Source organism: Xenopus laevis, chromosome 9_10S (genome assembly GCF_017654675.1).
Source record: "Xenopus laevis strain J_2021 chromosome 9_10S, Xenopus_laevis_v10.1, whole genome shotgun sequence".
NCBI classification, from domain to species: domain Eukaryota; kingdom Metazoa; phylum Chordata; class Amphibia; order Anura; family Pipidae; genus Xenopus; species Xenopus laevis.
In genome coordinates, this window is record NC_054388.1 from 61687136 (window position 1) to 61831314 (window position 144179).

General features: G+C 40.4%; 1 protein-coding gene across 1 annotated transcript; it reads right to left on the minus strand.

Annotated features, from left to right (window-relative positions):
* Window positions 1-33957: 33957 nt before the first annotated feature.
* acvr1.S (activin A receptor type 1 S homeolog) lies at window positions 33958-85196 on the minus strand (the record flags this gene model as incomplete). Its single annotated transcript, NM_001090258.1, is given in 10 exon segments — window positions 33958-35555; window positions 37139-37269; window positions 40666-40863; window positions 43638-43913; window positions 48213-48359; window positions 51887-51986; window positions 53694-53905; window positions 54990-55247; window positions 56453-56528; window positions 84812-85196. Coding segments are annotated over 9 exon segments (1524 nt in total). The 3' UTR covers window positions 33958-35420.
* Window positions 85197-144179: the final 58983 nt, after the last annotated feature.

The window sequence follows — 144179 nt, forward strand, 5'->3', positions numbered from 1 at the left end:
TGTGCGGACCAGTCTGATCCGGAACCGACACTGCAAGAAGTCCTCCTTGCGATCCGTGAATCTAGAACTGCGGTGGAGGTGAAAATCGATACCAGGATCGAGGAGGTTAAAACTGATTTGGCGCTCCTACACCAAGATCTTCAGAGAGTGCGTGAGCGGACCGAGGAGGCGGAGAGGAGAATCTCCAACATCGAGGATGTTACTAGAGATGTTCCGCATGCCATCAGTGATCTGCAACAGCAGTTGAAAATGTGTAGAGCCAGGGCGGATGATTTGGAAGGCCGGCAACGGCGGAATAATATCCGCGTCACGGGTATACCTGAAGGCCAGGAAGGGCCCAACCCGGAACTCTTCCTAGAGGCCCTGATCAAGCAACATGTTGAGGCACAGTACCTTTCTCCTATTTTCCTAATTGAGCGGGCTCACAGAATCCCCGGGCGCCCTCCGCCTCCGGGTGCACCTCCACGCACTATGATAGCCAAAATTCTCAATTACAGAGACAGAGACGCTATCCTGAAACAAATGAGGGTGAAAGGGGACATTACTATAGAGAACGCTAAACTACTGTTCTTTCCGGACTATACACTCGAAGTGCAGCGGCAGAGGGCAAAATTTGCTGAAGTCCGAAAGAAGTTAAGAGACAAAGGAATTCCCTATTCGACTGTGTTCCCCGCAAAACTCCGTCTGATAGATGGTGAGACCACCGTTTCTTCGATACTCCCCAGAGTGCCATGGACTGGCTGGAACGACAAGGCGCACTGGCTTCACCACGCAGAGCCTGAACACCTTCCTACTGCAGTGTGAGTTGTCTCAAGATGCAGGTAACTTCAAGTGCTCGACTGTCACACACATGCTCCCCTCCTGCTGGACTGCTGCCCATCATGGAGAGGGTGAGCCGACACCTACACCTGGGGGACCCCAGGTTCGGACATTTGGAGACTCTGTTCACTGTTGGGACTCGGAGCGAATTGGGTAATATGATATGTTTACAAGTTTAAGTTGAGTGCGATTACTACTGCGATGGTTCAATCGTCCCTTGCAAATGTTTGCTTACTTCAATTTGGGGCCAAGGCCCACCCCAGTTTGCAGGGTGGGCAGGGAGGGTTAGGGTTGTATTTTGTGGGTTTTTTCTCCCCCTCCCCTATCTTTACCTTACCCTTATACTTAGGTACAGAGCTGGGTCCAGCACGGGCAATCAACCATAGGTATGAATGGCAACCACAACATTAGTATCATGGAACGTCCGGGGGCTTAATGACAAAATAAAGAGGGCTCTTATGTTTACTGTCTTGAAGCAATGGGCCCCTGAAATAGTTTGTCTCCAGGAGACTAATCTAATAGGGCGCAAAACTCTTGCACTTAAGAAAGGATGGGTAGCCCAGGCGTACCATGCTACATTTTCCTCCCACGCCAGAGGAGTCGCTATCCTTATTAAGAAAAGCCTTCCTTATGTACTCCACCAGATTCATACAGACCATTACGGGCGATACATTATCCTACATTGTACAATTAGATCAACTGAACTCCTACTGATTACTGTCTATGTGCCTCCACCCTTTAGTATGGAACTTATGGATCAGATAATGCGGAAAGTCATTGCTATGCCCCTCCTCCCCCAGTGCTGGGTAGGTGACTTTAATTGCTGCCTAATCCCGGCCCTTGATAGACTTAACTCCATGGACACTACACCATCTAAATTTAAAAACTGGGTGGATAGTATGGGATTGCTGGATGTTTGGAGAGCTAGGAACCCCTCTGCCCAGTCCTACTCATGTCATTCAGGGACCCATCGAACCTTGTCCCGTATAGATATGGCCCTGGTTTCTCCAGAAGTGGCCGCTAAGATTGTAGACATTACTTACGAACCGAGATCCATTTCAGATCATTCCCCCTTACGTATTAAGCTGCAACTGAACCCGCATCAGGGATTCAAAAGGTGGAGACTGAACTCCTTATGGCTCTCACAGGAGGAGGTTGTAGAGAAAATTCAGACCTCAGCTGAACATTATTGGGAGGAAAATAGTAACTCAACATCCCCAGCTCTCCTGTGGGATGCCTTTAAGGCAGTGGCTAGAGGAGACATTATTCAATCAATTAATGCTGTTAGGGCTAATACTAAGCTACAGGTCCAACAGGCTGCTGAGGAGGTGGAGCAGGTTGAGCAAGCTTATATAGCTGCACCTTCAGAGGGGGGCCATGCTCTTCTGGTCCAAGCTCAAACAGCTTTGAAGTGTAAGTTTACTGAACTGACCCAGAAAAAACTGTTATATGCCTCCCAAAGGGGGTTTGAACAGGGAGAGAAATCAGGTAAAACTCTAGCATTCCTTTCCAAAATAGCTGTGCCTAAGACGGTGATTCATAGAATCAGGACTGGTGAGGGAAGTATCCTAACTGATCCTAAGCAGATAGCTAACCAGTTTAGAGAGTACTTTTCCAAATTGTACAGTACCCAAGCCAAATACTCCCAGACGCAGTTGGACAACTTCATAACTACCATACCTCTCCCCAAACTTCATCCCGCATATGCTGCTCTGTTAGATAGCCCTATAACGGCTGCCGAAATTCAAGAGGCGATCAGTGCAATGGCGACCTCGAAATCTCCTGGACCTGATGGTCTACCAGTAGAATGGTATAGGGCCTTGGGAAAGAAAGTGACAGGTACATTGTGTGATATTCTGGCACAGGCCTATGACCAGGGTGCATTGCCTCCATCATTTAGTAATGCCTTAATTGTTTTGATACATAAAGAGGGGAAAGATGTGGAATCCTGTGGGTCGTACCGTCCAATATCCCTTCTCAACGTAGATGCTAAGATCCTAGCGAAAGTGTTGGCTATCAGGCTCAAGCTGGTTATCACCGAATTGGTGGATCCTGATCAGACGGGTTTTATGCCTGATCGCGCTACGGATGTAAATCTAAGGAGGCTTTACTTTAATTTGCAGGTCCCCCATGACAATGTAGGTTCCAGGGTGATACTGTCGCTTGACTCAGAAAAAGCCTTCGATTCTATTGAATGGGCCTATCTATGGGGAATCATGAGGCAATATGGGTTTGGGGACCGGTATATTCAGTGGGTCAAACTCCTATACCAAAATCCAACGGCCCAAGTACAGGTTAATGATTTTATAACTGATAGTTTTCAGCTAGGAAGGGGGACCCGGCAGGGGTGCCCTCTGTCCCCCTTCTCTTTGCGCTGGCTATTGAACCACTGGCCATACAGATCAGAACTTCACCGCAGATTAAAGGGCTCAAATATGGCGACATTGAGGAAAAAATCTCCTTATACGCGGATGATGTATTGTTATACTTAGCTGACACGGGTCCTTCTTTGATAGGGGTACTAGACCTGTTTGATACTTTTACTAGATATGCCGGTTTACGCATCAACTGGGCCAAGTCTGTAGTTTTCCCTCTGGAACAAGACCTGGACCCTGGTCTGGCGGCTGCAATGGGTCTGCAATGGGTCACTACCTTCAAGTATCTGGGGATCCACATCCATAGGGACTTAGAGCAATTTGTACCCCAAAACATTTCCCCTATCACTAGACAGCTCACATCAGCATTGATATCCTGGGGCTCACTTCCCCTTACCCTCTGGGGCAGAACTAACGTAATCAAAATGATCTTTTTACCAAAGTACCTATATGTCCTATATAATTCACCGTTGAGCATAGCTAAAGATACCTTAGACTCTATACAAGCCCTGATTAGACCTTTTCTATGGGGTAATAAAGTCCCGAGAGTGTCGCAGAACACGTTAATGGCACCGTATGATAGAGGGGGACTGGGATTGCCCAATCTTTATGCTTACTATCTAGCAGCCCAGCTGGCTTACATTAATTGGTGGCTAACACAGGACCTGGAAAATCCCAATGTAATTCTGCAAGCCAAATATGTGGGCTCTCTGGAGGCCCTACGGAACTGTGTTTTTAGAAAAGAGAAGGATATTCCACACCTTCCACCTTGCATGAAAGCTCCCTGGTTAGCGTGGGTGGCAGTAATGAAACTAACCCGAACCAAACCTCCAATTGTATCCTCAGCACTTCCCCTATGGGGCAATTCCCATTTGCACCATTTTCTAGATACAGAGATCACTAGATATTGGGCACCCAAGGCAATCAAGTATCTGGCAGATTTGGTGGATGGTTCGACCTTTATTGATATGAACCCATTGAGAGACAAAACTGGGACCCCAAATATGCCCATGTATAGGTATCTCCAACTCCGCCATGTGTTTCGGGCTCAGTTTGGGACAGGGGTCGTGGTACTAGAGGAACCCCGGGTGCTTAGCCAGCTCAGACGCGAGGACACCTCCAAAATGATCTCCAAATTATATGCCATAATAGTGGAAACTGGTCCCAAACCCTTTGATAAAGCTTTAGCTGCGTGGAAAAGAGATATTCCGAATCTCAGTATTGATCAGTGGGATGAAGTAACAGGGAATCTTTATATCTTCCTCATTAGTGCCAGGGACAAGCTTATTCAGCATAAATTTATTCTAAGAATTTACCTCACTCCCAACAGGTTATATCGCATGGGGAAACTCCCTGCACCACTATGCAAGCGGTGTGGGGAGCAGGATGGGTCCTACTGGCACATGATTTGGACATGTACAGTCATTAATAGATATTGGGCAGCGGTAACACACCATATTCAGGACATTCTTGACCTTCCTTCCGTCTGTTCCCCTGAGATTTGTTTGCTGGGCCTAGTAGATGACTTTCTTATTGCAACCAGAACAAGAGTTCTAGTTAGATCCCTCCTCTACTATGCTAGGAAAATAATTGTTATGAAGTGGATGGCTCCTTTACCTCCAAAACAGGGTGACTGGGTACAATATGTTAATAACATGCTCCCTTTAATCAAACTGACCTATGAAGCCAGGGGATGTCCTGGGAAGTTTGGGAATATTTGGGACCCTTGGACCGATGTGCACTTGCCAACATTGCCTTGAATTCTGCATGATATTATTCTGTGTGCTTATGGAATGTAATAGTTGCATATGGACTTGCTGTACCTCCCCCCCCCCCTTTTTTTCTTTTCTGTATCCCGTTTTTTTTTTCCTTCGGAAATGTTAATAAAAAGTTACCTATTAAAAAATATATATCAATAAATCCCAAGCCTAGTGTACCCCAGTCCAAACAATCCGTTAGGTTCTCTTCCACCTTCAAACGTCCATTTCCAAAAGAAAGGATTGCTGTATCCCTCAAAGAGAGGGTTTTTGGGGAAAAACAGAAGAAAATATAGTGCAGCGTTTTCAAATTTGGACGCACACCATCAGTGCCAAAAAAGCCTTTACAAACTATTGTGATAGAAAAACTCTTCTTCTTTTAGCATCTACTCACACAAGGGTGAAAGTTATGTCTATTTCCGTGATTATAGAAATGTAGGTATCGGAGTATAATATATACCCACACTTTAAGATGCATCTATTCCAGTGTTATATTATACTCACAGACCCAAGGATAATTTCAGCATATCTCAAAGTTAAACCAATTCGGGCTGGCTTCTAGTCTCCTTTTTTCCTTTGTGGGCAATAAAGAGTGGCATGTGCAGAAGTGCTAATAAAACAATTTTAATAATTCTTTAAAAACACACTCACAAATTGCTCTTCAGATAAGCATCTGTTTAAAACAGCGAGGATCTCCGCAACAGCGATATAAGTCTCTCTGCGTCTCCCGGACCTCACTGTGCAAGTCCCCACACCGTGTCTATGCACTTCCGCACTTTCCGTCACCGCTGACGCGTTTCGCCTCATAGGCTTCCTCCAAGAGCGAGTATAATATACCACTGGAATAGCTACATCTTAAAGTGTGGGTATATATTATGCTCTGATACCTACATTTCTATCATCACTGAAATAGACATAACTATCACCCTTGTATGAGTAGATGCTAAAAGGAGAAAAGTTTTGGTAACTGGTAACTAATATTAGGAGTGTGCTGGAGCCTGGAGAACACCTACAATTGGATACTTTACACAAGATGCCACAGTCACAGCTGACACTATTTTGCCTTACTATACACACTATTCCACAGTTACAGACACTTCCTCTGATACCATTCTACCTTACTATTCCTATTGTTCAGTGGTTGCAGTTCCTTTCCCTGACAGCATCATACCTTACCCACATATACAGACAACTACTATACAGGATAAATAGAGGAGGTGAAAAACAAAAATGTATTGAGGAAAACAGTAAATTTGGAAGAGGTGATCCGTACACAAACTTAAATTTAAATCGAATAACTTAAGATGAATGTAGATAATACAGATGATTTTATTAAAGTAAAATGATGCCCTGTATAAAAATTGGAATGGTGGTTCAGCAGAAGATAAAGATCTATAGATATATTTAGCAAATATGATAAAATATTAACTGTAATTATATAGTGCATAATGTAACCCCTATTGTACAATATAAGTATAGTCACCAAAGAGTTCCATAACCACATAAAGGCACAAGGCCTAAGGCTGAGTGCTTGAATACTGGTCATGGAACCTTGAGGGGACTTCTAATATCCTCATATTTTACAACAGGGAGTGTATTATTTATGGTAAAATACAGGTGTCACTTATGTGACAGAAAATACATCAATAAGCACAGATTAGAAGTGATGACATAAATAAGCATCATTTTTAAAAATGTAATTTATAGGATAGTCATGGCTCTTGTGTATTGTATATTTATCTATTCATATTTTAGGCAGATATTTTGGTATATTTTGGTACCCGCAAACCTTTATGCCAGTTAAATAAAATGTGTGTTTACGGTACCTTGATTTTGAACTCTGCTGGATTAGACTGGATTAATCATTTTGGAATGTACTCTACACTTATTTACAGCACGCTGATTACTATGAAAACAGCAAACTAGCTATAGAGAATAGGCTTGTCCATATTTCCTATCCAGGTAATTTAATTACCAGGTAATTTTATTCTAACTAGATGTGCAGCAAACTGAAGAATTAGTGGTATAACTACAAAGGAAGGAGACCCGTAGGGTGACTGCTGGGGTGCCCAAGTCTGCGTCCTTTGTTATGGGGCCCATGGTTGATCCACCAAATGGGGTGGGAACCCAGAATTAGAATTATCAAGATGGATCACAAAAAAGTTTCACAAAAGGTCTACATTGATAGCCCTGACTCACCATTTTAGGTAGTTATATCTAGAACTTGGCTGGTGTAGAAAAGTATACCCTTTGGGGGCCATGTTTGAAAATGTGTGACGATGCACCTATTATGGCCCGAGCACACCTTGTTACAGCTTGTCCACACCCATCATACCCTGGCCACACACTCAATCTCTTTGAACCCAGTATATCTATATTGGAGGCTCATGGAAAATATAGGAGAATTAACAATAATAGGATTTGGCTCAATCCAAGCTCTTTTCGCAGGTTTCTCATTCAGCCAAATCAGACTGAAAACATTCAAAATCTTAAATTCATGTGACTGTAAAACTCTGGACAACTCAGATTTAAAATGGTGATGCAAAATATTAGATTATTAGACAAATGTGTTCCCTTTAATAGTCAGCTACATTTTTTATGGGGAGACGATATTTGGATGAGTCCAGATTATGGATTTAAACACATAGACAGTGGTGTGTGGCTCTGTTCTTGAAACAAAAATCAAAAATCTAAATGAAAAAGAATAGGAAGAGAGCAATAAAATGTATAATGTGGTCTCTTAGCAGGGTAACCCACAGTCCAAGGGTTTGCCAATAATTTTTTGCAGCCTATAGAAAATTTGAATATAGGAAGAGACCATCCGCTAGTAAAGCAGTAGCCTAAGTATTTATAAAATTAAAAAGACTTAATAAGGACATACATAAGCCTAACCCGTTTCGTGTCTGAAGTGGGCACTTACTCATAGGCCTATCCATATCCCATCATATAAAGGGGAAGCACATGGGTAAGTTGTGGATGACCTTTTAGATGCCATTACCTGCAAGCCATTTACAAGATCGCCTATAAATGCAAGGACAATTCAATAATACGTATGTAGAGGGTGACCTTATGTATTCTGCACTTTGTGCTGAATACTTTATCAAAAGCACAACTGGCACAAGGAGATGGACCAGGAGAAAGTGCTAAGTGCAGTTTTGTGCCCATGAACATGCATGGTGCTTCCATCCATTAATGGTAAATTAGCTCTTATGAATGATAGCATTATTCAGGTATAATTAGAATTTATCTTTGCTCCTGGCAATATTTATCTGTACAATAATTGCCAATTCAAAGAAACTGAATATGACCACTTTTGTTTGTTTGCCAAATGCCCATAATGCAAATAACCCCACTGTACTTCATTAATAATCTCAGCTGGCAGGGAAACCTTCTGAGTGATTCTATTCCCCCAGTGAATGCTGGAAAGGGAATATATTTAAATTAACTGTGTTTATCTATAGAGAATGAACTACCCTCAACCTTTTAGATTTCATATTTCAACATCTGGAGGGGTACTGAGGCATACAGTGACATTCATGCAAAATACAAGGCACTCCGATATAAGCCAAAGTACGCTTGTTTCTGTGTGTTAAAAACCTGCAACTTTCTATAAATTTTTATTACACTGGAGGGAAGAAATTTCACTTTGAGTAACCTACTGGTCCTTGTTACCACTCCTATGGTAATAACGGTGTTAATATTACAGTTAAAAAGTTAATTTAAGTTAAAAAAAATACAACTGTCCTTTACTCCTCTAGTATGATCTACCCATTATATGCAGTATATATAAGGGAATCTCCTGTCTGGCATACCACCTGATCAATGCACTCATCAATAGAAAACTCTCTAATCTAAAAGGGTGGCCTCTTGTCCCCTATTCTCTGATTATCTGCTTTATGTCTATAGTTTACAGGTATGGGATCTGTTATCCAGAAACCTGTTACCCAGAAAGCTCAGAATTATGGAAAGGCCGTCTCCCATATGTACACAAATATGTGTCCATTTTTGCCCTCTGCAATGCCACTAAAGAATGACTTTATTGAACAAGACAGAATAACAAAGTAGAATAAGTAACACCCTTACAAAGCCTAGAGAAATCCATGCAAATGGAATACTGCTATACATATTTAATGCTATTTTAACTGAGTTTGGCAGTTTTTAAACGTGCTATATAATATTGCATTGATCTGTCAATATAATTCCAGGCTGTATTCTGTAATAACCTTTAAATTATGCATTTAAACAGGAAGTGGCTTTTATACTAGGGCAATGTGTTCCTCCTCGAACAATACTTTCAATTTAGGGAAAGCAGGAACAAGTTAAAATGATTAAAAATACTATCTTTACATTTTGTTAGCATGGATGCCACTGTGTGCATAAGTAAATGACATATACTGAGCATAGTGTGGTTGTGTAAGAGCGATAAATACCATAGTGCAACACCAATTTTTCCAGCAGACTTCAGACTGCAGATATCTTATCATGCAATGTATGCCTCACAAAGCAGACAGATTCCACAACAGTACATTGTACTTTGTATAGTAAATGCTACTAAATGATCCGAAATATAAAAAATCATTATGTTTAGCAACATACTTTATTGTTATACCTGTTATGCCATCACGTGGTTGCCAAAGTAACACTATAAATTAGAGAAATAAAATCAAATCAAGAAAAAGTATATGTTCCAGATGTTGAACCATTGTTGGTGGGATTTGCTTCCATTTATAGGAAGGAAGATGATGGGCACTGCACTCCCACCGGCATGCCAATTCATTCTGCAGAAGTTTGGTTGAGTTGAGGGGCACATAATTCTCAACAATGTCATTGTATAATGTAGTGGCACCTGGGTTGGCAATAAGGGGGGCACATACCTTTGGCCATATAGTGTACAGCCCAATTAGAGGAAATAATCATTATTATCCTTAATTTACATTGTGCTAAAGTTTTGAGAATTGCCTTACAGAGATTATTCATCATTCACCGTAGTCCCTTCCCCAATGGAAAGGCCCTTACCTTGCATTAACACACACACATGCACACTGGGATAATTCCATTATGAGCAAATATGAATGCAAGTTATGTTAATCATAGTACTTTCTTTGATCAGAAAAGTAAAGCTATGTTCAGACTAGGTTGCTGTAGATAAGTGTAATAATTGCTATTTAACACATATATAGGTAAATTAGACCCAGAATGTTTTGCTTTTGTATAAGAACATTTCAGTAATACTTACTTGAAGTCACAATCTTGTTGTATTAAGGGTACTATGAATAGGCTGCACCACAAAAGATACTGTTGTGGAAATTAGAGGATAAAAGCACTATTAGAGGGCTGAACAATCAGATGAGCCTTAACTGACCTTACAAATCAGTTGTCATACTATTTGATCTTGTTTTAAACCACTTGCAATTTAAAGAAGTTAATCTTCCCAGAGCTGTATGGCAATGTGATAGAGATACCCAATAGTGATAGGAGACCCAACCATAGCATCATGACTTCAAGGAATATATTGTATATAGTTTTAAAGACTCAATATTCTTGGTATACTGGTGGCAATTGAAGCAGAGGTTAACCCCAATGTAAACACCTGTTGTTCCCATCTCTATAGCTTCCTCCTGTGTGCCTGAATTAGCTGCTGAGTGTTTTGTTTTCCTTCCTCTGAATCACATTCATAGAGCATTTGAAAAGGGTTGACCCCAATTCCTTTTGTATTTTATCAAGTGATTTTACCATGTACGATTTAACTACAATTCAGCAGGGCAGGGTTGGACAAGAAGCTACTAATTTTTTGTACAAAAAAAATCAGGGGTTGGGCAATTATTTTATTTATGTACTTCATCTAATAAATGGATGGTTCTGTTCCCTTCTTGTTATTCTACATTCTGAGGTTTGTGTGCCTTGGTGTTGCATGGCATTGTATGTAGCTTTGTATTATGCCTCCCTGCCAAAAAGCAGAACATTCTTGTTTCTACAGAATATATATTTAATTTATTTACATACAGTGCAATATATATTGGTTTCAATAAATCTGTATTGATTTTCAGAAAAACATAATATAAAGTAGATATGTTTTAGATACAGTGAATAGTTCCTGTCTACATTATGAGTCATGTGCCTGTACTTATATATAGCATATCCATAAACAAATCAATGATAACAAGAAGTGCATAAAATATATATTACATAATAAAAAGGAAAATAAATAAAAAGAAGAAAACAATAGAAAATATGGAAGGGTGGCCTATCATTGTGTACAGTCTATAATGATAGTAGATAAAATGGAAGTGTACCTCTATACCTATAGGCAATCCAAGCTTGCCAGGTTTTTTTGAATTGGGCATGTTTGTCCAATGTGATACTGATAAGTTTTTCATTAGCAAATATCCAGTCTATTTTCAAGCTGGGCAAGTTGATGAACTTTTGCTTCCAGGATTTAGCTAGGGTTTGTCTTGCTGCCAATAGAATGAAGTCCACCAAGCACAGTTGAGCCCTGGTAAGTGTAACCAGTACAGCGGTCCTTAAGGGCTTCATATGGGTTTTTCCTTAGGTTACCATGTAGTACAGAATATACCATGTTATATATGTTATATACAGGACCAAAACCTAATTGCTTGGAGGCAGGTCCACCATATGTGTCCCATAGTGCTCAACACTGAACAACCCCTGAAGCAGTTGCTGGAGAGTGTTGGGGCAAATTTCACTATACTAGCCTGGGTTAAATACCACCTAAAAAGTACTTTTTACGCTGCTTCAATCAATGTTGTGTTAATAGTGCTGTGTATCAAGTTTAACCAAAGCTTACACCGTTGTTCCTTCTCTGTACTACTACCCAGTTCATTAGCCCATATTTTAATGTAGAGTAAATCAGTGAGGTAAAGTTCTGATATAATTGCTCCAGAAAGCTAGTAAGTTTGACACCTAGTATAGAGATAGAGGTAGGTCGCCACTGAAATTCAAAGTTGGGGGTCAATAGTAGAGATGTCGCGAACTGTTCGCCGGCGAACTTGTTCGCGCGAACATCGGGTGTTCGCGCTCGCCGGAAGTTCGCGAACGTCGCGCGACGTTCGCCATTTTGGGTTCGCCATTGTTGGCGCTTTTTTTTGCCCTCTCACCCCAGACCAGCAGGTACATGGCAGCCAATCAGGAAGCTCTCCCCTGGACCACTCCCCTTCCCTATAAAAACCGAAGCCCTGCAGCGTTTTTTCACTCTGCCTGTGTGTGCTGAAGAGATAGTGTAGGGAGAGAGCTGCTGCCTGTTAGTGATTTCAGGGACAGTTGAAAGTTTGCTGGCTAGTAATCTTTTTGATACTGCTCTGTTATTGGAGGGACAGAAGTCTGCAGGGGTTTGAGGGACATTTAAGCTTAGGTAGCTTTGCTGGCTAGTAATCTACCTTCTACTGCAGTGCTCTGTATGTAGCTGCAGTGGGCAGCTGTCCTGCTTCTGATCTCATCTGCTGACTGCTGCAATAACAGTAGTCCTTGTAAGGACTGCTTTTATTTATTTTTTTGTTGTTTTACTACTACTACTACTACTACTACTATAAGAGCCCAGTGCTATTAGTCTAGCAGTGTTGGGGAGTGGGACTGGTGTGCTAATCTGCTGCTCCTAGTAGTTCAGCAGCACCAACTTTAATTTTTTTTTTTAATATTCATTTTTTTTTTATTTTACTTTTTTTATTTTACTACCGCTGTAGTAGTGTATAAGTTGACCTTTTAGGCATTATTTGCCCTGTAGGCATTTTTTGCCCAGTGTGTTATTCAACCAACTGCCATCTAGCTGTGTGACCTTGTTCACATTCTGTCTAAATATCCATAATATTACCGTCTCCAGAAAAAACACCAAACAATGCCTACAAGGTCAACGTATGGCAGTTGTTTAAAGAGAACAGTAGATTACTAGCCAGCAAAGCTACCTAAGCTAAAATGTCCCTCAAATCCCTGCAGACTTCTGTCCCTCCAATACAGAGCAGTATCAAGCAGATTACTAGCCAGCAAACTTACTATCATCTGTCCCTGAAATCACTAACAGCTCTCCCCTACACTATCTCTTCCAAGCACACACAGGCAGATTTTTCAGATACATTTTTGCCCTTGATCCCCCTCTGGCATGCCACTGTCCAGGTCGTTGCACCCTTTAAACAACTTTAAAATCATTTTTCTGGCCAGAAATGTCTTTTCTAGATGTTAAAGTTCGCCTTCCCATTGAAGTCTATGGGGTTCGCGAACCGTTCGCGAACCGCTCGCATTTTTGCGCAAGTTCGCGAATATGTTCGCGAACTTTTTTTCCGACGTTCGCTACATCCCTAGTCAATAGTGTTGTTGTTTCCTTAAAGAGATTAATATTGAAAGCTTCAGTCTTAGCATGGTTGACAAGCAAGCCTTAAAGCTACTCAAATGTAGTGAGCAATTGATAAAGATTTGGGAGAGATGTCAAGGGCTAATTTACTAAGAGGGTTACGTCATCTGCAAACAGGTTCATTTTATAGACAACATTACCCGTTATGATACCAGAAATGTCCAAGTTATTTATGATTGACATGGCTAGAGGTTCAATTGCTAAATTGAATAATAGATAGAGGGCATCCTTGGCGGGTACCCAGGAGATAGAGAAGGAGGAAATAAATGGGACCATTGTAACTAGTGCCATTGGGGAGCGATATAGGTTTTCAATCTATTTTAAGTAGCTATTCCCAAAACCCCATTTCTCATTACAAAATATAAATAGTCCCAGGATAGGGAATCAAAAGCTATGTCAAGTTTCAAGAACTTAGCGGCTTTGGCTTTTGACATTATGAGAAGCCGTCAATGAATTGCATCGGAAGCTTTTCATTCCAAAATGAATCCGATCTGATCCTGATGAATCATGTTGGGAAGTTTATGGTTTAGTCTGGAAGTAGAGTATAACAGTGTTTATTAGTAGGCTCTCATGCAGGCATTACATAACAGTAACTTTCACTTTTAAGCTGTCCAGGAAGTATGCACAGTATATGTCTGAGCACAGTGTTATCTACAGACCATTTGTATATAAACATATTCCCCCTATAGTAAGAAAGCATTTGGACAAATGTAATAAACAACAACAATGCATCTTAAAGCAATAATATACATTATTCACATCACATAGTCCTGGGTCCATGCAGGTAGTTTTTTGGTTCTTTCAGTACGCCTTATAGGTTCACTTTCTTCAGGCTTATTGCAGTTGACATCAGGAGTAGGAAAATGTCCTTCATCAAATGGAGCTTCTCCAAAGTCATATCTAACAGGAGCAAGACGACTTGCATTCCATATGCATCCATCAGACAGTTCATATGTGTATGGTCCTCACTGGCATCTCACTTCAAGTGGTGTAGTAAATTTAGATTGTCCTTGTTTCAGTATTCCTGGTTTCTTAATTCTGACTAAAGATCCAGGCTGAAAGTGTACTTCTCTTGCACCACGTTTTCTGTCAGTATAAGTCTTGCATTTGGCTTGTTGACGTTTCACAATGTCAGCAGTAGATGTTTTTGTAGGCACAGTATTTTGTGGAAATTTGATGTCTGCAACATGTAACTTAGTGCGCATCTGTCTGCCATGTAATAATTTAGCTGGTGATGATTGGGTTGTTGCATGACGCGTTGCTCTGTAGTTATGTAGGAACTCTGTTGTAAATACTTTCCAAGATTTCCCAGTAAGATTTGCTGTCTGTAGTGCTTCTTTCAGACTTCTGTTAAATCGCTCGATTTCTCCATTTGCTTGTGGATAATACACTGAAGATTTCCTATGCACAATATTCCTCTCTCACAGAAAGGATTCAGACTCATATGAGACAAACTGTGGTCCGTTGTCTGATATTAACTCCTTTGGATTACCTTCTCTGCTGAAGACTGTAGACAGAAATGTTATTACTGTAGCTGATGTTATATGAGAAACCATTGCAATTTCAGGCCATTTGCTGTAATAGTCTATCAAGGTTATAGCAAATCTATATTCTATAGGAGCATCTGTAAAAGGACAGACAATATCAATAGCAAGTTTTTTCCATGATGAATCAGGAAATGGTACTGGTTTTGCATCTGGTCTCAACTTAACTTTGTGTACAAGGTTCTTTGCACAACCCAGTGAAGTGTTGCTTTGTGGTGAAATTTTAGACACCGGCTGCTGCATTAAACTAATTGTAGGTTTAATGCAGCAAAGAGATCCCTTCCAAGTATAGCAGTACCCTTATTCACAATGTAAAAGTCACATTTTGCAGCAACCAAGCCCAGGGATTGGATCATTTAAGTAACTGAACAGTTTCAGGGCAGGTGCAACAAGCGGATCTTTTGCAAAGTATTTCAAGAAAATATCCTTTGGTAGTATAGAAACAGCTGAACCTGTATCAAGCATCAGGTTAATGGGGTGTCCCTTGTCAGCAGAAGCAGTACTGACAGTGCATATAAACTTGTCTGGAATAAATGTATTGTATCCACACTTAATACTGTGACATTTGTAGTAGTGACTTCATGAACATCTTTAGCAGAACTACGGCACATCTTGGCAAAATGTCCTACTTTTGTGCATTTGTGGCACAGTTTAGCTTTTGCAGGACATGTAACATGATTTGTAGTGTGTTGTGTTGAACTACAGCGAAAGCAGTATTTTCTATTTGTATTTGCTGTATTGTTTTGCAGTGTAGGTGAATCCCTTTCCTTAGCACTGTATTTTGCCTGTGACTGTGCATTATTAGGCCACAGTGCTGAATTCACAGTTTGTACATTCCCAGCAGTTCCCTGACTGAGAGTTTTAGCCTCTGCCACTGCTGTGTGAGGTGAGTTTTTCCACTATTTGGTCTCTAAACATTTCATCTGTTAGATTCCCAAACTCACAGGTAACAACCAGCTCTCTCAAAGCTGCTACAAATTGTTCTGTGGATTCGCCATTACGTTGTCCACGTTGGCGAAATTTATATCTTTCAGCAACCACATTTAATCTTGGCACAAAAAAGTTCTTTATAGCAGTAAGGGCAGTTTCATAAGTATCATCAGGTAATGGTAATATATAGAATATACGCTGTCCCTCTGCTCCCAGGCAGTGAATAAGTAAAGCACGCTTTCTAGCAGCAGAAATCTCCCCTTGGTCAGCAGCAATAATGTAATTTTCAAACATACGGATCCAAGGAGTAAAAGGTATGGTAGGCTCACCAGGGTTTCAATATATAAAAATCAAGACCAGCGCCTGTGGCAACGGAAGTTAGAAACTAATATGGTGCAGTATATTTGATTAAAAAGGCATCACCCGGTGTTTGGTTACACTTAACTTTAAGGGTGCCTATTTTTTACTGCTCCCCTTTACAACAGGATTTGTACTACTATTAACAGCTCTTAGTGGTAAACTTTCTAGTGCTAGATCCCATAAACCATAGTGAACCCAAATGGCTGAATTTTCTACTTACAAACCAAAGATTTAGTATCGCATGTAATATGGACTCCCATTCAGGTCTCCCTCTAGCTGCACACATGTCTCCTAACTCCAAGGCAGGGAAAGAGATGGAAACCAAAAATAATGTAGTACTATTTTATTAAAATATTTCACTCACGTTTTAAGTATAAAAACAATCACATATAGTCTGTGTAGGGTGCTGTGCTTTCCCAAGGGTGGCTCTGCCTGCTTTCTTGCTGTCCACTCTGTGGTGCTCTCTGTGGCCCTAGAAGAGTGTCCTTTTCGACTAATGCGTTTCGCTGATAGTGCCAGCTTCCTCAGAGGCATAAGGGTTTGGAAGAAAAGATGCAGGCTGCTGCAGAGGTAGAAGATCCACCGAGCCGTCAATCTGTTATGTTTTGGGTAGCTGAGGATGAGTAGAGTATAACAGTGCTTTATTAACAGGCTCTCATGCAGGCATTACACAACAGTAACTTTCACTTTTAAGCTGTCCAGGAAGTATGCTCAGTATAAGTCTGAGCACAGTGACATCTACAGGCCATTTGTATTAACACCACAGAGTCCCCACATAAAATTAGATTTACATGGTGAAAATTAGAAAGCAAAGACAATGATTGTGATTAAAAAGTATTAGGAGCATAATAAGATACAAGATAAAATAGTAAATGTAATTTCATCAATAGATACTTTTAATATCAAGAGTTTGCCCTCAGGATCTATATGCTGAGCTAGGATACGATAGTTGAATCCAGTTCTAAAACATATCACAACCACTCCAGTCTTCCTCTCGTTGGTATAAATAACGTACAGTATGTAGAGTATATTTTGTGTAGATATTTAGGAGAGGAAGATTTGGAGAAGTGTGTCACCTGTAGGCAGACAATATCAGCTTTGATCGAGCTGTATTAAAGTGAAACTGAAAATATGAATGTACATTAAAGTTACCTATAGGTCATGTTGATCTTTTTTGCTGAGAGCTTTGTTTTTGTAAGTAATTGTTAGTTGAAGTTTCTTAACCTTACTGTTTGCCAACCTGACTGTCCCATCTCAGCCTGTCAGTTAAAGTTTGTAATGCTAACGGGCTCCTGCTGCACAAATATGGCAGCCCCCTCATACAGGAACATGGGGCATCAGGGAAAAAACATTTTTTTCAAAATGAATCAGTTAATAGTGCTGATGCAGCAGAATTTTGCGCTGAAATCCATTTCTCAAAAGAGCACACAGATTTTTTTATATTCAATTTTGAAATCTGACATGGGGCTAGACATATTGTCAATGTCCCAGCTGCCCCAAGTCATGTGACTTGTGCTCTGATAAACTTCAATCACTCTTTACTGCTGTACTGAAAGTTGGAGCTTATTTTTGAATTCCAGGCTTGGAGGCAAGTTTTGGTTGCATAAAAACCATGTGTACTGCCAAACAGAGCTTCACTGTAGGTTGACGATCCACATTTGGCACCACAAGAACATTTTTCATGCTTGTGTTGCTCCCCAACTACTTTTACTTTTGAATGTTGCTCATGCGTTCAAAAGGTTGGGGACCCCTGTGGTAGATCTAAGAACAACACTCAATAGTAAAAACCCATGTTCCACTGAGACACATTCAGTTACATTGAGAAGGAAAAACAGCAGCTTGCTAGAAAGCATTTCTCTCCTAAAGTGCAGGCACAAGTCACATGACCAGAGGCAGCTGGGAAATTGACAAAATGTCTAGCCCCATGTCAGATTTCAAAATTGAGTATAAAAAAATCTGTTTGCTCTTTTGAGAAATGGATTTCAGTGCAGAATTCACTATTAACTGATGCGTTTTGAAAAAAACATGTTTTCCGATGACAGGATCCCTTTAAAGCAGGTGAGGCCATCAGCATTCAAAGACATACAAAAACTTTGCAAAACAAACCATTGAAATAAGGAAACATATAAACATCGAGCTTGTGAATAACATAACCAAACAACTAACCTGTGCTGCACTTATAAGTGCAGTCAGTGTAGTGGGTCCATCCTTACTCCCTACTTCCCTCCCTGTACTGATGGGGGGGGGCAGGCAGGCTCACACAGTCCTTTTCATGACTGATATGGACAAAAGAGAGGAGTAAGGAAGAGGGAAAGAGGGTGGGAGAAAAAATGAAATAAAAAAGGGGAGGGGGTTGGGAGAAGGGATAGAGGATAAGGAGGCAGTATATTCAGTAAGGTGCATAGGAAAGGACCTGGAGTCTTTGACTTTTGACTTATGCTGGTGACTCGTAGGTAGCCATAGATTCAGGCAGTAGGAAAAAAACTAGGGGGGGGAATGGGTAGAGGAGGTATAGGTTCTGTAGCAGGTAACTGCTCAGGGAAGCGGTGTGCCACCCATGGGTCGGGTCAATCCGGTCCCTCCAAGTGATTGACTTCCTATGGCGGGCGCACTTTTGTGTTTTACGCAAGGTACGTATGACGGTCCGGACTGAGAATTAAAATAGGCCCTGGCATTTCAGGTACACAGAGGCCCAATCAGCCCACACAGAGGCCCAAACAGCCTCCACCAGACCACTAAATACTGACTTTCTATGGGAACTTATAGCAGCCCCTCTGGCATTTGCCAGAACCCACAGATTGCCAGTCCGGGCCTGTATGACGTTGCAAAAGCTTGAAAATTTATTGGGGCCTTTGGCTCAAACTCAACCCCATTGTTAGGTCTAATTTGTTAGTTCCTGGGTGAGCTTTTCTAATTGATATTCCTGTTTTTTCACCACCTGCCTGACTTTGCCTGAACCAACCCGGCCTGCCCAAACTCACTTTGGGGTAGATTTATCAAAGAGTGAAGTTAGAGATCTCCACAGACCCATTTTTATGGGATTTTTAAAGGCGTATTTATCAAAGGAGGATAGTGAAAGTTCACCATTTGATAAATACCATAGAAATGAATGGAGAGAGGCGGTATTTCACTCTGCGTACTGTGGAGATCTCTAACTTCACTCTTTTATAAATCTACCACCAAATCTCGTGATCCTTTGGGAAGTTGGTGTTGCCTTCTGTCCTAACACTTGTTAATGATCGTGTCCCTTTACTTGTCCAGAACTCTTGCTTGGCTCCTCTCATATTAAGACCTGGTGGCATCTGAGTAGCTGAGGTGGTTGCTAAAGGCAGAAGTCTGAGCCATGTGTAGCTATTTTTCCTTTTTCTATATTTCTATATATTATATAGTAAGAGATGTGCTTTAATTGTTAGTGATTATACTGTGTCATCCACAGATGACTGATCACAGAATTTTGCTAACTCACAAAGCGGCAAATAGAACACATTGCACAGTGGTCTTTTCTAGATTTAAGCATTTGCTTCCTGATTACTAGATAACATCAGGATAATCTATAAGATACATCACAACATAATTAAAAAGACCTCTCTGCCTTTCTACCCTCACAGCATGCTGAAATGATTAAACAATAAGATTTCAGAAAAATCGTTTTAAAAATTGCTTTCTCTATCTATCTTTATAAATAGCTTTACTAAATCCAGGGACATTTCCTAGAAGGATTGATTAAAGGGAAGTGGGGTGGATAATATAACATTCCAGGAAAGCTAACGATATAAAAATGTATTTTAAATATACAATGCCCCTGCCAAAGCGAAACTGCATGCTGATCCAGAAATGCCTTCCTAAAAACTGGAGAAAACCAAGGAAAAGGGCAATAATTATATATTCAGACAAATGTACAGGGACATTTAATAAAGAAGTAACTGTATCAAATTGAAAGAACAAAATAAGAACCAACCATTGTCTAACTTAGAATGCTGCTGTCTATATCACATTAAAAAAAAGTAAACCATCCCTCTAAAGTGTTTGATAAGGGATAGCGGTGGGAACAGGGGAGCTTCACCAATGAGGCGAGCTGAGATTTTCACCTCAGGCGGCAGCGCCCCACTAGGTACCAGGGGAGGCAAAAATGCCGCTCCTGGTAGTTTAAGAGCCGAATTTCCAGTTTTAAAACCTGAAATTCGGCTCTTCCAACACATGCTCTCTGCGCTAGTGTCCTGGCCCTCTCTGCCGCCCTCGTGGACCCCCCGGACCCCCTCCGGCACAAAAAGGTGAGCGCATGGGGGAGGGGGAAGGCAGCAACTGCAAGCTGCCTCAAGCGGCGGAGGGGCCAGGATCTCCCCTGGGTGGGAAAGATTTCTGGAAAGCATTAATCTCCTATAATGAAATATATTAAAAGATGCTAGCTAAAATGTATTATTTTTATTGAATTATGGAATTATGGTGTTATGATGAATTTCATCTTCTACAACCTATAGACAATACAGTTGAATCCGGGTGGCTTATGGCACTATAAAACGCACTATGGTGACATTCATGCTATAACAATAATCCCAGGCCATGTTTCTCATTTTCCAACTGTATGCATAAGGAACAAGTATTGGTAATACTTCCAACAAAAAATATTGTTTAAAATGATGTGTACTCAGCACCATGAGACAGACTAATCACCACAATTCAAGTCTTTTGCAGCATAAAAAAAACAACCATAATGATTCTTCTAAATCAACACATAACTCCTCAGCAATTTGTAATTTCCTTATAATTTACAGTAGGGGATTTATTATCCCTAATAACATGAGTGATACTCAGAGTTTGCTGTATAAGTTACCCTGCTGCCTTTATAGGGTCACAGAACCCCCCAGTGACTTCTAATAGCCTTATAATTTATAGTAGGGGGGTATATTATCCCTTAATTTTGCTTTACACAACAGTTAAGATGTTGCTGGAATCTATAGTTCAGCTTTCAAATTTCAGCCTTGAATTGCTTGCAATTATTAGGTACACTGTTAGGTAAAATTTTAAATTGAGTAGTGGGCATGAATTTTTATTTTTATCTTTGTAAAAAATGTTTATCTTTTGACCCTATTAATAACATTGGCATCAATAATCCTTTTTACCCTTCCGGCCATTGAAATACCAACCACGTTACAACCCTATCAAATTTTGAGTTTTAAAGGATTGAAAACATGAAATGCACAAGCGCCAGACCTTCAGCTTTTGGGAGACAATAGATGCAATTAGACTTGCACAAGCTGGACTTCACTCCAATGCTTGATGCAATAAAAAGTATCTTTTATTTAGCAAAACCATCTCAAATTATGTAGCCTTATGTGTTTCGTGAGTGGGAACTCAATCATAGGGTGTACATCTTCTGAACACACACAGATATTTAAACTAAATGCAATCAAATGCAAGTTCAGGAAAGCCAATCGCAGAAGTCAATGCAAATAAAGTTAGACTATCCAAGATTAGTACAAATTCTAAAAGATTTCTAAAGGAAGTTTTCACATTTGAGAAATCATAGTCAAGATAACACTGTCACCTATTCTGTTATAGCAAACACACAGCACAATGGTACATTATATTTTATTACTTGAAAATAGTGATTGGCGAATCTTTGCAGTTTCACTGAAAAATACACGAATTTACCGCGAAATTTGCGAAACGTTGAAAAATTCACAAAATGCATTGAAGTCAATGGGCGTCAAAATAATTTTGACAAGCACCAATTTTGACACAAGCGTCAATTTTTATACACACTACTATTTGGTCCAAATGCATTAAAGTCATTGGGTGTCCGAATAATTTTGCGCTTGCCAATTTTTATATTAGTTTTTTCCCCCGCGGATTGTCGCCACAGTTTCACCAATTAATACGCTTGTAAATTCGCTGCGAATTTGTGTCTAGCGAATTTCTTCACCCAACAATACTTGAAAAGGCTTCAATTTTTTGGTGTTACTGTTTCTTTAAGTGTAGTGATTTTTATAAACACTACACTAAATTATTATTGCACCAGTCACTTTTCTTTTGGGATTTAAGTTTTTATTGTTGATTATTTGAATATTTAGAATTGACGTGATATTTTGCACTGGTCACTTTAACATTGAGTCAATTTTGATCACATACCTTACTCACCGCATATGTCACTTTAATTGGCAAAATTGTTCTGATAGATATTGGATATATGGATGAATACATGAACTGCTGTTGCTATTAGTGTCAACTAGACAATTAAAAATAGACTACAGGGATATTGTAAAATAATATTCTTTATTATGTTTAAATGTGTATTTTATTTTTATTTGTTATACAGTATTTATATATATTGTATAGTTTTATATATGTTTCTACTAATTTATATATATATATATTTTCATAACAAATATTTTATATTTTTAATATTGCTAATAATTGTATTTACATACAGAGTTGGACTAGGCCAATAGGACACTGGGAAAATACCGGTAGCCTCGCTCTTGTGGGCCCTGCTGGGCCAGAACTGCTCCCTGCACCCATCCTTTTCCTACCACCGGGCCAGTTTCGACCTGCTTTGTGTGCGAATACTTTTACCAAGGTACAGGACTCGCACAGTATGCGCATTCGCATGTGAGGCAAAACCAAGAACTGCAGAAGATTGGTTTGCACAGTGAGGGGCATATTTATCAAGGGTTGAACTTCGAATTTGAAAAATTCAAAATTCGAATTCAAAAAGACCAACCGAAATTACGTTTTTTTTGGGTGAATTTGGGTGAATAGGTAAGTTTTCGATCGAATAGGTCCATATTCGGCTGAATTTTAAACGTACAAATCGAAAGAACAGCGCATTCGATCAAATTCGAATCAACGTTTTTCCCAAAAAAACTTTGATTTTTCAAAGTCCACCAATTGACTCCAAATAGGTTCTAGGAGGTCCCCCATAGGCTAAAACAGCAGGTTTTAGGTGGAGAATGGTCGAAGTCGAATTTTTAAAGAGACACTACATGATAAATTTCGATATTCTAATTTTTTTCAAATTCAAATCAAATTAGGACTATTTCCTAGTCGAAGTACACAAAAAATAGCTTGAAATTTGAATTTTTTGAATTCGAAAATTCACCTCGACCTTTGATAAATCTGCACCTGAATGTTTGAGTTTGTAAAGAAGAATACAGACACTGCTATAACACAAATTTGATAAATGTTTTAATTTGGAATACAATGAGCAGTGTTACCAATGCATTTGTATGTATGGAAATAGAAGCTATTATAAGGATTTGAGCTTTAGTCACTGTTTTAAACACACTGCTATTATTCTAAACACAACTGTATGTGGACTAGTGGGGTCACATCATCCCAGTCCAAATCTGGCTGTAGCTGTAGGTCGCTATTATTCTAGAACCCCCAGGATTCTGCTGCTATACCAGCTTACAGCAGATGACAAGGACATTACGATCCAAGTCCAATTGTCACAGAAACAGTGTCCATGAAAACATACCTGCAGTTCCTCAGACTCTCTTTACTAGTCTATTTTGATATAAAACTCATTTTTTTTTTTTTTTTCCATTATCTGTTTTTAATCTGTATTTCTATTTAGGGCCATGTTTTTAAATGCTTTGTACATTGCACGTCTTAGTCATTGGCCGCTGTGAAAGACAAAACAACCTTCTTGTTTTTATTGCAGTTTGTTTTTTTGCAATTTACACATATTAGGAGATGCCGGTTTCCCCTGGCAACTATTAGATGCTTTTTATTTCATTTGTTAGCCTGTATTACCTGTTATTCCAAAAGGCCCAAAGTTCTCAGAGTTCACTTTTAGTTGAATTTCATACTTAAAGAAAAAATATCTGTATGTATATGTACTGTATACGTGTATGTATATATATATCTCCTCCTGTGACATCAGCTATCAGCACCATCCCCTGGCATACACTGCTAAGTCCAGGAGAGAATACACTTGTATTGTACTATATGATCAGGCATGTTGGCAGGGTATCCTGTGCCTTTCACGTTTTACTGAACATCTGTTTCGCTGAATCCAACATTGGTTACAGTGGATCTCAAACTGCTGTGTTTTTGGAGCACAAAGGTGATAAAGATGTCATACAAATACTTTTTTTCATGTTTTTAACTTGTTTTTTGGTCATGAATTATTTGGAACAGGCAATATCATGTTGAAGGGGAAGAGGATGAGGTCAGACTGGGAAATGGTCTGGATAGTTCAGATGCCTATAACTTGGCTATTGACTTTAGATGTCTGGAAAGTATGCACTCCCTTCTTAAAGGAAAAGGAAAGGCATTTTTACTTGGGGGTGCCAAAAGTTGGGCACCCCAAGTCATTGGGGCAAATTCACTAAGCGCCGAACGCTAGCGTTACTTCGCTAGCGTTTGGCATTTTCGTTACTGCGCAAATTCACTAACGAACGCTGGCGTAGATTCGCTAGTGTTACTTCGCACCCTTACGCCAGGCGAATTTTCGCTAGGGACGTAACTACGCAAATTCACTAACGCGCGCAGTGTACTGAACGCTACCTTTTACGCTAGACTTCCTTCGCCACCTCAGACCAGGCGAAGCGCAATAGAGTAGATAGGGATTGCTTCAAAAAAAGTCAAAATTTTTTCTAAGTCCCAAAAAATGCTGGCGTGTTTTCTACATTATGGGTGATAGGCTGAAAAAGATCGAAAACATTTTTGGGGCTCCCCTCCTTCCCCCCTACATTTCCTGACTCATGGCAACTTACCTATACAGTGGGCACATGTGTATGGCAAAATAAATTTTTTATTTGATGTTTTGAAGGTTTCCCAGGCATTTGTAGTGATTCTACGTATTCCTCCATTGAAATTTGAATTTGGCGCCGTATGCAAATTAACCATCGCTAGCGTAACTTCGCTTCGCGAATCAACGCTAGCCCAACTTCGCAACCTTACGCTACCCTTGAGCGCAACTTCGGATTTTAGTGAATTTGCGAAGCGCTGGCGAAACTACGCCTGGCGAAGTGTGGCGAAGTGCGGCGAAGTTACGCCTGGCGCAACTACGAATCTTAGTGAATTTGCCCCATTGTATCTACTTACCTGACAGCCTGGGCCGGTGCTCCTATCAGGAGAAAACTGCACCAGCCCAGGGTTATTCCAGCTTCTTCTTTTTTCAAGTTTCCCAGGGCAAATGCATGCACAATAGAAAGAAATAGGCAACTTTTTTTGTTAAAGTTCAACTTTTAGCTCTACGCAGCCGCAAGAAGAAAAAAGAAGCAGGAAGACGATCGATACATGGTGCTCGCTGGAATAAGCCCGGGCCAGTGCAGTTTTCTGTAGGGTTTCAGGTAAGTAAATACAATCACTTGGGGGTGCCTAACTTTTGGCACCCCCAAGTATAACATGCTTTTCCTTCTCCTTTAAGACTTCATGTGTACTAGCAATAAGGGTCACCCAAAAAAAGCAAACTGCAAACAAAAATACAGTGTTTTGTAAAATTCAGCATACGAACATTTGCATATACCAGAAGAAGATTTCAGAGCTATTTGTTATGCTGAATCTGGAGTGAGGCTTCTGGAATGCAGGTTTTGCTAAAGATTATGGTTCCAGCATTTTTGTGTTTGCATGCTGTTTACTGTTCCTTAGAGAAGATGCTTTATTAAACCAGTGTAACCCAGTTTTGGCCACCCCCCTGGTGCCAAGGTGGTACATCGCATAATTCTTACCGATGCAGGTCCTGAGTCCCCTTTGCTAAGTGAAAGGTACTGGGAAACTCCTCTCTGGCAGTGCCTCCACCTAATGGGGTCCAATCACACACTTTATTATATAAAAATATAAACTTTATACAGAGAAGTGCAATTTCAAAGGGGAAGTAAACTGTAACATTATACACATATTCAAAGCATTACCCACTACCCTAGGAACCTGTAGCAGTCCAGTCCTGATAATTCCCTGCCAGGAAAAGTCCCGCAACTCCATTTTGGCAGCCCAAGAGTCTCCATCCCTTGTCCCCAAAAGAGTACCAGTCCTAGGTAGCGCTACCTGCCCGAATACCTTTCCCGGTGGAAAGTATTTGCTCCCACGTGGCAGGCACACAAACAGCTTGTTTCTCCAAAACAGGAGATCGCTGGCTCCTCATCCTTTCCTACCCCTTCCCTCAGGTAACACTCACCCCAAAGGAGTCACACAGACGGTTAGTCTCACACAGAGCTGACAGGCATCCACAGCGATGATCTCTTTATAGGCTCCAGACTCTCCCAGTTGAGCACATAACAAGGCTTGAATCCTTCAGGTATTTGCTCCCAACCCTGTCTATAGCGTGAGCTCTCCTGACATCCATTGCTGAACTGCAGCTCTCAACACTCTCCATAGTGTGAACATGAAAATCCGGAAATCTAAACTTTAAACCCTCCTTGGTTGAGCTTTCAGGCACTGGAGGATACTGCCCAGCCTTGGCAGGCCTATCGAACTCCCTTTTGCCTACATTTTGCCTGATAGGATTCACTCCACAGTGAACAAGGTTCGGAAGCAAAACAATAAAACTGTAATCTGTAATGGCTTACTGAGTACATGACATCTCCTTTTATATTGTTGCACAGCAACACCTTGTAGCTGCCTTTGGGATCAGCCAGGCTGCACCAATCACAAGGGATCTGCTCCTTAGGAAACCCTGTATCTACCATGAGGCTCCAACTAAAGGGGAAATTAACCCTTAAGGTCCCTACACCAGCATTTGTGATTTCAGCAGATTGAAATGAGTGATAGGATAGGAGACGGACGAGAAAAATAGCTTTTATGCAGGTCAACGAGTAGCCCACGCGATTAGAAGAGAATTAATAAATTTTAGCACATTCTCCAAATGTTATGGAATGAGGACATTCTGTCCATCTCTCTTTACCATCTGCATTGCGCTATAGTGAAGAATTCTGCTGCCTATCCTCAGCATGGACCATACCACTTAAGAGGTCACCTGACTAATTATAAAGCAGGAATCACAAATAAAATATTTTGGTTAAAAACAAATCTAGAGCATAAGATACAAGGTTCTACAGGTATCTTTTCTCAGCTCTCTCTCTAGAGCTGTAGTTTTAACATATAAAGGGAATATAAAGGAAAACTAGAACATTGCAGGTCTCTGTGAAAATAATAAAGTAGCCCTTATTTAAAGCACTGTTTTATAAATTTGTTGGAAAATAACAGACAGAGGTTGTTCCAGTGGGTTTTACTTGATGCAGGGAGGGTCTATTGTTGCTTAGCAATGTGATGTCATGTTTTACCGGTAACCCTGTGTGATTTTCTTCTTCCTCTTCCTGTGTTTGCTCTCTATGAAAAGTTCCTGATGCAGACATGTTATGCTGAGTTCTATAAAGCAACCAAGTTACTGTATACACAGAAGTTGGTGTGTCTGTCCTCACTTACAAAGAAGCTGCACATGCAGTTCAGATCAGCTCTCTGCTAACAAAAATAAAGTATTTCCATGAAAAATGTGTATTTCCAACAGTATTTGTCATTTGGATAATACTATAATAAAGCACTGCCAGAGATAGACAGAACACTGGTCATGGCAGGAGTCATCATATTCATTTTGGAAAGTTGACTATTAATCAGTCAAGATCCAATCTAAGAAAGTGGACAATTGCTATAGAAAGGAGAAATAGAAAGAACTTCAAGATACAGAGCTCATGGGTAGATGGACCCCTTTGTCAGAAAACTTCTTTTGGAGAGTAATTAATTTGGTGTTACTTTAGGAGTTTGGAATATGCTCAAGTTCATAGTTACTGGGGCTGTGATTGTAAACAGGTCCTGGGGATTTAAAACAGCCTCATGGGCAAAATTATCTAAAAAAAAAATTAATTCTATTTTCAGAGGAGTGCGATATTGAGATGCCAACCCCCAAAGTTATCTGGGGCATCTTGACTGCATCAGTGACAATTCTATGTATTTCAATGGTGTGGGTGTGTTGGGCTTCGGACTACCTATGGACAGACAGAGACAGACATGTTAATGAAGGGCTTAAATTAAGGTGACTTCCCCAGGTATGGGAAAGTTGACATGCCTGGCTGTAGATAAATAAAAAAAAAAAACACAATTAAAAAAAAATACAATTTAATTTGGAGACATGCTATAGGTGACCATGGGTGGTATGGAGAGTGACAAACTAAATTTACACTGACTATGGGCCTTTATATAAGCTTACCATCATCTCCTATATATTATTATTCTTTTTTTAGAGTTGAACTGGCCACCTGGAATACCAGTAAAACTCCAGGTGGGCCCAGGTGTCAATGGCTCCTCCTGCTTCTAACCATTTGGCCTATTTCATGATCATTACCTATTTCTATGTGGGAACAAAGAGGCTAAAAAGATGGAAGACTGTAGGCTATATTAAGTAGAGAAGAGAGTTTAGTAAAATAAAGAGGCTTAGTGGGGAAAAGAGGAAAAATGGTCTTATGGTCTAAGATTATCTCGTAGGTCCTCTGGCATCCCAGTCTGATACGTTCTTTATTTATAGTACAAAAATGATAGAGACAAGGTGAACAAGCAGTGATCCCCAATAGTAGCTTGTGAGCAACATGTCGCTCTCCAACCCCTTGGATGTTGCTCTCAGCGTCCTAAATGCAGGTGATTATTTTTGAAATCCAGGCTTGAAAGCAAGTTTTAATTGCATAAAAACAAATGTATAGTGTTGAGTAGAGCCTCCTGTAGCCAGTCCACGTAGGGGCTACCAAATGTCAGATCACAGCCCTTATTTGTCACCCAAAGGACTTTTTCATGCTTGTGTTGCTCCCCAACTTTTTTACATTTGAATGTGGCTCACGGGTAAAAAAGTTAGGGGATCCATGTGCCCAAGAATATATTGTGAATATATCACCAAATAGTAAATGTGGTCCGGGTGCACCAGCCCCAGACCCCCAGCTTTAGGGAGCGGCACATCTGAAAGTTTGAAGAAAAAACAGGGCCTGTTCTTTCTTCAAACTTTATTTATATAGTGCCAACATATTGCACCGTCCTTTACAAACATTATACATCATTCCATCAGTCCGTGAGTGGAGCTTGCAGTCTAACCCATAAATAACATAAACAAAGGCAATTACATGCGAACTGTGCCCCTTTACACCCTTATTCACCCTGGTATATAAATATAGAAGATTTACGGAGAGCTGATAGCTCTGTGTCAAAAAGAACATGACATGCACACAATAAAAGTAATTACTAGCATGCATTAACCTAAAACATACAGTACAAATTTGACACTCCCCCATTAAACAATATATTTTTCCCCTCTGATCATCAATGCCCCTTTAACAGAAGCAGAGACAAATATATTTTTTTATGCTGCCAATTTCACAATGGCTAGAAGCCAGCAACATATTGACTGCTGAAGCAAAGATGTGTATTTCTCAACCAACAACACATAGAATTGTTTTATTTATGTTGTAAAATACTTGGATTTTGGCATTGCTCAATTATTTCTAATTGTTCCCTGTCTGCCAAGTTGCTGGTCAGATTTCAGCCCTTTTCCTTGGCCTCTGTGAAACCACTAGAAATAGTACTGCTAATTGTTATAGTAGCAGGGCAGCTTTAAAAAAGGCAGCGTGTTGGGGTGGGGTGGGTGTATAAAATAAATCATGTGCCAAAGCTTTGCCTTTGTAAACTGTAAATTGTTTAAAGCTTTCTCTTGTCGAAGATAAATTGTTTAATGCATTAATGCTCATATAGGATCACTAGACGCTGCAAAGAATAGCAGTGTGGAGTTCAATTAGTGAGTTCATTCATTCTGTGAAAAAACAGGTGTCAATTACGGCCCTTAATTATACTGTCATGGGAAAACATAATAGTGCTGCTTCAGCAGAATTCTGCACTAAAATAGAATATCAGATCTGATGAAGTGCCAAAGAGAGGCACGAAACGCATAGAGTGACTAGACACGTCATGGTTTAGTTAAACAGCTCCAGGAGGATACCTGTTTGTGTTTTTAAAGATGCTTGGAAATAAAGACTTTTTTTTATTCTAAAACTACCCGTGGTTATTAAGGCTCCCGTCTATCTACTGCTACTTTGGACGTTGTCATTGTGTCTGGAGCGGAGTCCGGCCGACGGAGGGCCACCACGAGGGTAGATGCGGACCATTCACATGTAAGTTACTCGTATGCCAACATAGTAAGTTAGGTTAAAAAAAATGCACACGTCCATCAAGTTCAACCTTAAGTGTATATAACCTGCCTAACTGCTAGTTGATACAGAGGAAGGCAAAAAACCCCATTTTAAGCCTCTCCAATTTGACTCCAAGACGGCAACCGGACTAGTCCCTGGATCAACTTGTACAATGAGCTATCTTCCATAACCCTGTATTCCCTTACTTGCTAAAAAGCCATCCAACCCCTTCTTAAAGATATCTAATGTATCAGCCAGGGAGAGAATTCCACATCTTCACAGCTCTCACTGTAAAAAAAAACCCTTCCAAATATTTAGACAGAACCTCCTTTCTTCTAATCAGAATGCTTGACCTCTTGTAAGCTAGAAGGACCTACTGGTCAAGCATTAGAGAGGTTATTGTAATATCCCCTTATATATTTAAACATACTTATCATATCACCCCCTTAAGCGCCTCTTCTCCAGCATGAACAACCCCCACTTTGCCAGTCTTTCCTCATAACTAAGATTTTCCATACCTTTTACCAGTTTAGTTGCCCTTCTCTGGACCCTCTCTAATTCAATAATTAGTTAGTTTGAGTGCTGAAGACCAAAACTATACAGCATATTCTAGATGGGGCCTTACCAGAGCTCTATACAGTGGAAGAATGCCCCCATCTCCTGTGAGTCTATCCTTTTAATACAGCTCAAGATCTTATTTGCCCTTGATGCTGCTGACTGGCATTGCTTGCTACAGCCAAGTTTATCATCTACAAGGACTCCAAGGTCCTTTTCCATTATGGAATTGCCTAGTGCAGTTCCATTAAGGGTATAAATGGCTTGAATATTTTTACATCCCAGGTGCAAGACTTTACACTGCCCAGATTGTCAGTTTGTCAAGATCCTGCTGCAAGGATGTCACATCCTGAATGGAATTAAATCAAGATGTGGAATTCATTTGTCATTTGCAAACACTGATACATTACTTACAATACCTTTTGTTTAACTTGCTAAATAAAAGTGGACCCAATACAGAGCACTGAGGGACCCCACAAAGAACCTAACTCCAAGTAGAGAATGTAACATTAACAACCACCGTCTGTACCCGATCCTGTAGTCAGTTTCCTATCCACGTGCAAACGACCTCATTAAGCTCAACAGCCCTTCGGTTTAGTTTACAACGCAGTTATTTGTGGGGCACTGTATTAAATGCTTTGACAAAATCCAAATAGATTACATCTACTGCTCACTGTCACTTTTCTTATCATGAAAAACAATCAAATTTGACATGACCTCTTCCTTATAAAGCCATGCTGATTGATGCTCATAATGCCATTCACTAGGACAAAATTTTAAATATGATCTCTAATAATAGACCTACTAATCTCCTCAAATCTGAGCGTGTGTCTCTGCCCTTAACGAGCTTAAAAAATTTGTGGTCCCAGTGTATATTTGTTTTTTGCACCAGACATTAAATGAGATCACATTATGGTCACAATTGCCCAGGGTTTAATTACTTGCACATATGCTATACATTCTGGGTCATTAGTGATCACTAGATCCAGTATAGCATTTTGTCTGGTTGGCCCCAATACAACCTGTGCCATAAAATTGCCATGCAACAAGTTTATATCTTTTGCAGAGCGACCATGGGCATGGCAAACACAGGCAGCATAGAGCAGGGCAGGCAGAGTATGGTACACATAGGAAGGTGTCTGAGGTGAAAATCATGCACTGGCTTACAGTCTAAATGTGAGGTGGATATCTTTTAAAAGCTACACAAGGTAAGCAGTCACAGCACACTTTGATGTGGGGGCCACACAAGAAAGACTTGTGCGCTGCCATCTTGACAGCACTGGATTAAAGTTTATAACAGTGTTAGCAGTTTAATACATAGCATACTTAGCAGTAACAATGTTTGTTTATACCCTGAGCAGAAAGATTCTAAAAATATTACACTTAGTTAGACCCATGCTGCAATACAATTTAGCTCATACAAGTGTAAAGCAGACACTCATCTGTGGCCACCAGCAGCCATGAATTTGGCCACAGTACAGATAATGTGAAATGAAGTCCATCGGCTTTTTAGTAGGGGTGCACAGATTCTATGGAAAGCAAAGACACTTCCGGAGGAATGTAATAAAAGTTGGTAATGCCAAAAGTTACCAAATTTATTTAGCATGAATTTAATATGAAGAAGGTTTGCGAATTTTATAACTTGCGCCAATGCGCAGTAAATGTAATAAAACTTCTTTCTAAAAAAGTTGTTTGCTCCAAAAGATTACACCTTCAAGCACTTCTTAAGAGTGCGCAATTAAAATTTGAAAGGCGCAATTAAAAATTCGCAATGCAATAACAGTTTAAAGGGATACTGTCATGGGAAAAAACATTTTTTCAAAATGAATCAGTTAATAGGGCTGCTCCAGCAGAATTCTGCACTGAAATCCATTTCTCAAAAGAGCAAACAGATTTTTTTTTATATTAAATTTTGAAATCTGACATGGGGCTAGACATTTTGTCAATTTCCCAGCTGCCCCAAGTCATGTGACTTGTGCTCTGATAAACTTCAATCACTCTTTACTGCTGTACTGCAAGTTGGAGTGATATCACCCCCTCCCCCCCCAGCAGCCAAACAAAACAACAATGGGAAGGTAACCAGATAACAGCTCCCTAACACAAGATAACAGCTGCCTGGTAGATCTAAGAACAACACTCAATAGTAAAACCCATGTCCCACTGAGACACATTCAGTTACATTGAGAAGGAAAAACAGCAGCCTGCCAGAAAGCATTTCTCTCCTAAAGTGCAGGCACAAGTCACATGACCAGGGGCAGCTGGGAAATTGACATAATGTCTAGCCCCATTTTAGATTTCAAAATTGAATATAAAAAAAATCTGTTTGCTCTTTTGGATTTCAGTGCAGAATTCTGCTGGAGTAGCACTATTAACTAGTGCGTTTTCAAAAAAAAAAAAACATGTTTTCCGATGACAGGATCCCTTTAAGGAACAATGTTACAATGCAAGATGTGGATTTTTATTCTTATTGGTGCAAATTGTTTTTCTCTTTGCGACTTTAATTATATTCCCCCTTCAAGTCCTAGTATCAATCAGTTCACAGCGGAACAAGCGGAGGGATGGTTTAACATGACACCGAGAGCCTAAAATGGGTTTGGTAACTGTAACTTACAATATGTCATGGCTTCTTTTCAATTTATGGATTTGTGTGTGTGTGTGTGTGTGTTGTGTGTTTTAAAGTTATTTTTGGAAGTTCAGAAAATATTTTTTCCTAAATAAGTCAAAGAACAGTAACTAAATAAGCTCATGTAAAAAGAAGGGCAATTTTCCTTTTCAATTATTTTTTTTAGTAAGATGTATGCAAGGTTTATTTTCTTTTTATTCAACATGAAAATTTAATTGTTATGATGCAGTCTTTAACCCTGGCAACCCAAAAGTAATGTAACCCTTAATGTTATTTTTTTTTTATCACTTATCCTTTGAACCACTGCTTTGTTATTAGGGGTAGTGGGACCCTCAAATCAAACATTTCTAGGAAAAAAAGGTCACATTCATTTGCACTCCATCTTTAACATGTGGATCTCACAGCTTGGCTGGGCCTGTAGAAAATCTGATATGCACCTTATTGTACAATACATTCCAATATGACCTATAGAGTTGTTCTTTCAAAGTTTTCCCCACGGTGTTTAATATGCACAGTTACAACAGAAATTGTTAGACTTCAAAACATTCTATTTAATTTATACAAATAACTACTAAATACAAAAAGTAGATTAAAACAAAATAGTTATTTTTGTGGCAGAGTTAACAATGCACATATTATATATAGCTTAGAAGAAATGCATCTCCCCATTATAATATCCTACATTTCTACTGAAATTTTCCTTTTATGTTGTTAATTCCTATGTCAGTTAAAAGGTGAGCAGGAAAAAAAAATGTTGGGTAACAGCGATAAATGTTTAGTTCTCTAAACTGAAATTGATACAGACCGCACACACGCATATCTCAATATGGAGAATTTAACGTGACATCGTAATGTGATATTCGAGAAATAATCGCTTTATCATACTGTGTTACAAAATTAGTCATGTAAAAGGGATGTGGGGGGGGAAGAAAAGTAAAAGACCACAAAATAGAGCTAACTGCCTGCACTGATCAGTTTTGTTTGAAAACCGCTAAGTGCACAAGTAATAAATAATTTGCAAAGTTTTGTATAGACAACAAAAATTCCTAATGTTCGGCATTATTGTAAACATCAGTACACGTGTAAAATGCAGCTAAATCTGACAAATTTCCGTTTCTTAAACCTCCCCCCCCCCCAAAATAAATTGGTGTATTCCGGAAACACAGATCCATACACGGCCAACCATATATTTGGCATCTGTCATTAAAATGAACAGTAACAGTGCAATTAAGGAATGCAAAAAATTGCTAGTGCAATAACAGAGAAGCACACGCAATATTGCTGATTAAAAAAAAAAAAAAATCACCAGTTCAGTTTTTTTTTCCGTAGGAGTGATCGGGATAACTCTGAAAATTTCTTTCATTTCTCCAGACTCATCTTTTTTAATGCCCAGATCTGTCCTGTTCTATATTCTGTGCTCCTTCAGAGACCCAAAATCTTTGCAAAAACCGTCCGACCAGCCTTTGGCATGGAAGTGAGTCCAGAAGTCTCTGAGTAACATTCCGAAGTGGGATTGTCTTCAAACAGGCAGCCACGTAGTGTCTACGATTCCGATTTGTAGGAAATCATTTCACAAAAAAATAATCCGAAAATGTATCAAATGCAACACGGTCACGCAAACACTTTAGTCGTAGCAGATGCGACGTTCTGTGCAGATTTAGAAGTTTTAAAAATCATGTTCAATCCCCCAGCAATTATATTTCAAAAGAAAAAAAAAATCTGCTTCCTCCGTATTTTTCTACGTAAACCGCCAAAAGCCCCTGACTTTGTTTATCCAGGGCAACCAGAATTTCTAACACAGTAATGGGAGAGGCATCGCTAAAACTATATGGCGTCATTTTGCACTTTATCAAATTATCTCCTTGTGAGAATTTCCCTTAAAAATAAACCGCTTGAAACAAAGTCTACACCTCGGCAGGCAAGCACTGTGTCATTTTCTTCTTTGTCGGCATGAACTATGCACAGATTTCATGGCAGTGTCAATTAAGAGTTTTTAACAGTCAGACTTCAGTTTATCTAAAGAATTGTCAATTTTGGTTAAAGTCTTTTTGATGCGTAAGGCTGTGAGTCTTGCGGAGGGGTTATGATACCAGCATTCCTTCATCAGCTTAGCAAGCGCTGTTAGAGTCTGCAAAGGAAAAGAGAATGGCTTAGGTAATGACAGAAATATTAAACAGATAGGGAAGGCATTTATTAAGGCCATGTTGACTACATAGCAGCAAATAATGGGACATTACTTTGCAAGAATGCATTCAACTACCAACTGTAGGCAATGACGCACATAAATAATCCCTAAAGTGATTAATTTGGCTATAGACAATGCACCTCTCTGAAGAAATATGTGTTTAATGTTGAATAGCATTAGACAATATATGTGCAGACGGATGTCGACTATTGTATTGAGGATATGGCCAAACATGGCGGTAAAAAGGAATCTCTATAGCAAGGACTACACACTAAATTTTCTTATACCCTGTACAGCCATGTCCACACAGAGGAATTCTCTACTAATCCCATTTCCAGTGTTGGTATGATGCTGGGAGCCACGTTTCAACAACATGGGAAAAGGCCTTTACATTTGTAAGCCTGCAGGTCATCAATTGAAAATGGATAATGAATAACAAGAGTTTCATATGAAGCACAGCAAATTATTATGTAGGCTGGAAAAAGCCAACAGAAAACTCTACTAAGGCAACTGACTTACCTGATTATTATGGAAAGAGGATTACTTATTGCAGAGTGAGATAATGAGGTGATTCAAAAAGTGTAATCTAGGAATAAGATTATAAAGGCTCCATCTAGAGGAGGTATGGTCAAAATATGCCCTCTTCAGATGCTACTTATGAATTACTATTCCAACAATCCTTAAACATCATCCCAAGGAAAGCAACTAGATCTAAGGCATACTATCATGACTGGAGTACTCATACCAGAGACACAGGTGCTGATTTTGGTCTGTGGATACACAAGACCTTACTGATGTAATAAAACAGCTTCAAGTCTAAATGTGGACAGTCTATAACATTTGTTTAAGAACTACACATCTTTGTTTGACATGATCATTAAAATCGGACGCAGCCCACATCTGTCAACTAATCACCCATCTACAGTTAAATATTTGGCCTACTTTAATAGCACAGATATTACCATAAGGCACTACTGAAGCACAGTCAAGGGATGGGGTGTAACTATGCCATCATCTGGCTAGAAGAACACCTTCTGTGCCTTAGCCCTTTCTAGTTGGTTCACAATTGGCACAGCAGCTGGCCATGCAAGTACCAATATTATAGTACTTATCATATTATCATATGGGCATCCTTTAATGTTGGCTTCAGCATAAGTCCGTTGTCTGACATTTGGGTTCAATAGCTTCTGTCAAATGTCAGTAATAGCAACTGTCATATGTCAGTTGACATTTGGGGGTAATAGCTTCTGTTGTCCTAAATAACAATGGACCTACATAACAAGGTGACCTTGTTATAAGCCGCGGGGTTTCACAATGGAAAGTAAGGCTTGGAGAGAAATAAAATGGATTTGTTTGAGGCAGTACAATGGAATGTATGGGCAAGGCAGAATATGCAACTGTTAGAGCACATTTTTAGAAAGGAAACCGCGATTCTATATGGAAATATATATGAATAATCATTTTAAATGAGGATAAGATACTAAAATAGGTGTATATCTGCCTTGGGTGTAACTAACAGTACTTACTGGATCTGAGAACCATCGATTGGGAATGTTTGGTCTTTGTTGATCCACGCAGACAACCTTCTTCATGTCTTCAAAACTCGGGTCATTGGGTACAACATCATAAAAAGGAGGCTTGTATTCTTCCACAATGCCTAGGAGTTAAATAACATGCTTAGTTCAAATATATAAAGTCAATAAATGACACCAAAAGCAGCACTTTAAATGGAACCTGATTATAAAACACAGGGTTACAATTTGCTGCTTTATTGGATGCTATTTATACTCATTGAGGAAAAACAGGTTTAAAAAAAAAAAAAAAAAACACAATACTGATGACCTTAGATCTAATCCGCTCTGTTCTGTTAAGCCTCTACTAATCTCTTACATGGCTTGGAAAGGGATTCAACACCTTCAATCCCGAAAGAAACAACAAATATAAAGAAGGAGGAATAAATTGCTAGTCATTAATGGGACGCAGAGTCAAAAATCCAATTTAAACTTCCATGTTTATCCTTTGAATATAACTTTAGCATAGAAACACTATGGCACCTCCAAGTACTAAAGGCATTAAATGTCTATTTCCCCTATTTCTAAATCAGACAACAGTAAACTGCACTGTGGGTAACAGGTCAAGGGTATGTTTATCATTCTGTTGTGTGATATAGGCAAGTCCAACATATAGACTTCGGCCATGGGGAACTTTGAACTAGTTTGCAAAACTGGATGTTGAAATTTCTTTCCAGAGAGAAATAAAACCCACATTAATATAAACGAGGGACTATAGGGACTATAAAACACAAATCATATAATACAAACAAGGCATATCTTGCTGGCTTTTAGGGATAACAAAAGTCACAAGGTTTGAACTAGGTTTGAAAACCTATAGCAACCAATCAGCAAGTACTATTTAATGATAATAATACCCTCTTTAAGAACAAACATCAGAATGGATGCGATGGGTTACTAGACCTAGTGCAAATGCTGCAGTTATTTTTTAATTACCTCACTTAGTAAGTTTAGTACAAGGGAATACCATAAATCTAACTCTGCACAAAGTTAATTATCCCAGCATAGGTTGCATGAATCTCCTAGTTAAGCTAGGGAACACTGGCACACACAAATGGCAACTCATGGGTCTGGCATCCAATATACAGACGCAAACAATTACAATACAGATAAAGCTTTTTGGCTATTTTGGATTCCTTGTAGTGCTTTCCATCTACAGATTGTCCAATAGTTACATCAATCATTAATGCAAGAAGAATGTTTTCATTTTTGTCCCATAACCATGCTGCTGAAATTTGTGATTGAAGTTTATCAGAGCACAAGTCACATGACCAGGGGCAGCTGGGAAATTGACAAAATGTCTAGCCCCATGTCAGATTTCAAAATTGAATATAAAAAAATCTGTTTGCTCTTTTGAGAAATGGATTTCAGTGCAGAATTCTGCTGGAGCAGCACTATTAACTGATTCATTTTGAAAAAAAAAAAAAAAGGTTTTCCCATGACAGTATCCCTTTAAGCAGGGGAAATCCTGCCCTTGTCTAACCCCAGTAACTGAGCATAAAGCAACACAAGACAAAACAAATCAGTCTTTATTAACAATACTTCTCTGAGAATATGTCTGGCTGTTTTATTCTTTTTACCAGGCTGTTTCGTTGGAGAAAGGAAGTGAGTGAGACAAGTATTGGCAAAGCACTTAAATTCCTCTGATGAAAAAAGCAATTGCTTTATCAGACATAAAAACATCTGTTATTCTAGGTGTTGCTCACACCTGCTGGGGAGCTGTTTTTGAAACAACAGATGTTCCTTATTTTGGACAGAATGTGAGGAGTATTTGTGCTCAGCAAAATTAATAAAACATGCCTTTAAAATAAAAAAAAATTGGAATAATGGATTCTGTCTCAAGCAACTTGAAGGTTTCATTTGGATTTCAATTTTCCCTCTTGTGCCAGAATAAATTTGGAGTCACCAGAATTAACTCTTATCTACTGCTTTTATGAACACAATCCCTGCATAAGCTGAAACAGAGCCAAGCCATCAGTATGGTACAGGAATCAGCTTCCTCTGTAGAGCTAATATAGGCTCAATCCATATGGCTGCAGTAGCTCTTATTAGCTCTTCATTGTATGTGTCAGGACACCTAGAATATTATCGAAATAAAAAAACACAAAGCACGGCCGGCCAGTAATTTCTTCAAAAGCCACGAAGAATAAATCATAAAACCATTAGTAGCCGTGTTTACAGAAAATACAATATTTTCCACCAATATAAGTCACACCTGTGTACTGGATACAATTACTTGGAATAAGAAATTATTTCACTTCAAACTATTATGTTTACAGCACATGCCATGGATAGTGGTGCTCTTCTGTTTCTGCTATGAGAAAAGACAAGTGCTCTACAAAGTGTTTAGCTGACCTCTGGCCCGAAGACTGAACCCCTCCACCCCAGGGAGGCTCTGGCACAAAATATTGAACCCCCCCACACACACACGAGGCTCTGGCCCAAATTATTGAACCCCCCCATGAGGCTCTGGCCTAAAGGCTGGTCCCTCTAGGAAGGCCTTGGCCCAAGGCTGGACCATCAATGTTGGTCCTAGGATGGAACCCCCTAGGGAGGCACCAACCAACTGTTGGGCCTTCAGGGGGGCTTGAACTAAAAGTTTGACAACTATTGCACCAACCATCAGTCAAATGGCTACAATTATTCAGGGACGGATATGCAGTATGGGAGTGTTAGTAGGGCAACAGCAACTGGGATGCAGTTGGAAATGTTGGCCCAAGTATCAAACAAAGGTCTATCCGTAAAGTAAGAACATGAATTCAATGGCCTAATTTTACCTCACCTTATCTATCCCATCTACGGGGAAAAACTCCCAATCAGGACACTGAACATGCCTTTCTCTGGTTTATTTACAGAAGTCTTGTATTGAGATTTTTGATTCACCTTTACTTTTGACCAGTGTGACCATGCAAACAAAGGTTTTACCATTTAAAATCCCTCACTCCTCTCCCTGCACGCTACCAACACACTATTCTACTCCACTGCAGAAGTCTAAAACTGCATAATAGCAGTCAATATCAACACTGTATTTTATACACTGAACTTGCTATACCAGTTCAGAAGTTTAACAGCCCGTAACAGTAACAATTCAGCCTTCAAAGCTGTCTACATTAGCTCCCTATTGTGGAATCTTGTTCGGCTTTTCTTTTCCATGCCAGTGGCACTGCACATTTTTATGTAGATTTCCTATGCTCCATGCAAACAGGAGAAAACTGTCCCTTTAAAAGTCACAACTCGTTTTCCATAAAATAATGTTCTTTCCTCTATAGCAAAATCCACATCCTTCCCCAGCTGGCAGGGGTCATACCAGGGAAGCAATAACGCAATTTTAAGGCAGATTTCTCCTGACTGGGTGATAGTTCAACACAAAAACGGCAACAAGAAACATATTTACAGATCTCCAAAACAGCATCTGGCGCCAGGAGAGTCAAGGGTGCCAGCCTGTGTCATTATGGGCAGGAAAAACAGCACACACAACTTACCATTGCTGACCATCCGTCTGGCGACCTCCCAGAGGACAAGACCAAATGCATAAATATCAACTCGCTTGTAAGAGTCAAAACAATCCACTTGAATGGTCTCATCCAGAACTTCGGGGGCCATGTAGCGCTTCGTTCCTACACGGGGGTTATTGCCAACATCCAGCTGGTTGGTTGTTTGCGAATGCATGACAGCAAGCCCTGTTACCAACACAAAAAGAACTAGTTAGAGTAAAGAAAATATATAATACTCAACAACAGGTGACTGTAAAGGCAGAGTCACATCCTTCAGATTTGGTTAATTTACCCCAAGAACCCTGCCGGAACACCTGAGCCTCCTGCTTGCACACATATGGTGCCACTTTCATTAAAGAGGCATGCCATGTTGTGATTAGAGCAGGCGGCGATCCAATTGAAGCTTACACTCCACCAATTATGTTACAGCTGTTGCCACATTTAAATATCTGGCCCTTTGGCTACATCAATGAGTGGATTTTCTGCCCTTTTGGCTTCCCATACATGTGCCGTCAGCTACAGATTGGATAAAAAAAAATGCCAACCTATACAGACACAGCAGATGAGGACCACATCAACAGGACATTAAATTCCTTATCCAATTGGATAGCTAGTTGGCCAATTTTAGTCCCAATATTGGCTTTACATACTCCATACATGGTCCAATAAGCTGCCAACTTTGTCTTGAGAGATCAAATCGGCAGCTATTTTGGCCCAGTGTATGGCCAGTCTTTCATGGAAATAAACTTTGCTGAAATATGGAGAAGGGAGGATTTCTGGCTAGGATGTTCTGGGTTTGGGACCACAACAGGCTAGATGGGAGTAAGTACAGAACAGGGGCAAGTTGCCATACAATTGTGTGGCTACCTGCCCAAATGGTTAGCCCCATTGCTTCATCTGGACATAAGTGATTTTCACCAAGGTAGATAATATGAATATTGTAATGTGTAAAGATGAATAACCATTGTCTCCCTAAATACAACCATCAAACCTATGACTTTTCATCCTTCTGAATTACAAGATCCCAACATGTAAATCTCAGTACCAGGTACCAAGTGGTAGACCACTGCCCCCTGTGCTCCAGAAGGATACTGGAAGCAGCCTTTGCCGCAAGCTACAACTGCCTCAGTTGAATTGAAAGGGCAGATGGGCAATAAATATCTGTGTGAAAGTGTTTAAAGCAGGTTATTTTAATGTGTATCGACAGCCCCCACTGGGAGAATTTCACTATCATGTTTGCAACTGATTTACAAAACAAATTTGCAGAGGAGACAATCCAATAAATACTGCCATCTGCTGGCCAATCGTTATGGTACGAAAGAACAAAATGAAAATCAAAAATAAGTCACTCGTTACTACTACTGCTCAGATGAGCAGTTTTACAGTAAATTTGTTTTGAGGGTTTACATTTCCTAGAAGTGTGCTCCTGGCAAATGTGCAACGGCCTATTTCTGATAAGTTCTATGATGCCACTTCATTGTAAATTCATTTAGGTTTACAGGGAAAATGTAGTCAATTAATGGACACTCATCCATGTATTAATTTCTGAAACCTACTGGAAAGTAGCAGAGTACTCTGCATTTGTACTTGAGTGAAAGCATTATTTAATTTTTGGCTCGATTCCACAGAGGGTGGCACGCAATATGGCAGCCCCAATTAAGGATGAATGAAAGTTTGGGTATATGTAAATACAAAACCATTCTTCAAACTTCAGTTGCTACAGGAAACATTGGAATAACCCAAGAAGATATCAGCTGGGAAGGCCATTTATGTCTCTTCTCTAGAAAAGATTTTGCCCTGTTCATGCTGATTCTGCTTGTTTTTTCCGACCTACCTCCCCCATGGATTCATTGTTCCCTTTGTTTTGTTTAATTGTTTCTCACTTTACTTTGTTTCCCATAAGATACAGTTGTCCGATGGTCCTTTGACAAGGGCACATGAACCTTTTCCCAGATCACAAAGTAAAGGTTGTGAGTTTGTTCACTTGCTCTTTTTTTTTTTTATTCACGCACCTCTACTATTTTTATTTCAGTCTCTTAATCAAATCAATGCATGGTTGCTAAGATAATTTGGACTCTAGCAAACAGATTGCTAAAATTATAAACTGGATAGCTGCTGAATAAAGAGCTAAATAACTTAAAAATCGCAAATAGTAGAAAATGAAAACCATTTGCAAATTTTCTCAGAATATCCCTCTCTAAATTATACTAAAAGTTAACACAAAGGTGAACAACCCCTTTAAGTGGGAAAACTGCCATAAATAAAACATGAAACTACAGGAATGGAAGCCATTATCCAGAATGCTTGGGACCCGGGGTTTTCCAGATAACAGATCTTTCTGTAATTTAGATCTTTATACCTTAAGTCTACAAAAAAAACATGTAAACGTTAAACAGGACGGTTTTGCTTCTAGTAAGGATTAATTAGATCTTAGTTTGGGTCAATTATAAGGTACTGTTTTATTATTACAGAGATTGACCTATACTAGATATACTATGACCTGGATGAATGAAATTCTTCATAGTCATACAGAGATAAAGCAAATCAGTTTTAAACATTTGGATAAAATGGAGTCTACGGGAGATGGCCTTTCTGTAATTCAGAGCTTTCTGGATGAACGGTTTCCGGATAACAGATCCAATTCTGTAGAAGTCCCTCATTATGCCTTTCAAGGCAGCAGGTGCTTAGATGTGTATGTGTCACCTAGAATACCTTATAATCCATAACTACATTTGTGTCCCCAGAAACATCTTTTAAGGCATTACGTGGGTATGGGTCCCAGAGAAAATCTTTTTAAATCATCAGGGACATATATGCCCCTTATAGAACCTTTATATAAAAGTGGGAGGCGCCACAATGAACATCTTGCCTTTGACACGATTTTAATGGTCTAGTGTGAACTTGCACAGTATACAGAAGGAAGAGCATTCTGGGTACAAAATAATCCCCCCGCCATTTACCTAGATCTGCAATGCAGCACTGGCCGTTCTTTCTCACAAGGATATTCTTGCTCTTCAAGTCTCTGTGAGAAATGGCCGGCTTTCCCTGGGTGCCAAATATCTCCACGTGCAAATGCGCCAGGCCGCTGGCTATTGACAAAACGATTCGCAGGCAGGTGACCGAATCCAGCGTGGTGACCTGCAAGTAGTCGTAGAGGGAGCCCAGCTCGTGGTAATGAGTTATTAGCCACAACTGCGTGCTGGAGTTTCTGGAAGTCATGTCTGAGGCAATAAAACCTTGAAATAGAAATGGCACACCATAAATAAATAGCAGGGGAAAATGCTTTCCAGTGTTCTCATAATTCAATGATGTGAAAATATACTTTCATCTTATTTAAAGCAACAGGAACACTGGGTTAAAAAAAACCCTCCTAGAAACCAGTTTCAGCTAATGCTTAACCCCTTCTCTGACAGGGTAACCAGTTTCATCCATTAACTGGAGTTAAACTATATCAAAATAGTGTCCCTAAACCTTTCATAAATCTTTCAATAATTGTTCGCAGACACACACTCTAAATAACATTAAAGGAAAAGTAACAATTTTTTTTCACTTTAAATATATGCATTCTAAACACTTTTAATAACACATGTAGCATTTTAAAATTGCAATATTATGAATGGTTTTTGAATAAATTACATTACCACTCATTTATTGGGCAAATTTAAAATGGCGATGTAGCGACTGCCAGGCTTCCGATTTAGTCCGGAAGTTAATTTGCTGCATTCTTCAGAGTCGTGCTTCTGTGTGATTTATGGACTTTTTATCAATAGTGAAGGGAGAGGGATGGGGGACTGAGCTTTTCTCCTTTCCAGTGAAGTCTGCATGCCTGTAGGAACGAGCGATTTGTGAGCCTGCATAGGGAGCGGGAGGGGGAGGAGGTACCCGGAAGAATGCTGGGAGACTTGGGTGAAATCTGCATCCTGAGCTCGAGAAATCACTGTAAGGTTACATTTCTTAAAAAATACTTACACTATTGAATTTTCTTTATGATATGTTTTCTAATAAAAGTATTTAGAAGTGATATTTTGAATGTAAAAAAATTGTGTTACAGTTCCTTTAACAAGGGGGATGCTGAAGAATTCCCCTTGACAAAGGCTAGTGTGCTGAAACGTTGGGGTATTCTCATCCTTTGGCAAAGTGTATCTGCTCCTTAGAAAATTGTTGGTATGTATATAGTTGTTAGTATCATTGTGTATAAATTGTCTTGTATAAGATATTGATCTGACTGTACATGTTTATATCTATATATAAAAAGATATTTACGTTATACCACCTTTTGTTTGTATGTTATTTAGAGTGTGCGAACCCATTCTGTTATATTGAGCTTTTGGGCTACTTGTTGGTGGTATCCCTGGGTAATCAGCACCCAGCATTTTTTTTGCATATTTTTTGCGGTTTTGAGTGCCCTCCGATTATGTGTGTTTCTTTCATAAATCTGTCCCAGTGGCCCCCTAACTCTTCAAAGTAGATAAAAACCTTAATTATAGATGCAAGAGAATTCACCAATGAGAATGTGAATTCCCAAACGATGTCAGGCATCTTGCAGTTATCTTGCATACAGTGATTTTTATGTCATTTTGGCTTCATTAAATATCACTGGTTCAGTGCTAGGAAACTGTGCTTAAAATTTTCAACTCCAGTTGCATTTGAATGCAGCCGTGGGCCCTGGAAAGCTGGGGGAAAGTTTTACTGGGCAGTACTGTTTTAAGTATATGACCCTGATCTGAGAGGACTTCAGCTCCCAGCATTGCGCCTCTTTGCTGCACCATCAGTCCCTACTGTACCGGGAGTTACACATGTGCAATACAACAAAATTGGGACTTAGAAACGGAAATCCATTTTATTTGCTCTCATGTGCAGGTGTACAACCCAAGGCAGCAGAAAGGATTGCATGGACCAAAAGTAATATGATGCGCCACTGCTTTAAATAGCACCCTAGGCCAATGTATTTATTAGTGCAAAGGAATACAAGTCTGAATTTAGGGATGAGGGACCTCCTAGTGGTTATAAGAAATTGGCACCGCCTGTGATTCAGCCTTTTTCCTATCATTAAAAAAAAAAAAGAGGGAGAATGCTACTGAAAGACCCATATCTTAAAAGGTAATGTCATGGTACAGCCAATGTATTTCTAGTTGAAATATATGGAATATAGGAATCTCGCTGCTTTCCTTCCCAATCCTCTGTCTGGACATGAAGATGCATACGGGAAAGGTGTTTGAGTTAAACTAGGCTAGAAAAACAAAGCAATGAGTGCGTGACTGGAATGCGCATTTTGCAGAAAACAAAAGGCAGTTTAAGAATGAAATCTTAACGGTTCACTAAACAAAGCTGAAAGAAACAGAACTGCATTAAAAAAAAAAAAAAAAAAAAAAAAGTTAATCTTTCCCTGAATAAAAATGATAATAGGAAATGCAGGTGTGCCCTTCCCTCCTTAACCGATCCCCCTCCTGAACATCTTCAAACTCCCTGATCATATCATGTTACATAAGTTGTGCAAATTAAATGTAACAACTAATGATTCATGATGTCTCTCCATGACTAACTGCACGAATTACGGTTATATAAAAAAGCAATGTACTGTATTGCATGTAGCAAGGGAAAAATAAGCTTGAAAAAAAGTGTCCACCACGGTTGGTCGATAACTACATTTTGCCAGCATCCAGTGGGTGAAATAGATGTCAGAATAACAGAGAACTAATTGAAGAGACGTGCAGCATAAACATGTGTGGGTATAAATATTATCTAGAGAGGAGATGGAGAAACCCATGAACCTTGCAGAGGTGCCTTTATGTCTTATGGTGTGTAGGAGGTATTCTCCACCATTAGTTTTCACCCAGCACAAAAGTCTGTCATTAGTATTAATGGGAAACTGCCTGTCACAGCTGGTGACACACATTTTTGAGTAATGCTGATGACAGTCTTCTCCGCTGGCTAAAAAACATGGTAAAGAATACATCCCAAATGCCAGGAGCCTTAAAGGGATACCGACACACTCCAGGTTTTAATAGAAATGTGTCACTATGCCTCTATGATAGGGGTCCCCAACCTTTTCTACCCCTGCGCCACATTTATATGTAAAATACGTTGAAATATATATATTTTACATTTATATGTAAAATAAGCAAAATGTTGAAGCGCAACATAATTTTGCAAGAAGTTCCTAGGGGTTAGGTTAGCCCCTATGTGGACTTGCAGCATACAAGAGGCTCTGTTTGGCAGTACACATGGTATTTGTGCAACTAAAGCTTGTCTTCAAGCTAGGAATTCAAAAATAAGCACCTGCTTTGAGGCCACTGGAAGCACCTTCCAAGGGATTGGAAAGCAACATGTTGCTCACGAGCCACTGGTTAGGGATCGCTGATCTATGAAATCACTCAGCACTAATCCCACATATGCAAGGTGCTCCTTGCTTCCCCACACAGCCCTTCACTGCTCACCTTTGTCGATCCACAACACAAGCTTCAAGAATAAAGAATGAGATACAACTGATGTCAGGCTTGGGGTGGGTGGAGAAAAGTACTGACGTACTTTTTACATTTGTCCTCCTGCCTATCTATACGTTGTCTGGCCCCCAAGCTGCCATAAATAATGACTTCCCTGTTCTTGAAGCAGTGTTTGGAGATCTACATAGGTAAGAAGCACCGGGCAACTCAAAATTGCCCCAATAGCTCTAGGCGCAGGTATAGGAATATCGACAAGTTCCTGTTTAAACAGTCACTATGCCTTTATGCTTATCATACAAACAAGCAGATGTTTACCCAATTTGGTCACCTACCCACTTCGCCAAATCAGGATCATCAGATCTATACACAGGTCAGTAAGGAGCCAGCTATGTCTAGAGTTATAGAATATGGCTATTTTTTGAGTTTGTGGCACAGAGATGAAGTAATATCTACAGCTACGCCCTTTAAGTGGCTCTTTGTTTTTATAGCACACGCTGGAGGAGAAATGGCTCCAGGAGGAGTTCAGCAGGAGGGAGTTAAAACTACAGTTTAAGATTAAGACCAAACGTTTACACAGACAAGAACTCAAACAGACGAGTGTGCCGAAATGTTTGCAAAGGCAGGGAATGTTAAAAACGCAGACACCCCTAGGGTTTAGCACAATGAAAGCAGAACTGGTTTATTCTATAAAAGCATTTCATTGCAACGATTCTACCCTGAACAGGAAACAGCCTCATTATCTCACTATTGATTATCTGCCCTTTTTATTCCCCTCCACACAGATTTCACTTCGGGCATATAGAGAAACTGCCGCTTTAACAGAAACAAGAGAGCCGGGGCGGCTGGAGTTTTCCACTGACAGCAGTTGCTACCAAACAGTTACTAAAACAAGAAGCTGTCTTGCATTCCCATCCGCTCAAGCCATCTGGTGAGAATGTAGGACAGGCTTCTGCTAATTAAATACTCACCATCCCAAACAGAACATTTACCAGTGTCCAGGAGGCCAAAAAGACCCCAGCTCTTGCAGCAAAACGATCAAATATTTATAAAACGCTAACATGCTTTTTAGCGCAGTACAACAGAACATCTTACCCAAAATATTCTCATGCCTCAGTAACACAGTGTTGTATAATTCTGTTTCCCTGAACCAGGATTTTTCGTCTCGCGATGAAAATATCTTCACGGCAACGCTTTCTCCTTGCCAGAGACCCCGCCATACTTCACCATATCGCCCTTTTCCTGGGTGGGGAGGAAGAATAGAATTTAACAGACAAAATAAGGAGATTTTGACATCAATAACTCGCAAACATATTAAGCTCTAAAACACTTTTTTGGATTTAGCACATGTTATGCTTCGCTAGGTAAAACAACTCCAATGTCTAAAAAATGCATAGTTACAGCTGAGCAAGTGCTACCTCGAATGACCAGCAGAGACACTGGACAAGGATTACTCACATGAGCAACCATGGCTGCCTACATTAAAAAGAATAAAACTCAAAATATGCAGAAAATAATGCTTGCTGGGCCAATTAAAATTAAAATGGCTGCTAAGTCCCAATGGCTTTACCTGGAGTAAACTGCCCTTTGGAAGGGCAGGGGCATCCTGTAGATACTCCCCTGCTATGCCTACATCTAAAAAGCTATATAATTCCTTTAACAGTTTGAATTTTAGGTTCAGTGACTCTTTAAAGGTGGACAAAGTTACTCTAAAGGGTAGAAAAAAAGAGTAAACTGCTTAATTTACTAGATCTGCCGTGGGTTGATTGATTGAGGTGACATACAGATCAATCTGTGTATGGCCACCTTTATGGACATATATAATTTGACTGGGGCATAACTATAAAAGAATTAAAAAGTGTGACTGCCAGAAAAGCAGGAGGAGGTATACTGTCTGGTGGAACAGTGAGTGTTTTAAATATGTTTATCAAAACTGTTTTATTGACAAAGTTTATGGAGCCCTAAAATGATGTAGGGGCCCAGTAAATTGTATCAATTCGATTGCTTACTATGCATCTACAGCAAGTCGTGTAGTCACTTAAGCCCAGTCCTTAGCATTATCCCAGCCTTGAATACATCATCATTCAGAAACCACAGGTCTCACAGGCAGACCAGTTACAATCTCCAAATACCCACACATAACAGCACCACCCACAGACAAACAATCCAAATCTAACTGCTGAAAGAGCAGTGTAAAGCAAAAATTCTATGCAAACAAAACATTTTTTTTGCTGTATTCAACTGTCACTGCTTCTAGTGCACAAATGTCATCTGTAAGCATGCCCGGACTGTGACTTACACACATCCGCGATTACTAGCAAGAATGCTGACACACTGGCTGTGATACATTGTGATTGGCTGGTGATTGATACCAGCACAATAGCACATCAGATATGGTCTCACATCAAATATTTCAGCAATGTCCTTTGGTTTGAAACACTCAAACTTTGGGTTGCCCCAACTGCATCATTTTGGGGATTTGTCAAAATACATAACTGAAGCCTAATCTGCATATTCAAATTAAAAATAAAACAAACAAAACAAATCACCTATGACCAAAATGTCTTCCCAGTGCTTTAAACGGATACGGTCATGGAAAAACCTTTTTTTTTTCCTCAAATGCATATTAGTACTAATGTTAATAGTTTCACGAGGAAACTTAGGAACTTCGACTTCGGAAATCGAAGCACCGCAATAGCATTGGCGCTGGTGTTTTGTCATTTTAGCAGGTTGGAGTAAAAATAGCCTGCCTGAAAGCAGTTCCATTCTGAAGTGCTGGCTCTTTTTCAAAGCACATGACCAGGCTAAATGACATGGGGTGGTTGCCTACACACCAATATACCATTTTCAATTCACTTGTAGGCTGCCACAGAGAACTGGACTTCACTCCAAAATATGATGCAAATAAAAATTGTTTTATTGCACAAAAAGAAACATCTCGGAGGGTGGCCACCCTCTGAGATGTTCCGTTTTGCGCAATAATTTTTTTTTTTATTTGCATCATATTTTAGAGTGAAGTCCAGTTTTCTGTGCCAGCCTACAAGTGAATTGAAAATGTATGATATTACCACTCCAAGCTGAAGGTCTGGGCCTGAGCACATGGATCCCCTGTTAGTATTGGAAAATGTACCTTACTGACTACAAGTCTACAATACTGGTTATATTTTGCCTTACTCCCCATTTCCCTTGTTAACCCTTTAATATTATGTACACCAATATAGTAGGAATAACATTTTACATGGTAGAGAATTATTTGCGTTGTAAACAGTGTAATTTAGAAATAAAAACTCCACCATAAAATCATGACAGAATCCCTTTAAAATTACAAGGCATTAAAAGATTCAGGCTTGGTTCAGCTGGGCCTTAACCTGTCCAGCTGTTTCTCCATGACCAGGAAGTTGGCTGCAGAAAAATAACTCTTCCCACGCTAACAAGAAACAGCAACAATCTTGGACTTTTAACAAGGTAGGTGGGTTCTGAACACAAATCTGTACTCTTTCAAGGTCCCCATCCCATACGAGACTGACTTCTACTTCAGCTTTAGTGTCCCTTTAATTCCAACATGGAGAACTGAAAGACAATCTGTGCTAATGGCAAGGCAGCAGAGCTCATCAGCATTGTAAACTGAATCTCCTGGCACCAGCCCTAGCCTCCCAGTGCACTGAAAGCTAATGCATTTTACATTATCACTCCATGTCGGGAAATCCTAAATGTTTCTGCCAAGGATTTTATAAACTGCTACTCATTAACATATCGGAGCTTTACACAATGAAACAACCCCTCGCAGGTAGAGTCATAAAACAAGCCTGCGCCTTGCTACCCTGCTTTGTCTCTCTCTCTCTCTCTCCTGCCCATTCCAGCCCTGTTTTGCTTACAAATGGAATACCGCAGCTATTATGTCAGTGGCGGCTTCGATTTCTGCAGGCTGCTCTAATTTTGTTTAGTGATGGGGCTTTTTTTTTCTTCTTTAAATGTTAATTAGCCCAATTACACGGGTTAAGTTTAAAACAGAAAGACTGTTTTTCTTCCAGCCTGCTGGAGGTCTTCACTGATTTTCTAAAGGAACACAGAGAGATTGTGTGCTTAAACTCTGAAATACCTGTCTGGTAGAAAGTTTAAATTGTAGGTCAGGCATTCCGCAGGTTAAAGAGTCATAAAGAAAACAATTATATGTAATAAGTGAAGCTCATAGTTTGCAATCTATAATAAGGGCAAAAAATTATTCAGTGAACTATATATAAAATATAAGGATATTAGAAATCATTAAGAGGTTACAGAACTTTATTTGTTATAGTTCAAACACATTTCAGTGATTTCTATGACATAATTAACCATAGTTAAAAAATTATACTTAATGGTATCATCAGTTGTAAAGGTTTTTCACAGCTTTAGTTGTTTGATGGACAACTAAACCCACTTAGGCAACATAGGGTTCTGCATAGACCCTCTCCCTAAAACTGCCCTACGCATCCATTTTAGTATTCCTTAGGCAGAGGTGTTGGAAGCTACCATGTTGAGCTGATTGATGAAAAGATACATGCTTGCTAGAAGCAGATCTGGTGCTGGTTTGTAGTGCACATGCTTCTGGTTAATCAATTGCCCCTGGTATGCACTGCCAAAATGCAATACATTATAATATTTCTAATCTACTATCTGACATACTGTGCTACACCAGGGAAACCTGCATAGTTTGTTTCCCTGCCATGCCTCTGTATAGGAATAAAATCAAATAAACAACAGATTTGGAGTTAATACTAAATTATACCAACCAACACATTCTGCTAGAGTAATCTGCCGAGCAACTGTTCTTTGTACCAGGAATGGAAGCCCAGAACCACTGCCCGATGTACAGGAATGATCCAACATTTCCTGGAAAATGTAACAAGAAGAAGCTCAAATTAGAAACAAAGAAAACAAATATTTGAAATACAAATAAGACAACTATCACAAGCAATTCAAAGTGCTTTTCTGTCTAGCTGATAACATTTCCACAAACACACACATATTATATACACACACACACACACTGAACTTTGGTATGCAGACACAAGCAGCTAAAAGCTCAAAAAATCAATAGCATGTACTTGGCATCATATCAAGTACACACTCACTAAACCAGTGATCCCCAACCAGTGGCTCATGAGCGACATGTTGCTCACCAACCCATTGGATGTTGCGCTCAGTGGCCTCAAAGCAGGTGCTTATCTTTGAATTCCAGGCAAATTTTGGTTGCATAAAAAGCAGTACTGCTAAACCAATAGGCTACCAATATCCAATCAAAGCCCATAATTGGCACTCTAGAAACTTTTTGCATGTTTATGTGGCTCTCCAAATTTTTATATTTGATGTGGCTCACGGGTTAAAAAAAAGATTGGGGACCCCTGCAGTGAACTCTCCCTACTGTACCAAAAAGCCACACACCCTGAACACAAAGAGCTATTATCCCCACTGTTACTGCAGGCACCATCTCTCCCTACTATACCTGTTACCCCACAGCCACTGTTCCTTATCAGAGACTAGTATCCCCACCCACTGCTACTATAGGCCCCATCTCTCCCTACTATAACTGCTACCCTGCAGCCACAATCCCTTCCCAGAGGCTATTATCACACTGTTACTATAGGCACGATTTCTCCTTACTATACCTGCTACCCCACCGCCACAGTCTCTTCCCCAAGACTTTTATCCCCAATGCTACTATAGGTACCATATCTCCTACTATACCTGCTATCCCAAATCCACAGCCCCTTCCCAGAGACTATTATCCCACTGTTACTATAGGCACCATTTCTTCCTACTATACCTGCTATCCCACAGCCATAGTCTGTTCCCAAAGAAGGGACACAAGAGTTACAAACTAAAAGTCCCATTACCTTCTCAAAACGCCATCTCTTTGCTCACAGACTGAATTAATTACATAAAGAATGCAAGAGAATTAGCATACAACAGCAGCAGCTACAGAAGTGTTTTGCACTTTTCACGGAAAGCTTTTTTGGCTGGGCCTCTGTCAGCTAAAAAGGAATTGTCATAAGGTGGCAGAACGTTACATTATTCATAGGAAAACAGGACTTAAATTATAACCGCAATGCAATGGCACAAGCATTCACAACAAGTTATTTTAAAACAAACTGATGACTAAATTTTACAAAAGATAAAAAGTGGGCAGTTTTCATTCATCAGCATATGTGTGTTTACAGTCTTTTAGATTTTAAATCTTCTTTACTTCTATAACTCATGAGTGACATCACTAAGCTATTTATAAGGATTACATCACTGAGGACCGTTTATAGGCATTTATTTTTGCAGGACATTCATGGCTCATGTATTATCAAATTAAAAAACTGCAGTCCTACAATACAATACTTGAGATAAAAACCTGCCAGCCTAGTAGTCAGATAGTAGGAGAATTATGTCTAAGGCAAATAAAGGGTAACTAGCTGGATTTACATCAGTGGAGGCATGTCCAATGGATCTATTTAGTAAAAAGAACTACCCAATCCTGGTCACTCCCGGCTGCAAACACAACCATGGAGAATGGGAATAAAGAATACAGAAGTACAGGCCAACAGGACTCACTGCGAGTGTACTGTCTCCAACATTGGAAGCGATGAGTCCATCAATGGTTCCATATTCTGCATCCCGATTGCTCAGTATCTCCATGTGACGCTGTTGGATTTTCCTGAAGATCAGCACAGCCAAGACAGAAAGTACCACTAGCACAATCACAGGGGCCAAGATAAAGATTGTTAACGTTTCCACGCTGTAATTTAATGCTTGCTTTGGTCTTTCTGTTGGAAAAAAAAAAAATATTGGGTTTAAAAATACTGGTTTGGATACAGTTATAAAACTGCGAAACCCATGTTTTTCTATAACAGAGAGCTGGAACAGTTTGCTGCACAATGAACACTTGCATTCCCGGCAAACTGCTACAAATCAAGAGATTGCAGTTTCTGCGGCACAATCATAGCACCATGTTTAACAGGGTGGTAGAATTAAAAGTTGATTTTAATCATTTTAAACAAAGAGGACTACACCTCAGAAATGGAAGATAGAATTTCTGATTTGGTGGACCCCACAATAATCTTGCCTGCCCGTTCACCAACTGTAAATTGCTGTAGAGGCTTGAGCCTTCCAAACAAGCTGTGGGCTTACCAAAAAATGTCATGTTAAACAGGTGGACATGGCAGGTAATGTCCAGTGCAACACATTTTCCCAAAATTTTGTGGTTGAAAGTGCCCACAGAGTGCCAGATAACCCGCCTCTACCTGGCACCCACCCAAACACATCCACAAGAAGAATGTAAACTAAAGAACATTTCCTGTGAAAATCACCTAATGTATATTTCCGGATATCTCAATTCATGTCCTCAAACACACTCAAATTAAACTCAGGAGCAATCAAATCATCTACTCGGCAGTCTATACAGTAGGGATGCACCGAATGCACTATTTTGGATTCGGCCGAACCCCCGAATTCTTCGTGAAAGATTCGGCCGAATACCGAACCAAATCAGAATTTGCATATGCAAATTAGGGGTGGCAAGGGGAAAACATTTTTTACTTCCTTGTTTTGTGACAAAAAGTCACGCGATTTCCCTGCCTTCCCTAATTTACATATACAAATTAGGATTGGCCAGGCAGAAGGATTCGGCCGAATCCTGCTGAAAAAGGCAGAATCCTGGCCGAATCCCGAACCGAATCCTGAACCGAATCCTGTATTCGGTGCATCCTTACTATACAGCCTGCTAATGAATTAAAAGTATTTCTTTGCTTCAGACTTGATGAATACTTGGGTCATCCCAACCTGTGTGTTTAACCTCCCATCGTTCCTGCCTAGTTAGTGCAATATGACAGTGTTCATATTTGCCGTTACCTGTTATTTTTACCGTGATGTTCAAGTTACAGAGGTCACTCTGACAGCATTCCACGGCCTGGTCCTGAGATGGAGGAGTTTTGCATGTCATTTTGCCTTGTTCATAGACTTGGAAGCAGCCCTTTTGGGACACCATGACACCATCGTTTTTGCTGAGCGAAGCAAAACACTGCTGCCCATAACAGTGGTCCCCGTTGCCGCAGGACATTCCTTCACATACACATTTATACTGCCCTGCGTTCAACTTCATTTCCTCATCTGTAAAAGACAGACACATGCACGGTCAACATTAACTGGTTCAATAACCAAGGTCAGAGAATGAGAGGCACAATAGAAAGCCTTGGACATACCAAAATATAACTTTTATATATATATATATATATATATATATATATATATATATATATATATATATATATATATATATATATATATATATATATATATATATATATAATTTTCTGTTTTGGGTGACTAAGATTGGGGTTTTGGAACTAGTGCTCCTTCTGTCTCATTGTAAAAGTGCACTCATGCGCAAAACTGTTCCATCTAACCTTGGTAACATAATGGTGTAAGCCAGTGATTGGTTATACGTTAGGTGCCCCAGTCATATTCTTTCCACCCTTGACCATGCTGATGGATGAAGGCCCCCACCTAATGTACCAACTTCATAGAAGTGCCAGGAGCTGCATAATCCAGTCCCTGGGAAAAAACTAAGGCTGCTGCCAGTGAACTTTAAAGCAGTGATAGTGCCCTCAGTAGTGCTAAGAAGAATAATACATATTCTACCCATCACTGACTGGCATTCAGCTCACAGGTCTTGTGTCCAGGCAAGTTTTATAGACACAATAATGACAGTTTATTATACACAGTGCTGATACAGGGAAGATAGAGTGAGCAAGAGGGAAATTGATCAAAATTTGGGAAAATGTTCCTTTGTGCCACAAAATATTGGGCGTCATATGTTGCAGTAATACAAACAAGGGAATATCTGTATCTTTCCTAGAGACAGAGAGGCAACACTGTCATCTTTTAGGAAGAACAGGAAACGTTCTGGGAAAACAACAAGGAATAGTCTGTGCCCACAATTAGCAATGTCTGAGAGTTAGACATCCTGAATGTTGTTACTAATTTCCCCTTTATGAGACAAGTTGCCTCCCAGTCCATCAATAAAGAGCTTTATTTAAATCAGCTCTCAGAAATGGAAGTGTTTGCCAGCTCTCTGTATATGCATATTTCAGCTTGGCAATGGCCGGCTGGATCACATGGGTGTGGGAATATTTCAGATGTTCTGACTAGCTTCTGAATAATATACAAATAAATTATGTACAACTCCTGCTGCGTTAATACTTCCACTGCCAAAAAAGCAGAGGGTGACATATTGCAAATTTCCAGCCCCATTTAGCAGGGAGCAGCTGGCAGCACCTAATGCATTGCCCACAGTGACATTACTTTCTACTTGCCTTCCATGCTGGGAGAGGAAAAAGCAACCATCATAAGGATAGGAAGAATCATAACACCATCCACCATTTTACAGCTCTGAAAAAAAAGAAAGAAATGTAAGTTATTTTTCTTCTTTAAAAGGATATTATACTGTTATATTATGCTTTGTACAATAAATATGGATACTCAATTTCTGATTATATAGTCATATCTCAGTTTAGGTGGCCATTCATGTTGATTTTTTCTCTCCCAACGACCAATTTTAGTGAGATCCACAAATCACTCAAATTATCGGGAGGTTCGCGGGCACTGAACGGTCATGCATCTAACGATTTTTGTCCGATATTGGTTACAAAATTTTCATTGTTCACAGTAAAATTTATCCATTGCCCAATTATTTGCAGGGCCAAGCAGGCAGCTACCCACAGCTAGACGGTATTGATTTAAATGGTCTTTTTAGTTTATGGACAAATCAACATTTAAATGATCATTTCAGGATAAAATTAATCTTTCAATAATGAAAAGATCTTATAAAAATCTCAAAGTCTATGGCCACCTTTAAGGAGCATAATTATTCTGCATTTTATAACAATCTGGCCACTGGGGGGTGGGGGGTTTATTAGAGGTAATGTAGGCATACACAGGCCTACAAAAGCTACAGTCAGAATTTTATTGACCAAATTATGAGGCTCTTAGGGGGGCCTGCACCACCAATCTATCAGTTATCTATCAGGCATAGTTTTGTTGTCCATGTCGGTCAGGTCTTTATAGACCTGCAGTATGAGCCAATCATTGGCCCCAGACATGGGTGGCTGAACAGTGCAAAGATTTACTCCTTTGCATTAACTTTCATGACAACACTTGGCATGTAGCACAAACTAAAGGTTCTGGCAGTTCTAGGACACCCATTGGGTGCCTATGGCACATTTGTGCTAATCTGAAGGACTGATATCATAAGCATAACACATGAATTTGGAACACCGTGCTGTTTAAGGCACGTTCATGCCCATCATAGAAGAGTGAAAATTTGTCAAATTCAGAAAAATTCCATGTGCCTACAATTCCGACAGGAGTGTTCTGTACAGAACTCAATTGCAGTATTTGTTTGTAAGAGCCCTAAGAGTTAAGATAAATCAGACATCTTGTTTATTTGGTATTTAATCCCTCAGCAAGTTTATAATATAAACTCAGCATACATAATTATGTGCCACTGCCGGCTTCATCCCTCACAATGTTCACTTGTTTTAGAAAGCGCAGTACAAAAATACAGTGTGTTCCATTCCTTACAGAGTAAACAGGATCTGGTTCTAAATGAAATAGTCTCGTTAGATCTGAGGAAAATAAAAATTATACAAAAAATCGAAATCATCCGGTGTGCCAAACGCAGTGTTTCCCCTCCACAGCGTCCAATGCAGCGGCCATTGCTAAGTAACCCTCCCACACACTTTGAATCATGGAAAATTAACTGAAAGCATGCCCAATAAAACACTTCCCTATCTAATGAAAATTCTATGTGTTCCCAAGCCAGGCACTTCAAAATTATCAGCAAAAAGGAAAATATATTAACTTTTTTTTTTTTACTTTTGTGCTTAAAAAAAAAAAAACCCTAGTGGTCAATTCTGCAATTCCAATGACATACATACACACACAAATAGTAATGATTAAAGGGATACCGTCATGGAAAAACATGTTTTTTCCAAAACACATCAGTTAATAGTGCTGCCCCAGCAAAAATCTGCACTGAAATCCTTTTCTCAAAAGAGCAAACAGATTTTTTTATTTTCAATTTTGAAATCCGACATGGGGCTAGACATTTTGTCAGTTTCCCAGCTGCCCCAGTCATGTGACTTGTGCCTGCACTTTAGGATGGAATTACTTTCTGGCAGGCTGTTATTTCTCCTACTTAATGTAACTGAATCACTCTCAGTGGGATTTGGATTTTACTATTTAGTGCTGTTCTTAGATCTACCAGGGAGCGTTTATCTTGTGTTAGGGAGCGGCTATCTCGTTACCTTCCCATTGTTCTGTTGTTAGGCTGCTGGGGGTGGAAAGGGAGGGGGTGATATCACTCCAACTTGCAGTACAGCAGTAAAGAGTGATTGAAGTTTATCAGAGCACAAGTCACATGACTGGGGGCAGCTGGGAAACTGACAATATGTCTAGCCCCATGTTAGATTTCAAAATTGAATATAACAAAATCTGTTTGCTCTTTTGAAAAATGGATTTCAGTGCAGAATTCTGCTGGAGCAGCACTATTAACTGATTCATTTTGAAAAAAAAAACAGTTTTTTCATGACAGTATCCCTTTAATGGACAACTAACAACTGCTGTTAAATAACAGCAGATGTTAAATTAAAAACAAATATGCAGATTGTGGCCCACTGATGTATGTGTGGCTACCATATTATAATTAGGTAATCTGCAATAGATTACATCCATAGCATGGCTAACACGATCAAGTTTTGATGTCAATAATTAATGAAATGTGATCGGATTTGGATTTTTTTAAACCTGTTGTGAAATAGGAGACTTCTCCCATATCATCTATCATTTGGGTGCATCCAATATGCACTCTACAAGCTGTAACTCAAAGAATTCTGTAATGGCAGATATATACAACTGTAGATCACTAACAGCAGAAACTTTGCCAATTTACTACCTTTTTGAAGGAAATTAACAAAATCATACTTTAAAGTACAGAATATTTTTAAAGGAAGCAGCAAAGCTGGACTAATTTCACACGTAAGCCCATGGCCAGATCCCAACTCCAACCAGACTTCACCCTTTGCTCTGCCTGTTTAAGCAAGGTTTTTAGGAATGTTTTGGGTATATTTCAATGCTTTTCAGTTGTGGAAAGTCCAAGATCAAATAGGGTACCTGTGGAATACCTGCAAGCTACAAACATAACATTTGCAGATTTTCTGACTAAGTGAGCAGCTCACTGGTGCCCTGCCTGGGCTCTAATCTGAGCAATCTGTCTCCCATTCCCTCCCAGGGAAACAGACTGGTAGTAGACCTAGGACAGGGGCAAAGTAAGATAGATGGTCTGGAAGAGAGCCAGTGGGTCCGGGCATGCCTGACTGTATTCGTACAGGACTAGCAAGTAAGTAATATTTAGGTTCAAATTCTGACTGTGAATGACTGGGCTCTTACTGCAGGTAGTGGGTGAGAGAAGGCCAAATCAGGGTAACACTTGAAAAACTGAGATAAGTTGTCAAATCTGAATTCAGACTACTCTTGAGCTCAGGCTCAATAATAAGAAATTAGGGATCAGTATTTGGTTGATGTAACCAAACAAATCCAAATTATGGATTCAGAACATTTTTGCTTTATGGGCAAAGGAATATGCTACCAATCAAAAGTCATATGTGCCAAGACAATGTTATTTGTATGCAAAAAAACGCACTAATGGATAAAGAAATTTTTTTTTTTAAATCTAACTACTGATTGGCAAATGTCTGTATCCTTCATAGAGGAAGTAGCTAACCTGGCCACAGGGAGAGGGAGAATAATGAACTGTTTGTTTGTGGTTCCCTTTGTAGAGAAGTTTGGCACATTGTACAAAGACGTTCTTTTCTGTTGGCCAGACGCAAACACTCCTTTGGCCCCGGATCTCACTTACAACAAGAATGACGGAGACACAGCCAGTACTTAATATTGTAGCACTGAAGTATGTTGGGCAGACAAAACATTGAATCCCTTGCCTGCATTCTACAAAGGAATCTCTCTGTGCTCTAATGCCTTCTTCACATACTGAGATGCTCAGCTCTGTTGTATAAATACTGAAAATTCCTTACATAATACCGTAACAATAGTGTGCAGGGCCTGCTTACAGCAGTGTCTATGGGAATTTCTTTAATCCAATTAAGTATACGGTCTTAAGGACAGAGACACACGCTCAGATTCGGGGAGATTAGTCACCCAGTGACAAATGTCCTCTTCTTCGGGGTGACTAATCTCCCCAAACTGCCTCCCACCAGCTAGAGTGTAAATTGCCAGTGGGGTGGCAATCGGTGCACTTAGTTTTCCGAAGTTGCCTCACAAAGAAACTTTGGGTGACTTCGGTAAACGAATCACCCAGAGTGCCATGCCTCCGCCAATTTAGATTCTAGGCGGCGGGAGGCAGTTCGGGGAGATTAGTCACAGATTGCAGTTTCAGCCATCTGGTTGCTAGGGTCCATATTCCCCTAGCGACCATGCACTGATTTGAATAAAAGACTAGAACTGGATTAGGAGAGGCCTGAATAGAAAGATGAGTAATACAAAGTAGCAATAACAATACATTTGTAGCCTTACAGCTCATTTGATTTTAATTGGGGTCAACTACCCCTCTGTTTGAAAGCTGGAAAGAGTCAGAAGAAGGTGGCAAATAATGAAAAAACTATAAATAATAAAGGCCAATTAAAAAGTTGCGTAGAATTGGCCATTCTATAACATACTAAAAGTTAACATAAAGGTGAACCACCCCTTTAAAGCCAATGGCACACTGTGTGATTAGCATGTGGCTATATTCTTTAGCGGAGAATAGTGGTGGTCCTAACATCCCTATGTACCCATCACTGCTTCTCTAGGGACAGACCACCCATGGAACCATTCTTTTAATCCTGAAAGGTGATCCACCTGTCACTACCAAATGTTACCCATATATCTATAAGGGACATGGTGAAAGGAGTATAGGGGCCTATAGACCACTGATGTTTCTCGTGGTTTATATGCTGATGTGCCATCAGTCTAAGGCCTATAACATTGCCATCTAGCTTGCAAACAAAAATGATGTTCTCTTTTTGACAAGAACTCATTCAGTTGAATCAGAGCCTTTGGCACCCAAGGCTTGTGTTGCTCTCCAACTCTTCTTATTTTCAAATGTGGCTTATGGGTAAAAAAGGTTGGGGACCCCTGTTATAGAGAAATCACAGGGCTTTGGTTATGTTTGTTTGCCTCACCTCTTTTGCAGTGCAAACACAAGGCTGTGGTGTTGTGATATAACACAACAAATTACTACGGACTTGTGTTTTTTTTTGGCGATACAGGGCTAATACACACAACTGTAAAATACCAGACAGATTCCATGTCTTTTAAGAATTACGAAGAAGTGGCTAGAAACTAGTGCATTGTAGTCAAAGAATGTTGCCTCTTCCCATACATCCATACACCTATGGGGGCTAAAGGCATTTTCTACAGACCTAATGTAGAATTGCTACACCTTGAGGTAAAAAAATGTATAGGATTCATATCTGGGAAGCGTTCAGCTGATACTAGCAAAATGGCAGCACTCACTCATAAGTACAAACACACACATACAAAAGGAATTTTATATGCTATGCCAATACTTAATAACGCTTTGCATAACTTTAAGAAAACGCTCTGTATTCAGTATTAACCCTTTACATAGGAAGTACAAATTCAGCACTTTTACAGAAATGTACAAAAAGGACAGACGTCTATATGATTTAGCAACCCAGAAAAACAAGTTTCAGCCTGTGAGACAAATGCTGAGCTTTCCCTGTAATTACTCTGTTTTGAAGTTAAGTGGTTAAAGGATTGTCATATTTGTATAATTTCTCCCATGTGGGCATTACTGAAGGGAAGGAATATGCACAGAATACATGTTATATAGAAGTTGAAACACTTGTGCTCACATGACAAATTATTTATAGAAGGGATTTTTTTAAATGTCTGTTTTAAAGGAGAAGGAAAGTCTGTTTGCACTTGGGGGTGCCAAATGTTAGGCACCCCCAAAGCGATTGTATTGACTTACCTGAAACCCTGGACCGGTGGTCCTATCAGCAGAAAACTGCACTGGCCCGGGGTTATACCAGCGAGCACCACAGATCGATCTTCCGTCTTACTCGTTCCTTTGCGCGGCTGCGCATGTGCAGTAGAACGAAAAGCCAAACTTTAACTAAAAAGTCAGCTATTTCGTTCAACTGCGCATGCATTTGCCCTAGGAAATTTGAAGAAAGAGGAAGCCAAAAGAAGATTTTTCCGTGGTGCTTGTTAGAAAAACCCCGGTCCGGGGCAGTTTTCTGCTGATAGGAGCACTGGCCTGGGGTTTCAGGTAAGTCAATACAATTACTTGGGGGTGCCCAACATTTGGCACCACCCAAGTGCAAACAGACTTTCCTTCTCGTTTAAGCATTGCTTTGGCTTAAAGTAGAAATATGTGGTTTCCTCTAAGTGGTTTTCAACCAGTTTCGGTATTTAATAATGTTCATTAAAACATGATGACATAAGCTACCCATTCATCCAAAAGTCTGCTTGTATGGTGCCGTCATACAATGTTGGCTCAATAAGATCAGAACAAGGACCAATTTGCACCAAGTCAAGTCTCCAGCTCCCCATAATTTGAACAGGAATTACTGTTAAAGGAGAACTAAGTAGTAGACTAGAAATATTGTACATTATGTGTTGGGCTTCTGTACAAGCCCAGGGCAACCACAGCCCTTTAGTAGGGAAGATCTGTGTCTGTCAAGATGCCCCAGTAGTCCCCCATCTTCTTTTCTGCTGATTTACTGCACATGCCCTGTGCTGCTGTCACTTACTGAACTCTGGGACTGACTCAAAATGTACAGTACACATGGATTATAAATTCCACAATATAAGGCTGATAATACAGATAATAACTACATGGCAGCACAGAAACCAGTGCAACTAGCCCTGCAGCATCAGTGTATACGACACGCCAACTTCATTTTCTGCTTGATAATTTGCTTAGCTTCTCAACATGTGCTCAAAGCCCACTAAGCATTTGAGTGTCACAGACAACCTGTGCCAAGTTTGAAGTCCTGGATCACTGCTGCTATTGACAAGCTGAAACTTTAGGCTAGAACAATAAGTTTAGTATATAAAAACCTAGCATGTTTAACCATATTCATTCTCAGGGTTAAGTTTTCCTTTAACCAAACACCTCAGCAACTGAAAAGGCCTAAAACTAAGCCAAGGATTCATCTGATACAGGTATGGTTGCAATGAGTTCAGAACAAGAGCAGGGGCACCTCAATAATTGCCACCTTTCTTTCCTAAAATTACTGCCTGTGGGGAGGGCAGAGCAGGTCAGTGATGTCTCAGCGAATCAGGGTTGGGGAATGGTCAGACTGAGGATGCTTTATGTGGTAAGGGCATGGGTGGAGGGCTTAAAAGGTTGGGTCAGGAGGCAGAACAGTTCAATTAGTGATGGAAATTAAGGGAAATTACAAAATTACCATCAAGTACATTTTAATACCTGTCTTAAAGATTTGTCAGTAAAATCATTTCTAGGTCGAAACCCAAGGAGTGACCAAATGCACCCAAGTGCTGTCTGGGTTGATGTATCTGTATGTGGTACTCACACCACAGGATTGTCAAGCCCACCCAAAGGATATGCATTAGATACAATTATATATAAGGGTGTTCAAAAGAACCCAAAACTGGGGAGTAAAGCAGTACCCCTTTACGAAGAGCCAATTTCATATACTTCTGTTGTTCTTTTATCTAATCCAGTTTTAATACAACAGCCAAAATCGGATTTCACAATGACCATTTTTTCATTACTAAATCTAAAACATCAATTATTCCCTCAGCTTCTGCTACAACAGGCATATACTGAGTGGTTTAGATTGCTGAACGGCTGCCAAGCCATCCTCACAGAATGATGTCTGCATCTCGAGATAGATTCCATTTTCCGCAGCCTGGCCTGGAACTCACAGAGGTTAAAATAAACCATAATTATTATTAATGAGCAAATAAAGCTTCTCAATAAAAACGCCCTGTCTACAGTGATGATTACCTTTCATGTGATTAGTACCAAGCTTACTGCCCACCCCCATCCTGAAAACTCTATAATTCAAGTTGTCAATTTACAGAAATTTTAAAATTATGGCGACAATATACGAGTTGAAAAAAGTTGCCAAGTCGGGTTTCTCCAGATCAAGTGAGCAGATTGGCCCTACAGATACATGGCCAAAAACAGGGCAGGTAAAAAAAATGTTTTCAATCTATTATTCTGTCTTTTGCGGCTGTACTTCCCCTTTGGAGATCCAGACAAAGATGTATTTTCTTTTCTTCTTGCTTTCCATGTTTTATCCTGTGACCAGCTGTATTGAATTGTTATTTTACTTTAGAAATGCAGAGCCGTATGGAGGTAGGTAGCAATTTTAGCTAAAGCAAAGACCTTTAAAAATCATTACATAAAAAAACAGATGCCATTGGCATCTGCAAGACATTTTTATACATGCACTGCAATGGGTAGCTGCTTTTGTGGAATCAAGAGATTTCAGCAAAAGGCCAAAGGCTGAGCGCTTTTACACAGGTCATGTAACTCTGTGTAAATTGTTTACGATTTTCTTAATTTCTTGCCTCAGTTTTTACACAGCGAAGCCTGGCAAAGTGTGATATAATATACCGCACTTTGTTTACACAGCATAATAAATATGCCCCCTAATGTCCATTATTATTTATAATACACAAACTTCAGAATGGCATTACTGAGCACTGGATTAAAACTGAAGATATCACTAAAGACTGTTTATAAGTATACATTTTACAGAATATTTGTGGCTCTTGTGTATTATAAAAATAATTAAAGTTTCACAAAATAAGCAAGGTGAAAAGGAAAATACCTTCTGCAATTTTCATCCAAATTTACTTTTATTTTAAAAGTACCATATATTAAAGAGTTAATAAATACAGGATTTGCCAATAAACATCAGGAGCCTGATGGAAATGTTTCCGTTGAATTTATCAAATAATCTAAAAAATAATAATCTCTCACGTCAGACCTGTCTATAGATAAGACATCTGCAACTCTTTATTTTTTTTTTTCTAAGTTTACCAACTTCCCCAAAGTGATTTTTCAAGCGACATCTATGCCCTCTTTCAAGCCGAGATTCACGATTTTGTGCTGTAAGATGCAACAATAGCCCAGCTGTGCAAGTCTGAAAACTTGGGTTCCACACAAAGTCTGTGGTGCTCAGTCCCGGATTTGTGGAAAGGCCACAACGGCCTGGGCCTAGGGTGGCAGGATTTTAGGGGGCGGCATGCCACTCAACCACATGCACATTGGTTCGGAAGCACTGTGTGCCCCAGACCCAATAATAAAAATTTGCACATGTGCACCAATGAAGGAGATGGGACAGGGTGCGATGAACGGCAGCGGGCCTAGGGGCACCCACAATGTAAATCTGGCCTTGGTGATGCACCTATCAAACTGCATCATCTCTCGTGCACTATTCTTTATATATGCATTTATGAGCATATGTATCTTGCTTGCCTTAAATCAATACACTTGCGTCATATGTCCTATGCAAACTGTCCTTGACAGTTTGATCTCACCTTGGCTGACTATGAGAAAAAAAAAAAAAAAAAGTTGCCCTACTGTTCTAAATTTACCATTTTGGCCCTTGGACCAGTGATCCGATCACAATACCACATACCTGCATATACCCAGGTGTGATATCTTAGTAAAAAATGCACATGTTCTGTTTAGAGATAAACAGGAGATCTCTGGGATGAGATTACATTTTCCTTTGCATAGTTAAAATATTTACATATCAAGTTGGTCAAACATGTCAGATTGGGTCGCCAGTAAGGACTATTTCAGTTTCTTAAATTTTGACATATATGCCAGATCAAGGTATCACAATGGACTGAAGATCAGGATATCTGTTAAAACTTCACGACACATCAGCAGATGAGGAAGAGGAGCCGTGACTCCTAGTTACTCAATGCAGTTCCAGTTATGCAAATTGTTGGCCTGTATGACAGAAACTATAGGAAGGTGGTCATATATATGTATTACCATCTTTACGCTGTTTGTTTGGTCTGATTATATATAGTCACCTTAACACTTTTCTTCCAAGCCAGGGGCCACAAAGGCAGTAAAGGTGGCCATACACGGGCGGATAAAAGCTGCCGGCAGACTGTGTCGGCAGCTTATTGGCTCGTGTATGGGGGCCCCCGACGGGCTTCCCCGATCGAGATCTGGCCGAAAGTCGGCCAGATCTCGATCGGATGGGACAGAAAATCCCGTCGGATCGCGGCCGCATCTGTTCGTTGATGTGGTCCCGCGATCCGACCGCCGTTTACCGAATGCTAGGATCCGATCGTTGGGCCCTAGGGCCCACGATCGGATCTGCCCGATATTGCCCACCTTGACATCGCCAAACGAGCGGATCTATCCATGTATGGCCACCTTAAGACTGGCCGACTATTAAAATACAAGAAAAACTCCCTCTGATGCCTATGTTTTTGCATAAAGCAAAGAACAATCTAACCCTGCCTCTGTTACCAATGGGTTAAGCTGAAAGGCAATAAAACGTAAATTACACAAAGGAGAGTGATATCACACTTTTGTTATTTTAAGTCTAAGAAAAAAAATAAAGGCAGAAGGTTTTAAACTAAAAATATCCAAAAGAGACACATAAATCTCCATGACACATTTGACGAGAGGCGCTTGCATTGTCTCAGAGACTTTTGCCTGTCAGTCGACACATCAACTCGACTAAAAATGATCACAAGGAAGGAAGCCCATGCACCTTAAGCTTTTCAGTGACTTCCAACCTGCCGCCTGACAGTCGCAACTTAACAAAACATTGGGGTGGACCCACCTGATGAACCACAAAAGCAGAGAGTTCACCTCTAGTTATCAGACTCAGTGTGAATATAGGGGCCTCTTCATTGCACTCTCACTTTCGAAACCTTGGGCCTGTGTTATGGCAGGCAATGAGGTAGCTGATATCAAGGCAAACAAGTAGACTTCCATGACAGATGTGGTCTTTTACTATGCCTTTTATGGTTCAGGGAGCCTGCATATGTATTCAGAGGATATGACTCACTCTCTAATCATTTCTACCATCAGAAAAAAGGAATAGTGATCTGTAAGCCAGGGCATTGACAATTTTATTGTATAGGACTGAGAGGCGGGTACCAATTTGTTATGCTTCATGCCTCCCTAGTAATCATAATTGCTTCTTCAGACCCCACGCCAGGACAGCTCTCCAAAGAAAAACACCCGTCTGGGGCACTTTTATGTTGGGGACCAATCCGTTTATTTCCTACTGTGCAGGGAGCTGGATGGTGTGCATCCACAGTAGAACAGAATAGGAATTTACCACACTGTGCTCTACCACACATGCACAACGTGCAGGGCCACAATCAAGATCAACAGGACAGGAAGAATATGGTGCTCACTATAAATGTACCCTGAAACTATTCTTTTTTTCCTGTGAAGAGTATCACCAGCCCAGGTAGGTTACTATATCTATCACTAAGAAGTGCCTAATAGATTAGCACCCCACAGTGAATAACACCTTAATTCTCCTTTAATACATTACGGTAAATCCACAGAGAAATGTAGCCCCTTTACACCTAAAACTAATCTCCATATCACTGTTCCAGTAGTAAAAATGTGAGATTTAAACGATCAAAGTATACTTGTAATTCAGTCCAACATGTGACTGTGATCAATTCACTCTGACCAGAGAAAACGGCAGACATTAGAAACACGTTATACCCACTGAAGATTCTGTGTCTACCTATCTTGATATATTTCTATAACCCGTCTTTCTCCACTGACCTCACACCAAAATAAATAATGTCCTATTATATGTACTGATGCCACCTTTTATAATTACAATAGATTCTTGGGAGGCATTGCCCCTTTTAATGAAGCAGCGAGGCCATTTGCCACAATACCCTGCATCTGTACAGAAGTGCTACATCCATCTGTTGTTGTATTTCAAACCCCAGAACCCACAGAAAGCTAGAGTCAGATTGATGCTCAAGCTTTACAATGCCTGGGGTAGCTTCTCCTTAAGTGGCCCTCCCCTTTAAATATATCAAACCTTCCTATGTCAAGTCCCACATGGCAGGAGTAATTATTTATGAGCCAGTCTTGTTAAGAGATGGTGGGATCAATGTGGCTAGTCATGCATAGCACTTGGCTTGTCATCAAACTATTTCCTAGAGGCAGACAACTACGTGATGTACCGTCTGGAGACAAACGCATGCACACACATGGCAAACACAGAAGAGTTATAGTCAAGTCTAAATTGGAAGATGTCTATTTATAGAGGCAAATCAGATCAGCCTGTGCGTAGCAGGGAGTTTCAGAAAGCAACACAAATGTCTGTTTCTTACCAACATGCAATGTCACAACCAAGTGATCAGCGTTAACACAAAGCACTAGCCAATCACAGGTCCTAGGGATTGATAAGTCGATTCTTCCCTCCATTCTGAAGGGAACCAGAAAATATATAATTTTGATGAAAACACAGCATGACCACCTTCCTATTGTTGTGATTATTGTATGAATGGAAAGCTTTAGACACTAGGTAGATAGGGGTCTTATTTTGCAGGCACCTGAGGCCTGCGGGAGTATTTTTATCTGCAGACAGCTACCTTTTTGCCATCCATGTTACAATACCAGTTGAAGCAAGGCATTCACCATGGCAAATCCTCTCTCATCCTGAAGGATTTAAGATCTGATCTATGAGATACCTAAAAAGCAACATTTCTGGCTCTCACTAGAGATCCTCCCTTCACCTTGGACCATTTCTTCCTTGGAATGCAGAGAATTCAAATTAATAAAGTCTCCAGGAGAAGAATTTAAGCACTGTGGCTACTCCTTCATTGATCATAATAGTATCTTGTATCCGAAGGAACTGATTCAAGGACAGCTGACAACCTTAATTTGGACGGTGTCCCAATACTTTCAACTATTAAATAGTTTACTTTAATTTGATGCTGGGAAGATGATATAGCTTAACACTAAGCATTCAAATTAGCCTCCAGTAGTGAGTTGACAAGAGGCATCTACCCTATGCCCCACCGTGCAGCAGAGGGGTGCACAACAGCAGCAGGTATGATAGTACCAGATGATGACAGTTACACTATAAGGGCCATTTACAATGCCCACAGGCACTAACATATACAGTACTTTGTGCAGAGAGAATGTCTGCCCAGGACTGGCTGTGCTCTGCATTTACACAGAAATACAAAAATCCAGAACAAGGTGCAGAACACAGCATATGAAGGCCATAGGCTAACCCTGCAGGTGTAAGTACAGGGCCACACTATGGACTGAATCTGCCACCGGTCCCTAACTTGCACATCATTCATATGGGCAGGGGTCAGGATGGAGGGACACCCAAGTACCTTGTCCCTTGAGAACACAGTGCTGTCAAACATAGGTAGCACTGTATTTATGGAGAGTGTGTTGCAAGTGCAGAGACCAGTTCAATTCTACGAAAGTAGGAAATAGCTTTCAAATTGCAAAAAAAAAAAAATTGACTGTGCATCTGTGATCTGCTTCTAACCTTTGGCCCTTCAGCTGATATTAATATACAACTCAAAATACTGACGCTGTAAGAAGTTCTGACTACCAGTATGTAAACTAGGGCAATATATCTGCCAAAAGTTCATGATAATTCAGCCACTAGAGGCCATTGTTTCACATTAGTTTCAAAACTACAAAAAGGGCTAGGAACCCACAGCCACTAATCAGCAGGTAGAAATGTCCTAGTCACTAGACCAGGTAACAATTACACCGACTGGTGCCACGCCTAAGAATATAGAGAAAAAAAAGAAAAACATAAAATGGTGCTAAACAGGTAAGGTTATGTTTTCCCTTAGAAAGGCACATTTTGTAGTACTGCAGTCGTGGTTACACAAGCATCTGAACACACATTTATTGACTAGTAAGAGCCACTTTCTTTTGGAACAATGCAACAAAACATTCTGACTTTCTGCTCTGAATTGGAACTCATTCAATGGAAATAACTATTAATCACCGTAAATCGTGTTTTTCTACTAAGGTCAAATCAAAAAATAATTAAGGCATGGCGCGGAAACAAAGGCACAGCTGCTCATTTAAATAAATCAGGCAAAAATACCAAAAAAAATATGATACAAGATGCAAGGCGGGAGTGAGCGCCAGAAAGCTGTGTGATTCCATGCAGCTAAAAACAAGACTATATCAGCAGTTTCAAACAGGCATTAAGGAGGGCACCCTCAGCGGTTGATTATGCATATTACATTATTTTAATGGTGGTTTTACAAATGCCTCTATTTCTCCCATTGCAAAAACACCAAAACCACCTGCAATTTATGCCCCTGACTTTAATAAGCCACCTGTAACAACGGTTGGGTTTTGGCCTGAAAAAGTACAGAATTTCAGGATAAAAGCTGACCCATGTTCACAGTTACAGGCAGATGCCATTAAAGTCAATGTCATATGGTATGGCCAGTACAGGGTTTTACAAAAGCCAATCATTAGAAACTTTAATAGAGAGTAACTGAATACAGAGACAGACTGGGAGAAAGCCAGAAGCATTTTTGAAAGAAAGCCCCTATAGCAGTGGTTGTCTAGGGTCACACCCAACCCTAAGCCTCTCCTGACCCAGCAAACTTAAATAAAATATTATTATTTATAAACCCATGCCCAAACCAGAGAATAAACATAAGCTGACAGCAGACAATTGCCAGAGTAATCAGGAGAAACCAATGTCCCATGCTGGGTGGGCTGTGGGTAGAACTCAACCCACCAATCTGCTTTGGGCTGGGCCTGACACACCTAGTTATTTCACTTGGTTGAAGGCCTCATTGGCGGGAGAAATTATAGTGAGTATTATAACAAGGTTACCGATACATAACTAATAAAACTAGACCCTATGCACAGTCAATGATCCAGACCCCACCAGCACAGTGCAGGTCCAAAGTTTAGAATCCACTATCCTAGAACATTAATAGCTGGTGTCACAACTAGCCTCCATGCCGGTTAGCCCACTCCATTGCTAACTTACTTTTTTCAGTTGAGTTGTTCACCATAAACAAACTTTTTTCAATTGCTTTCCATCTTTTATTTTTTACCATTTTCCCAAAATTTAAGTTTAATGTTCCTGTCTCTAGTGTCTCAGTCTGGCAGCTTAGTGACCCAGGAGCATTCTGAACTTTAACTATTTGCGTCATTTTTTAGATAATACAATTAGTTGATACATTTCTCGGAACTATCTGTGGAATATTAGCAACTTTTGGATCAATTCTAACAGCTACCTTTAACGAAACTCAGGGATTCTGCTCAGCAGGGACAAATATAACAAATGTATCAACTAAATGTATTAGTTTAAAGGAAGAGTAACATCCAAAAATGAAATTGTTTTAAAGTAATAAAAATATAATGCAATGTTGCCCTGAACTGGTAAAACGGGTGTGTTTGCTTCAGAAACACTACTATTGTTTATATAAATATTTTGATGTGTAGCAATGGGGGCAGCCATTCAAAGGAAGAAGGGCTTGAGTTACACAGCAGACAGCAGATAAGCTCTGTAGAACATAATGTTATCGGTTATCCATTATTTATCCTGTGTCATATAGCCTTTTTTCAATTTCCGCCATTGCTACACAGCAGCTTGTTTATATGAACTATAGTATTCTGAAGCAAACAGATCAGTTTTACCAGTGCAGGGCAACAGTACGCTATTTTCATTTCTTTAAAACACTTTCACTTTTTGGTGTTACTGTTCCTTTAAAACAGTTAAAGAGTTGTTGACTGCTTCCCCCAGAGCTCGTCACAGCGAGCATTGTTACGTGCAGGCAACCATACGCAGGAAAATACAAACCATTAAATTGCGTGAAAATGCATAAGAAAGCATTTTCACTCAGTTAGTTGTTTCAGGACACTGTAATTCTAACAGTCTATAGGAAGGTATTTTGGGCTTTTGTTGTCATTATAAAAGGGTAGCAAAACAAAGGTAACATTGACCAACAAAAAAGGACAAACATCATTCTCATTAATCAAAGCCACAACATGACACTGACCTTGCTAAGCACAATTGCTCTGCCCCTTTACACCAAGGTTGTATCAGGCCGGCTCTAGATTAGGAGTTCAGGCAAGGAGAGCAATTGATATAAACATATATTGCTTTTAGTCGAAGCTTCTGTCAATTCCCTGCAGCTGTTGTCTCTCACAGTTGGCACTAATCGCTGCCAATCTCTTATATCTAATGAACACTGCATTGTCTTATTGGCGGGGTAGATAGTGCCAGCGCCATTAAATGGTTTTATCTGCGTTTCTGGTCAGGAAAGAGAGACAGCCATGCCGACTCTGCTCTTATCTTGGGGCAGTCTCCAATTCCGGCACATTGTGCCTCTTCCATCTCTACTGAAATAAATCTGGATTAAGTCAAAGCAAAAGGCTGATGACTCCACTGGTTATTTTTCTAAGGCTACACCTCACTATGTGGCTTCTTAGATATGTAATGTGATTAAACCTCTATATAGATTGGAGACATGTGATGTCATGTGACATTAACCTTAAACACTCTTTCATGATTCAAAAACGGGACCCACCCTGGACTTAAAATCAAGGACCTGGAGATTAACAAGGAAAAAAGTACCGCCAAGGAAGTACAGCATCTGTGTGTGCCCCTTTGGGGAGGATAAATGTAAAGCTCAGTTTATTAGGCAATCTTTGCCCTATGTGTTTATGCATGGTGTAAGCCGTAATTTGGCTAATAAATCATGAGGCCCCTGACCCAATGCAGTCCAAGCAGGAAGGGACCTCAATAACAAGCCATTCAGTCCTTACCCAACTGATTTTTCTAAACTTCCTAGTTGAGCAGGTCCAACACACACACACAAAGGGACAAACCCAAAGCTTTCATCGGCCTGTGTGGCCAACCTTAGGAATAGATGCCCCTAACACACAAGTAATGGCTGGTGCACAATTAAGCTATTCTGCCCTATTTCATCCATCCTTTGAAAGAGCAAATTCAGTGGATAGAGACAGAGGTTACATTTCAAACAAGCTTTGTATTTTGCAGAAGTCCCTTAAAAATGTGAAATGTGAGCAAGGTAGTGTTCCATAGATTAGTAAGGGGAGAAGGAGGAAAGGCAGGCGCCATTACTCCAAACAGATATGTTGAGCTGAAACAGACAGCTGTCTCCGGTGTCAGATCAGTAAAGCTTTTTATCAAACACCGCAGATCACAGAAATCAATAGAAAGGAAACTAGGGCCCAGACAGGCAGATAAAATAACTGCAGTGCTACTTGGACTTGCTTCCATTTAAGCAAATAATGACACTGTTAAAGAGGAAAAGAAAAATCACCTGAACAAACATCCCTCACTCTTGTATCAGAAAGGCTGTCTAGACGACTCCACTAACCGGAGCAACCCTAAATCTTACAAATGACAATGTAAATTAGGAGCAACACTTGTTGTCAGGCGTGGCTGGAAATAATACTTACATATTGCACGGCACTATTGTATTCAATGAGCAAAACAATGAGCTTACTTATTCAATGAGCAATTACAAACGTAGGGCCAATATTGTCCCCAATATTTAAAGGGGCACAACACACCTATATGCATACATGTTCAAAAAGAGCACAACAAAAATATAACATATGCTGATAATATACTCCGCCAGTTTTTTTGCTATTATAGAATTAAAGGAAAACTGTGCTAACCTCCACCCCAAATAAGAGTAATGGGACATAGGGTGTTGTGACCACGCAAGTCACTGGTGGGTCAAAGACAGACAATCATGCCACAGATGATGAGCCTGGTCAATAGTGTTATATATATCAGAAATGCCAACTCCAAAATAAGTTTCCTTATCAACAAACAACCAATGTACTATGTGCCCTATTCAGGGTGATTTGTTCAAATGGCCTCTCCCTTTCTCCCAGATGGAGCCTTAGGATAGGACTATATGAACTATTCTGGTGCGTTCCTAAACGATGCAACAAAAATAGAATTGTTGCATGGTGTCACAGCGCTGATCCGACATGACTGTCGGATGCAGACACAGCGTGCAGCGTCTGCATCAGACAGTCGTGTCGGATCAGCGCTGTGACACCATGCGAAATTCTCTTACCTTATTTTTGTCGCAACGCATCAGAATCGTTTGTGTAGTCCTACCCTTAGTTAGGCTTTGACATAAGGAGCAACTCATTATATAGAGGATTTATCTGTGGACTAGTAATTTATTTTACTAATCAGACGGTGACTCGACAAAACCAGAACGTGAAAAAGTGGGTTCTTGTTTATGGCAAGACAGACACAGATTACAATCAACCCTATTTGTTGAGCTCATGATGAAGGGGGGGGGGATTATTGAAGTAGTACAGGTATGAAATCAGTTATCCGGAAACCTGTTATGCAGAAAGCTCCAAATTACAGAAAGACTGTCTCCCATGGACTCCATTATAATCAAATAATCCAATTTTTTAAAAGTGATTTCCTTTTTCTCCGTAGTAATAAAACAGTCCCTTGTACTTGATCCAAATTTGATATAATGAATCCTTTTCTGAAGCAGAACCAGCATATTGGTTTTATTTAATCTTTACATGATTTTCAAGTAGACTTAAGGTATGACAATCCAAATTACATAAATATCCGTTATCTGTAAATCCTGAGCATTCTGGATAACAGGTCCCTTACCTGCATAGGAACATAGATCACACATAACAAGGGTTGTGCTAGTCTGAACCAAACACGGCCGTTGTCATGCCAATGCCAGGCATCTATGTAGTTTTTTTTTATGGATTTGAAACAAACCAAGTAACTGCTGACTATGTATTATTGACGATTTAAAGGGACGGAGGTGTCTGTAATAACAAAAGATCTTTCTTGTTCTTCCTTCCATCATAAAATGAACAATTAAAAATGAGAGTGTGAACTCTTCCACTAATGCAGTTTTAATAAGAATGCTTCCGTGCTTACTTTGCTTTAGTCCCTATTTAAATGGCTTTCTGCCGCAACGGTTATAAACAAATTGGCAACTGTAAATGAACAAAGGCCACTGGCGGGCATGTTAACACTTTTGGAAATAACAACACTACAGAGTCAATCACGACTCCACTTGGTACTGCGCAGAAAATATTTGGGCCCCCATTAACCATGGGGCCTGTGACCGCCACATCCCAACCCTTGTGTATACTTATGTGCACCAGTGTAAGGAAATAATTAGTGTAGAGGTTCATATATCGAGTTCCAGAAACAATGGAAGATGTTAAACCCTTTGCGTGTCAGTAGTCAGCCTTTGATCTATGGAATATACAATACCAGTACACGGTAGGCCAAATGGAAATTATGTTATTGTTTGAGCAAATAATAATTGGGGCCTACGGAGATCCTTCAGGAATAGACCACATCAATGTAGTCAATGTAGTGGTCAACAGGATATCTGTCCAGGTACAGAACAGGCAGCTCCTTGGTTAAGTCATAATAAACAGGTCAGTAAGTTCTCAATCGAGACGGATCAAGTTGGCAGCTTTTATTGGCCAGTGTATGGAAAGCTTAATATATGGAGATATTATATATATATATATATATATATATATATATATATATATAACAGGCTACAGTTCAATATAAAAAAAAACCTTTATTAGCATCTCTACTTTTCTTTTGGATTTTATCGGCCCTCCACATACCCGGCTTGTTTTGCTATGTGCATGTAATTAAGAATATAACTCTTAATAAGCATTATTTAAGTGTTTCTCTCTCTCCCACGTATTCTGTCTCTCCTGCGTTCCTTCATAGTTATTCTTCATGCAGCCCCCCCTCTCTCCACACCCTCTAAAGAGTCACATGACCCTATTAAGTTCCCCCACGGCACCAATATGAAAGTGCAAGAATAACGAGACGTCTTGGCTTCACTGGTGTGAGGCAGGCGCGATTAAACACAACTAGCACTTAGCAATCCAGTGTGCCAAACCCTGCCGCATAGAATAGAGTTGTTCAAATGCATCACTTCAAAAAACCTTCAACTCCTGTTCTACCTTATAATAAAAAAAAAAAAAAAAAAAAGGAGGGGAACAAACAAGACTCCATTTGTTGTACTTTCCAGGCACATTTCCAAAACGCTGACGTTTCTGTGTAGAATTCGTACAGTGCTTTTTTTTTTTTTTTTTTTTTTTTTACAAGCTCAATGGCTTCACACGTCCTTTCCTGTTGTGGAATGAATCCTTTTTATTGCTGGGTTTTAATGCACCCAAGGCATGCAGGGGATGGGGTCCCGCTGAAGATCTTCAACGTGTAAAAGAAAAGTAGCTCAGACGAGATGGACACTGCTTTACGATATGTGCACGCAAATCCGAAAATAAAACAAAAGTGTGTAGCATTCACTCTGGCCAGAGCTGGAAAACTTCTGCCCACAACATGAGGGGGAAAAGATTACTTAGGTGATTTTCAACTTAAAATTAACAATAAGGGTTTTTTAAATACTGTACTTTTAAGGCTATCTAGCTTTTCTTTGCTTTCCGCCTAATATATTTGGCATATCAAGTGAACTAGAGTATCTAAACCCGAATAAATTTAAATAGAATGTGAAGCAGTAAAGGGTAAGTAACACAAAAGGTTATGTCCAAGAAATACTGGCCTTTTATTTACAGGTTAAAGAGCAAGGGAAATCTTTAGCAAAGAAAGCAGCCATCTTAAGGATATCATTGCATCATAGCACATAGTGCTGACTCAGGGGCCACCCATTAAAAACCTCAGAAAAAGACAACCACTACAAGATCAGCTGATTTAGAAGAACTGATAAAGAATACTGTGACGCCAATCTACTGCATGGTCCATGGGCCAGAGCCATTTAAATGAAGAGGAAAGAGTTTTATTGCCAACCGTGCTCTGCAAGCAAGGGCTTAGCGTGCTTTTGGCCAAAGGATCCATAAGGAGGAAAATTACAGGAGTAACTGAAATATTGCCACATTGATCAAACCAGCCACATTGCCTGGCCCTATCTCAGGAAAAAATCTCCTGAAGGCTTGCCTGCAGGAACACCTAACCCACATTCTTCTGTGGTTTAAGACAGGCACTAATCCAGATTGGCCATGTAGCCAACGTCCTGTAGAGAGTTTCCCACTGAAATGAACAACAACAGTATTGCATTGAAAGGACCACAATGGTCAAAATGCTACTTGCAGACATGAGGCATATTCATAAATAAGCATCAGAGTGTAGAATTACTGTTCCCTCCTTTCCCAGTTGACTCTGTGAAAGTGTTGCAAACTAACTTGCCGTTTAAAGCTAGCTAACCTTGCCTAGAAAAGGGTAGCCCTACTGGCTGGCTGACTGAGCATATATTCCAAGTTCAGGTTCCCTTTCTGTTGAACATACATCATAAAAAAAAAATAAAAAAATAAAAAAAGAACACAGACCTCTCTAGACCAGGGCTAGGTTGTAAAATAAAACCACACCACTTAAAGAAAGCAGGGCAAGATAACTAAAAGCAAGTTTGCCAAGTCTAGTAACCCATAGCAACAATCAGATGTGCATTTTTAAAATGCTGATCGATTCCTTTAGATAAATAGACTAGTAGTAAGTACTAAGAAGTAAACTCACAGACAACCAAGGACCACAGAACATCATGTAGCTGAATAAAGAACATTGGTCAGGAAGCATTTTAAGTGAATAGGAAGGCTCACCCCCCTCTCCTGCACTCTGAGCTATTGTTGAGACTCGCTAGAAGACCTAACCCATCAGAGAATTAGAAGAATAAGTACTGGCTCTGCACACACAATGAGCCAGCAAGTGCACCCGGAGAGCTCTAATTTAGTGGGGTGCAAATACATTCTGCAGATGCACACACATATAGACTGAAATTGTACTAATATGGAAATACAAATATGACTAAATATTTTGGTGAACTGCTAAATCTTTTTGCAGTTTAAACCACTATGTAAAACAAAATGTTAAGTCCCAGGTATAGTGGCATATATATATATATACACACATACACACAAAGGTATGGGACCTGTTATCCAGACTGTTCGGGACCTGGGGCTTTCTGTAATTTGGACCTTCATACATTAAGTCCACTATAAAATCATGTAAACATTAAATAAACCCAATAGGCTGGTTTTGCTACAAATAATTAATTAATTATGTTAGTTTGGATCATGTACAATCCAGACAAAACCGGTATTCCGGATAACAGATCCCATATACAGTATACATCACTTGGGGAAAATATGATGGCAAATGAACACCATAAAGCAAAGAGGTACATGAGATATTAGCATGGAGGACAGAGGCCGGCCAGCTTTTACATTACGGTATTTGCTTTTTTCTTCTGACTCTTTGCAGCTTCCACTGACTCCATCTAAAAACAAATGATCTGTAAGGCTACAAATGTATTGTTATTGCTACTTTTTATAACTCACCTTTCTATTCGGGGGTCTCTCCTTTACATATTCCAGTCTCTTATTCAAGTAAATACATGGTTGCTAGGGTAATTTGGACCAAAGCAACCAGACTGTGGAAACTGCAAATTGGAGAGCTGCTGAATAAAAAGCTAAATAACTCAAAAACCACAAATAATAAAAAATGAAAACCAATTACAAATTGTCTCAGAATGTCACTTTCTACATCATACTAAAAGTTAATTACAAGGTGAACAACCCCTTTAAGACACAAGGTTGGCAAATTTTTACATTTCGCACTATAATATATATATATATATATATATATATATATATATTATATATATATATATATATATACACATATATATATATATATATATATACACACAAATACAAGAGTCCTCTGCACTCAACCCATTATCTATACATATCTATAAATATACACACACACACGAACAAATGCCCTCTCTGCCTTGTTGGACCATTCTCAGCAGCATGTCCTTCCTACTATCCAAAATACAAATGGTCAATTACCCCTTCTTTAACCTATCTTTTTTTTATATCAGTTAAGGAAGAAAGAGGCCAACAGTATTAACAATCTGCAATAAGACTTCTCTCTATGCCAGATTCCCTAGAAATCTTTTCTAGTTTCTACTTTTTCCCTCTACTCCTTAAAACACAGGGGGCGGAATCTATTTGATGAATCTTTTGCCTTCTCTGCAGCGCTTATGAATATTAATAGATCGTTACAGCTTTTAATCTGTTTTCTGCATGGTTTTTAAGATCATTCTCAGCTTTTTTGCACTGTTCTTATATGCGAGAATTTTAGAATATGTCAGCACATACATGTTTTAGAATACATAAAGAGTTTTCCCCCTATCATTAATTCTAGTATGTCTAGAAAGCAGTATCTCTAGCAGGTCCACACACTAAATCAGTTAGATTACCCTCCAGTAAATGCTTGCATATCTGAGCTACAGGGTGTTTTTAGTCAACACCCTACCTGCCTCCATAGCAACTCTAAAAGGCATCTGAAATGAAAAAATATAAGCACATTTGTGTTTTAAAAACTTTAGATTTACATTTAAATCTACAATTGTTCAATAATTATAAATTATTTACAGTAAATAAGGAAAACAAGAAATGGACTGCTCCAGCTCACCAATCTTCCCTTCAACCAGGTGCTCAGTCAACAGTATCCCCACTGTAAGTACATCAAAAACGAACCACCTAATGCGTTTCGGGATTGTATCCTATGATTAAGGGATACAATCCCGAAACGCGTTAGGCGGTTCACAGCAGTTTTTTCCAATAAATTTATCCAGAAGTGCAGTCAGACTGTGGAGTTTTTAAATTATTTACAATTTAATTTAAGGGGTGATTCAGTTATGGATTCAACTCCTGTGCAGGGGGATCCATTAAGGCCCATTCACTCTTCATTAGAAATCTTAGAGGTGTCACATCCCATATGGTAATCCCTTTAACACTTGTAGATTGGGATTAATTGAAAAAATGCTAAATCCTGTTACCTATGTAAATGGGAGCTTTAGAGTAAAATGGGAGCTTTAGACCTAAGCAGAAAGGGCAGGAAAACCACTAGCCCCCTCCTAACTACTAATAAAGAAATGTAAATACTGAAACAAATTGTTAAAATAACAAATTAATTGACATAGTTATAGCACGCAATGATTGGTCTCACCAAACGTCCCATTATCTGGCTTGTTTTTTACTAGGAGACCAGTAATGTGGCTACCAAAATTACAGTCAAAGTACCGTCTTATAAAGTAATGTCTTATAATTTCAGATATATAAATAATAATGCCATATTTTGGAAGTATCTTGATAACGGGTTTACATATGATAGAGCTCATATCTTTTTAAGTTTTACAGGAAATAGATCTTAGTACCTTTATAGGCATTACAGGAAAGACAAGCTGAGAAAATGCCTATAGACAGTCCTGTCTGGGTAAACACATTATAGGAGATGTGGTCTTTGCTGGGGTACGCCAATGGTTTCAAATTTTTTTTTTTATTCAGACATGTAACCATTCTTAGGTGGTAACAAAATGACAGCTGTAGCACATTTAGAAACACTAACAGGCTTCTCATGAAAAAAAAAAGTCCCAATTTCCCATCATTTGTAAATGTTTAAGCACGATGATAATATTTTTGCAAACTATAATACATGCAAGAGTGGATCACACACTTCATTACTTTGACTCAAATTGTTATTGCAGCGTTCCATAAATTATCTTAAAAATAATTACTGAAGTTTTGAGTGTTTTTACAAAAGAATAAATCCCCCCTATCTGTACAACTGTTCTGCGAATGGTATTTCTGGATCCATTTCTACATGTACTCACATAACTTATAAATGGGAAGCAAAATAAATAGAATAAAAAAGTAAAACTTCAATGAAAAAAAACTTGGCGTTTTGCTGGGATAACTTACTTTCTATATAAGCAGAACCCCCCCCCCCCATTCATGCCTGAAGCGTAATGTTTAGTATGTCACTGGAGAGCCTACTCTTCACAAACTTTTCATTGATATATATTTATAAATATATTGTTTTTTAACAGTTTTTATATTATTTACCTTTACACTTATTCTAGCTTTCAAATTGGGTCACTGACTCTGGAAACCAAAAACGCATTGCTCTGTGAGGCTTCATTTTTAATGTTATTGCAACTTGTTACTTCAACCCTCTCCTGTTCATATTCAAGTCTATCATTCAGATCAGACTGATTGCTGAGGTAAATTGACCATAGCAACAAATTAGCTAATGGAGAGCAATTGCATATTTTTCCCTTCATTATACTAAAGGTTCGTTTAAAAGTGAACTGCTCTTAAATATAGATTCCCAAACTGACTGCAAGCACTTCAAAGAGAGGGGCCCCAATAAAGTCTTAATAGGGATGCAACTAAAACATCGGGTTCAAATTTAGTTTGTTTTTGTTTTTTTAAAGTTAGTGGGCCCCCACAACAAAATCATGGGCCACCTTAATCTTTGGAAAAAAAACTTCATATAGATTTATTGAAACTTCATATCAGTTACTGGGTTTCCTCCTAAAACCCTTCTAACCAAATGGACACAGATGTGCCTCCTCTATAGTTAAACCCTTACTCTTTTTCAGCTGTTTAAAGAACACATCTGACCAAATTTGGGAAGGTTAAAGAGGACTTTAGCACAAAAAAAACCATACATAACTGAATAACCACTTAATAGCAAAATAAGAGGATCATCACCATGGATTTTCTATGGCATGGCAGAGTGACACAGCACCTCCAAAGCCTATGGAAAACTGGTATGTAAGCCACACAGGCAGGGTTGTCAGCTGTCAATCTTCAGGCGATATGGGATAGCAGCATCTCTGGAAAACAGCTGCTAATGAAATATTCTTGTATGTCTTGGGCTTATGCCCAAACAATAATGAATTTTGACCCCCTCCGTATGTATTTGTGAATAGTGCCATTAGAAGGGAGACTAGTAGAAGTGACTGGTAGCTGGCTGGCTATTAAACAACGAATAATGAGAATAAATAGGCAAAAGAAACATACCTGATGGAGGGGCTGCTCACCTGGCAGCAATGTTCTGTTCCCTAGATTATCCAGATAACAATGCTCAGCATATGTGCCAAAGTTTTATCTGAAATCAATTAATGTCCCGGTTTGAAACCGGTTAGTGTTGAGTTGAAAGCAGAAAGAGAGAAGCCCCAGACACACTGTCTATTGTGCTGCTTATCTCCCTGCATGTCTGAGCTCAAGTGAGACAAGAAAGTGCGAGTCACGTTCACAGTCCATTCTGCATGACAAAGGAACCCTTTAAAGCCCTGATCAATTCAACAAAAGGGGGCCTTTTTCAGGCACCTTCTCTGCTAATAAACAATCTGCAAGACAACAGTGGGCAAACACAATGATTCCATTTGAAAGGGAAATAATGCTGTTAAAGTGTATGGCCCAAAGATTAATGGGATTCTGATTTTTATGGTGCAGTATTTATTTCTAAATTACACTGCAAATAATTCACTCTACCATATAAAATTTCATTTCTGAACCAGCAAGTGTATTTTCTTTAGTTGCAAAATTGGTGTGTAGGCAGCCATGTCAGGTCATTTTGCCTGGTCATGTGCTTACAGAAAGAGCCAGCGCTTTAGGAAGGAATTGCTTTCTGGCAGGCTGTTTCCCCTATTCAATGTAACTGAATGTGTCGCAGTTGGACCTGGATTTTTACTATTGAGTGCTGTTCTACCACAGAGCTGTTATCTTGTGTTAGGGAGAGGTTATCTGGTTACATTGCCATTGTTCTGGTGTTAGGGTAAGGGCACAGCTGGCGATTCGGGGAGATTTTGTCGCCTGGCAACTAATCACCTCTTCTTTGGGGGTGACTAATCTCCCTGAACGGCTTCCTCCGGTTATAATGAAAAATCGCTTGCAGCATGGCACATGCAGTGCTTCTTTTTCTGAAGTCGCCTCACAAGGAAACTTCGGATGACTTCGGAATATGAAGTGCGCATGTGCCATGCTGCAGTCGATTTTTCGTGGAGACCGGGGGCAGCTGGGAAACAGACAATATGTCTAGCCTTATGTCAGATTTCAAAATTAAATATAAAAAATGTGTTAGCTCTTTTGAGAAGCGGATTTCAGTGCAGAATTCTGCTGGAGCAGCACTATTAAATGATGAGTTTTGATTTAACTACACTAGGGGTACTCTACCCTTGTCCTGAAAAGAGAAACCAACAAATCATCAAATGCAGTTGTGCACTTGCAAAGCCAGCCATTCCATTTGTATGAAGTTTAATAGAGGCATGGGGTAGTGCAAGCTCTTTAACATTAAATGCCAGATTTTCCCCAGCAGCCTCTGGCATTATATGTAAAGGCTGGCACCGCTGTTGTCTGTTTGTGTGTGTGCAGCTCGCTCTCTCTCTAGATCTAAAAGGGTAAATGGGTGTAATTGGAAAAGTTGGCATCCGCCATAGTTGCCATCGCCTGTGGCCATCATGAGATGAAACGCACATTCCAACCTTAATGAAACTGATTTGCTTAATTGAAATTCATAAAAAGAGGCAAAAATTATATAATGGGAGTTTGAGAAGAATGAAATATTTCTCACAAATAGGGGGGGGGGGCTTAAACCATACTGATTATCGTATTTATTTTAAAAAGGCTTCCCGGCTCTTTAAAAAGCCAGCCACATAAATGTGTTTGCTGGGTTCACAGAGCTCCATCCACCCACACAGATAAACATAGCTGGGAGCGCACAGACTGAGCATTCCCGGGAGGAGAGCTGGCTGCATTCCCACAATATGTTTGCATAGCATTACACACTGCACTGGGGCTTTTTTTGAGTGAAGACAGTTTGCAGTCACATACATTGGAGAAGGGCCCCTGGATCTCACAAGGAGGGACAGGCTATCTGCCATTCCTGAAATAAATCGTATGTGGGGGGGGGGGCAGATCCCATGTCCAGGGACAGGCCCCTCCTTCCCAAAATAAATCCCAGCAGGACAACCTTCAGCTGCTCCCCAATTCCCATAATAAGTCCAAGAGGGAAGGGAGCAAGTCTCCCCATGCTCATTACAATAGACAGGGAGTGCTAAAAAGTAAAGGGGCTTCTTATTTCCTAGGGAGACAGTTGCCTCCTTCTAAATTAAATTCCATACAGGGATTCGTAAAATGATAATCCACTTGGAAGCAGTGTCAGGGCCAAATATACTATAAGGGACCACTGAAAGCTGCAGGTTGGACAGCTCCAACCCAAATGTCTGGGGCCCAACTGAGAGTCTTTACTGTGTGTATATATATATATATATATATATATATATATATATATATATATATATATATATATATATATATATATATATATATACCCACTAACAGTAAGGCTGGGGGCAGAATCCTCTACTTGCAATTATGTACCCTCATTTTCACAAGCAGGGCCAAGTAAACACTATAAAGCTCTAGGGAGTGAGCTGTAGTTGTACAATGGCCAGAGTATGGAAATAACCAGAGTTCACCTAGAGCTGATGCACAATATTCAGCAAGACTTGCACACTGCCACGAGCAACCTCACTGCTGCACAACATCCTGGAATATGTGAGCTGTCAGTCTGCCCAACGTACTAAATCAGAATCAGAGGCAGACAAGCTGCTTTCAGAGGTTGTGCGGCTGCTGAGACACTGAGCTCTCCCTGGCTCTGTCCTACCTCTTTCTACAGTAAAAATGTTACCCCACAAGTCTGATCTCTTACCTCCAGCCGGGGTCGGTTAAGGGCTCTGGGGTGAATGGGGTTTGTGGAGAGGGTCGGGCCGAGGCAAGGAGTTAACGTTGCGACAAAGCAGCCATAGATCCCGGGTGCAATCAGTGAGCCATTCCGCAGGACAGGAGGCTTCTCTCCCCAGCAGGCAGCCTCATCTTCCAGGCAGGACACCTCCCCCTGCACCCAAGCAACGCGCACCTCCCCCCCTTCCCCGCACCGAGGGGACAGATCCGATCACAGTGCGACAGAAGCAGGGGTCGGTCTAGCGCGAGGGGAAGCGGAGCAAACAAAGTTCTGTGGGAGGAATCGTTCGCGACTGAAAAGCCCTGAGTCGTCTGCTGCTACTGCGGGAGGAAGTAGCTGGCTGCCCGGACTCCTCCAATGGGTGTCTGGAGCTGGAATGAAGCGGCGTCAGCACATCATTTCCTCCCTGGCCTGGGAGGGGGAGGGGAGTATCCAGGGACTGGCGAGGGGGGAGGGAAGGTGGAGCGGGCAGGGCAGGTGAGGCACTGGGAGGGGCAGCTGTTTGGGGCCAGTTTGTTCTTTCCTTTTGGGGTGCGAGAGACTTCTTTCCTAAATGAGCATAAGCGAATGGGTCTGTCTCACTCACCAGCATACACAACTGAATGGGGACAGCTGCTACAGAACCTCTTAGCACGAGATCATAGTATATGTTTAAAGGAGTTTTTAACAACCGGTCTCATAGGGTTTTGTCATTTGCCCCAGGCCTTGTAACCCTTAGCAACCAACCCATCAGCAGGTGGCAATTTGCTGGTCACTCGTTTGAAAGCAAGCTGTGATTGGTTGCAATGGGATACTAGACCTGGCGGATAAAACAAAGCATTTATTGTATTCCATAGCCATAGCCAGTTCCTTGGTGGCACTACTGAAGAAGCAAACTCTGCAACTGACTGGGTGGGGGTTAGTAATGTCTAGTTTAATCACTAAATTATTGGTAAGACTACATAAGATACTACACACAAATAATATACTGTATATATGTGCAACTATATACATAATGTTTGTTCAATAGAACAATATTTAACATTGTAAATGATCAATATTTGTTTTATCACAGGGTAGTGTAGTAAACTGGTTACCTAGTTCCTTTTTCCTTCAAAGCAACAGTCCTGCCCTGCTTTGTGGCTGAGATTCTAGCTATCTATAACAGAGTATTCTGTCTCATTCTCACAGGCACTTATGACAGGTCATTTAGTGGTCTAAGATTTTCTATTGGTTGTGAAATACATTTCTCAGCATTCCAGCTTTTTCACGCGGTGCTGGGATTTGTAGTTCATAGCAGCTGGAGTGTCAGCAGTTTGGCATCCCCACACAAGATACCTAATACTGCGTTCCCCACTCATGTGAGTAAATCCTGTTTGGAACCTTGGCCATCTGCTGTCCATGGGACCTGTGCCAGACAGAATTCTGATGCATAGCCCTATACAGTATGTAAGTAACGTGGCGGGGGAATTATTTCTGTTGTCTTAATTTCTCCATCACTGGTGGCAGGGAGTTGGTTAAAAAATACAACTAAAGAATTTACCAACCAGTCTCCTTTCACTCTGACAGCACAGGCGGAACATTCTAGATACAGTTGACATAATTAGTGTGGATGGGTAATTGATTTTGTTCACACTAAACAAATAACATTTTGTGCATTACAATTGTGTATAAACAACGAAAAGGCAGTGTCATCACGTGAATTTCCAAGGCCCCCTATGCACCCCAACATACTCGCTGCTCAGGTCAAGTGCCCCTTTAGCTGTCCATACATTGGCCAATGCAAGCTGCTGACTCAGTCTGGAAATGTCTGTGTATTGGGCAAATATCTACCAGGCAGATTTGAAAATCCCATTGGATGAAGTCTGCATTGGTGTATTGCTGTCATCATTGCTTTGTCGTTGACGGGTCTCCATAGGGCCCCTGTATGATCAGGCCAGCATTATGTGGCCAACTTAGGCAACCTCATTATAGTGAGCATTTGTTACCCACAGTAGAGAAGATTTAATCTTTAAATCTTTTATACCCAGGGTGATAAATCTCCCCGAAAAACACTTTCCATTGAGTACAATTATGAAAGCAGCAAGTAAAACCTAGTATTTGTGGCAATCTGAAAAAATCACAGGTAAATGTGACGGGAGACAATTTCCAAGGGTTACGCTAGATCACCACAAGTACTAAATTTTACTTGTGGCAGTTGTAATGTTATTAAATTGAAAGGTTTTTTTTGGGATATTTATATTCTGTGGGAGTGATTTAACCACAGGTGACAAATCTTCCCTGTGCCATCACATCATAAAGGTCAACTTAAACTATTGTAACATAGTAAGTTAGGTTGAAAAAAGACACACATCCATCAAGTTCAACCTTTGAACTCTATTTTAACCTGCCTAACTGCTAGTTGATCTACAGGAAGGGAAAAAAAACATCTGAAGCCTCTCCAATTTGCCTCAGAGGGGGGAAAAATTCCTTCCCGACTCCAAAATGGCAATTGGACTAGTCCTTGGATCAACTTGTTCTATGAGCTATCTTCCATAACCCTGTATTCCCTCACTTGCTAAAAAGTCATCCAACCCCTTCTTAAAGCTATCTAATGTATCAGCCTGTACAACTGATTCAGGGAGAATTCCACATCTTCACAGCTCTCACTGTAAAAAACCCCTCCCGAATATTTAGAGGAACCTCTTTTCTTGTAAATGGAATGGGTGACCTTGTGTCAGCTGGAAAGACCTACTGGTAAATAAAGCATTAGAGAGATTATTATATGATCCCTTTATATATTTATACATATTTATCATATCACCCCTTAAACGCCTCTTCTCCAGAGTGAACATCCCCAATTTGGCCAGTCTTTCCTCATAGCTAAGATTTTCCATACCTTTTATCAGCTTAGTTGCCCTTCTCTGCACCCTCTCTAATACAATAATGTCCTGTTTGAGTGATGGAGACCAAAACTGTACAACATATTCTAGATGGGCCTTACCAGTGCTCTATAAAGTGGAAGAATGACCCCTTCCTGCCGTGAATCTATGCCCCTTTTAATACAGCTCAAGACCTTATTTGCCCTTGAAGCTGCTGACTGGCATTCCTTGCTACAGCCAAGTTTATCATCTAGAAAGGACTCCAAGATCCTTTTCCATAATGTATTTGCCTAGTGCAGTCTCATTAAGGGTAGAAGTGGCTTGGATATTTTTACATGACATTACATTTATCAACATTGAATATCATTTGACACTTAGCTGCCCAGATTGCCAGTTTGTCAAGATCCTGTTGCAAGGATGCCACATACTGGATGGAATTAATTGGGCTGGATAGTTTTGTGTCATCTGCAAACACTGACACATTACTTACAATACCTTCCCCTAAGTCATTATTGAACAAGTTAAATAAAAGTGGACCCAATATCGAGCCCTGAGGGACCCCACTAAGAACCTTAATCCAAGCAGAGAATGTACCATTAACAATCACTCTCTGTACTCTATCCTGTAGGCAGTTTTCTATCCATGTGCAAACGCATTTTAATGTCCTACTGTGCTCTGTAGAAGAGGTGAGACACCTCCAGAAGGTGAAAATGGTACTGCAAGCCACACATTAATCTTAAAAATAATGAGTAGTGCGCTTTACACAATATTGACACTTACCGAAAGTCATGTTTCCTGATATATCTCCCTGAAATGGCACACTTTCCCCAAACCATTGGGGGGAACCTGTTCATTGCAGTTTCATGATAAATAACCACCCATAATGTCCTGATTAGAAGGGATGAACAAAATATTAATATACGTTGCTGTGAAAAAAAACACCCATAATGGATCATAAAAAAAAGTCACATGGTTTAAAAAATGTTGCACGGTTCGAGATATTGTCATGTTAAAAAAAACATTGATTTTAGTGCATATGGCAAATTTTTTGATATATTGCCAATTTTTGGCGATGCAAAACGGGTCTGATTCAACCGTCAATACTGATTAGCTGTCCTGGAAATGGGTGGGGCTTAAAGCATGCAGTACAGATCAAGGCATAATTGGGGTTGGAGATAGGGCCCAGATTGTGTCTATTTTATATCCATGCTTCAGTTTACACATTGGTTTAATGTAGATCCTAGTTCTGGTCCATTGCAACCTTTGACTACAGCCAGAGAGGGGGTGGACCATTGAGGATATGAAACAAATCAATCTGGATTTTAAGCACAGTTACCATTTAAACACCCTCCTAGGTAAGTAGCAGTAATCTATGTAGCCGTTAGATGTGTGCCAGATATAGATGCCAGGATGCATTACAGGAATAAGTGCTCCCAGTCACGTAAAGACATGTCGACTGGCCCATCCTCTTCTGTGGCCAGCAGTCCCGCATCATCTGGAAACCATCACAAATATCACTGTGTACAGAGTAATGACATCTGGTTTGTTTTTGGTGTTTACAACCCCCCTCTGTGGTTATATACAACCGTTTACATTTTGTGAGTTGTTTTGATCTTTTTCAGAATGGTTTCTCAATGGCTTAAAGGGGATATAAACCTAAAAAAAGGTGTTTTCTTATGAAAGTTAGGTCCCAGACTAGGGGTAGGCAACAGAATAGGTACGTGCCTAGTGGCCCCAACATGCCTCTGCACATGCCTCTTCTGCTTACCCTTAGTTCTGGTTATTTGTAAATGTAATTGAAAACAGTTTTTGTTTATCCCTTTCTGCGTTGCTGCTTCTGACTTTTGAAACAATGTAGCAGAAGTCATGCTTGCAAGTCTGTTGTCTTCTGCTTCATTGTTTCAAAAGTCAGAACCTCCAAGGTGGAGAATAAAAAAAAAATAGACAGATACTGCTTTCTGCAAATAAGAGAAAGTGAGATGTTTTAGTGGATTAAGCATGTCTCCAAGGGGCAAATTCACTAAAGGACGAAGCGCCTAATGCTAGTGTTAATTCGCTAGCATAGCGCATTTTCGTTAATTTGACTATTCACTAACAGACACTGGCGTAAATTCACTAGTGTTACTTCGTTCAAATGTAAATAAAAGTTGCAGACCAAAACAAGTATGCAAATAGTTCCTAGGGGTACCAATTATGGGCTGTGATTGACTATTGGTAGCCCCTATATTGACTGCCAGCCTACAGAAGGCTCTGTTTGACAGTGCATCAAAACCAACCAAAACTTGACCCCAAGCCTGGAATTCAACAATAAGCACCTGCTTGGAGGCCACTGGGAGCAACATCTAATGGGTTTGGTGCAACATGAACCACTGTAAAAGACCATTATATAATGAGATCAGTGGAGTTACTATATATCACTGGGCCCCACAGCAAATTATTTTTATGGCCCCAAAAATGTCCTGTTTTACCAATATTTATTGAAATTGTATACGAATGAAGGACTCATGGAGCCCCTAAACCTCTTGGCCCCCCTGCAGATGCAGGGTCTGCTTCCTCTGTAGTTACACCCCTGACTGAGATAATTGCAATTGGTCACCTCTAGGCTAACTGCGTAGAGGTGTAAGTAATATTTATCTGTTAGCTATCCAGTACTTGTACTCCTGACTATGGTAATTAACTATATATGATTGCACAGTGGTGTTGGTTTGATATGTGGTTTAAACCACTAGTCTAGTCCTGGCTTCCAGTGTCATGTCAGATTGTGACTTGGCAAAAGATGGACGCAGTCATCCCTGCTTATTAATTCTCCATGTAGAGAAAAGTAACAGCCCTTAGTGCAGATTGGGAAGAAGGTTGGGACTCCTATGTGGTGTTGCAAAGAGTTAGTTCTAATTTAAAGCCTAGATCACATCAAATAAAACTGCCCGTAGCTTCTCATTGTGTTCAAGCACATGAGAAATACCTGAAAATTACTACTAGGGGTAGGCATGTGTGTAGGATTCAATGGCATTAGGGTGCCACCCCCCAAAAGAAAATCACAAAAATTTTTGTTCTTTACCCAAGTTTCTGAGTGATCAGTAATGTTTGCCCAAGTATCGTAGTAGTGGTGGATCAAGCCATCCAGGCAATCTAGGCAACCCGGCCCAAACACCCTGCACAAAGCTGCATGCACATTGAAAACTAGGAAGGGGGAGTGAAGTAAACAGGCAGTGGAAGGATGTTCTTTAGGTGGATTGTGTGCAGGAATTAAGGTCCCCAAATATGGATTGGCTGAACATCAAAGGTTGTACCTTGAAGCCCCCCAATCATTGTGCCCTAGACTTGTGCCTCTTCTGCCTACCCGTAGCTCAGGCACTGGTAAGCGGGTGCTGAAGGTGGGGTTGTGGTTGCTAGCGAACAGGTGGTGCAGCTTAGGAAAGCCAGTATATGGGTGGGTGGGCAAGTAATGGGAGGATGGCCAAGACGCAGCAGCACCTCTTGGCCCAACTCTGCTTGAAACCCACAAGTTCAGGTGTTTTGATGCTGCATGTTATGCTCTAAAAATGCATGGGTGGGAGGTGATAGGCACCTTGGTCTGTTGTCACTACCAGTCTACAGGTACTAGAGACCAGCAAAAGCTGATGCAGGAAATTTCTAGGCTTTAAAAAAATAAATATATATATATATATAAAATATATTATCCCCAACCAAAGGTGCGAGTTAATATACTGTAGCCCACATTCCAGTTGGGGGTAACAGTCATTTTTTTAATTGCCCTCTGCCATATCTAGGCCACCTGCACCGGGAGGAAGCTCCCGGTTCAAGAGGCCATGTTGAGCTGTGTCGGACTGGGATGCCAGGGGCCCACCAGAAAACCTTAGATTGTGGACCCACTTTCCAAACTATTACTCCTCTTCTCCTCACTTAACCTCTTTTTTTCATAGTCTTTTATATCCACTTCTATTCTCTTTTCTTCCATTATTACGCCTCTTTTTTCCCATGAAGATATAGGGAATGCCCATGAAATAGGCAAAATGTTTAGAAGCAAGAGGCCCACTGACACCTTGGCTCATCTGGAGTTTTCCTGGTATCCCGGTGGGCTAGTCCGACACTGATGTTTATCATTTGCATGCACATAATGAGCGAATTTCACAACTTGCTTATTATGGCCATGTGTGTGACATCAGAAGCGTGCTATGCGCATGCGTTCTGACCGTCATGGCTGCTGGCAGCGGGAAATCTGGTGTGTGTGTGTGTCCTAGCGCTGGTGATGGGCAATTTTTTAAAGAAAAATTACTGTAACTCCCAACCAGAGTGTGGTCTCTATTAGTACGCACCTTGGGGGGGGGATAGTGTTGGGGATAATGTTTTTTGGCAACAGGTCCCCTTTACATGAGAGTAGTAACCCCCAGTAGTCACTGTGCCCCCAGTGTAAGTAATATTCTAGAATAGGAAAATAGGAGGCCAATTCCTGTGTGCTTATCAACAATTGGGCCTGAATGTGTATTATAGGAATGGTTGGCCAACTTTCTTGGGCTTTTAACAACTAAATTTGTACAGAAAAGCCTTTAGTGCTGGACAGAGAACAAGGCATTAGTGTCATATAGGTTACAAATTGTTTTCTCATGTCTTCCATGGAAATATAATAAAAAATTCTAACATAATTTTCTGTAATATTCCTGATCCTTGCACAGAGATTGCATTCTGAGCGGCATTGTTACAGTGTAATTATGCTGTATGAAAATGTGGGGGAGAAATGTGAACTTCTCTAGCAGGAGTCATGGAACGCGTGAATACTTCAGCGCAATTTGGAGCTGTTAGACTTTCTCTGAACAGTCACAAGAAAAGATATGTCAAGGCTCTGGTGGTTCGCTTCCTCTGCCGGTTTAAATAATGTCTGTTCTCCCTCAGACTTGTAGGAAAATCCAACCGATATTGAAGAAAAAACAGCGCTCACTAGCACAAAGTTAGACAAAAAATACAAGAAAAATTATACCAATATAGTGCAGTATTTTGTAATTATGTTGACACACCACTGCTTAAGCAAAATAGTGAACATAAGTGCCCTTATTATTCTGCTTATCCAAGCTATGCACCCCTTGTAACACCACTCCAAAGCATGCGGTGTGATATATTCAAATGGTGGGGTACTCACAAACGTTTAAAAGGAAATATGCATTGAGGGAATTATTGAGCTGAAGATTGACCAATCTGCTCCAAATTCTGCAGCTCTTTAAGAATGCACTGACATGGTGTAAAACCGTAAATAATTTAATCGCCAATAAGTTAAAATTACACTCACAATGGTCTTTGTAAAAATGCGCATAAAACAGTTATGAGTCACCATTACAAATATGGGCAGGTTTTTATCAATGCTACTTATGCACTATTTCGCTTAAGCACTAAGTGGTGTGTCAACATAATTACAAAATACTGCACTATATTGGTATGATTTTTCTTTTTTGTCTAACTTTGTGCTAGTGGGCACTGGTTTTTTCTTCAATATTGGTTGGAGACTTTCTCTGAAACCACAGAATGCTCTTAATAGTTTCAGAAAAATAGAAGCACAAACGTCGGTTTTGGCTTCAAGGATTCCGACAGAATGGAAATTTTAAATAACAAAATGTAGTCATTATTGCTTTTTTTTTATTTGTAATATTATGATTTTTTTTGTGTTTCTGTTAAAAATGTTTAAACCTGAACCTGGTTCTTTTATTCTGCCTAGAATGACATGAAGGCTGTTTAATCTCATGCTTAGTAGGAAGCACAAAAATCACACCGAACTCAAGATTTCTGATAAAGGGGAACTTTAAATAAGTATATTAGTTAAATGAAGTTCTTAGGTACCACAGGAGTAACTTTAAAGGATAACTAATTCCCCCGCTGTAGAATTTTGAATACAAACAGCCGCATAGGGTCCGCTCCCAAACCATGCTGGTGATGCTTTAAACAATCCCAGGGCTCTCTGCCACCTTATTTCAATTGGCTGCCTACTAAACAAACCAGTAAGTCTGACAATAAATCTTGTAAATCCATTGGCTTAAAGCCACATCGGGATTGTAAAATTGTAAATGACACTGTTGGAGGAATGTCATAATAAGTGCAATGTTTTCTCCAGTTCTTGTTACTCATAACAACCAGTCAGCAGGTAGCATTAAGTGGCCCTCTGTTTAAAGGCAAACACCTTACTTAATGATGCGGGTAACTAGACCAGGGCCAGACTTTGCCTCTGTTTTTTCATGACTTATTACAGGAATGCCTGTGAGTAGGGGGTGCCATATCTCTTTAGTTGCAGGCAGGGCCGCCATCAGAAATCACAGGGCCCCATACGAAAACATTTCCTGGGCCCCCTGGGCTGCACCCACCTACAGGTCCGCCCTCCCCACCCCACAGGTCCACCCCCACCACACACTAAAAAAAAAAATAAACTTTGGTGGCTACATGTTAATAAAAAATTATTGGTGGTCAGGGCCCCCCCATTAAAAAAAACATTTGTGGTCAGGGCCCTCCATTAAAAAATATTGGTGGCTAGGACCCCACATGGGGAAAAACAATTGGTGGCCAGGCCCCCCCCCCACTTGTAAGAAAATTGGTGGTCAGGGCCCCCCTTAAACGTCCCCCAGAAGTTTAAAAAAAATTTGGTGCCCAGGGCCCCACCACACAACAGGGACCACAAAGGGTTACCTTTAGGGGGGCCCTGCCATGTTGTACTTACTTCATTAGTGTAACCCACCTGCTGTCAGTGAGCTGCCAACTACAGAAGGGAGGAGGGGAGCACAGCTGGCTGCATCTTCTTCTAGTGACAGCATTTTCTTCCCTTATTGGTCACAGAATTTCAAGTCCTGGTAAAGCTGCATGGTGACTGGCTGAGCTGGAGGAGAAGTTCAAACCTCAGCTATCCAATTCCTGAGCAGCTCAACCAGGACTTAAACACAGTGACCAATAAGGGAAAGTAATGGACAGAAGATACCTCCCCTTGTGCTCCCGCCCTGCCTTCCCGAAGTCAGCAGCTCTCAGAAAGCAGGGGGGCCCAGCTAATCAAGAAAGTGGGGCGTGGCTGGGCCCCCCCCTTACCCTTGGGCCCCCTACAACTCTCCCCCCTGTCCCTCCTGATGGCTGCCCTGGTTGCAGGGCTGTCCCTGGATATACCAGAAAGGTGTTGCTCCCAAAGGCTGTTGGCTGTACCGATTAAGGGAACTTATCCATATTCCAAGCCACACCAGGAGCCAAAGTCAGGGGAGGAAGAGTATACTGCAGATAAGCAGTGTAGGTTTAATTTGTGGAAGGTACAGGATGGTGTCTGAAATACAGAGTGCATTTTTATACATATTGTTTGTTCAACAACTGTATAATACACAAAAGCCATGAATATCTTGTAAATTATATCCTTATGAACGGTGAGTACTGATGTCATCAGTTATAAACGGTGAGTAGTGATGTCATTTCTGTCACATGACTCACTGAATCTTGTGTATTATAATAAATAATAAAAAAAATATAATACTGTAAATTCTATCTTTATAATGTTTCATCATTATGATCAGAGATTAGTGATGTCACAAGTGATGTCCTTGCCCGTACAGTACTCAGTCCCATCAGTCAGAACAACTGAAGTTCTTTCCATGATTTGTGGCAGACAGCCATATCATTTCCCTAATTTATCCCACTGACATGTAGGTGAGATCTGGATTTATGCTAGCTAGGGCAGGGGTGTCCAAAAGGTAGGTCGGGATAGCTGGTGTTCTGTAGATCTCAAGACATTAAGTCAGAAAACAGCTTGTCTAAATCACCCTCCTTTTTCATGCTTTTCATTCAGATATGTTTTCCATTAGTAGTGATGAGCAAATGTATTCGCCAGGCATGGATTCCCAAAGAAATTCTGCAATTCGTCACCTGCAAATTTTTTCTACGGCAAAAACTTGGCACGGAAAATTTCTCCACAACAAAATTCTCACCAAGACAAAAAAGTCGCCATAAGAAAAAACGTCCATTGACTTTAATGCATTTGGACAAAAAAGTCACTGAGACAAAAAAAGTTGCCAAGACAAAATTGTCACTAAGACAAAGCAGTCGCCATGCAAAAAAAACAGCCATTGCTAATCATCTATTTCTTATGTAACTTAAAGGTAATAAATATCTGAATGAAAAGAATGAAACAGGAGGGTGATTTAGACAAGCTGTTTGTTGGCAGTGACTTGAGCTCTACTGATCACCAGCTAAAGGTCTTTTAACCTACTGAAGTTCTATCCACTTTAATGAAAGGTACAATAAAAAAATCATAATTATTTCCCTGCTCTAAACAGAATTCTGCTGAAATATCTGAGGGTCCTATAAGCCTGCATCTTAGTTCAGTTATACATTTATATTGCATTGTGTTAAGACACTGAAGGAAGAGAGGTGTTTAAAAAGCCACCAGCACAAATAGTATATACTTACAGTATTTTTGACATTTAAGTTAAAGATACTTTTATAAATGTATTTTTGTCATAAATTTGCTTTTTTTAATCCAAGCAGAACTTAATGCCCATGTATCTGCTTCTTTTATATTTTCATTTCCTTCCCAGCCTCTTGGCTCCAGCCCACATTTCTGAGATTAGCAGTTAGGGAGTCTGGCTCCACGAGAATAAAATGGAAAAGCCTGGGTCATATGAAGTGGTAACAAATGAAAAGTAAAAATGTAGCGCATACCTAATTGGCTTTATTTTCTGGCCAAAATACATAACTCTTTATATGATGTATTGTGAAATTGGAAAATTTGACAGGATACAATAAAATGCAGCAAAATGTGCACAACTGAAGAGAACTACTATTGCAATATACTGTGTGTGTGTGTGTGTGTGTATTCAGCCACATTCCCTTAATTATCCCCACTGCTACTATAAGCACCATCTCTCCCTACTATACCTGCTATCCCATAGCAACAGTCCCTTACCAGAGACTATTATCCCAATTGCTACTATAGGCTCCATCTCTCCCTACTGAACCTGTTATACCACAGCCATAGTACCTTCCTAGATGACCCAAATCCATAACTTCTTTATGTTGCACAATAAACTAATTTTAGCTTTGGCATGGATAAGTAATTAAGGCACCACTCCAGTGTCCCTAGGTACAGTAAGCTTCAAGGAGACATAAGACCAGCAGAAGCCAGAAGTAAACTGCATCTGCATATGAGAAAGGGACTCACTTTTCAGACACAGACAAAAACCGAGACATACCGTAAACGTAGAATTTATAGCAGGATTAATGGATTAAAGTTTGCTGGGAAGTGGCAGGTAGGCTTGTGTGGATAAACGATGCACAGACAGGTTTGGCAGAGGATTTTCATGATGCATAATCACAGCCCAACATCCAGCAAATCAAAAATCTTTCCCATATAGTTGATTTGCAGCTGTGAGCGGGTTAATACATCATTCTCTCCCCCCTACTAGCAGCTTGGTGCCTTTCATGGGGCTGTGGGGAATCAGGGACAGGAAGTTAAAGTAACAGACTGAAGTCAGTTATAAAAACAGGCCAACAATCTAATCTCTTGCCAGAGTAAGCAAATAGCATCCTTTAAATACAAGATTGCTCTTCTCAAAGGGAAAATAAAAGACATTGAGAGAATTCTGATCTTGTTTAACCAGACTGCAAAGGAAAAATCTGGCTGCCTTTCCATGCAGGCATCTGCTTTTATTTCAAAGGAATGTATACCCTATGTATAGATAGGAACGTAGTTCCTTGAAATATCCAGCAAGCCATAAAGACATAGTCTAGTAGTTGTTCATTTATTTGTGATATAATGTGAGATGAAGCTGCCATACTACAAAATGCGTGCATATTCTAACACTGCCCCTGGTGGTTTTTTTATATTTCCATCAACATTTTGAATGATTGCTTGATTGTTTCAAGAAATATCTGTGGAACAAATCACTTGTAAGGGTAATGGTACATATTCTGTATCACAGTGATCCCCAACCAGTGGTTTGCAAGCAACATGTTACTCACCAATCTCTTGGATGTTGCACCTAGTGGCCTTCAAACAGGTGATTATTGTTGAATTCCTGGCTTGGAAGTTTTGGTTGCATAAAACCCACTGGCAAAGAGAGCCTTCTGTAGGCTGCCAGTCCACATAGAAACCACTAGTAGTCATCCAAAGTTTATAATTGGTATCCCAAGATACTTTTTGCATGCTTGTGTTGCTCTTCAACTTTTTTTTAACATTTGTGGCTCACGGGTTAAAAAGGTTGAGGATCCCTGATATATAACATGTGTTAAGTCAAAGTCAGAAGTCATAGAGCCATATTGTAAGAAAATAATCCCTGCACAGGCTTAACTCCCCAACAACTCCAAGACAACTGCCCAGAAGGGGCTCCCTTCTGAAAATACAGAGCCACACAGTGGGGTTTGAAGCCCATTTTCTTGTCCCTGAACAGAAGCATGCAATCTGTTCCTAGCTTTCAGTGCACTTGCTCATGTTTAACAACTGTCACCAAATAGCCAGTGACATGGCAGCTGCAAACCCTGCTGTGTAGCTCTGTCGTTTGCAGTCAGGAATGGGGAAGCATGGTTGTGTTGTGAAGTCTGGTTTATATGTTTGGGGAGGAAGGAGAGGGAGATTACACCATGGGTTTACTTGTCCTTTAATGGGAAGGCTGAACATGTGGTTAAGACACTACGGTAGAGAGAAAGCAGTCATAATCCTGCTAGGAATTTGCTTCCGAGGATCACTTTATACTTGTGTGTATTTCCCCCATTCCTTTTCCCCATAGTCCTTTCAAGCTTCCCTGCTAATAAGAATCAGCCCTTTCCCATAATGCTGCCATCGACCAGAGCTGACAGTGGAGATAGTGCTGAGTGGACGATATGCTGTAATGTTCTTGTGCCAGATGTAACACTTTGCATTAGGCCAAAAATAAATTCAATTTTTTTTGTCCCGTCTGACCACAAACCCTTTTACCATATGTTTGCAATATGAATTAAACGCTATACGCCAAGCTCTGTGGGATTGGGGGTTTCATTTCCCCTCTTTGTTAACTTTAATTTTTTTTCTTGACATGCTGCCATACTGTAAAAGTCAGCTTCATACCATAAAAAGTGATCCAGTTATTGTTGCCTCTTCGATGTTGCCTTCCATCTTGGAGCATGAACTGTGCACATAAATATAACAATAAGGGGGACCGGAGGAGAGGCAGTTTTGGGGACCCTGTGTGCCAGCGCCAAGTCATCTAATGTAAAAGCTCCAGAGCTCAAGGATGAATCCTTCCATATTAGTCAATAGATTTTGGGGTATTACACATGGAATTTACTCCATCTGACCCAATGAACCATTGTGCGTGAAATCTTTAGTTTTCCATTTTAACACATAGCTCAGCGTATCAGCCCAAAGGCAAGGATATGTACTTTCCTCTAGTGACGTAGCCTATATAGCCCAGAACTGGCTCTAATTTCCAAGGAGACACAGAATCCTTCTGCATTCAATCCATATATCATAAAAATGGAATTCAGTCACTAGTGATGTCAAAGATAAATTTCTAATTAGCTGTAAACACAATATTGTAGATATGTAGTCCTGCAGTGCACTTTTTGCTTTTTTAATCTAGCAACCAGCTGCACAGTGATCTCAGTGCTGCAGGAAATTACACAGTAGCCTGGGAGTGGCTGGCAGGAAGAGGAAACAGGAGAGCCTGGCAGAGAGAGCCATGAGGTAGTAAGAGCTGCCAGTGGACACAGCGAGCTGGAAGGCCCACCAAAAGCAGTAATTTGAATCTTTTTGCCAACCCGGTATGGTTCTTACCTTGTCCCATGGCAGAAACAGCACTGTCTGGTACAACCTTAAAGGAACAGTTCAGTGTGAAAATAAGAACTGTGTAAATAGATAGGCTGTGCAAAATAAAAAATGTTTCTAATATAGTAAGTTAGCCAAAAATGTAATATATAAAGGCTGGAGTGAACAGATGTCTAATAAAACAGCCAGAATCCAACTTACTGCTTTTCAGCTCTAAAACTCTGAGTTAGTCAGCGACTTGAAGGGGGACCACATGGTACATTTCTGTTCAGTGAGTTTGCAATTGATCCTCAGCATTCAAGTTATGTCCAGTGTCATTCTGTGGCTACTAAAGCAAATAAAGTTCTGTCTTGCATAACAAAAGGGCATTAACTCAAGGGATGAAAACATAATTATGCAGGCCCGGATTTGTGGAAAGGACCTAGGGCCTAGGGCAGCAGGATTTTAGGTATGCGGCACCCACATTGGTTCAGATACTGGAGATACAATCATTTTTTAAATTTCCCATGCGCCAATCCCCATTGCTCCAGTCCAGATGATGAAAATTTGAACAAATAAAGGGGAGGGGACAGGGGCGACAAACAGCAGTGGGCCTAGGGGCGCCCACTATGTAAATCCGGCCCTGTAATCATGCCTCTTTATAGGTCCCTGGTGAGGCCTCATCTGGAGTATGCAATGGAGTTTTTGGACTCCAGTCCTTAAGAGGGATATAAATGAGCTGGAGAAAGTGCAGAGACGTGCAACTAAACTGGTTAGAGGGAAAACTTAAATTATGAGGGTAGACTGTCAAGGTTGGGGTTGTTTTCTCTGGAAAAAAGCGCTTGCGAGGGGACATGATTACACTTTCAAGTACATTACAAGTACATTAGAGGACATTATAGACAAATAGCAGGGGACCTTTTTACCTATAACCGTACCAAAGGCCACCCCTTCAGACAAGAAGAAAATAACTTTCATTTGAAGCAACATAGGGGGTTCTTCACAGTCAGGACAGTGAGGTTGTGGAATGCACTGCCGGGTGATGTTGTGATGGCTGATTCAGTTAATGCCTTTAAGAGTGGCTTGGATGATTTCTTGGACAGACATAATATCAAAGGCTATTGTAATACTAAACTCTATAGTTAGTACAGATATGGGTATATATCTAATTTATGTGTAAAAAGTACGGAGGGGTGTGTGTATGGATGCTGGGTTTTCATTTGTAGGGGTTGAACTTGATGGACTTTGTCTTTTTTCAACTCGATTTAACTATGTAACTATGTAATCAATTCAGCCCACTTACCCCCACTATCTAAGATATGATTTCTTTTGTAGCCTGTATTCGTTTATTTTAACCCGTAGGATTTTTACATCGGTTGGGGAGATTTATATATACTGGTCAAGGCCTTAAGTCACTACCTTTTTCCTCCTCCCATTAGATCACATTAACAATCTGCACATTAATTTCTGCTCCTACAAAATAGTGTTAGCAGTATTGGTTTTGGAATGCTAGGCAAAAGCTCATGTTTTGGGCGGTGTTTCTAAAAACATTACAAAAAATACATCCCCTTGAAAGAGACATGAACGAAAACAAGGAGAATAATCCCTAGGTCTTAAAATACAAGTGCAAAATACTCGTTTCTTTTTATTGTCCCTATTTACTGCTGCAACCAAGCTTTGATGTAGAAAGAGAAGCTTCAGTGACGAGTTGCTACCTGCTTGAGTAATGTCGCCCTGCTCTAGGCCTATGAGAAAGGAGGCTGAGGCACCCATAAAAACACTGCACAGAAACCCACAAATGATCATGAATTTGCACAATGAAGCACAGCGGCACAGAGTGTGAGAAATAATAGCAAACACTTCAGCAGTAAAACACGGAACACAGTTCTGCTCAGAATAATTATAGGAACAGTCAGTGCCAAGTTTAGAAATCCCCTTGGTGTAAATCTTACTGAGTCTTGTCGTGCAACTGCTGCCAGCCACTATGCCAGGGACCATGGGGAGACTGTCTCCAGCAGGCAGCATAGATATAATGCGGATCTTACAAGGGGAAATTCATCTTAAATGATTACTTCATATTTTGTTTCGGGTGGGAATATAAGTAAATTATCTTTATTTGCCAAAAAACAAAGAATGCTCCAAAGATGCCCCTCACAGCTCCTCATGCGTTTTCTGCTGATGAACTGCTGAGCTTAGGGACCAAATACTAATACTCAATATAACATTCACAATACAAATCTGACTTAATTTGGATTCAGCATATAAAAAGTGTATTCTGTGTCTGAATTAATGAATATGCAGCCCTGTAACATCACCCTTAATGACAGATAAACCTCATGTTCTGCTTCAAGATTTCTGACAACTCCTAAGCTTAGCTTCTCAACAGCAGCCTGGAGCACACTGAGCAAGTGCAGTGTCAATAGCACACAAAAGATGCCCTAATAGGATTCAAAATGAGGAGGCGCAGTGGACAATTTTGAAATTCTGGTTCATTACTGTTTTAGGCTACTGAACCTCTAGGCTGGTACAGTAAATTCACTATATAAAATATAGCATTTCTAAGCATAGTGTTTTTTTAGCTTTTAATTCTTCTTCTACCAATCACTTTCACAGAAATGTGGGCTCAACCAGTATGGGCTGCCGTTTGTCCCAAATACATTCTGTATACAAAACTATCCCTAATACACAGAATTCATGTCTCTCATGGTATATATAAAAAAATATACAAAAGACTTATTTCTATTAAAGAATGAGAACAAAATCTGGTTAGTGCACAAAAGGATGTCATTATATCACAAACTCCGTTCAGTACATTTTAACAAGAAATCTGTCTCACAAATGTATAACCTCCATATAATGGACGCACTTATTGGTAAAGTTACTTACAGAATGTATTATGTAAAAAAAAACTTGGACATAATATATAATAGTGTAACTAACTAGTGCATGTCAAGCTAGATTTGAATGACAAAATAGATATTTGTGACAGAAAGCGAGATTTTATAGTACAGAATTCATCCTTTCCACAAAATGAAAGCTCAGTTTCACAAAACAGATAAAATATCCATTCTGTGAAGCAATAATGTCAGTCACATTCATGAACCAATAAGAACAAAGCTTATTGCCATACAACAAACAAGATAAGAAGTGGCCAGCTCTGCTCCACATGGCTGCATCATCCATAAGGCATAGTATCTGGCCTGCTATAAAGGCACCCTCTAATGTCCCCTGTGCTGCAAAGTAATAAACATGAACAAACATTTCCTAAAAGGGCTGCTGTTAAACACTACACGTTCATAATTGGAAGTTTTTACAAATGGCTGAGAAATATAATGCTGCACTGATAATGATTGTAGAGAAAGAAAAGTATGCAAAACATAAATATAATCATTTTAGGTGCTATGGCTATTCTTATTGTAGTAATCTGCTTGTGTGGCCATTTTGGTTAAGGGCATTCCTGCTGTTTTGCCATTGTTTTATGATTCACTCCTGTTCCTGTTTCCCTCTTCCTGTCTAAACTGAGAGCAATAATGGGACAGGCCACACCTACCTGCCATGTTGTAGTAAATGTAGCAGAAGCAGGGGTGGAAATACAGAGGAAGCAGACCCTGCGGCTACAGGGGGGCCTGGAGGTGTAGGGGCCCATGTGGCCCTAATTCATATACAGTTTCAACAAATATTGGTAAAACAAGTGAACCTCTAGACATTTTGGGGGCCTGAAAAATAATTTGCTGCGGGCCCAGTAATATCTAGTTACGCCACTGAGTCCAGAAGTTCCTGTGTTTGTCTTCATGCCCTGCCTGCACCCGGCTTGCCCCATCTTTTTATAGACCTGCCCCGCCAATAAAGTCACAAAAGGGGAGGGGCAAGCAGACGAGTGCCTATAAAACCGGAAGTCAGCAGTGTAAGGTTCGCAGGTAGAAGAGCTCAACCCGAACCTGCCAGCAACCCACAAATGGGGCAGTGAGGTCAGCCCTGAACCTGCGGGTATCAGACCAGCCCACACATCACTATTTCCCATTGCCTGTAATACAGAGCACAGACACATTTTTATCTTCCACTATTTATATGTTTGCTGTGGGTGTTTCCTAATAAGGAACATATATGGATAATTGCTGTGGATGGCTCGCAATATGCAGAATGATCACAGGTAAACATGCCTTTGCCTCACTCCTAATTTATTGATAGTAATGTCTCATTCTTATTTCTAGGATGTATCAAGAGCCAAACTGGCAGAACTACTCCCTGACCCTGTGGTAGCTCCATCAATAGCCCCTTCTCTGAAGGATGATGCTGACGAAAACCAGAGTACCCCAAGCCCGATACAAGTCAGATGATCCCTTTCCAGCCCCGATATTTAGCTCGTAAGCCTTTCATAAAGCTGATTCACACTTTGTTCATCTAGATAACCGTCATATAACTGCTGATTGCTGGTTGCTTGCTAATTCATTTCTCTGGGGTGCCTTGGCTTCATATATACCGTGATCTGAACAGGACTGCAAAGCATTGGTCCAGTACCATTAAGAAATCCCATTCCCTTTCAATTTCATGGGGAGGAACAGAAATACCGTGCAGATACCTGTGTGGTTATATTTTTGCGTTGGGGAATGGCCTTTCCTTTCAAAAATTGGGTTTGTTGAATGTGCATGAAAGCCAAAGGCAACTGCATATAATTTGAGTGAAGAACATCCAGTTTTACTTCCAACTAAAAACATGTTTTTCTGTTCCATAGCACCTGGACTCCATCCTGTTCCTGGTGGTGTATTCCCAGTCCCCCCAGCTCCAGTGGTCTTAATGAAGCTGCTTCCTCCCCCCATTTGCTTCCAGGTTAATATGTAGTTATGTTTCTAGTTAACACTATGCAGTTGTTAACTTTCTTTTTAAAGGGCCAGCAGATGTGCTGCTTCCTGTAGCCAGCAGTGATGTCATCACAAGCAGTTCTTGACTTTGATGCTCCAGCTGGGCCACCGTCTCCTCCAATTGGCGTAGTGAATGTACAATGTGCTGCCACTGAGTGCAAGAGTACACATTACCCTGGAGCAGCACACTAGGAACAATGAAAGGACAGGGCTGCATAGTCAGAAACAAGAAGATAGATGGCCCCCATCATTACTGGGAACAGGGCTGTCATTCGGGAATGACACGGGGCCCCATGCAACAAAGTTAACAGGAGGACCCTCCTCCCCCAATTATCCCATTGGTCACCTGGAACCCCAGTGATTCGTACGATTTTCGGACCGTGTGTGGAGAGTCCTGAGATTTTTCGTCCGGTAGAGATCGGTCATTTGGTCGATCGGACAAGTTAGAAAATTTCTGTCGGCCGCCGATAATATCTTTGCATGTATTGCCGATCGTACGATTTTCAGAGGGAGACTGTCACTAGCTTTGTCAGACATAACTATTGTATGATTGCTGTCAGGGGCAGAACATCGGCTGATCTGTTCTTTTACTACTTTATTTGATTGGAATGGTAAGACTTTGATCTGAATGATTAGTGGTGGGTCGGGAGATGGGAAAGTCCGATCGTACGTTGATTCGTACGATCGGATGTTTGCGTCTATGGCCAGCTTTAGTGTTTTGCGGGTCAACCTATAAACTTCAGCTATAACCTATAAACTTAACCTATAAACTTAAGCTCCTAAAATGGAATTTAGCATTTAACTGCTGCAGGTGCTTTTTCTGCTGGGTGTAATATAGCTGTTGTCTTGCTAAGGAAGATGGGAGTTGGAGTTGAACAACACCTGGGTGATTGCAGACTGCAGATGGTAGGACCGAATGAGCCCCTTTTAATATGTGTGTATCTGTCTTTGCAGCAGTGGAAGAGGCAGTGAGGATCATTACTGGAAACCAGGCAGAGATTCGCAAAACAGCGAAGAATTTGCAAAACACCACTGGCGTCTCCAACGAGGACTCTCTGTGGTCCCTCCCGTCCATGATATATACAGAACCCGGCAGCAGAAGAGAATCCGGTATAGATTCTTTCTTAGAAATTTCAGAAAATACAAATTCCAAATGAGAAACTTTTTACTGAACATTTACACCATCAAACCTTGTGCTATAAGAACCTCCCTATCGTTCCCAGCGTCTTACAGACTAATCTGCATTCTTGTGGTGCGTCCAAAAGGTTTCTGGTGTTATTGGTCCCTAGGGATGTAGCGAACGTCGGAAAAAAAGTTCGCGAACATATTCGCGAACTTGCGCAAAAATGCGAGCGGTTCGCGAACGGTTCGCGAACCCCATAGACTTCAATGGGAAGGCGAACTTTAACATCTAGAAAAGACATTTCTGGCCAGAAAAATGATTTTAAAGTTGTTTAAAGGGTGCAACGACCTGGACAGTGGCATGCCAGAGGGGGATCAAGGGCAAAAATGTATCTGAAAAATCTGCCTGTGTGTGCTTGGAAGAGATAGTGTAGGGGGAGAGCTGTTAGTGATTTCAGGGACAGATGATAGTAAGTTTGCTGGCTAGTAATCTGCTTGATACTGCTCTGTATTGGAGGGACAGAAGTCTGCAGGGATTTGAGGGACATTTTAGCTTAGGTAGCTTTGCTGGCTAGTAATCTACTGTTCTCTTTAAACAACTGCCATACGTTGACCTTGTAGGCATTGTTTGCCCAGTTTTTTTGGACGCAGCCACTGAAGCACAGTTGCCAGAAAAAATATGCCATATAAATGCTGAAAATAGTCATTTTTCGCCATACGTTGACCTTGTAGACATTGTTTGCCCAGTTTTTTTGGACGCAGCCACTGAAGCACAGTTGCCAGAAAAAATATGCCATATAAATGCTGAAAATAGTAATTTTTCGCCATACGTTGACCTTGTAGACATTGTTTGCCCAGTTTTTTTGGTTGCAGCCACTGAAGCACAGTTGCCAGAAAAAATATGCCACATAAATGCTGAAAATAGTCATTTTTTGCCATATACGTTGAGTCAACGTATGGCAAAAAATGACTATTTTCAGCATTTATATGGCATATTTTTTCTGGCCTCTGTGCTTCAGTGGCTGTGGCCAAAAAAACTGGGCAAACAATGCCTACAAGGTCAACGTCGTTGACCTTGTAGGCATTGTTTGCCCAGTTTTTTTGGCCACAGCCACTGAAGCACAGAGGCCAGAAAAAATATGCCATATAAATGCTGAAAATAGTCATTTTTTTGGTCGCAGCCACTGAAGCACAGTTGCCAGAAAAATTATGCCATATAAATGCTGAAAATATAAATTTTTTTGGTTGCAGCCACTGAAGCACAGAGGCCAGAAAAATTATGCCATATAAATGCAGAAAATATGCATTTTTTTGGTCGCAGCCACTGAAGCACAGTTGACAGAAAAATTATGCCATATAAATGCTGAAAATATAAATTTTTTTGGTTGCAGCCACTGAAGCACAGAGGCCAGAAAAATTATGCCATATAAATGCAGAAAATATGCATTTTTTTGGTCGCAGCCACTGAAGCACAGTTGCCAGAAAAATTATGCCATATAAATGCTGAAAATAGTAATTTTTTGGGTTGCAGCCACTGAAGCACAGAGGCCAGAAAAATTATGCCATATAAATGCAGAAAATATGCATTTTTTTGGTCGCAGCCACTGAAGCACAGTTGACAGAAAAATTATGCCATATAAATGCTGAAAATATAAATTTTTTTGGTTGCAGCCACTGAAGCACAGAGGCCAGAAAAATTATGTCATATAAATGCAGAAAATAGGCATTATTTTGGTCGCAGCCACTGAAGCACAGAGGCCAGAAAAAATTAAACCAGTAGGGTTTGCACCCTAGTTTGTAACGGTGGCGGAGGGAGGAGGAGGACGCTAAAGGACAGCTGTGTGTGGAGTCATGAGGCTTGAAGAGAAGGACAGCTGCATAGAAGTCAGAACAAGTCTTCCGGCGTGCAGTAACCCTCCGAGATCCACCCCTCATTCATTTTAATAAAGGTCAGGTAATCGACACTTTTGTGACCTAGGCGAGTTCTCTTCTCAGTTGCAATCCCTCCTGCTGCACTGAAGGTCCTTTCTGAGAGCACACTTGAGGCTGGGCAAGACAAGAGGTTCATGGCAAATTGTGACAGCTCTGGCCACAGATCAAGCCTGCGCACCCAGTAGTCCAGGGGTTCATCGCTCCTCAGAGTGTCGATATCTGCAGTTAATGCCAGGTAGTCCGCTACCTGCCGGTCGAGGCGTTCTTTGAGGGTGGATCCAGAAGGGTTGTGGCGCTGCCTTGGACAGAAAAACATTTGCATGTCTGACGTTACAGACTGGCCAAAGGGCTTTGTCCTTGCAGGTGTGCTCGTGGCAGGATTACTGGCACCTCTGCCCCTGGAATGTTGATGAGTTCCTGAAGTGACATCACCCTTAAAAGCATTGTACAACATGTTTTGCAGGCTGGTTTGTAAATGCCGCATCTTTTCGGACTTGTGGTATGTTGGTAACATTTCTGACACTTTATGCTTGTACCGAGGGTCTAGTAGCGTTGCGACCCAGTACAGGTCCTTCTCCTTAAGCCTCTTGATACGGGGGTCCTTCAACAGGCATGACAGCATGAAAGACCCCATTCTCACAAGGTTGGATGCAGAGCTATCCATCTCCGCTTCCTCATTATCAAGGACTGCATCATCCACGGTCTCCTCCCCCCAGCCACGTACAAGACCAGGGGTCCCCAAAAGGTCACCACTAGCCCCCTGGGAAGCCTGCTCCTGTTGGTCCTCCTCCTCCTCCTCCACAAAGCCACCTTCCTCCTCTGACTCCACTTCTGGCACCTCTCCCTGCGTTGCAGCATGTGCCTGGGTTCGTTCTGGTGATTCCGACCAGAAATCGTGCGCTTCCAGCTCCTCGTCACGCTGGTCTACAGCCTCATCTGTCACTCGTCGCACGGCACGCTCCAGGAATAAAGCGAAGGGTATTAGGTCGCTGATGGTGCCTTCGGTGCGACTGACCATATTTGTCACCTCTTCAAAAGGTCGCATGAGCCTGCAGGCATCGCGCATAAGCACCCAGTAACGGGGGAAAAAAATCCCCAGCTGTGCAGATCCAGTCCTACCACCCAGTTCAAAAAGGTACTCGTTGACGGCCCTTTGTTGTTGCAGCAGACGTTCCAACATAAGGAGCGTTGAATTCCAGCGAGTCTGGCTGTCAGAAATCAAACGCCTGACTGGCATGTTGTAGCGCTGCTGAATGTCAGCAAGGCGTGCCATGGCTGTGTAGGAACGTCTGAAATGGGCCGACACCTTTCTGGACTGGGTGAGAACGTCCTGGAATCCTGGGTACTTGGAGACAAAACGTTGGACTATTAAATTTAACACATGTGCCATGCAGGGCACATGTGTTAAATTGCCTAGTCTCAACGCTGCCAACAGATTGCTTCCATTGTCACACACCACTTTTCCGATCTGCAGTTGGTGTGGGGTCAGCCACCGATCGGCCTGTGACTGCAGAGATGACAGGAGTACAGATCCGGTATGGTTTTTGCTTTCCAGGCACGTCATCCCCAAGACAGCGTGACAACGGCGTACCTGGCACGTCGAATAGCCTAGGGGGAGCTGGGGGTGCACAGGTGTGGAGGAGGAGGACCCAGCAGCAGAGTAAGAAGAAGAAGAAGACGAGGTAGAGAGCGATGGAGGAGTAGAGGTGGTGGCAGAACCGCGTGCAATCCGTGGCGGTGACACCAACTCCACTGTTGTTGTTGAGCTACCCATTCCCTGCTTCCCAGCCATTACCAAGTTCACCCAGTGGGCAGTGTAGGTGACATACCTGCCCTGACCATGCTTGGAGGACCATGCGTCAGTAGTCATATGGACCTTTGGCCCAACACTAAGTGACAGAGATGCGGTAACTTGGCTCTGCACATGTTGGTACAGGTGTGGTATTCCCTTTTTAGAAAAAAAATTGCGGCTGGGTACCTTCCACTGCGGTGTCCCAATTGCTACAAATTTGCGGAAGGCCTCAGAGTCCACCAGCTGGTATGGTAAAAGCTGGCGGGCTAAGAGTGCAGACAAGCCAGCTGTCAGACGCCGGGCAAGGGGGTGACAGTCAGACATTGGCTTCTTACGCTCAAACATGGCCTTCACAGAAACTTGGCTGGTGGCAGATGACTGGGAATGGGAACAGGTGGTCAAGGTGGAAGGCGGAGTGGAGGGTGGTTCAGACGGGTCAAGGAGAGCAGAGGTAGAGCAGTAAGATGCTGGACCAGAAGGAGTGTGGCTTTTAGTTTGCCTGTTGCCTTTGAGGTGTTGCTCCCAAAGTGCTTTGTGCTTGCCGCTCATGTGCCTTCGCATAGAAGTTGTACCTATGTGGCTGTTGGGCTTACCAAGGCTCAGTTTCTGACTGCACTCATTGCAAATTACAATGCTTTTGTCAGAGGCACACACATTAAAAAAATCCCACACTGCTGACTTTTTGGAAGTGTGCGATCTGGCGGTAACAGTAGAAGTTGGCGGAGTTGGCGGTATTGGCGGCAATGGCGGGTGCGTTGGCCGGCTGAACACAGGTGCCGATACATGTTGTTGCCCTACTGATCCCTGCGGGCTGTCCTCCCTGCTTCTTCTAAGTCTTATTCTCCTACTGCCTCTCTGACTCTCCGTCTCTCCATCTGAACTACCCTCCTCTTGCTCTCTTCTACTAGGCACCCACAAAACATCAATCTCCTCATCATCATTCTCCTCAGATGCATCAATTTCTTCTGACACATCACAGAAGGAAGCAGCAGCGGGGACCTCCTCCTCATCACTCATTATGTCCATCTCTATCGTGTTCTCTGCCAGAATTAAATCTGGTGTAAGGTCCTCATCTCCTTCATCTTCTTCTGGCAATAATGGTTGCGCATTACTCAGTTCAAGAAACTCATGGGAAAATAACTCCTCTGACCCCAGTGAAGAAGGGGCACCGGTGGTGGAGGAAGTGTTACGTGGGGTGGCCATAGCAGTGGAGGATGAGGAGGATGTTGTGGTAAAGTTAGAAACGGTAGAGGATGGGGTGTGCTGTGTAAGCCAGTCAACTACCTCTTCAGCATTTTGGGAGTTCAGGGTCATTGGCTTTTTAAAACTGGGCAATTTGCTAGGGCCACAGGATTGCATAGCAGCACGGCCCCTAGCACGGCCTCTGCGTGGCGGCCTGCCTTTGCCTGGCATTATTTTTAAAAAAACAACAACAACAACAAAAACTCAGTTGGTTTTTCTGGAAACGATAATACACACAGCTAGATGGCGGGTTGAAGAAAACACTGTGCAAATAATGCCTACAAAGTCAACGTATACACTACTACAGCGGTGGATACGGATTACGTAAAATATATGAATGCTGCTTGAAAAAAAGTAACTCAAGTGGTTTTTCTAGAGACGATAATATTATCAATATTTAGACAAAATGTGAACAAGGTCACACAGCTCGATGGCGGGTTGAAGAAAACAGTGTGCAAATAATGCCTACAAGGTCAACGTATACACTACTACAGCGGTGGATACGGATTACGTAAAATATATGAATGCTGCTTGAAAAAAAGTAACTCAAGTGGTTTTTCTAGAGACGATAATATTATCAATATTTAGACAAAATGTGAACAAGCTCACACAGCTCGATGGCGGGTTGAAGAAAACACTGTGCAAATAATGCCTACAAGGTCAACGTATACACTACTACAGCGGTGGATACGGATTACGTAAAATATATGAATGCTGCTTGAAAAAAAGTAACTCAAGTGGTTTTTCTAGAGACGATAATATTATCAATATTTAGACAAAATGTGAACAAGCTCACACAGCTCGATGGCGGGTTGAAGAAAACACTGTGCAAATAATGCCTACAAGGTCAACGTATACACTACTACAGCGGTGGATACGGATTACGTAAAATATATGAATGCTGCTTGAAAAAAAGTAACTCAAGTGGTTTTTCTAGAGACGATAATATTATCAATATTTAGACAAAATGTGAACAAGCTCACACAGCTCGATGGCGGGTTGAAGAAAACACTGTGCAAATAATGCCTACAAGGTCAACGTATACACTACTACAGCGGTGGATACGGATTACGTAAAATATATGAATGCTGCTTGAAAAAAAGTAACTCAAGTGGTTTTTCTAGAGACGATAATATTATCAATATTTAGACAAAATGTGAACAAGCTCACACAGCTCGATGGCGGGTTGAAGAAAACACTGTGCAAATAATGCCTACAAGGTCAACGTATACACTACTACAGCGGTGGATACGGATTACGTAAAATATATGAATGCTGCTTGAAAAAAAGTAACTCAAGTGGTTTTTCTAGAGACGATAATATTATCAATATTTAGACAAAATGTGAACAAGCTCACACAGCTCGATGGCGGGTTGAAGAAAACACTGTGCAAATAATGCCTACAAGGTCAACGTATACACTACTACAGCGGTGGATACGGATTACGTAAAATATATGAATGCTGCTTGAAAAAAACTAACTCAAGTGGTTTTTCTAGAGACGATAATATTATCAATATTTAGACAAAATGTGAACAAGGTCACACAGCTCGATGGCGGGTTGAAGAAAACAGTGTGCAAATAATGCCTACAAGGTCAACGTATACACTACTACAGCGGTGGATACGGATTACGTAAAATATATTATGGCTGCTTGAAAAAAGTGACTCCGGTGTTTTTTCTGGAGACGGTAATATTATGGATATTTAGACAGAATGTGAACAAGGTCACACAGCTCGATGGCGGGTTGAAGAAAACAGTGTGCAAATAATGCCTACAAGGCCAACGTATACACTACTACAGCGGTGGATACGGATTACGTAAAATATATGAATGCTGCTTGAAAAAAGTGACTCCGGTGTTTTTTCTGGAGACGGTAATATTATGGATATTTAGACAGAATGTGAACAAGGTCACACAGCTCGATGGCGGGTTGAAGAAAACAGTGTGCAAATAATGCCTACAAGGCCAACGTATACACTACTACAGCGGTGGATACGGATTACGTAAAATATATGAATGCTGCTTGAAAAAAGTGACTCCGGTGTTTTTTCTGGAGACGGTAATATTATGGATATTTAGACAGAATGTGAACAAGGTCACACAGCTCGATGGCGGGTTGAAGAAAACAGTGTGCAAATAATGCCTACAAGGCCAACGTATACACTACTACAGCGGTGGATACGGATTACGTAAAATATATGAATGCTGCTTGAAAAAAGTGACTCCGGTGTTTTTTCTGGAGACGGTAATATTATGGATATTTAGACAGAATGTGAACAAGGTCACACAGCTCGATGGCGGGTTGAAGAAAACAGTGTGCAAATAATGCCTACAAGGCCAACGTATACACTACTACAGCGGTGGATACGGATTACGTAAAATATATGAATGCTGCTTGAAAAAAGTGACTCCGGTGTTTTTTCTGGAGACGGTAATATTATGGATATTTAGACAGAATGTGAACAAGGTCACACAGCTCGATGGCGGGTTGAAGAAAACAGTGTGCAAATAATGCCTACAAGGCCAACGTATACACTACTACAGCGGTGGATACGGATTACGTAAAATATATGAATGCTGCTTAAAAAAAGTGACTCCGGTGTTTTTTCTGGAGACGGTAATATTATGGATATTTAGACAGAATGGGAACAAGGTCACACAGCTCGATGGCGGGTTGAAGAAAACAGTGTGCAAATAATGCCTACAAGGCCAACGTATACACTACTACAGCGGTGGATACGGATTACGTAAAATATATTATGGCTGCTTGAAAAAAGTGACTCCGGTGTTTTTTCTGGAGACGGTAATATTATGGATATTTAGACAGAATGTGAACAAGGTCACACAGCTCGATGGCGGGTTGAAGAAAACAGTGTGCAAATAATGCCTACAAGGCCAACGTATACACTACTACAGCGGTGGATACGGATTACGTAAAATATATGAATGCTGCTTGAAAAAAGTGACTCCGGTGTTTTTTCTGGAGACGGTAATATTATGGATATTTAGACAGAATGGGAACAAGGTCACACAGCTCGATGGCGGGTTGAAGAAAACAGTGTGCAAATAATGCCTACAAGGCCAACGTATACACTACTACAGCGGTGGATACGGATTACGTAAAATATATTATGGCTGCTTGAAAAAAGTGACTCCGGTGTTTTTTCTGGAGACGGTAATATTATGGATATTTAGACAGAATGTGAACAAGGTCACACAGCTCGATGGCGGGTTGAAGAAAACAGTGTGCAAATAATGCCTACAAGGCCAACGTATACACTACTACAGCGGTGGATACGGATTACGTAAAATATATGAATGCTGCTTGAAAAAAGTGACTCCGGTGTTTTTTCTGGAGACGGTAATATTATGGATATTTAGACAGAATGGGAACAAGGTCACACAGCTCGATGGCGGGTTGAAGAAAACAGTGTGCAAATAATGCCTACAAGGCCAACGTATACACTACTACAGCGGTGGATACGGATTACGTAAAATATATTATGGCTGCTTGAAAAAAGTGACTCCGGTGTTTTTTCTGGAGACGGTAATATTATGGATATTTAGACAGAATGTGAACAAGGTCACACAGCTCGATGGCGGGTTGAAGAAAACAGTGTGCAAATAATGCCTACAAGGCCAACGTATACACTACTACAGCGGTGGATACGGATTACGTAAAATATATTATGGCTGCTTGAAAAAAGTGACTCCGGTGTTTTTTCTGGAGACGGTAATATTATGGATATTTAGACAGAATGTGAACAAGGTCACACAGCTCGATGGCGGGTTGAAGAAAACAGTGTGCAAATAATGCCTACAGGGCAAATAATGCCTAAAAGGTCAACTTATACACTACTACAGCGGTAGTAAAATAAAAAAAAGTAAAATAAAAAAAAATGAATATTAAAAAAAAAAAATTAAAGTTGGTGCTGCTGAACTACTAGGAGCAGCAGATTAGCACACCAGTCCCACTCCCCAACACTGCTAGACTAATAGCACTGGACTCTTATAGTAGTAGTAGTAGTAGTAGTAGTAAAACAACAAAAAAATAAATAAAAGCAGTCCTTACAAGGACTACTGTTATTGCAGCAGTCAGCAGATGAGATCAGAAGCAGGACAGCTGCCCACTGCAGCTACATACAGAGCACTGCAGTAGAAGGTAGATTACTAGCCAGCAAAGCTACCTAAGCTTAAATGTCCCTCAAACCCCTGCAGACTTCTGTCCCTCCAATAACAGAGCAGTATCAAAACGATTACTAGCCAGCAAACTTTCAACTGTCCCTGAAATCACTAACAGGCAGCAGCTCTCTCCCTACACTATCTCTTCAGCACACACAGGCAGAGTGAAAAAACGCTGCAGGGCTTCGGTTTTTATAGGGAAGGGGAGTGGTCCAGGGGAGAGCTTCCTGATTGGCTGCCATGTACCTGCTGGTCTGGGGTGAGAGGGCAAAAAAAGCGCCAACAATGGCGAACCCAAAATGGCGAACGTCGCGCGACGTTCGCGAACTTCCGGCGAGCGCGAACACCCGATGTTCGCGCGAACAAGTTCGCCGGCGAACAGTTCGCGACATCTCTAGTTGTTATGCTTCATTACACTAGCAAGCAAAGGAATCAGTAGCTTTTTTAGGACTTTTTCTCACATTAATATAATTAACTCATTGAAACATCTATTTTTCCCCCTTTAGGCTTAGGTTATACCATGGCCTCTACTGGAAACATTTCTTTTTTTAGGCGACTTATTAATCCTTTAAGAAAAACATGTATCATACAAATATTCAATTGTTTTCCAAAGCATAATAAAAACAGAAAACAGAGCAGCACAGATAATTCTGAAGTAACTGTACAAGTTTGCAGCAAAGAAGAGATCAATAAAGTCTCAAACACCTGTATAAAAGAGGAAGAGAGACATGAACCCTCTGTTACTTGCATACCAGAGCAGGAAATTAGCAAGGACACTACAAATGAGACCTCAATTCCTTGTCAAGCAGAGCAGGAAATAGGCAACGGCTCAAACGATTGCTCAAAGGATGAAGAGTATAGAGAGCCCGACTCCATCTCCAGAAAAGATGAAGAGTGTAAAGAACCTGACTCCATTTGCGCAAAGGATGAAGAACCCTGCACCAATGAAAAAGAAGGATGCAATGCCTCAATCAAGTGTACAATAGAGGAAGAAACACATGAGGTATCCCCTTCTTTTAAAGCAAAACAAAGCATTGCCTCCACCACTTATACAAAGAACGAACAGGAAGTTAAACCTAACTCCACTTCCTGCACTGTTGAAAATATGCTTAACAAGAAGGAAAGGGATGGTATATCCACAAATTCTCATGTGGTTACAAAAATCCCAATCCAGCTCAACATTAATTGGAACCATACGGAAGAAAACAGGAACGATGACTGGATCCCTGAACTCAATCTGAAGCAGCAGCATAAAAAGGTGCTGCAGGGTACTGAATGGCTAGATGACGAAATAATTGATGCAGCTCAGAACCTGCTAAGAAAGCAGTTTAATTGTGAGGGACTTCAAAGCAGCCTACTTTCTCAAATGCAATTTTATCCTGTTTATGGACCGTCCGTACAGATTCATTATGACATGAACCATTGGTTGACAAGCTGTTTAAAACAACATCATGTGGAGATTGCAGACAGTTTAGGAAGACGTTACCTTACTGATGCAATTAAGAAACAAATAAGAGAATGCTATGGAGGAGCAGTGATGTCTGATCCTGTACAAATGACAATAATACTTGATGTTGATCAACAACCAAACTCTTTTGATTGTGGGGTGTATGCTATTGCCAATGCATTTGAGTTCCTGTCCAATAGAACCCCCAGCTGCAAATACAATCAGACGAAAATGAGGAGACACCTCATTTGTTGTTTTGAGAAGGGAAGGTTTACTGCATTCCCCAAACGAATAGACGAAAATCATGATAATTCAGAAATCCCTTCATTATATAATATGCTTAACAAGAAGGAAAGGGGTGGTATATCCACAAATTCCTATGTGGTTATAAAAATCCCAATCCAGTTTAACATTAATTGGAACCATAAGGAAGAAAAGAATTGGAACTGGAACGATGACTGGATCCCTGAACTCAATCTGAAGCAGCAGCATAAAATGGTGCTGCAGGGTACTGAATTGCTAGATGATCAAATAATTGATGCAGCTCAGAACCTGCTACAAAAACAGTTTAATTGTGAGGGACTTCAAAGCAGCCTACTTTCCCAAGTACAATTTTATCCTGTTTATGGACCGTCGGTACAGATTCATTACGACATGAACCATTGGTTGACAAGCTGCTTGAAACAACATCACGTGGAGATAGCAGACAGTTTAGGAAGACGTTACCTTACTAATGCAATGAAGAAACAAATAAGAGAATGTTATGGAGGAGCAGTGATGTCTGATCCTGTACAAATGACAATTATACTTGATGTTGATCGACAACCAAACAATCATGACTGTGGGGTATATGCTATTGCCAACGCATATGAGTTCCTTGCCAACGGAAACCCCACCTGCAAGTACAATAATAAGGAAATGAGAAAACACCTCAGTCATTGTTTTGAGAGGAGAGAAATAACCGCATTCCCTAAAATAGATAGCTAGCCAAGGAACATTAGCTATAATAAAAGGAGAGAAAATATAAGGAATGAATGGTGAAGACCAGCCAATCAATATATTCTCCCTGGGACACTTCAGACGGAATACTGAGAGAAAACATATGGAAATTGGATAGAGCTTCATAGAGGAATGAACTACTGTAAATGTTATGGGGCTCAAAAGAAGAATGTAAAAATCTAAAATAATAATAAAAATCTAATAAAAATCTAAGTGTGTAATTTTGTTTCTATTCAATATGGATGTGATATAGACATGATCCATTATGTTGAACATGAGTGAGTAATGGCGTGAATCAAGAGAGTGCCTGCATGTGCATGGGATTCTGACGGTATCTGAAGAATGGCATGCTGGTAACCCCTTAAATGCTTAAGGTGCAGTCCCCAGTAGAGATGCCACCACCCAATTGCTGCCTTAGGCCAGAGCCTTTGTGGTCTGCCCACAAATCAGGGCCTGAAAATGGCTTCTCACTTTTGTTTCTGGGAGGTAGGTGTCTGGGCTGTGTGTCTTAATCAATACATTTGCTAAAAAAGCCTACAATCTAGAAAAGGAAGTCAGTTTGAGGCTCCAATGTATGAAATATATACATGAAATACCAAATTCATTCAAATTGTCACTTTTTAAAAAATAAATAAATAGAATAAAATTTAACAAAGGTATATTCAGATTGTTTGAACCTTCTTTCACTTGTAAAACAACAGTCCACTCTTACTTTATTGCTGAGATTCCTCTGTTAACAGCGCAATCTCACACATGTAAAGGATTCTATGCTGTCTAGCAGCAGTCCTGTCCTGATTTGTGATGTAGATTGTATCTACACAAATGAGGAGGTGGTAGGTAAACTTTTCAAAAAGGTATTAAAGGATAAGATACTGGACTTTATCTCCAATCAAAATACTATTAGTTTGTGCCAGCATGGTTTTATGTGCAACAGATCTTGCCAGATAAATTTAATTGCCGTTTACTCAGGGAAGGCAGTGTATGTGATCTACTCAGACTTTGCTTAATATTGGCCTGGAAGATAGTATTTGTACAGGTATGGGACCCATTATCTATAATCCCGTTATCCAGAAAACTCTGAATTACGGAAAGTTTGTCTCCCATTGACTCCTTTTTATCCAAAAAATCTACATATTTAAAAATGATTTCCTTTTTTTCTGTAATAATAGAACAGTACCTTCAAACTAAAATTAATCTTTATTGGAGGCAAAAACAGCCTATTTGATTTATTTAATATTTAAATGATTTTCTAGTAGGCTTAAGGTATGAAGATGCAAATTATGGAAAGATTATGATCCAAATTATAGAAAGCCCCAGGTCCCGAGCATTCTAGATAACAGATCCCATACCTGTACTTGGATAGAGAACTGAAGGATAGATTACAAAGAGTGGTGATGAATGGAACAATTAATAAAATAATGAGAAATTTTCAGATTTTAGTAAATAATCCCCTAAATATTTACAAGATTTTCTAGTAGACATAATGTATGAAGATCCAAATTACAGAAAGATCCGTTATCGGAAAGCCCCAGGTCCCAAGCATTCTGGATAACAGGTTCTATACCTGTATCAGAGTAGAACTCATTAAGTAAGTATGGTGTATGTTTGCCCCAGGACTGTAACCACAGCAGTCTAGTGAGGTAAAAGGAAAGGCACACATAGGCTAGCTGTGGGATTGTCAATATATTGTCCCCTACTTTAAATGGCCACTAGCAGGGTATGGCCTCAAGCCCATGAAATTGAATGACACTGATACAACTGATCATATTGCTTCTTGGTTGAATAGATTATTTGGGGAATAATCAGTCAATACAGTTTCAGATCGACTGGCCTCTGTAAGTGTCATTTAAATAACTGTATATAGAGATCAGCGAGCGCAGCTTTTTGCTTTGGTCTTGGTGCAATGCAATTAGTGTACATGTATCTCTGGTATGTAAAGCATTATTATAATATATATATCAATACAGACTGATACTATTGGTGTAGTAACAAATAATGTATGTAATAATAAAACAGTACCTTGAACTTGAGCCAAAAGAAGATATAAGTAATTTATTTGGATGAATCCTATTGGGTTTATTTAATGTTTAAATTATATTTTTTAGTAGATTTAAAGTATGGTGAATTGGTGATCCAAATTACGTAAACACCCCTTATCTGGAGCCCCCCAGGTCCAAAGCATTCTAGTTAACAGGTCCCATACCTGTTATCACTATGGATCCCATGGTCCTACAGTTCAACGTGTTTTCCTTGGCTACAAATAAGCTAATCTATATTTGTATGTTGTGTTTATTATATTAGCATTTGCATGTAGTGTAAATCACTTTAAAAAGTACAAGAATAATATTGTTGCAATTTGAACAGTATCCTGAGCTTGGCAGGTTACACTGCTTACCTTTTTTTCTGGGGAGAGTAAAGGATCAGAGTGTGTTATCATTTAAAAGTTGTACAGGTATTGGAATCTACTTGTACGTAGACAACATAGTTTAAGGGACAGCCAGAAATGGTAGGTATAAGTGTTAATATTACATAAGGATTCTGACTTTTCACTTCCCGCACTAAGTACTGGAGATTAGCACTATGATTGTAACCACTGAAGTCTGGCAATAAAAGTGAGTTGCATGATTAAAGCATTACGTTTTTGTAAGTAGTGTTCATTGCATCATTCCTTTCCATGAAAGCCAATCCAGGCACCTGGTTTTTATGCATGGAAATGATCACTCTGTAAGAGCAAGGCACTGACTGTTGAATCTGCTCATGTCTATCTATAAAGCTTTTCTTCTATACATATGAATTAGGGCCTCATGGGCCCCTATACCTCCAGGCCCCCCTGTAGCCGCAGGGTCTGCTTCCTCTGTATTTCCACCCCTGCTTCTGCTACATTTACTACAACATGGCAGGTAGGTGTGGCCTGTCCCATTATTGCTCTCAGCTTAGACAGGAAGAGGGAAACAGGAACAAGAATGAATCATAAGACAATTGCAAAACAGCAGAAATGCCCTTAACCAAAATGGCCACACAAGCCGATTACTACAATAAGAATAGTCATAGCACCTAAAATGATCATATTTATGTTTTGCATACTTTTCTTTCTCTACAATCATTATAAGTGCAGCATTATTTTTGTGAGGGGGTTTGTTTTACATTTGTAAAAACTTCCAATTATGAACCTGTAGTGTTTAACAGCAGCCATTTTAGGAAATGTTTGTTCATGTTTATTACTCTGCAGCAGAGGGGACATTAGAAGGCGCCTATATAGCAGGTGAGATACTTTGCCTTAGCCATGTGGAACAGAGCTGACAACTTCTCATCTTGTTTGTTTTATGGCATTAAGCTTTGTTCTTATTGGTTTATGAATGTGACTGATAGTGTTGCTTCACAGAATGGTTATTTTATCTGTTTTGTGAAACTGAGCTTTCATTTTGTGGAAAGAATGAATTCTGTACTATAAAATCTCGCTTTCTGTCACAAATATCTATTTAGTCATTCAAATCTAGCTTGACATGCACTAGTTAGTTACACTTTTATATATTATGTCCAATTTTTTTACATAATACATTCTGTAAGTAACTTTGCACATAAGTGTGACCGTTACATGGAGGTTATACATTTGTGACACAGAATGCTTGTTAAAATGTACTGAACGGAGTTTGTGATAAAATGACATCCTTTTGTGCACTAACCAGATTTTGTTCTCATTCTTTAATAGAAATAAGTCTTTTGTATATTTTTTTTATCTGTATATGGTCAAAAATACTTATATACCATGAGAGACATTAATTCTGTGTATTAGGTATAGTTTTGTATACAGAATGTATTTGGGACAAACGGCACCCCATAAACCAGCTCCACCCCTGTTTGTGCTTCTTGCTCCACTGCTTCTGAGGAATTCAGGTGACAGTTCTATGCTTTTGAGTGGTACAGGTAACATGATTCAGGTGCAAATTACTGGCAACAGTGCAATAAAGTCAAGGCAACTTGGTGCCTGTATTCTGTCCACCACCCTTTTCAAATTAATTAGATTACATGGCATAAATCAAAAATTGTGAGGGATTGCTTCAAATCAGTGCTGTCTAACTACTATGGTACTGAGGGACAGAATTTTTCTGGCCTACATGGTGGAGAGCTGATAATAGAAGCCAGGCTTGATCACTCTCCCTTTTAAACCACACCCATGTCATCTCAAGAACTTTTAAGACCATATCCACATTAATGGTGGTAACACACCAAAAAAAAACAAAAAACAATTGGTTGGTTCTCACTGCAGGGGTATCACTCATTACTCATGTGAAAAATGTACAGTAAGTCATAACTTTAAATATACCATAGACATACTCTAAAATCCATATGCGCCTCCTCCCCTGTAGATAAGACATCACCCCCCTTCCAGTGGCGTAAGTACCGGGGGAGCAGGGGGTGCGATTGGGCCAGGGCCCGCACCCCCTTGGGGCCTCCCGGCAGCTCGCGCGCCACTCTGTTCTAAGGGAAATGCGGCCGTTTCCGGCCGTACGGAGGGCGGTGGGCCCCGCGCCAGGGCCCGCCCCACTCTAGTTACGTCTCTGCCCCCTCCATCACATGATTAAACACCTTAGGGCCGCTAACAACAATTTCCAAATACTAACAAACCCCCAGAACAAGCCCTACCAATCTCATGTCCCACAGGGTACAGAGCAGGGCAGGCAGAGTATGGCTCACACAGGGAGCATAGGGCAGGCAGAGTATAGAACACACAGGGAGCATAGGGCAGGCAGAGTATGGCACACACAGGGAGCATAGGGCAGGCAGAGTATGGCACACATAGGGAGCATAGGGCAGGCAGAGTATGGCACACACAGGGAGCATAGGGCAGCCAGAGTATGGCACACATAGGGAGCATAGGGCAGGCAGAGTATGGCACACACAGGGAGCATAGGGCAGGCAGAGTATGGCAGACACAGAGAGCATGGGGAAAGCAGAATAGAGCAGTATACAAGGAAACCTATCAGGACTCTAAGATGAACAGTTCATACTGTGCTACATACAGAGACACAATGCTGGTGCCCCTCCAGTAGTTTGTATGAGGGGTGAACAGGTGAACAATGTGGGCACTTTCAGTCTGAGGTGTGAACATTACAGGGCTTTAGGGATGTGAACAATAGAAGTGTTACAGGTGTGAACAATGAATATTTTGCTCTCTAAATCTGAGGTGTAAACAATGCAGGAGCTAGTTAATCTCAGTACTGATACGTTTTAAAATCTTGCACAAGGCAAACAGTCAGCAATCAGACTTTCATGTGGAGGGTCAGATGGGGGGGGGGGTTGGGGGCCACATACAATAGAGGTGTTACAGGTGTGAACAATGTAGGATAATAGTGTACCTGCATCTTATGATTCTGCATCTTCTGCAGCTGGAAGAGAAGCAGTTCAAAGACCAGTCTTTCTTTCTTGCACTGCATAACAGTCTTCATATTATACATTTGTAAACATAAACTCCATTTCATCAGTTCTCTGACAAAGGAAGTCAGTCTTTGGAATAAAAACCCTGGGTGTGGCACATGGCATCTTTCACTTTGTGCAGTCCATAACATACTGTAGGTGTGAACAAATGTTTCAGATCTCAGAAGCCATTTCTGCTTGATTACGCATCTGTGCTCATATTCTTGGAAAAGGCTGTTTTTTCCATTCCCAAAATTCACCCTTTCAGATCCAGCTTTGGCACAGTCATGATGAGCCCACTGCTCTGCACTATGCAATTACATTATAGTCTAAAGGTGGCCATACACGGGCCGATAAAAGCTGCCGACAGACCGTGTCGGCAGCTTATTGGCCCGTGTATGGGGCCCCCCGACGGGCTTCACCGATCGAGATCTGGCCGAAAGTCGGGCAGATCTCGATCGGATGGGACAGAAAATCCCGTCGGATCGCGGCCGCATCTATTGGTTGATGCGGTCCCGCGATCAGACCGCCCGTTAAGGCATCGTTAGGATCCGATCGTTGGGCCCTAGGGCCCACGATCGGATCAGCCCACGATCGGATCAGCCCAATATTGCCCACCTCAAGGTGGGCATATCGGAGGGAGATCCGCTCGTTTGGCGACATTGCCAAACGAGCGGATCTCTCAGTGTATGGGCACCTTAATTCAGGAAAAGACAACCTATGCAATTCCCAGCACCCTCTGCGGCCTTTGCTTGTTGGTTGGATATTGTATGTTGTATTCCAACTACATCTATAGGATCATATAATGCAATTCATTCTCCTACTGGCTGGTAGCTGCACCTCCCATTCATTTAATGAACTGTGAGTGCCATATACGTATCCTGAGAAAGGCTTTGACCAATCAAACTTTTCAAAAGATTTTTTATTGCAAAACTATCAAAACCAAAAGTTTTCCTACAACAAACAGCATCTTACATCCTGCATCCTGCCATTTGTTCTGGGGGCATTATATATGGAACTGGTACTGTATTTATCTAGTCAAGTGTTCTGTGGTATTATAAATAGAATTAGCCCTTGAATATTATGAAGGAATATGTGTAGGATTTTACTTGCAAAAAGTCGCACCAAACACAAAAATTACCCTCTGTCTACACCAATGGTCCACTACCAGTGGCTCATGAGCAACACGTTGTTCACCAACCCCTTGGATGTTGCTCTCAGTGGCCTCAAAGCAGGTGCTTCTTTTTGAATTCCTGGCTTGGAAGTAAGTTTTGGTTGCATGAAAACTAGGTTTATGGCCAAACAGAGCCTCATGTAGGCTGCCCGTCCACATAGGGCTACCAAATACCCAATCATATCCTTTATTTGGCATTCCAGGAACTTTTTTCATGCCTGTGTTGCTCCCCAACTCTTTTTACATTTGAATGTGGCTCATAGGTAAAAAAGGGTTGGGGACCCCTGGTCGTCACCTAAAGGCTATTTTATTTATTAAAACATTATTTTTTTTGGATTTTTTCAATATGGTACATTAAAGGCATATAAATCATTATGTTGTATCAATATGGTTAACAATAGTAGTAATACAAAACAAAAACATAAACATGACATATTAGCTTATATAATAAATGACATTGCAAATTGACATTGTGTGCCCTGGGGGTATAGCCTTATGAAAAATGTGATACCAGTAATACACAAAGGGCCCTTACACACTGGTGGTTTTACCTGCGCTCCCCTGCATTGCACTTTCTTCCGTTCAGCTGCAGAGGAACGCAGGAGTAGACAAACTCAGTTATTGTCAAGGAGGCTGTACTCAAACAGACGCATGTAAGCGCCAAACGTAGGTGGGACACAGCATGTTACATTTCACCTGCGTTCGGCGCATACATGCGTCTGTGTGAATACAGCCCCCTTGACAATAACGCAGAGTTCATTACACATAACTGCAAATTAAAAGAGGGGCAATCAAACTTCTATATTCCCTAATATCCCTTAATCTGAGGGTGTTCTTGTTCCTTTTGTTTATATCTATATAGTTACAATTTCTAGGCATGTACAATTAAAGGCACTTGCAGAAGCTCTCCAACCTCCACCAGGAAAGGCACAGCCTGGGTGGGATTACTAAAAGACAAGTCCAGGGTAAGAAAATCGAATATAGAGAGACTTTTCAGTGCACTGCCTTGTGTGACCTCTGAGTTGTTAGGAAGATCCCTCTCCCAAGGTCAGGAGTCGCAGCCTGGCTGGGAGCCATTGCACTAAGGAGAGTAGCAGAGAAAAGCTTGATGCACACACACGCACAGACACAAGGCAGCACACAGTAGGGATTTGGCAATTCCCTTATTTTTATAATTAAAATAACAAGGCTGTGCTAGTGCCTGAGGAATTCTCTTTCATTTAAAGCTATAGTCTGGCTTCTCTGCATCCATGGAAATGCTTATTTGCATGTGGTTAATGCTGCCTTAAATACTTCCTTCCTGCCAGAGAAAAACAAAAACACAGAAGTCTGGCCAGGCTTTATGGTTTCCACTCAGGTTTATAACAAAGTAAGGGTCACAACAGCCTCAATGACCCTCTGTATGCTCTCATTGCTTGCAGTGATATGGCAGTGAGGTGGGAGGAGGAGAAAGCAGAAATGTTAATTAAAGCAGAGCAAACAAGACCACGGTACTTTTAAAATATAACATTTTATGCAAGGTAGGTTTACTATGTAACAAAGCAATGCACTCTAACTCAGACAGAACAGTGCCTGTCAAAATGACCTTATCTGCCTTCTGATGCTTCACATTAACTATAGTGGGGGTTGTGTTGCACAACATATTGTAACTGATCCTTCTGTGTACCCCATGTGGCAGGCTCACCCTTTGTAATGAATGGGAAGAAGTAACTGCCAATTGGGACGAGTCATTGCTAATGTATAACCTGCAAATATCTTATCATTTCAAAGCTAAATTCCTTTATATTCCTTTAAATCCCCACCAGGGGGTCCTTCGGATGCTGGCATCTACCCTAAAGTGACCCTGATTTTAATTGGTTAGTTATGAAAAACCAAGCAAAGCAGCAGCAGGAACAAGGGACAGAGACATTGGGAGGGATATGGGGGCCCCAAGAAATGAGATGGTGTCCATACCTCTAATATTACACTGTTGCTAGACATTAAACCCCACTTTGCCTTTATGCATCCCATATATATACAGACCATTTGTATTTATTAAAAGGCTCACTCTTTTATTAATTTTTTTTTTTTCTCTTTCCCTTATAGCTGCTGCTCCCTTGAATGCTGCCAGCCTCTCATGCTTTACCCCACTTTTCTCCACTCCAGACAAGAAGTGTTCATTGTTCACCTTCTTACTTTTTTTTGGCCAGCGTGCCTATATTCCCATAATTAGCTAATTAAAAGGATGCTTTCTCACCTGGCATTCTATAAAGCAGGAACCCTGAGCTGAGCATCTAGAAAACAGCAAGGCTTTGATGTTGCAGCTATTGATGGTATTGCTTGCCTGTGGCTAAGCCACTGTGACACTAAGACCTGGGGCACAGGGTGTGAGATATGGGTAAAACCTGAAACACAGTACATGAGACATTGTGCAGGGATTATAGGTTCCCAGTCTTCAAGATATTAATGCCTCTGTCTCTCACTAAGTACAGTGGCAGCACAGTAAATATGACTCTGACTCTGAGAAAGAAGCTGCCACTGCTGAAGGGTGTGTTGTAATATTTACAGGAACATATGATAAAGTTTCCATCATATGAAAGGCTATAGAATAGCTGAGTCGCTTCTCTTTGAGCTGGGTGTGGAGCCTGTGCTTATATCTGCTGAGGCACACAGGGAGAATTCAGCGCATGGCATCATGTTGGAGGTAATACAAAATGCTTTTATGAGAGACTGTGTGTCGCAACATGTACACTTTGTACCACGCTCTGTATAATACTACCTTACACATCCCAGGTAACATTGTCTCCCTAGACTGCTCTATCAGGTACAAATAAACAATAGACACTGAGTTCAGTGCATCTAATTATATCCAAAAAAAACTTGAGATCAAATACAGACCTTATTTACCAGTCTGTCTAAGAGCTTAGTTATTTTATATATGACCACATCATTTGCATGTGGGTTAATATTGCATCAGGGTTACCATTAGTAAATATAACAAGTAATTTGTCCACTCTACATGGAAAAGCTGTATAGTGATGTAGTATACCTCAAAAGCACTAATGTACAGTATAGCAGGGAAACTTGCAATGGGTAGATTTTGTCTGTCAACCTTGACCAAAATAGACATGTTGGCTCATGTGCCGGGATAACATGATGGCCTTCCCAGCTAATGTTTGAATGGGGCTTGTTCAAATACCAGTTGGAAATGCTGGAAAATTCAACCAGGCAAGGAGTCATCGAATAAAGGTCCTGTAGGGGCAAAGATCAATGGGTTAAGAAGCCTAACTGGTAAAACGTTGATGTGCTCATTGGCCCAAAATAGATCCTGCTTACAGTTTATTATTGCACTGGACTATTGATTGGACATTTTGGAAAATCTGTTAATTGCATTGGCTAGTACCTATTGGAGGGACTGCATTGACTGGTGTATGCACTGATTGCTTAAGTAATATTGGCTGGTGCATGGGCCCATTAGCTGATTCCATTGCTGGTGTATGTATCTGTTGTCTGGATCCCATTGTCTGGTATATGCACCTAATGGCTGGATTGCAATGTCGTATGCACCCATTGGTTAGATCACATTGGCTGTATGTGCATCAGTTGACTGCATTGCATTGGCTGGTGCATGCACCAATTTGCTTGATTGTATTGATTTGTGAATGCAGAACTTTCCCATTCTTATCTTGATCTGGCACAATCCCATTGTGTGGAAATTAACAGTGCAGTAATGCATTTGTACCTGTAAGCATTGGCATGTAATGGCTTCTTTTTAAACCATTGACACTGCAGTTGTCCCACAAAGATAATACATAGTTGTAATGTCACTGCTCAAAGCAATGTGTCCACTGAGTAACATCAGCTCTCCCCAAGAGATGTCCCCCTCACAACACTCCAGCTCATCAAGCATTTGGATTGCCCTAACATTAAAACAGGGATGTGTATGGCCACTAGATCCCACAGAAGGGGTTTAATTTCGGATATTTATGGAATCCTCACGACTGACACTGAACTCTCTTTTGTGAAACATAGATATATGCGGTTATGGGAACAGACCTTAGGAGTAGAGCTCTCCTTACATACCTGGTCTACAATTTGGGAAAACCTCCGGAAGGCCTCGGCATGTGTGATACATAAAGAGGTGAATTATAAGATCCTCACGCACTGGTATATGACACCTGCCAGATTGCACTCTATATATCCCACTGCCTCGGCGGCATGTTGGCGACACTGTGGTGAGGAAGGGACATTGTATCACATATTCTGGACATGTCCTCTCTTGGTGGAGTATTGGAAGGGAGTTTTAGCATTGCTTGAGCCTCTGCTGGGCCGTTCCTTACACTTAGACCCGCAAACATTCCTTTTAGGGAAACCATTTCCCAGATTAAAGAACCCTGTTCAGAAACTGGCCAACCTTATCTTAACTGCAGCCAAACGTCTTTTAGCTCGTCACTGGAAGTCTCAGAGAGCTCCTTCGGCCAACGAACTCAAAACAGCCATCCAGGATATGAGGCGGATGGAATACTTGGCTGCCCTACATAGATCCCAGTTGATGCTCTTTGATAAAGTATGGTCGCACTGGGACTTGCTCCATACTATTTCTACCTGACTTCCATCCCGCCTGCAGCTGCCCATTCCCTCAGGGATACTGTCGCTCTTGAGTCTATATACCCTCCTCCTTTTGTGTAAGCAGATGGTCCTCTCCCCTGATTCCCCCGGGCTCAAATGGTTTACGGTTTGGTTATTTTTTTTTTTTTATTTTTCTTGTTCCTTTCTTAATTTTTGATTACTGTCCTAGTCCACGATGCTAGGCTCATATCCATTCCTAATGCTTCTATCTACATGCCACAAGGTGTGCGCCCACGGGCGTTATTCAATGGAATTTTCTCATGCGATTGTGTATGCCTTTTTGTTAGGCCACTGACTCTGTTGTGAGTAAATGAGTCTGCAATGTGATGATATGCAATGCTTTGTTAAAACTTCAAATAAATAAAGAGTTATAAAAAAAAAAAAAAACAGGGATGTGATTTGTAACCACTGGGGCAAACAGTGTCTTTAATATCTCATTATTTATAGTACAATGTTTCACTCTGCTTTATAGCTGCTCTCTGACACTGAGCACTCATTGCAACAAAGCTCTTTTATGTATAAACAGGACACAGTTATATAAATGAACTTACATCTAATACCAAATTATATAGACTATGAAATCCACTGCTCAAATGCATTATAATTCTGGGCCCCCATCTAAATGACTTGACCTACAAGTCGTACACTTGACCACTTGCAATTGCAAGAGTGGGAGGGCTGCAGCATGGACATCCTTGTGCATAATGAAAATGTCAGTTTGTATTGTTATATATATGCTGCCCAATCAGGCACTTGAGATAAAGGGACCTTTCATATCAACTGGTTTCTTCTTGTGGAATTTACTGGGACATCGCTATTTCTCATACAGTATACTTTCAAATACCAATAAATATAGTTGAAAAAGCAAAAAGAGATGAAGGGAAGTATAAATCACTTTCACTCACCAATCCTAAAACCTACCCAACAAAAAGCTTGCTCTATCTTGGTTCGCGTGTATTTAATAAACCAGAGACAATTATGTGACCCACAGCAGACAACTTACCTGCATATTTCAGAAGTCGCCCTTTTAAAGCCCCTCTATTGAAATGCATCAAATTATCGCCCAAAGTAATTTAATATGTATCTGAAGCAGTGGAGCAGGGAACACAGCAGGGGGCAGGGCAAGGGAGAGAATAGGGTTGGGGCAGGGTAGGTGTGGTCAACAGTTCCTAGATTTGCTTGATTGGCATTCCTAATGCTTCTATCTACATGCCACAAGGTGTGCGCCCACGGGCGTTATTCAATGGAATTTTCTCATGCGATTGTGTATGCCTTTTTGTTAGGCCACTGACTCTGTTGTGAGTAAATGAGTCTGCAATGTGATGATATGCAATGCTTTGTTAAAACTTCAAATAAATAAAGAGTTATAAAAAAAAAAAAACAGGGATGTGATTTGTAACCACTGGGGCAAACAGTGTCTTTAATATCTCATTATTTATAGTACAATGTTTCACTCTGCTTTATAGCTGCTCTCTGACACTGAGCACTCATTGCAACAAAGCTCTTTTATGTATAAACAGGACACAGTTATATAAATGAACTTACATCTAATACCAAATTATATAGACTATGAAATCCACTGCTCAAATGCATTATAATTCTGGGCCCCCATCTAAATGACTTGACCTACAAGTCGTACACTTGACCACTTGCAATTGCAAGAGTGGGAGGGCTGCAGCATGGACATCCTTGTGCATAATGAAAATGTCAGTTTGTATTGTTATATATATGCTGCCCAATCAGGCACTTGAGATAAAGGGACCTTTCATATCAACTGGTTTCTTCTTGTGGAATTTACTGGGACATCGCTATTTCTCATACAGTATACTTTCAAATACCAATAAATATAGTTGAAAAAGCAAAAAGAGATGAAGGGAAGTATAAATCACTTTCACTCACCAATCCTAAAACCTACCCAACAAAAAGCTTGCTCTATCTTGGTTCGCGTGTATTTAATAAACCAGAGACAATTATGTGACCCACAGCAGACAACTTACCTGCATATTTCAGAAGTCGCCCTTTTAAAGCCCCTCTATTGAAATGCATCAAATTATCGCCCAAAGTAATTTAATATGTATCTGAAGCAGTGGAGCAGGGAACACAGCAGGGGGCAGGGCAAGGGAGAGAATAGGGTTGGGGCAGGGTAGGTGTGGTCAACAGTTCCTAGATTTGCTTGATTGGCATCTCTGCACAGATGATTTCTTGATGAAGGGATTCCATTCCAAAAGAAGCATTTGATATTGTGAACAATTGGGTTCTATTCTAGGGCCTGTCCATGAGATAATATTCCAGTCCAAGTTCGGGTTGACCCAATTCTGTAAATGTGTTGTCCATATATTTCACAATGCTACTTTTTTGACAAGAAGAACCTAAATTTTTAGTATAATTCTAATAATCAAACCTTATGCTGATCAGCCTACTCTTTTATTTAGAGCAGACTTTTCTTAATTTTAGTAAATGCAAATGGAGCATGGTTGGCCCCTACAGAAGAGGGATATTAAATTCCACTCTCATTCTACTTACTCATGCTACTACTTGTTTTTATTTTGTATTGCTACTTTATATGTGTGTGTTTGTGTGTGTACAGTATACATATATATATTTTTACATATATAAAACATTGTTTTGTTATCATGACCAGGACGTAGCCAAGTGCAACCTGCCTTATAGCTTCCTAATGGTATTCCTCAAGAAGGGCAATTAATTATTTAATTATCCCATGAGACAAAAAAAAATCATTCCATACTCCATTCCATAAATTGGCCTTGTGATAGTTACTTTGGATAACATGTTCCTGTAATTCCAGCAGTTGTTGCAAATTTGTATTCCCTTTTGCACTAAAAAGATTTCCAGACATACAGTATCTTGAATACAATATACTGCCAACATTACCCTTAGCTGTGAGTTCCACATATTATTTACTTTTACTGAATGAGCATTGTTTCCTCTAATACCATGGGAAGTCCATATTGTTATACATATAGACTGTTGCATACTTCCCTAAAATGTATTTATAGTTACTCTGGATAAACTTAGGAGCTTTATGATATCCGCCTTGGAATGTTTTGGTGTAATGTAAAAATATACAAGTTTATTATTTCTTAAAGGAACAGTTACGTCAAAAAATAAAAGTGTTTTAAAATAATGAAAATATAATGCAGTGTTGCCCTGCACTGGTAAAACTGCTGTGTTTGCTTAAAAAACACTACTATTGTTTATATAAATAAGCTGCTGTGTAGCAATGGGGGCAGCCATTCAAAGGAGAAAAAGCCCAAGTCACACAGCAGATAGAAGATAAGCTCTGTCTGTCTAATGGTGTTATCTGTTATCCATTCGTTCACCTGGTCCATATAGCCATTTTTTCAATTTCCGCCATTGCTCCACAGCAGCTTGTTAATATGAACCATAGAAGTGTTTCTGAAGCAAACAGATCAGGGCAGCAATACATGATATTTTCATTACTTTAAAACACTTAAATTTTTTGGTGTTACTGTTCCTTTAAGTCTCACTTCTAATTGTAGTTAAATAGCAATATATCCCTATTGGTTTCCCTTTTATCTGTGTTACAGACAAGTCATTTTTTTTTACCATCTTGTTGTCCTTATGCTTCAACTAGGAGGCAATATCTTTGTAAAATGATGGACTATTTGGCCCTTAATATAGACTTTCTCCCTGAGTTTTCATCCACAGATCTGTTTCACATAATAACCGCTTTATGAATGAACTTTTCTAGTTCAGTTCAATTTCATCTCACCCTTGCAGACTGCACATAAGGGAGATTATATTATATCCACGGCGGATGATGAAGTGTGAAGGGGCCTTTCACAGATGCCACTTTGAAACAAGTACTGTTATTTATTTCCCATTCTCAGATTTTAGCATTATTTTGTCTCAGATATATGAAAGTTGTACATGAACCCAAGTTTTCATTTATCTTTGATTGAGTTCAGTAGGTTTCTAGAACCTTCTCAAACAATAAAAGCTGTACTCCTGCTATAAGGTATCACACCTACCCTCTGACGGGTTGACATGTCATATAGAATGATATTCCCAAAAGCCTCATAAAAAGAATACCATGATCTGAAGTGCACCTTGTGATCCTGGACGTACCACAGATTTGCAAACAATACTAATAACCAAAAGGATAATATTTTTATTTCAGTGAGAAGCGTGTACACTACAAGTTCATCTCATGGCAAAAGCCCTTGTACCCTACCTTTGCTTGCTGCTGTAATCCTGGGCTTATTTTCACTTTGCATCATTTTGCCAGACCATATTAAATATCTATACTGTTGAATATACACCTCCCTGACTTTCGGAGAGCTCTACTCTGGGCGGAGGTGGAGGTGACATTGATGGGTGTTCACGGATTTCCTAATTTTGAAAACTGCGCACATAGTTTTGACCCAAGAATAGCTATAAACACCCTTAGCCTCCCTAAGGCCAAAATCAGACCTGGCTATGGTGCGCGATTTGCTGTCGGGGGGCCTGCGGGGGTGCAGGCCCTGGTCCAATTGCACCCCCTGCTCCCCCGGTAGTTACACCGCTGCCCTTTCTCTCTGTCTGTCTCTCTGTCATGCAAAGCACAGGTGGAGAGAAGTTGACCTTATGCCAAGTCTAACTTTTGTCTAAAGAGTGACTTGCACTCCCAAATTTGAGAATCCATCTATAATCCTACAAGTACTGAATCATGGGAGCAGAGATGGGCAAAGCCAACCAGATGCAAAGTGTAGTGATGTCACGAGGAGCAACATGTGGTAAAAAGCCTAGACGAGCAGCAGTGGGGGCTGACTAGAAGTAGGCAGAATACTCTTCAAGAAGTACTTGCCTAATGCCCCCCCCCCATTGTTGAATCCTAGGCAGGTGCCTCTTCTGTCTACCCCTAATTCCAGTTGTACTGCAAGAAGCTCACTGGCACACAGGTAATGCTGACAGGGTGAAACCAATGCTTTTTAATTTATTTAATGCGGCATGCTGCATTAAATAAATTTAAAGCAAGGGTTTCACCCTGCCAGCATTACCTGTGTGCCAGTGAACTTATTGCAGTACAATTGGATAGGTGGCCGATACCTATTTCCCTGGGCATCAGGGTTTCGTCTGCTTCGGAGGGCCAGGGTGTGCGTTTGTATCTGGATATACCCCTTATTCCAGCCCTGCGTGGGAGTCTATGCATAATTGTATTTATAAGCCAGAAACTCGCATCACTGAACCTGTACTTACAATAGTTACTTCCATTTAAGCTTGGCAATATGTGAGTGGACAGAATTCCACCCTTTCTAATTTTTGAACAACCACTATGGTGGAATCCCTTTTTACCTGAATTTCCGACATTACCATATTTTATATACTGGCCTCAGAGGAAAATTACATTTATAGAACAGCTATAGAAAGAGGGTACCTTTCTATGAATTCACACCACTAATACAATTTCAATACTTTTTGGTTAAGACACTTATTCAGGAAGCAATTTGGAGACAATTTGGAGACAAAGAGCCCAAACACACCGAGAGGTTCAACCATGGGTCCCCTCCACTTCCAAAGTCATGTCTAGTCTTTATAAGTTGCTTGTACAACCCCAAGGTTCAAAATTCTAGGTACTATACGAAAACTGGCATAAAGACGTCCCAAGCCTAATGCAGAAGACTGGTAGAAACTACTGATGATCCAAGTGTCCATCTGATATCAGGAAGTGACAAAATTATTCAGTGCAAATTCCTACACAGGGTGTACATTACTCCACAAAAGCTATAGGCTGCAAAGAAAATGATACATGCCACAGATATAATCAATCTCCAGCATACTGGAAATACCCTTATTAGATCTTGTTCTACAACATGCTAAATTACAAGATTAAACATTGTTTTAATCTTTCTTAAAGCTAGAGGAGAGTTTTGAAGGTAAGAGTTGCTTGACGAACATGATAAAATAGGATTTGGAATTATTTTTTTGGGTGATGGGTCCCCTTTAAGGAATGACTATAAGAGCTTGAAAATATGTTGGACTGTCATACAGTTTAACTTCTGCGATTACAAACAAAAACAACCCAATCCTTTCCTTTAAAGCTTTTCTATTACGCAGTTACATTGTTAAGCTGGGTTGAACAAAGTCCATCAAGTTCAACCCCTCCAATAAATCCCAGCATCCATACTTACACAAACTCACACAGGAGAAAGAAAGAGGCTGCTCTGATGTTATTATGCTTAGGAAAGATGTGAGAAAGTTTTCTTATTTTATAACTAAGCAGAAGAACATCAGCCTCTTTCTTTCTCCTGACAACATCTTTGACTACTTGCTGGTGGTGGGCAAATGACCAGCAGGTGGCGCCGTTGTAACAAAATTCATTCAAATTAACAGTACATGTACCCCTTAATATCTGGGAATAAAACATAAATAAATAATGAATGTACATTGCAAAAGTGCTTAGAATAGCACCCTCATCAATTTTACATTCACTTATTTTAAAGGTTTACTTATCCTTTAACAGAATCAGCCATCATAACCATCATCATTAGTGATGGGCGAATTTATTCGCCAGGCGCGAATTCGCGGCGAATTTGCGCAATTCGCGCCGAGCGAATAAATTCGCGAAACGGCCGCAAATTATTCGTTTTTGACGCCGGCGTCCGTTTTTCGAAAAAAAAATCGCGGCCGTTTCGGAAAAACGGGCGCCGGTGTCAAAAACGGACGCCGGCGTCAAAAACGAGACGCCGGCGCCGTTTCGCGAAGTTTTCGCCGTTTCGCGAATTTCGCGCGAAATTCGCGAATTTTTCGGCGAAGCGAAATGGCGCAAATTCGCCCATCACTAATCATCATCTGGCAGTGCATACCACAACCTCACTGTCTTCATTGTGAAAAACCACCTACGCTGCTTCAAATGAAAGTTCTGTTCTTTGAAAGGGGTGGCCTCTGGTGTGGTGAACTTCTTTATGGGAAAAGGTCCCCTACTATAATGTCCTCTAATGTACTTATAAAGTGTAATCTTGTCCCCTCACAAGTGTCTTTTTTTCCAGAGAAAACAACCCCAACCTTGACAGTCTACACTCATAATTTAAGTCTTCCATCCCTCTAACCAGTTTAGTTGGATGTCTCTGCACTCTCTCCAGCTCATTTATATCCCTCTTAAGGACTGGAGTCCAAAACTGAACTGCATACTCCAGATGAGACCTTACCAGGGACCTATAAAGAGGCATAATTATATTTTCATCCCTTGAGTTAATTCCCTTTTTTATGCAAGACAGAACTTTATTTGCTTTAGTAGCCACAGAATGACACTGCCCAGAATTAGACAACTTGTTATCTACAAAAAAAAACCCTAGATCCTTCTCAGTCAAGGAAACTCCCAACACACTGCCATTTAGTGTATAACTTGCATTTATATTATTATTGCCGAAGTGCATAACCTTGCATTTATCAACTTGAAATTGAACCTCATTTTCCATTTTGCTGCCCAGCTTTCCAATCTAGTCAAATCACTCTGCAAAGTTCAGCATCCTGCTTCTGCACAATTTATTAATATTCTTTTTTATATGATTCTGTTCTAGTTGCCAAATCCAAAGTGTAGTTCAACTAATAATTGTTTTGAAAATGTTACTGGGAACCTTCTTTCCTGCAGCGCTGGACTTCAAAATCTATATATCTAAAACAGCTGCGATACTTTATATTTCTGTTTGCATTTATCTAATGGAAAAACCAGGCCAAGCCAGTCAGGCACCATAACCAGCCACCTCGCTCCCCTCCCAGACAAGTGTGAGCATGTGCAGTGATGTCACGTGGGGGCACCATTGAACTCATTGCATTAGTAAATGAGCCTTATAAATATATTTGTTCTCTCACTGTTGAAGCTACTCATCTCTGATTCATTTGTGTGTTTATGTCTAGACCATTAGTGCTGTAGAATTGGCCTAGGGAAGGAAAGCTACTTGTTTAATTCTGTTGGTAAATTATTTTGCTTTCAGCAGCCTCTGTACGGCATTGCACTTCCAACCTATGCTGCTCTACAGGTGGCGCTTTTAATATAATTATGAATAATGTGTTGATTCAGTTAGACAGGGCCATGACTTATGGTCCTTGTGACTTTGTTAGGGGAGCCCAAAGCAGAATGAGAAGTGCAAGAGTTGGGGACACTTGGCACAAGCACTGGCATGCCCTGCCTTCATCACATTCTCTTGTTTCCAATACAGAAATGGAAAGCCTCCCAACTTCACTAGAGAATGACAAATGTATAGATACAAGAGCTATGAATCCTGCTACATGTGACATTGCTGTGACAAAGCAGAACAGGAATGTGGTTTTAAAAGCATTAACCAATGACACCATATGCGTATCAGGACCTATAGTCCATATTCACATAAGAACTCAAAGCTTTTCCTGAGTTTAGTACATAACTTTTTGTGCACATTCATTGAGAGTGGTTGCTTAAAAGGGTTTTCACCATTACATTAACTAGTATAAGTATGACCTAGGATGTCGTTTTCCTTCATTTTTATAGTTTTTTTTATTTATCCTCCTTTTCCTCTTTCCATCTTTCAAATGGTGGTCACTGACCCCAGCAGCCAAAAAACAATTGCTCTGTGTGGCATAATTTTATTATTATTTTAATAAAAATGGAGACCAATTGAAAAGTGTCTCACAATATCACTGTCTACATTATACTAACATACTATTTAAAGGTGAACACCCTCATTAAACCTATGGACAGTTTTTCTTTTCTCTGAATATCACACTGGCCCATAGAAAAGTTTTTTTTCCAGTATTGCCATGTTCTGAAAGATCCCAGCTTTCTGAGCCAAACACATTCTTAGTACATTATGGAGTATGGCTGGTTATTGCAGGAATTGGCTGTCCTCGCCTCCCCATTGGGAAATAATGTTTGCACTATGTAATCCATGCTACAGTCATGCTGGTATAGATTACACCAGTGTTAGTTTAATAAAAGTCAGAACCTTTGCATGGGATCTAGTAAACAATAGAAACCAATCAACCTCTAGTATGTGCTGCTCAACTGTTTGCAAGCAAACGTCTGTTACTTAGACATTTTCCATTTGTATTGAATAACTCCACAAGTGCCTTGAACTCTGCTGAAGAAAGGAAACTCCAGACGTCCTGAGGTTTTGTTGATGCTGGTTGAAACACTTTTGTCCATAGTTGTCAACAGTTAATTATGTACTTCCATGCCAGCACATAACCCCAGCTTCTGTCCCTCATCATCTTACATCAAGTGAGGATTATTCAGCACTGCAGCTCCTGCCAAACCTACCTCTACATTCACACCCCTCTCAAAGTCACTGGGGCTTCCCCTATCCATTGCTGATATAATACTAGCCAGTTTTTTTTTTTTTTGCTCAAGTTACTAGGCAGTTTTATTACATTCCTGGCACTTTTATTGCTAAGCATTTTGGGAACACATGAGTGTGGAAAAAATGTCCACCAGTTTTAATAGACCAAACTTCTCTTAGCCGTTATAAAGGCTATTGTTCTTGGATACCTCACCCCAATAAAAAGCCACATCATCACGATCAACCTGGAGAATGTCATGGGTTGATTTGGTAGAGAGACATGACGTGGTGGAAATGTAAGGATGTCCCAAAGGCAGCTGTAGGGATCATTCATGATCAGTGGGCTTACATTAGGAAAATGTCATGTGGACATGTTATGTGGACTTCTAAGATTCCCAAGAACTCCCTAGGAACGAATTCTTGCCATATAAATTCATGCTGATGGAGAAGGATATTAAGAAAGAGGTTTCCTCTCTGAGGCCTCTGTAATTATATATTTTTCCCATTTGTTGAAATGATCTAGGTTGTTTTTCCTTCATGTTCCAGTGTGTACAGGCTCCGGAACGTCTGCATGTGTCTCTAAGCAGATATTAGATAGGGAACATGGAGTCACTGGAGTGGAAAGCTAATGTGTTCAGTGAAGTACTGAGAGACTGTATTGCCAATGACCCACAGAATATAATGGAACTAGCCCACTGTGTGCAATAACCAGTCTGGCAGCCTCCACTTAAACAAACAGTGTTTTCCTTGGTCCCATTTACATTTGGTTGAGGCTCAAATGCAATAATAAGACTTTTTTTGGCTATGAAGCTGTAACAATTTATATGCAAGAACAAGGGGTTGTTCACCTTCAAATACCTAGTTCAGGAGTGCCCATGCTTTACTAGTGTGAGGTCTACTTTTAGTGATGTTGTGCCAATATGATCTACATCCTCAGCGCCGATTCTGACTAAGGAGCCGCCTGAGGCGGCTCCTGCAATGCCGCCCCCCCTCACCAACTTACGTGTCGGGAGGGGAGGCAGAAACACTATTGCGGAGAGCGCAAATGCGCTCTCTCGCAATAGTACAGCCGAATTTCCGGTTCAAAAACCGGAAATTCGGCTCTTAAAGGTGCAGGATCGGCTTTTTGCCGCCCCTGGAATCCTTTCATGCGCTGCCGTCTGAGGCGAGCGGCTCAGCTCGCCTCATTGGCGGCGCGCCCCTGTACATCCTTAAATTCATAGGTAGCATTCTGTTACATGGAAAATATTACTTAAATACTGATATATGAGAAAATGTAAATTGCTATATTTAACGAATAACTATTTCTTATGTAACCTTAATGTAATAAATATCTGAATTAAAAGCATGAAACAGGAGGGTAATATAGACAAGCTGTTTGTTGGCAGTGTCTTTAGATCTACTGATCACCAGCTGAAGGTCTAATGGTAGATTCCGATCTACCTTTTGGGCAACCCTGACCTTGTTGTTTTCATATAGTTCACCAGAAATATCAACTAAATGTTGCAAAATTGTAGCAGTTTGAGTCTGGTAGCTCAGTCATTCAGGTGCAGACTCTAAACACCAGAGACAGGAACATTAAACTTTAAACTTAGATTTTGAAAAAAATGGAAAGTAATTGAAAAAAATGTTTTTATTTCTGGGGAACAATCTGAAAACAATTGAACTGAAAAAAAGTGTTTGGAAGGTGAACAACTCCATTAATGGAAAATACAGCATATACTGAAAGTAGGAATAAACCGGATTCAGTTGAGGGATTCAGCAAATCCAAACTTTAAAGATCTGAAAAACTGAAAATGGGTAAGTACAGTGTAAGTGGGGGTTAACATACAGATACAGACAAGAGTGGAAAATTGCACAAAGTTTTGGGCATTGGACCTTTAGTGTAAAAACTGAACCAGATGATGTTCATATGCTCCAAAAGGAACGATCTGAATTTCTTTTTGAAGTGCTTGAGAAAAGGAGAGAGCGTTCCCTACAGAGGATTTTAGGGATGGGATGCCAGAGTTCAGCAGCAGCCAGATTTTACCATGAATTGAACAGGAGAGGCAGAAGAATTCTAGTAGCAGAGTTTAATAAAGTTTGCAGAGAAGAGAGGTGAGATTCTGGGACACTGGTTAGTAGGCGGTTGCAATAGTCTAAATTGGATAGGCCATGTGATACAAATCATTAATTAATTGAGCACCGATTATAAGCATATGTTTTACAGGATATTCATATTTCTTGTGTACACACACACACACATATATATATACATATATATACTGTATATATATATATACTGTACTATATATACACTGTATATATATTCACTGCAAAAATATTCCACACTCCTAGGACTAATTATTTAAAAATAATTTTATTGCAAAGGACTTGAGAGTGTGGAATCTTTTTGCAGTGAATAGAGACTATTTGTTGACTCTGCACCCAGGCATATCTATCATCTGTATCGTGAGTGCCGGCAACCGGGGGTGCAAAGAGTGCGACTGCACCCCCTCGTGCCCGCCAGCGGTTCGTTCTCTTTCGAATCTGCCCCAATCTCAGCTTCTTGAGGGGGTGGGGGGCCCGGCTGCATAGCCTGTACCCTGGCCCCATCCCCAGTAGTTCCATTACTGTCAAGGAACTTTCTTCTCTGAAACAGGAATTTATTTAAATGCACTCAATTAGTTAAAGCAGTGTTTAATACGCCTGGGTTTGTCTCTCTAAAAGATTGTGCTGCAGGAACTCTAACTTTTATTCAGTCTACTTGTGCCTTACCTTTATAAATGGGGTGATATCCCAGGATCATTTTATCTGCTGAAAAGGCACTTCACTGTAACAGTTTGGGAAGAACAGAATTTTTCTTTGGCACTCAAATGGTTAAGGAGTGAGGGACTTTACTGTTTTTCCATTATGTGTAACCTACTGTTACCCAAACCAAAGGACACATTCAATTTACTCTATTCTCATTTTTTCACATATTTCAAACATCCTAACTGTCCATTACAGAAAACATAATTTCCTCAATGTTCTGGTAGCTATCAACCCTTTCCTGTAGAATACCACAGCAAATTGCACTCACCCTTTATATATAAAGATAATAAGCACCCTTTCCCTCTCACCAGCCTGTAATCTTGTCATATGTTCTCTATTCTGGCTTCTTGTTTTTTTCCAGCAATTCTATGATGGCCTCTGCTGCCTCATTGCAAAAGTTTACTTGCTCTTTAGTAGAGTGGATACCCATGGGCCTTCTCTTATAGCTTCATATTTGACAAATTATTGGCATCTTTCAGCGCCAGTTTAATTATATCACAAATATTTGTTGTGTGTTTTGTTTGCAGGTTGGACTGGGCGTGATACCTGGAAAAAAACCTGGTGGGCCCCAGCCTTTGTGAGCCCTGGGCCCCACTGAACAAGGCCTGCTCCCCCACGGGAACTGCGTGTGTTGTCACCCCCCGCCTCCAATCATGGCTTCAAGGGTTTAGAAAGGTAATCATATGCGTCAGGGGATGGGGAAGGCATTTTTAGGAGCTGGATCTTGCGACTGGACACCCCAGTCTAACACTGCTTGTTTAGAAGAGTCGCAGTTGTAGACCTCACTCTGCCCGATTGACATCCAGCTGATTTTCAAATAAATAACAGTCAGGTGGACCCTTCATAGGGCCCTATACATGGGCAGATAAACTGTCTGAAGGGCCTGAATTAGCAGTATGGTTACCTTAAGAATCGGAAAGCTGGGGTGTGCCAAAATGTTACGCATGTAATACAGTTAAAGCCATCCTAAAGCAAATTTAACACCTGTAACAAATTAATGTAAAATTGCTCCACTTTTGGAATTAACATTAAAGGGCTGGTTCACCTTTAAGTTAACTTTTAGTATGTTTAAAAATGGCCAATTCTAACCAACTTTTCAGTTGGTCTTTACTATTTATTTTTTATTGTGTTTGAATTCTTCTTCTACTGACTCTTTAAATGGGGGTCACTGTTTCAGCTGAAAAAACAAATGCTCTGTAAGGCTACAAATGTATTGTTATTGCTACTTTTTATTCTTCATCTTTCTAGTCAGGCCTCTCCTATTCATGTTCCAGTCTCTTATTCAAATCAGTGCATGGTTGCTTGGATAATTTGGACCCTAGCAACCAGATAGCTGAAATTGCAAACTGGAGAGCAGCTGAACAAAAAGCTAAATAACTCATAAACTATACGGTAAATAATAAAAAATGAAAACCAATTGCAAGTTGTCTCAGAATATCACTCGCTACACCATACTAAAAGTTAATTTAAGGGGGAACAACCCCTTTTTTTTTGCTTTTATGATGAACTTGAAACAACAGCACCACCTGCTGATCATTTGTCCAGCTGCAGTTGGCAGATAAGATACAGAGCAGTGAAAAATCTTGTGATATTCATAAAATTAAGTAAGTGAGCAAAGCAAGTCATTTGACATTTCTCTGGTCAAATCTGAGCAGAACAACATCACAAAACTTTTCTTTTGTTGCTTAATTGTCTCCCTACTGTGGCCAGTGGGCTGAAATGAACAGCAGGTGGCGCTGTCAATTCACTGAAGGTTACCTATCTGGCCTGTTATAAAACAAGTTGGCGTTGCTATTCATATTGCAAAAAGATATTTAAGAGAAATCTGTGAGTACAAACATATATACTCTCCCATGAAGGTATATAAAAGAATAGTAACAGTACTGCCCCGCTGCACATATGTGGCAAATAATAATCATCCTGATCTTGAGGATGACTAGCGCACCTCTCTTATCTGCATTCACTGATAATTCACCTCTTGTGAAATTGTGTCATTTAATATGTTAATGGATAAGGACTTTGTGAGGCATATGGTTAAATCACTGACTTACATTTAAGTTTGGACATCTGATAATGACCTTGTTCCCCTTCGTATAACAAAAAATGTCTTCACAGGGTCAAATTTACTTATTTATATCAACATAGAGATCAAAAGGTTTAATTTAGAGGGACAAAATGTAAGAGTTTTTAAAACCATTTATGTTTATAAATATGCAGTATCGTTGATGAGATATTATTTATTATATTTGTCACTATTTGGTGCCAGAATACCCTACTGTTACTTATTCTCAACTTACAGGCTCCTTTGCAATATACTGTAATCTATCAGCAAAAAAGGCTTGGTTCCATCTCCTTTAATGTTCAATAAAGACCACCTGCTGTAGTCCAGTGCATGGACATTCCTCAAGCTTCCAGATTTGTCTCTTCCACATACATTCAGATGGCATGTCTCTGCACTAGAAAACCTTTTCCACCCTCACTCCACATTGTGCTTTCTTGCACTATAAAAGCAAGTTTAGATTTTTTTGCGGCCATCTGAGGTGAGTTTGCCAACTTACCTCATTGGTGCAGCGCCCCTGCTGCAGCCTTGTGCCTTTATATGGTCACAGAACCCCTCAGTGACTTCTAACATCCTTACAATTTACAGTAGGGGGTACATTATTCCTTATGATACTCAGAGATAGATCCCTGTATAACTTAGCCTACAGCCGTGTGCCTTCATATGATCAAATAACTCCTTAGTAACTTCTAATATCCTTATAGTTTACAGTAGGTTGTACATTATCCCTTATTATACACGAGTGATACTCAGAGTTCCCTTTATTACTCAGCCTGCAGCCTTCTGCCTTTAAATGGTCACAGAACTCCTCAGTGACTTCTAATATTCTTATAATTTACATTATCCCAAATAATACATTAAAGGGGTGACATTAAAGGGGTGTTAACTTTTCATATGTTATAGAATTCAACTTTTCAATTGTCCTTTGCCCATTTTTTTTATTTTATTTTTTTTATTGTTTTTGAATTATTTGTATTATTTTTCTAATTCTGTTCTAATTCTGCCACTGGCCCCATCTAAGAAATAAATGTTCTCTAAGGCTGCAAAGGTAATAGCTGGGGGGGTGGCATGGTTCCTGGGTTTATAAATATTGAGAGAGAGATATTTCAGTACAGTTGCCCCTTTGAGAGTATCATGGAGAAGCCGCACACATTTGGGGCAAATATAACTTTTCCTCAATATATCCACATCTTCAGAGGACAATGCTGCCACTGTGGATGGAACTTACATATAGTAAAATCCTCTTTTATTAAGTCTAGTAGGTTTCCAGATACCGATAGGTAATTATATAAAACAGAGCCTGCCTATTGTAGCTTGGTACAGAAGTTTTAGTGCATTTACAGTATGTATGAGTGTATATCACACAGAACCAAAACACTGTAGGTCTCACAGTGCCTAGATTATTTATGACTGGGGAAATGAAGTCTTGCCATATATGTGCAACCTACCTTTAAATGTATAGAGCTGATTCACTGTGCTTTTACTTGCTTTGTGTGTCTGGTGTAGATATGGTTCTTCTGTGTTTACATATACTTGGGCTGTAATCCACAGTGCCTGCAAAAATACTGTACACCTAGCACAATGTTGGAATGCTTGCCTTGGGGGCCTATTCCCAGGGTGGATATGGCTAAGTAGGCGACTGGTAGTGAGGCAGCCTTCTGACAGACGTGGGTCCAGCAAGAGGTGACAATTGGTTGCCTGGTTTCACTTGCCCACCCAACCTCTAATGGTTGGGAGCTGGAATGTCAGGTAGCCCAGGAATATTGATTTTGGTTGATTATTGGCAAGCATTCCTTGGAAAAAGTTTTCTCCCTAAACGGAAAGGGCCAGTTGTGCTTGCACTGTTGGAACAGTAAACATATGAGACAA